This window comes from Trachypithecus francoisi, unplaced genomic scaffold (genome assembly GCF_009764315.1).
Source record: "Trachypithecus francoisi isolate TF-2019V2 unplaced genomic scaffold, Tfra_2.0 Lachesis_group11, whole genome shotgun sequence".
Lineage (NCBI taxonomy): Eukaryota > Metazoa > Chordata > Mammalia > Primates > Cercopithecidae > Trachypithecus > Trachypithecus francoisi.
Genome location: NW_022681456.1, coordinates 109,892,842 through 110,037,020, shown reverse-complemented (window position 1 = coordinate 110,037,020; position 144,179 = coordinate 109,892,842). Strand labels below are relative to the sequence as shown.

Genomic DNA, 144,179 nt, shown 5'->3' with positions numbered 1-144,179 from the left:
TGTATGTATCCCTGGGTACTTGAGATTAAGAGAATGGTAATGACTTTTAACAAGCATACTGCCTTCAGGTACTTGTTTAACATAGCACACCCTGCACAGTCCTAAATCCGTTAAACCTTGAGTCACCACAGCACATGTCTCTTGCAAGGACAGGGTTGGGGGTAGGGTTACAGATTAACAGCATCTCAAATGGAGAACAAAATGGAGTCTCTTATGTCTACTTCTTTCTATAGAGACACAGTAACAGTCTGATCTCTCTTTCTTTTCCCCACATAGAATGTCTGCTTTTCCCTGACTTTGAGTTAGGTACCTATGGAAGTAGCATTAATTCAGATAAACTGCCATCATGCTGCGTTATGCCATTTCTAAAGGCACTCAACTTGTACTTTTAAAAAAATAGGAAAAGTAAGCATTTCAATCTAAGTGGAAATTTGACTCATTGACTTACCTTTCTATGTTAAAATTTCCCTATATGAAGTGTGCCTTAGATTACCAAATTGTAGAGGCTTTTGTTGGTGGTGGTAAGTGGTAGTGGTCATGAGTGTATAGAGGCAGACAAATATATTTATAATACATTTTATGTCATGAATTACATACCGAAATAAATAGGTGAATATATAAATTTATATTTGTGATGTTCACTTATTGGTCCTTCTTTCAAAGTGGACTCAAACCCAGTATTTCAAATTGAATAAAGTACAATTAAATCACAATTAAATCATAATCTCTCAAACTTATTCGAAAAATTTCCCACAATAGACTACAGTTTTATTGCATATCAAGTCTATATATATTATAAATATGTAAAACATAATATGTAATTTATAATATGCCATAATTTATAATATCAACATTATATTTAGGTTTATAAATATTACATATATGGGTTTGTCATTTAACATTATAATTTATTTCAACTCCCCCATCTCTCTTTCTAGTGTTAACAAAATTTTTTTTTTTTTTTTGAGATGGAGTTTCGCTCTTTTTGCCCAGGCTGGAGTGCAATGGTGCGATCTCAGTTCACTGCAAACTCTGCCTCCTGGGTTCAAGCTATTCTCCTGCCTCAGCCTCCCGAGTAGTTGGGATTACAGGCATGCGCCACCGTGCCTGGTTAATTTTGTATTTTTATTAGAGACAGGATTTCTCCATGTTGGTCAGGCTGGTCTTGAACTCCCGACCTCAAGTGATCCACCCACTTCGGCCTCCCAAAGTGCTGGGATTACAGGCGTGAACCACCGCACCCGGCCCGTGTTAACACAATTTTAATGAGTGCATATGATGTTCAAGGACATTGCCTATGGTAGCATACAATTCCCAGGAATTAAACAAGAGGAATTATGAATAGGAACCCAACAACCTCTGGTGCTAGGGATTAAAATATAGTTAGAGTGACTCTATAACACTCTGCAACACAAAGGTTACTATGTGGATACATCAGATATTAATTGTAGATTTTATTCTAAAGTTTATTCATTCAATTTCTTATGAAAGTGAAGCATTTAAACAAATTCTACATTATTTCCTTAGTTGGGCTGGTATTTGCAGCTCAGTAAGGAATCAAATACATTAAGGTTGAGAATGCCTTACTGCCAGGGAGCTCACTGAGTGTATTCTCTCGTTTCTCACAACTACTTTGGAAAAAAATAATGAGGATAACTAAATTACTGTAATTAGAGGTACCAACAGTAAAATTTTGGTGACTACGTTTATCTTAACCTTTCTCGGTGTGTACATGAAATCACAGGTACCCTTGAGTAACCTGAGTGAGTTAGGCTTCCAAGTGCCAGAATGGGTAGCTAGGCAAGCACAAGCAGGTAAGAGAGGGCTCCCCAACCCTACCCACACCCCCATGTCCCTACTCGCCCAATCCCCAACCAAGAATTATCAGACGACCGTCAGCTGATGGTCAGGTAGTTGTTAAATTGTCTCTCTAAAATAATAACTGGTGGTAGCCAGCACCAGGGAAAGGTAGACTCCCAACAGATAGAAAACACCTGAAACTGACAATCAGCTTCCAGATAAGATCTCAGAAGTCAGGTAAGTCAGTTCAAGTATGTACACTAAGAGACAAAATGGCAGAGTTTAACTGGTATATGACCCCAAAAATAAATGCAACAAAAACAAAAATATATAAATGGGATGTAATTAAACTAAAAAGCTTCTGCACAGCAAGAGAAATAATAAACAGAGTAAACAGACAACCCACAGGATTGGAGAAAATATTTGCAAACTACACATCCGATAAAGAACTAGTATCCAGAATCTAAAAGGAACTCGAGCAAATCACCAAGAAAAAAATAAATAATCCCATTGACAAGTGGGCAAAGGACATGAATAGACATTTACTTTAAAAAAGATATACAAATAGCCAACAAACATGAAAAAAATGCTCAACATCACTAATCATAAGGGAAATGCAAATCAAAACCACAATGAACTACCACCTTACTCCTGGAAGAATGTCCATTATTAAAAAGTCAAAAAACAGGCCAGGTGTGGTGGCTCACACCTGCAGTCCCAGCACTTTGAGAGGCTGAGGCAGGTGGATCATGAGGTCAGGAGATGGAGACCATCCTGGCCAGCATGGTGAAACCCCATTCCTGCTAAAATACAAAAAATTAGCCGGGCATGGTGGCGCATGCTTGTAGTCCCAGCTACTTGGGAGGTTGAGGCAAGGCAATCACTTGAACCCAGGGGGCAGATGTTTCAGTGTGCTGAGATGGCGCCACTGCACTCCAGCCTGGCAACAGGGTGAACCTTCTTCTCAAAAGAAGAAAAAAAAAAAAGAAAAAAGTAGAAAAACAATAGATAGTGGTGTAAATGTGGGACAAAGGGAATGCTTACACAATGCTAGTGAAAATGTAAATTAGTACAATCTCTATGGAAAAGAGTAAGGAGATTCCTTAAAGAGCTAAAAGTAGGTCTACCATTTGACACGGTAATCCTAGTACTGAGTATCTAACCAAAGGAAGAGAAGTCATTTTATGAAAAACACACTTGCACACGTATGTTTATAGCAGCACAATTCACAATTGCAAAGGTGTGAAGCCAACCTAAGTGCCCATCAACTAATGAGAGGGTAAAGATACGGTATTTACCCACTATGGGATACTACCCAGCCATTAAAGGAATGAAGTAATGTCTTTTGCAGCAACTCGGGTGGAGCTGGAGACCATTATTCTAAGCGAAGTAACACAGGAGTGGAAAACCAAAAACTGTATATTCTCACTTATAAGGGGGAGCTAAGCTATAGCTATGAGTTATGCAAAGGCATACAGAGTGATATAATAGACTTTAGAGATTCAGAAGGGGGAGGATGAAAGGGGGCCAGGAATAAAGAACTATAAATTAGATATAATGCACACTTCTTGGGTGGCAGATACACTAAAATATTAGAATTCACCACTATATAATTCATCCGTGTAACCAAAAACCACTTGTATCCCAAAAACTATTGAAATAAAGAAATGATAATAATTTTTTTTGTTTTTTTTTGTTTTTTGTTTTTTGATTTTTTTTGAGACGGAGTCTCGCTGTTGCCCAGGCTGGAGCGCAGTGGCGCCATCTCGGCTCACCTCAAGCTCCGCCTCCCGGGTTGACACCACTCTCCTGCCTCAGCCTCCCGAGTAGCTGGGACTACAGGCGCCCGCCACCACGCCCAGCTAGTTTTTTGTATTTTTAGTAGAGACGGGGTTTCACCGTGTTAGCCAGGATGGTCTCCATCTCCTGACCTCATAATCCACCCGCCTCGACCTCCCAAAGTGCTGGGATTACAGGCCTGAGCCATCACGCCTGGCCAATAATAAATTTTTAAGAAAGAAAATGGCTGGTGCAGTGGTTCACGCTGTAATCTCAGCACTTTGGGAGTCCGAGGTGGGCGGATCACGAGGTCAGGAGTTCAAGACAAGCCTGGACAACATGGTGAAACCCCGTCTCTACAAAAATACAAAAATTAGCTGGGCATGATAGCGAAAACCTGTAATTCCAAGTACTCGGGAGGCTGAGATGGGAGAATCGCTTGAACCAGGAGGCAGAGATTGCAGTGAGCCAAGATAGCACCACTACACTCCAGCCTGGGCGACAGAGGAAACTCTGTCAAAAAAAAAAAAAAATGAAAAGAAAAGAAAAGGAAAGGAAAGGAAAAGGAGAAAGGAGAGGAAGCTAAATTATCTAAGGTCACATAGTAAGGGTGGATTCAGGATTGAAATGCAGGTATATTGACTCTGAAGACCAGAAAATTTCTCTACATCATGTCCAAATAAAAATATTTTTCTTTTACTCCCACTTTGCACTGTATTTTATTGAATGTCAGACCATGCCAAATCAGTTTGTCTTGAAACTGGACAAACAGGTCAGGCAAAAGAAGAATGAGACTAAAATAGTTATCACCTTGTCTGACATTGAGAATAACAATCTTTACCCTACCCATTATGGAATACTTTTGTTTTATTTTGTGTTTTAAGGTTTTAACTGGAAGAAAGTTAAAAAAAATTCAATACACTTATTAAATATTTCCAACACTGAAAGATTACTGGTAGCACATCTTCTTTTCCTTCTAAAATCCAAATGGGATTGTTCTGTTTTCTTTGTTCTGTATACAACTAAGAAAATTTTCTTTTATGGTTCAATAAAACCTTTACCGACTAAATAGACCCACATCCTGTAGCTGGTCCCTTAATGTCCTTCCCAAGGAACTTTGGTCTATATTTTCATCTGCCTCATTACTGCTTCCCTTGTGCATTAACCGTCCCATACCCCGCACTCACCTGCCTCCATGTTCTTGCTTATACAACTTACTCCCTTGAAATATCCTTTCCTCACCTCTGGGATCTACACTGTACCCTGGTTCTGCTCAAAGACCATACTGTCCGTAGAGCCTGTCATGATTCTTTCAGTGATACAGAGATAAGAGTCTTACACAGATAAGAGTCTATGTAAATACAGGTTCTGAATTTACAGACGTTCACTCAGTGGCTGAACATATTTAGTTAGCTTATTTTTATACTTGATGTGATATTAGTGGTTGGGATTTTGAGACCACCTTGAAGAAGTTCACAGGCTCTACCTTATTTTTTGGTTATGTATGCACAAGTGTTATTTCCCCATCCAGCCTGTAAACTAACTGAGGTCAAGGATGTATGAGTCATCTCTGTAACCCCCACAACATTTAAGCCTATTACTTGCCTATAACAGATGCTCAATACATGTTGGTTGACTACATTTACTCTATGAATAATGAAAAAACAAATTATTTTAATATAGATTTATAATTTAATACAGTGTGATTAAGTTGATAGAGTGTGGCATCTTATACTCCCTTTGTAAAACAGGGATAGTAATATCTATCTTGCATAGTTTTCTTGAAGATTAGAAATAAAATATGCAAAGTATCTGGTGTATCTTTAATGTCCAATAAGTGATAACTGAATTAACAATGATAACTACACAAACCAAAGAGTGGTATGGTATTACAGTGGGTACTTTTTAAATTAATTTTATTAAGAATTTTAAAAGAGACAGAGAAGAAAATAAGTCAGTCACAAAAGCAGGTACAAAACAATGCAGAGAAAGGTTCAAAGATGAACAAAAAGGGAAACAGAATAATGAAATTAATCTCCCCAAATCCTAAATAAGATTTGCATAAGTAGATACCTTCTCTGCTCAAATAACAAAATGACACAAAGAAACTTGTACTGCACAACCACATCTAGAATTACAAAATTTTTAAAGAACCGTAAAGATACTGGTTCTGAAAATCCACTGCTTCTCTGTGGGAACATTCCTTATGCTATTTAGAACAAAGGTTATCATCACTAAGAAGTGGCACACAAACCCTTGAAAGGATATCGCAGACAATATAGAAACAGCATATCTGGTAAATTTATCAGGGTTGTAAGTAGATTAGAAGAGCAGGAAGAAATTCTAAAATTCTAAAACGATATAATTTAAGTAGTAAGAAATCTTACCACATAGATAACAAACTGCATTAATAAACACTTTAAAAATTGAAATCATGGATAGGCATTATAAAAAGAAAAATTAAATATATCAAAAAATGTGTCCACTTAGATTTTTTTTTAACAATGAGAACACTTGGACACAGGAAGGGGCATATCACACCCCGGGACCTGTCGTAGGGCAGAGGGATGGGGGAGGGATAGCATTAGGAGATATACCTAATGTAAATGACATGTGTATACATATGTAACAAACCTGCACGTTGTGCACATGTACCCTAGAACTTAAAGTATAATAAAAAAATAAAATAAAATGAAGAAAACTAAAAAAAACAAAAACAAAAAAAACACACCTTTTTTACCTTCATGGACATAATGTCCTGATTATCACATAAATATATAAATACAAAACCTCTGGAACTGAAATGCTGAAAATTTAGTATAAGCTTACATGAAAGCTAAGAGGCTGTGGTCCCACATACAGCTATAACTGTTATAAAACTCTGTTCTGGTTTCTGATCATTCACTTCTTTGTATAGACTCCATGCCTCCACTTTAGTAAATACAAATAACCTGATCAAGCAACAGATCTTGAGCAGAAACTCTGTCCAGAATTTACTCCATAAACTTCTATAATGTGAAACTCATTCTTGTGCATAGTAAGTGCTTTTTAGTCAAAGAATCTCTCATTAAAAGACAAATCTTCTTGAAATAAAAACTCTCATCAATATCAAATAAGAGTTGAAGTTAGCTAACAGCTGGTTAAGAGCAAAGCCCTAAGAGAACAGGATAGGCACCTTAAGCAAGAACATCGATAAAGCAATGGTAGGGGTAAACTGTAAGGAAAGCAAAACGGAAAAAGAGCAAAAGAGAAGGGCATGAAGGAGTCCTGTTACCGTACGTCTCTGGTTGGGCTTTGAGAGCCATATACATTTGCAATCACTTTTCTTCACACATCTGGATGTGATTTCACTCCGTTTTGAAATTCTAATATGTTATCCTGGAGGATGGGTAGAGGAGGCTGGCACGACAAGACAGGGAAAGGAGCAAGACAACAGAAACAGAAACATTTGTTTTTCTGAAGCTTCATCAGCCTTCTGAAAACAGTATTTGATCCTTATGAGGTGCTTAGAAACCATATTTTTCTGGAACCCCTCCTGCAGAAAAGCCACTGGAAAATAAAAGAGGATATGAACCAGAACCAAGCCCTTGGAGTACCCAGATATTCAAACTCAGTTTTCAGAGCTTTATTTGATTTTAAGTTTATGATTATTATCTGGCTATACCAAGAGATATTGTCTAAGTGTTTTCAACTTTCATATTAAAGTAAAATTTAAAATTTAAAGAATGTCCTGCTGTGATGCCGAAGAGCAAAAAATCAATAGAACAGTGAAAGATACTACAGTAGAGTCATTGGTGCAGTGGGAAAGACAGGATTTTTTTAATCAGGCAGACATTTGTTAGGATATTGGCTCTTTTTTAAAACTTTGTGTACATATCTTGACTTCTTTTTGCTTCAACTTTCTTATTTATATATTTTTTAAAAATCTGCCTTGCAAAGATATGAGGATGAAATAATGTATAAAAAGCTCTTAGCATATAACAATACCTAGTGATAAGGTTTGACTGTGTCCCCAACAAAATCTCATCTTGAATTGTAGCTCCCATAATCTCCACATATTGCGGGAAGGACCCTGTGGGAGGTAATTGAATTATGGTGGTGGGTTATTCCCATGCTGTTCTCATGATAGGGGATACGTCTCACGAGATCTGATGGCTTTATAAAGGGCAATTCCCCTGTACTTCTCTCTTGCCTTTTGCCATGTAAGACGTGTGTTTGCTTCTCCTTCACCTGCCATGATTGTGTGGCCTCCCCAGCCATGTGGAATTGTGAGTTCATTAAATCTCTTTTTCTTTATAAATTACCCAGTCTCAGATATTTCTTCACAGCAGTATGAAAATGGACTAAAGCAGTAAATCGGTACCAGGATTAATAGGGCGCTGCTGTAAAGATAACTAAAAATGTGGAAAAATGTGGAAGCAACTTTGGAAATGGGTAACAGGCAGAGGTTGGATAGTTAGGAGGGTTGAAGAGAAAACAGGAAAATGTGAGAATGTTTGGAACTTCCTAGAGACTTGCAGGGCTTGGGAGACAGGAAAATTTCAGAAAGTTTGGAACTTCCTAGAGACTTCCTGAATGGCTTTGATCAAAACACTGATAGTGATATGGACAATGAAGTGCAGGCTGAGGTGGTCTCAGATGGAGATGAGGAACTTCTTGGGAACTAGAGCAAAGGTGACTCTCGCTATGCTTTAGCAAAGAAACTGGTGGTTTTTTGCCCCTGCCCTAGAGAATTTTGAACTTGAGAGAGATAGGGTATCTGATGGAAAAAATTTCTAAGCAGCAAAGCAATCAAGAGGTGACAGAGCATAAAAGTTTGGAAAACTTGCAGCCTGACAATGCAGTAGAAAAGAAAAACCCATTTTCTGGGGAGAAATTCATGCCAGCTGAAGAAATTTGCATAAGTAACAAGAAGCCAAATGCTAATCACCAAGATGATGGGGAAAATATCTTCAGGGCTTGCCAGAGACCTTCACAGCAGCCCCTCCCACCCCAGGCCCTGAGTCTTAGGGAGGAAAAATGATTTCCAGAGCCAGGTCCAGGGCCCTCCTGCTGTGTACACCCTTGGAACTTGGTGCCTTGCATCCCAGCCACTACAGTCGTGGCTAAAGGGGCCAAGATACAGCTCGAGCTGTGGCTTCAGAGGATGCAAGCCCCAAGCCTCGGCAGCTTCCATATGATATTGACCCTACAGGTGCACAGAAGTCAAGAATTGAGGTTAGTGAACCTCTACCTAGATTTCGGAAGATGTATGGAAACGCCTGGATGTCCAGGCAGAGGTTTGCTGTAGGGGCAGGGCCCTCATGGCGAACCTCTGCTAGGGCAGTGCAGAAGGAGCATGTGGGGTTGGAGTCCCCCCACACAGAGTCCCCAGTGGGATACTGCCTAGTGGAGCTGTGAGAAGAGGGCCACTGTCCTCCAGAACCCAGAATAGTAGATCCACCAACAGTTTGTACCGTGCACCTGGAAAAACCACACAGACACTCAACAGCAGCCCATGAAATCAGCCAGGAGGAGCACTGTATCCTACAAAACCACAGAGGTGAAGATGTCCAAGGCCATGGAAGTCCACCTCTTGCATCAGCATGACCTGTATGTGAGACATGGAGTCAAAGGAGATCATTTTGGGATGTTAAGGCTTAATGACTGCCCATTGGATTTTGGACTTACATGGGGCCTGTAGCCCCTTTGTTTTGGCCAATTTCTCCCATTTGGAATGGGTATATTTACCGAATGCCTGTACCCCAATTATATCTAGGAAGTAACTTGCTTTTGATTTTGCAGGCTCATAGACAAAAGGGACTTGCCTTGTCTCAGATAAGACTTTGAACTTGGACTTTTGAGTTAATGTTGAAATGAGTTAAGACTTTGGGGGACTGTTGGAAGGGCACATTGTGTTTTGAAATGTGAGGACATAAGGTTTGGGAGGGACCAGGGGCAGAATTATGTGATTTGGCTGTGTCTCCACCCAAATCTCATTTTGAATTATAGCTCCCATAATCCCCATGTGTCATGGAAGGGACCCAGTGGGAGGTAATTGAATCATGGGGGCAGGTTTTTCCCATGCTCTTCTTATGATAGTGACATTTCACAGGATCTGATGGTTGTATAAAGGGCAGTTCCTTTGTACTTCTCTCTTGCCTGCCACCATGTAAGATGTCCTTTGCTCCTCCTTCTTCTTCCACCATGATTGTGAGGCCTCCCCAGCCATGTGAAACTGTGAGTCCATTAAACCTCTTTTTCTTTATAAATTGCCCCGTCTCGGTTATTTCTTCATAGCAGTATGAAAATGGACTAATATCCCTAGCAATACAACACTTTAATAAATTTTAACTGTAATCATTAACTAAAATTCTAGGATACTGTGGCATTGACCAAAGCATGAAGTGCTCAAAAATATTATGCCACTTCACTACTTTCATATATGGCCCTTTCTTGATTCTAAGACTTCTGGAAAAAAAAATAAGGAAATATGTAAGCCCACAGGTCAAGATGTTTAGGAAATTCTAATGGCTGCAACTGGTAAAATGCTGCAAGTGTAGGATTTGTCTTCCAGAGTACATGCAAACATAGACCTAGCCCCTTTTGTACCTCATCGTTATAAATACCATAATACAGCAATCCAATGGATGCTTAAATGTGACTATTTTTAAGACAGAATGTACTGAGCCTCTTCAATAGCTTTAAAATCTCACACATCTCTAGTACACGTTGCCCTGTCAATATATGTGAGTTTAGAAGCTGAATAACCTAAAATGGGTAATGTACTACTTTACAGCCAAATATGAGCTAGGGTCACTGTGACCAGTAATCTGAGGTAAATTGTTTTTTCATCTATAGTAGAGGAAAGCATCAAGATATCAATTTACTTGTCAAAAATAGTTATAATTATTACAGGTACATTGTACTATATGTTTGCATCTGGAAATTAGCCTCTGCGAAACTTATGTTATTACCACCTATACATTTTGCTTTCTCACTTTTCTTATAAATATATATTTAAAACTTTATTTAGTCCGTAGAAATACCCACAAATATGGCCAAAATGTTATGCAGATAAGACTTATTAACAAGTTAAGATCCAGATGCTGATTAAGACCTATTAAGTCTTATTCAATGCAGATAAGATTTATTCACAAGCTAAGATCTTAAGTTAACAAATGATCAGTGTGCCAACTGGAAACCAGAAATTCAAAACACAGTCTAACCTCTGCACTCTTCCGTATCCATATGAAGAACTTATTTTTTCATGTAAATGGAACAAAATATATTACTGCAAAATCAAAGATTTTTTGACGTGACATGATAGTTCATATTGAACTTAGCTATTAGACAGCCCGACCACTAAGTCCCATCTAGCATGGATTTTAACACCAAGATTTACAGCATAAAGAGTAGGCACACACATACAAATCACCAATGGCATAAGTGCCACTAAGAAATGAAGAAAAAAAATCATGCACCCACAGAGATACAAGAAAGAAAATGAATAGGAAAAGTAAACTATCTCATTTCTTCTTCAAAATAAAATGCTTCCTGTGGGCTTTTTATTATATAATGCTATTATATTACTAATTATAGTATATACTTATATTACTAATGTACTTTTATGTTAAAATTAAATTACTTTTAATGGCAAAAAGACATAATTACTTGTGCCCCAGCCTAATATTTACATACTGTTTCTTCATTTTAAAATGCAAATACATGTACACTGTTACACTAGATTACCATGTTATATTCTTATAAAAATAGATGGGATCACAGACAGTTATATCAAAAATGTGTGATCTGTAAGACAAAAATGCTGGTGAACTATGTTCACATTACCAGCTATTTATTTCTAGAGTTTTATAGAAAACTTTAAATCACAGAAAGATATTTGTAGTGTCAGGAGGTGTCTGACCATACGGGCCAAACTTAAGTAAACGTATATAGTTTTGAGTTTCTAAATTACTGTTGCATACTTTATTTTACTCAAAAAACATTGTCATATGGACCTTAGACCATGTCTAATGTCCACAAAAAGGAAAAGAATGTAAACTTGTGAAAGATAGCCTTTTAAAAATCTGAAATACAAATATATTTATGGTTAAAATGATGATAAGATTTGTAAAACGCAGTGCAGGAGGTTGTGGAAGAATAAAGATACTATTTTCTTGTGCCCCAACTTCTAAATTCCCCCAACAACATTTCCCAGTCTACATTTTCCTAATTTTTTTTCCTGTCTTGCAAACATTTACATCATATATTGCACTTGGACGGCATTTTGGAACACCCAAGCTGCTACTATAACAATGGAATTGATACTAACTTTTAAATCCAAATAACAGAAATATTTCTGATGCTTTGATGATTGCCAAGGGGCCATCTTGGTAGATCTCTTAGGCTTCCTAGAATTGACTCAAATAGGAGATATCTAAATCTTCTTTTGTTGAATCCTAAAAAGATTAGATATCCACATAGCATATACAAAATGAGATAAATTATGTAAAGTCCCTCTTAGAGAGCCTGAAATGTTACAAATTTCAATAATTGGTAGCTCCTGCTGCTAGACAAATTAATTGAAAAGTTGTCGGCCTTCAGCTCCGTCTTGTCCTTGTTCTGCCACTAAGTAACAGTATTAAGTAACCCTTAAGCCATTTTTTATTTTCTGTCCCCATTTCAAAGGTAGGACACATCTTTGAACACTTATTTGTTTTGGCTGTCTTACAAGAAATAATGATTTCAAGAGATTTAAAATGTATAAATTTCTGAAATTTTCCATGTAAATGTAACAAAATATTACAGCAAAATCAAAGATTTTTCTGACATTATAGTTCATACTGAATTTAGCTATTAGACAGCCCTACCAATGAGTCCCATTTAGCATGGATTTTAACACCAAGATTTACAGCATTATTATAAGTGATGAATTCTCCTTTAAAAATGTTCATTTATAGAGGAGCCCAAATTTGATTCAAATGCTTTGACTGTCCTTATCAATTTCCATCTCATGGAGATGATGACATGCCTCTGAAACAAAATCTATTCCATGATTCATGAAGTTGTCTGTAAGTTAAATGGTAAAATATATATATAAGCTGAAAAACTAGTAACAGCATGCCAAAGTGAGTAGAGTTGCAGAAGGAAAAATTATAATCCTAGTGTCTTTCTGAGCATAAGGACAATATTTACCGAAAGAGGTGTGTTATTGAAAAATACTCGAAAGTTGTGATAATGCACTATTGTACTCCCAAGCAATATTTACATTTGAAAAGGATAGTAGGTGCAGGTAACTTGAACAAATGGGATGTATATGGTGATATTAGAAAAGAGGCTAGTTCTTCCTCCACTACCTATCAAATTCATTTTATAGGGCCAGTTTTTGTTTTGTTTTGTTTTGTTTTTTTGTTTTTTTAATTCCACTGACACTAACTGTAATCTCAAACAGGCTGCACTGCTTTCTGCTGACATTCAAAAGAAAAAAAAAAAGCCCTCTGGTCACTTTTAGTTCCCCCAAAAGGCACAGTTCTGGATTAATATGTCTAGTTCACTTCGCACTTTTATGTAAATCAAATCTCCTTCCCTCCCACTATATCAGGTTCAAAGTCTACATTTGAGAAAGAGGGTCTAGGTTATTTCTCTATTTTTCATCCTAGTTTCTCTCCTTCTGCCTTCCTTTTTCTCCCACAATGGAACAAAGCTGTTCTATCTCCTCTAGAGTTGAAACTTAAAGGGGAAAAGTTAATGAAGGAAGAAATGTCTTCCTTGATTCCTTTCCCTAGGGCAGTAACTAAAACTGACTCTTTCTCTTAAGACCACTTTCTTGAATTCTTTGGAGATCCCACCCCTCATTCATGGTCTGACACCTGCAGTATCTTTGGCAGGGTAAATACATCTCCTCTGACTAATCACATCCAATTTCTCCCTGCAGCTTTAGATATTCAACATACACTTTTAGCCTCTTTCTACTAAACTCTCATCACCATTCCATATGATCCAATCATTCTAAATATAAGACAGCCCCAAACTAGCTCTGGGTAACCCACCACTGGCTGGTGTGAAGTTCTTTTTTAAATGTGGCCCTCTCTTCCATTCACCTCCTGGCAGGTGGACCCAGCCACAGACTTTTTCCTTTTAGACTTCTTAAATTTCTTAAATATGAATTGGACACTAGTCCCCTGTGTCTCCCAAACTACAGAGGACAAATATAAAGCACTCTGAGCAAACTTAAAGTTATGCTCCCTGGGCTTTAAATCAGAAGAAAGAATAGTTTACCTTTCCCTAACAGAAGAGAAAGTGGGACTCACAGTACAACTCTCTCTACAGAAACGACTTTTATCTTTATCTCTACCCTTTGATCTCTAGTGCACCTCTCTATCTGCGCAACCTGTTACACATGCTGGCAATGAGAGTTTTCACAAACCCTGTTCTTGTATATTTTACAACTTTATTTTACAAGTTCCCTAGGTGGTCCAAAACAGGTTCTCCAAACCAAGGTATATGAATATTTAGAATACATAAAATTTTCCAAGGGGTACATGAACATGAATAGTTTTAAGAGAAGTCACTTTCAATTCTTCATTTTTCCATGTAGATCCTTTTGAAAAGCCAACCTCTCTGAAAATGTATCTTAAGTTTAGTCATCATGCTAGTCCTTCTTTCCCAACCCTTGGCTTCTGCATAATTTCCTTTTCAAATGTTACAAAAGGAAGGACTTATCTCTCACCTATTCTAAATCTTACTGTGGCATATTTCATCCTCCTCTCCTATAATCAAATAATTCATGCCTCCTGGGGTAGAATCACAAGAGACCATATTTCTCTAAGTCTCCTGTTTAGCACTGGCCAAATACCTTACGTTTTGTAGTTAATTTTCCAACAGAAGATTTCATTGTACACTTCAAATCAGAATATATATATATGCAGATAAAGATCAAGATCACATAATGAGAACAGAACTGATAATAAACCCTCTATCAATCTAGCAATAAGTAGAACACAGACATGGTTCATACTGCACAGTGATTTTCATTGCTTCCCCAAAAGCAATCTAGGTAACAATGCATTAAACCTTAGAAAACCAGTTTCCTTTATTTAAGATTAATTACTCCTGTTCAGAGAATGATAAACTCTGATTCTACTAGATTCATAATAAGAAACATAACCATTTTCAATTGTGAAAGAAATTCTAATCAATATAGATATAAAATTCTCAAAAATATTTATTTCTGTTGCTCTGTCACGATTTTTGAAGCTGCTTAGAGATCAGCCAGATTAAAAATTTTTAATTTGGCAAAGATAAATAAATCTTTACTCAGCTTATCAAAGAAAGTTCTGCAGTAGACAATGTCCATTTTAAATTTTTTAGGCTGATATAATCTATGTGTAGCTTCAAAAACAAGGTAACTATAAGAGATAAACAGATACAGTTAGTAATCCTTTTTTCAATCTAGATAAAATTGTAAGGTATATTTCTCAGAAATCAGCAAAATGAAAGATTCTAGTAACTAAAGTATTTTTCTGTAAAAATTTTGAATGTTTTCAACAAACTTGAAAGAAAACCAATGTATCAATTGACAGTAATTTTTGATATTGCAATACAGTTTGAATTTTGACATATAACTATAGAGGGTTCAAATAACCAAGTGACATTACTATAGTAAAATGCCTTCCCTCAACAACATCTTCATGTAAACATATTTCCTAGAGCTTACCTCTATAAAATAATAACAGAACTGATAATAAACCTTGTATCAATCTAGCAATAAGCAGAGCACAGCCATGGTTCAACATTGCACAGTGACCTTCGTAGAGAAAATATAAATCTAGGATGTCTGTAAGTGAAAACCCCCTTTCCACATTAGGTGCTCATAGATTTCAAGAAAGAAACATGGGCCCATGCACAAGACAGTGCTTCAAAAGACAGTGTCTATGTACATCTTTCTTCCCATTCTGGTCAGCTTGCCTTAGTGGCTCAGCAACAGTATAAAATGTTGGGCCAGTGCAGTGGTCTGTAATCCCAGCACTTTGGGAGGCCAAGGTGGGCAGATTATTTAAGTCCAGAAGTTTGAGGCCAGCCTTGGCAACATGATGACACCCCATCTTTACATACACACACACACACACACACAAATTAGCCAGAAGTCGTGGTGCATGTCTGTAGTCCCAGCTACTAGGGAGGCTGACATGGGAGGATCTCTTTAGCTCAGGAGGTAGAGGCTGCAGTGAGCTGTGATCGTACCACCACACTCCAACCTGAGTGACAGAGTGAGACTCTGTCTCAGAAATAACACACACACACACACACAAATTAGCCAGAAGTCGTGGTGCATGTCTGTAGTCCCAGCTACTAGGGAGGCTGACATGGGAGGATCTCTTTAGCTCAGGAGGTAGAGGCTGCAGTGAGCTGTGATCGTACCACCACACTCCAACCTGAGTGACAGAGTGAGACTCTGTCTCAGAAATAACACACACACACACACACAAAACAAAAACAAAAAAAAAAAACACAAGAAAAAGAAATGTGCAGGGAGACATACTGCAGTTAGAGCAAGCTATTCCTGAACAAGGTGATATGGCCACCTCTACAAAATTAGCTGTGCACAGAGAAGAAAAAGTGCTTAGAATGCTGGTCCTGGGGAATAGTAAATTATCCCAGCAAGAGGCTTGCATAACTTTTTTTTTTATATATATTTAGATATTTTTCAACACCTAGGAGTGGGTGGTACACTCAAGCCACTAATACCAATGGCTAAAAAGCTTAATTCACATAAAATAACAGATCCTTCCACTGGTATTTTGCTAACAATTGCTTACCATCTTGTCAGGAAGATGATGATGATAGTAACATAGCAGGCACTTAACAAAGCACCATAAGTGTGCTGTGAAATAACCAAGCTAGTCTCATGAAAATCAGGAACAAATAAAGGTTGCCAGCTAATAGCATTATTATTCATCACTGTTTTGATATTTTTTGCATTAGCTAATACAAGCAAATGAGAAAATGAAATTAATACATAAATATTGTAAATTTAAAAACAAAATATATTTAATTAAGAAAATTACTAATACTTGCAAAACACAAAAAAGTTCCTATATTGTAATTAATAAAAGAATTTCATACAGAAACATGATACAAAATATATAAAACCAAAGGCTTTTCTTTATACTGGCAGTATAATACAAAAATTAAAATAAAAATGAAATAGCATTCACAATAACAATCGAACCATAAAGTACCACAGAAAACTTTAACAAAAATGTGCAACTGTATGAAGAAGAATACAAAATTTTATATTGAAGTTCATCTTGCATGAATTAAGAAAAACTATCATGCTTACTGGACCAAAGAAAAGCCATAATATTATTAAAACCTTTACCTTTCCTGAATAAATATAAATATATAATGCAATTTTAATCATAATTTTATTGAGATACTAATTTTTATTTGAATTTTCCTTTATAATTTTAAATTATTTTTTAATTTTAATTATTTTTTATTTTGCTTATTTCTACTTTTTAGTTTGACTTTAAATTTTACAAGGAAGAATAAATATGTAAGATTTGCCTAAAAATATTGAAAAAGATGGTAGGTACCTGACATAGGAGATACTAAAGCCTTCTGTGATATTAATTTGATTAAACTACCATGTTATGACCACAAAAAATGTACAAGTTACTGTACAAAACTGAGTTTATAACTACAACCAATATAAATATAAATGAAAATGTGTTATATGATAAATACTTCAGCAGAAATATACGTATGCATAATAAATACATAATAGCTCAGCAGAGAAAGTATAGCTTATTTAATAAATGATTGTATTTTATTTTATTTTATTATTATTATTATTATTTTTGAGACAGAATCTCGCTCTGTCGCCCAGGCTGGAGTGCAGTGGCCGGATCTCAGCTCACTGCAAGCTCCGCCTCCCAGGTTTACGCCATTCTCCTACCTCAGCCTCCCGAGTAGCTGGGATACAGGCACCCGCCACCACGCCTGGCTAGTTTTTTGTATTTTTTTTTTAAGTAGAGACGGGGTTTCACCGTGTTAGCCAGGATGGTCTCGATCTCCTGACCTCGTGATCCGCCCGCCTCGGCCTCCCAAAGTGCTGGGATTACAGGCTTGAGCCACCGCGCCCGGCCAATAAATGATTTTATAATTATAATTAGATCTTCATTCAGCAAGAAAAGAGTGGTATTCCTGCATAATGCCATGTTTAAAGATGAAAAAGAGCAATGGATTAGGGATTTTAATGTTAAAATAAAATGTAAAAACTGTGAAAAATAAGAGTAATGTTAGGTTAAAGAAAAACTTTTTTTAAAAAGACAAAAAAATAAGAAACTATAATGGAAAAAAATTATAGAGTCTACTTCTTTAATAGTACAAATGTACACAAAGGGAAAAATATCATAAATAAGTTTTTTTAAAAAATAGAGAACATGTTTGAAATGTATATGAGAGGTAAGCTTTATAACTCTAATGTAAAATAGAGAACTTCTACAAATTGAAAAGAAAAAGCAAACGGGTAAAATGTATGAACTGGGGTTTATAAAAGAGGAAAATGGCAAATAGACAAAAATGATTATAACCTTTTTATAAAAGATGCTAAATCTCACTGGTATCCAAGGAAATGTGATTGAAAAGTAGCACAATACCCTCATTTGTGAATATAGTAAATTAAAAAAATTTTTTGAAAGATTTATCACATACAATGGAATGGGGTGGAGAAGTGATGGGATTCTATATCGCAGTACACGATGTTTCTTCGTTCCACTTTTGGAAATTCATTCTGCAGAAATAGATATTCTTATCTAAGGGTTTATGGACTAACCATGATTTAGATATACATGCTGACCTAGAGGGATGTCCGTGGTTCATAAATGATTACAGCAACAAGTCAAGATATGTATGTAATGATGATCCTATATTTGTGAGTAAAAGTTGTAGGGGAGCATATGTGTATAATTACATACATCATGTATGTTTTACATGAGCATAGAAAGAAATGTAAAAAGATATGTGCAAAATTGTTTTTTTATATACTCCTCTGTTACTTGGCTTTGAAAAAATAATGTTCTCATTTTTGAACTTTAATAGAAAACTAAAAAAAAAAATGTGTATATGTGAGTGTTAAGTGTGTAGCTATGTACGTTATAGACAACTAATGTTCTAAGATTTCTAGAGAGAGAGAGACATGTGAAGAACACGGAGCTTGATCAGAATTGGAACAATGGTTGTGGAAGAAATGGATAAACAAAAAGGGACTTCCCAGGCCAATGACAAGACAGGAGAAAAACAACATTATCCAGAATCATTTAGACATACTTCTAATGCTCCAAGCCACTTGTAACTACATATTTAAAAACTCAAAATGTAAACCTGTGTCTGTGCATGCATAAACAAACAATATTATTATTACTGCACAAAATGAATCCTGCATTAAACAGAATTGTCATTGCTATAGGAATGTATAAACAAAATAATTAGAAAACCCAAAGAATCTTATAACTAAGCATTAAATCTCCTTACATTTTTCCAAGTAAAAATGACTGAATTGCAACCCATTAAACTTCATTTAACCCAAATAAATGAAGGACTTTTACCTTAGCATTCACCAACATCACCATTCATTGTTGCTTCCATACTGTAAGATCATCGGATTTTTAAAAAATTACATATTGAGTAGCCAGTATGAATAAAGCACCTCAAACGTGTAAGCTGGAGCTTCTTGTTCGTCAGAGAAGCAGAGTTGTAAATAAAAGGATCTTTGTTTACGTAAGTTTTAATCCTTTAGTTAAGTTTCTTTGGCTCTGATTGTTGCATAAAACAGGTTATAATCTTGGAAACAGGTTCTGAGATTACTGTACTCACTTAGAACCAGAGGCTCCTCCTTGCTTTTTTGTTTTCTTTTTTTTTTTTTTTTGGTTGCTGTTTTTTTAAACAGTTCACTCTAATGTGGCCTTGGCTCCAATATCCTGTTGAAAAACCTCAGTTAATGGCACTAAACTTTGCTGAGCGTCAATTTTCTCAGATTTTTTCTTTTGTGATTAAGGCGACTTTAACAAGTCTCTTATAAATCAAAGACAACATGTTAATTTACTCATTGAGTCAATTGATACACATATATTTGAGCATGAGTTCAATTTTCATTGTAGCTGGATATCCAAGAAAAAATGACACCAAAACGGGAATGAGCTTGAAAACAGAGTTGATGTAGACAAATATATTAATTTCTATGGGATGCCACTGACATTTTTGAACAGTAGACTGAGATGCAAAAACCAGTGTCTACAGATTATTCTATCAGTAACTTTCTAGCTGGATGGGATAAGTAAAAGATTAGGGGCTATGTAAAGTAATGAGGTGGTCATATCCAGGTGTAATTTGTAATGGAGTGGATAAAATACTGGGATTGGTTTTTTTTAATTTTATGGAGAAAAGAAAGAGAGATCAGACTGTTACTGTGTCTATATAGAAAGAAGTAGACATAAGAAACTCCATTTTGTTCTGTATTTGAGATGCTGTTAATCTGTGACCCTACCCCCAACCCTGTCCTTGCAAGAGACATGTGCTGTGGTGACTCAAGGTTTAACGGATTTAGGACTGTGCAGGGTGTGCTTTGTTAAACAAGTGCCTGAAGGCAGCATGTTTGTTAAAAGTCATTACCATTCTCTTAATCTCAGGTACCCAGGGACATATACACTGTGGAAGGTCGCAGGGACCTCTGCCTAAGAAAGCTAGGTATTGTCCAAGGTTTCTCCCCATGTGAGAGTCTGAAATATGGCCTTGTGGGAAGGGAAAGACCTGATCGTCCCCCAGCCTGACACCTGTGAAGGGTCTGTGCTGAGGAGGATTAGTATAAGAGGAAAGAAGCCCTCCTGGTATAGCAGGACGAGCCACACACAAAACTCCTCAGACACCGAAATAAAGAAGGAAGGGGTTTATTCAGCTGGGGCGTCAGCAAGACTTCTGTCTCAAGAACCAAGCTCTCCCAGTAAGCAATTTCTGTCCCTTTTAAGGACTCACAACTCTGCGGGGGTGCATGTGAGAAGGTCGTGATTGATTGAGCAAGCAGGGGGTACGTGACTGGGGGCTGTGTGCACCAGTAATTAGACTGGAACAAAATAAGATAGGGATTTCTATACAGTGCATTTCTATACAATGTCTGTAATCTATAGATAACAGAACCAATTAGGTCAGGGGTGGATCTTTAACTACCAGGCCAGGGTTCGGTGCCGGGCTGTCTGCCTGTGGATTTCATTTCTACCTTTTAGTTTTTACTTCTTCTTTCTTTGGAGGCAGAAATTGGGCATAAGACAATATGAGGGGTGGTCTCCTCCCTTGCTGGCGGTTGAGATAGAGAAAGACATCTGTCTCCTGCCCATCCCTGGGCAATTGAACATCTCGGTATAAAACCCGATTGTATGTTCTATTTACTGAGATAGGAGAAACCCGCCTTAAGGCTGAAGGTGGGCCCTGCTGGTGGCAATGCTGCTCTTTAAGGACTAAAAAGGTTTATGAAGACGTTTTCATATGCATATGCATGTCAAGGCACAGCACTTTTCCTTAAACTCATTCATATCACAGAGATCTTTGTTCATATGTCTTTCTGATGACCTTCTCCCTACTATGATCCTATTGTCCTGCCACTTCCCCTTTTCCGAGATGGTAAAGATAATGATCAATAAATACTGAGGGAACCAGTGCTGGCGTGGGTCTTCTGTATGCTGAGCACCGGTCCCCTGGGCCCACTTTTTCTTTCTCTATACTTTGTGTCTCATTTCTTTTCCCAAGTCTCTTGTTCCACCTAAGGAGAGACACCCACAGGTGTGGAGGGACAGTCCACCCCTTCATAATTTTATTTTATATTCCAGGATACATGTGCAGGGCATGCAGGTTTGTTACATAGGTAAACATGTGCCTTGATGATTTGTTGCACCTATCAACCCGTCAACTAGGTATTAAGCCCCGCATGCATTAGCTGTTTATCCTGATGCTCTCCTTTCTCCCTGCTCCCCAACAGGTCCCAATTTGTGTTGTTCCCTCCCTGTGTCCATGTATTCTCATTGCTCAGCTCCCACTATTAGTGAGAACATGCAGTGTTTAGTTTTCTGTTCCTGTGCTAGTTTGCTGAGGATAATGGCTTCCAGCTCCATCCATGTCCCTGCAAAAGACATGATCTCATTCCTTTTCATGGCTGCATAGTATTACATGGGGTATATATACCGTATTTTCCTTATCCAGTCTATCATTGGTGGGCATTTGGGTTGATTCCATGTCTTTGCTATTGTGAATAGTGCTGCAATGAACACACACCTGCATATATCTTTATAACAGAATGATTTATATTCGTTTGGGTGTATACCCACTAATGGGATTGCTAGCTCAAATAGTATAGTATTTCTGGTTCTAGATCTTTGAGGAATTATCACCCTGTCTTCTATAATAATTGAACCAATTTACATTCCCCCCAACAGTGTAAAAGCATTCCTATTTGTCCACAACCTCTCCAGCATCTGTTGTTTCTTGACTTTTTAATAATCACAATAGGACTGGAATGAGATGATATCTCAATGTGGTTTTGATTTGCATTTCTGTAATGATCAGTGATGCTGAACTTTTAAAAATATTTGTTGGCCACATAAATGTCTTCTTTTGAGAAGTATCTGTTCATGTCCTTTGCTCACTTTTTAACAAGGTTGTTTGCTTTTTTTTTTTTTTTTTTTCTTGTAAAATTAAGTTCCTTGTAGACTCTGGATATTAGACCTTTGTAAGATGGATAGATTGCAAAAATTTTCTCCCATTCTGTAGGTTGTCTGTTCACTCTGATGATAGTTTCTTTTGCTGTGTAGAAGCTCTTTAGCTTAATTAGATCTCATTTGTCAATTTTTGCTTTTGTTGCAATTGCTTATGATGTTTTAATCATGAAATCTTTACCCTTGCCTATATCCTGAATAATATTGCCTAGGTTTTCCCATAGCGTTTTTATAGTTTTGGGTTTTACATTTGAGTCTTAAACTACCATTAACATTTTTCACTGAATTCAAAAAAAAAACTACTTTAAAATTCATATGTAACCAAAAACACAAGTATAGACATGTATAGCCAAGATAATCCTAAGCAAAAAAAACAAAGCTGCAGGCATCACCGTACCAAAACTCCAAACTATACTACAAGTCTACAGTAACCAAAACAGCATGGTACTGGCACAAAAACAGACACATCGACCAAGGAACAGAAAAGAGATCTCAGAAATAAGACCACACATCTGCAACCATCTGATCTTTGACAAACCTGACAAAAACAAGCTATGGGGAAATGATTTCCTATTTAATAAATGGTGCTGGGAGAACTGGCTAGCCATATGTAGAAAATTGAAAAGGACCCCTTCCTTACACCTTATACAAAAATTAACTCCAGATGGATTAAAGACTCAAGTGGATTGATATTTTAAAGGGAGAAACATGATGCAATGCTATGGAATGTTTAAAAGCACTAGCTAAACCCAGCACTAGCATTGACTAGCTGTTATCTTGGACAAGTTAATTAACCTCATTTTTAAACATATACCACAGGATAATCATAGCACCTACCTCAAAGAGTTGCTGATGTTGTTATTTCATTCAAGAAATATTTATTGAGCACCTATTCTATGCCAAATATTTCTTAGATTCTAGAGATATTGTTATAAGCAAAAGAGTCAAAATTACTACTCATGGATTTTGGTCTGGTTGAAGGAAGAAAGAAAATAAGTCAACAAGTAAGATTAAGAGGGAATCCTTTTCTTTTGCTAGATCAAATAAGTAAATATATTTAAAATGGGCTGTGTGTGTGTGTGTGTGTGTGTGTGTGTATGCATGTGCACTTGTGCAATGCTTGGTAACCAAATCAGAACTTTTTTTCTAAAATCCCTTTTAGAATTTCTCAGATGTTACTTGTACTGCTTCTCAGCTGCTGCTGATGAGACTTCTTTCACTTTTCCCAACTATTTAAGTAGTTTGAAGAAAGACAGACAGAAATATATTTGCCAGTAGTGAAGCTCTGTGGACAAAACCTGGGAACTGCTTCAAAGTAAGGGGAGGAGCCCTGATCACTCCTGCCACCTCATCTGGAGTGGAAATGGACATTTCAACCTTTCATTTCTCTTGAGAAGCTTCAAGCGCAGGATTGTTTTATACTCTCTGGTAAAAATTAGAGTTAACATTTGTTGAATATTTATGATGTGCCACAGGTTATTCTAGGAACACAGGGCTGTTAACTAATGTAATCCTCTCAACAAATGTTTAAAATAAATACTATTATTATCCCACTTTTACGGATAGGACACAGGTACAGATAGGCTTCATCATTCCCAAGACTTCACAGCTGGTAAGCAGAAGAATGGGGATTCAGTCAGCTTCAGAACACTACACTAAACTGCCTCTCAGTAGTTGATACTAAATTAGCAAATAGATGTGAAAGAGACTTAAAATAATTTTGGAGACAGCTGCATGTTCTTTCTCTTTATTTTGTTGAAATATGTATAAACTCTTAGAATGTTGAAAATAGTGAAGAACCAAACCACAGAAAACATATGGTAGTCTATATAGCCCAACTTTTCTCAAAAGAAAACATTTCTCAAAAGAAACCACATTGCCTATGTTCAAAAGCACCCTGGCTCCATGCCTGGCCGCCACCCACCTCCTTGTTTAACTTTTTCATCTTCTGTCAAAATCATCCAGGGCTTTTATGAAACAATTTAACAAAACAATTTCAGGAAGACAAAAGTGCTATGAAGACAATCAAACAGAATAAGACAATCAAACAGAATGATGGACTTGGGAGTGCCCAGGGGTTCACATTTTCGGGGTGTGGACTGGAAAGTTCCTTGATGAAATAATGCTTGAAATGAAATTCAAAGCATAAGAAGGAAAAAATGTGTGAATATCTAGAGACAGAACGCTTCAAGCATGGAGATCAGCAAATGCAAAAGCCCTAGGACGGAAGGAAACAAGCTTGGCATATTTGATAAGAAGGTTGGTGTAGTTGGAGAAAGAGAGCTATCCTTACTGAGGGGAAAGGGGAACAAGATGCAGCTGGAGAGTTGAGCAGAGGCCAGGTCATGTACCGCACTATGCCCAGCAAGGAGTTAGGATTGTATTTATTGGAAATGGGAATCCATAGGAGGGTGTGAAGCAGAAAAACTACTTGATCAAATTTGTGTTTTTAAAAGGCCTATTTGGGTCAGGTGCAGTGTCATATGCCTATAATCCCAGCACTTCGGGAGGCCAAGGCAGTCGAATCGCTTGAGCTCAGGAGTTCAAGACTAGCCTGAGCAACATGGCGAAACCCCACATCTACAAAAAATACAAAAATTAGCCAGGCATGGTAGTGCGTGCCTGTAGTCCCAACTGCTCCCTACTCAGGAGGCTGAGCAGGAGGATCACTTGAGCTTGGGAAGTCAAGACTGCAGTGAGCCAAGATTGTGCTACTGTACCCCAACCTGGGTGACAGAGATCCTGTCTTATAAAAATAAAAATAAATATTTTTTAAAAAGCCTTTGGCTGCTCTGTGGAGACAGGACTGGCCAGGGAAGGAAGAGTACAGCCAAATCGCTACTGCAAAAGCCCAGGCAAGAGATGGTCAATGGGTGTAAGTTTGGTATCACTGACGGTAAAAATTTGCGCATATTCGGAACTTATTTGGGAGAGAGCCTGAAAGGTTTACTGATTGAGCTTTTCTGGAAGCCTTTCTATAAGGGGAATATTTAGAAAATTCTGTGGCAACTCCTTGGATAAGGAGTTGTTAAGGAATCAAATTATTTTCCCTAGTACCTTAGTTACTCTGGTAAGTTTTTACACAAAATAATGTTCGTGGGACTTAGATGGGCCTGTCCAAAATGCACAAAAATGCCTGTTTTATATGACAAACGAATTTATTAACCATGCATAAAGAGTTTCTAAAACACTGATGATGTCCCTTAGTCATAAAAACACATTCTTCTCTTGCTTCTTTGTGTCTATCAACCTCCCTTTTTTTTTTTTAATCAGAAACAATACTCTTCTTTGAATAAATATCTACCCAAGGTCATCATCCCTCTCTCAGCAACAGTGAAACATAGAGTCCTTTAAGTTGTCACTGTTGACCCTCACTCTACTCCCAATGTTCAATACGATTTCTTAACTTTCAGTACCACTTTACCACATATAATGTTGTACTTAAAGACCCGTGTGCATACTCCTCTTCAATTTGCCCGGTAGTCTACCAGAAACCTGCAACTGCCCAACAAAAAGTGTCCCAGTCCCCTTCTCTGTTGATGAAACTCAGTATCGTGTTGAAGACACTGGTCCTGTAAGCTGGCAAGTAAAAGTTCTAGACAAGCATATATATCAGGGAGGCAGCTATAAAGATGTTTGGCTGCCACATGCACGCGCGTGTTTGTGCGTGTGTGTGCATGCACTCACACACACATGCACTTATAGATAAGACAGAGAGTAGTCATGGCAAAAAGTGAGCTTGTTATCCATCCTAACAAATAGGATGGAGAAAATTATGTCCAAAGACCACCAAAAATCCCCAACGCTCTTCTAAAACGACTTCCAAATAACTGGTAGAATAAAACTTTTTAATGACTGGTAGAATAAAACTTTCAAATTTTGTCCCAAACTTATAAATAGACAGGCAGCAGAGGTAGACAGAGTTTGTGGATCACCCTCAGAAAGGTTTCCTGGGTTTTAAAAGCGACCAAGTTTGAGCTCCCAAAGAAAACTGAGAATCTTCCTTTCAAATTCTGTTACTGTTTGCTTCTCATCTCAAATTCGGAACTCTGGAGATAGTGTCACTTGATAAGAAGTCTGTTGGAGGGACTCCTGTAGTGTGGATCCTGAGGTTTTGTTTCTTTTCATATTGGAAGATGAAGCAACTGTTGTGGTATAACTTATTAAACTCTAAGACATGGGATAAAGACGATCAGATCATATTGGCAAGCATGTTGTATTCATATTCTGCCTCTGCAAGATACAAAGACCAACTATGGGATAGATAGTATAAAACTAGGGTCAGTCTGTGAGTAGAATCTGGCCTGCCACCTGATTTTGTAATTAGAGTTTTATTGGAACACAGCCATGTTCAATGATTCAAATTTTATCTATGGCTGCTTTTGCAAACACAAGGCAGGTTTGGATATTTGAAACAGTGATATTATGTCTAATAAAGCCTAAAATATTTGTAATATAATAATATATTTAGACCTTTACGGGAAAATGTTTGCTGATCTCTGGTGCAAAACGATGCTTCTGGTAGCAGTAGTGGCCAGTTTGTGGTAGTGTCTGCAGAAGCTCTAGTAAAAATTGGGACCTATGGCTAAACAGATAAATCCCAATGGAAAGTATTGGGATGAATTCACGTGTCTATGGTGACACATCTACCATTGTTGTCTTTGAAAACAACCTCTGAGATCACAGGCTTATATTTGAGCTGTATAGTACACAGTCTTCCTTCAGTGTCTGCACATCCTGTTATGTCACTGTAAACATCAAACACATTAGGTGTGTTCTCTTCACCCCATTACACAAGTTCTTTCCTCTCAATGAGCATTAATTAGTCAGGTGTGGTGTCCCATAAATTTTTCTGTGCTCTATTTTTTTTTGTGTGTGCTCATTTTTAAAATGTGGAAAGTAAGCTCTCTAGGAAATCCTTCATTTGGAGAATATGTTATTTAATGGCTCTCAGGAGCATAACATTGAATTAATCATAATCCTTGGATCACCCCCTTGCTCTCACCATTTTTCAGACATGGTATACTTTTATTTATGAAATCTAAAGCTTTGTCAATAAACTAAATCTAAGAGTCAGACTTCCCCCACCAACCCACCCCCTGTCTCCTCCAGTCTGAGGAAACCTCTACCTGAATCTTGAGTCCATCATGAATCTTCTGCTTATCACTCCCTTGCTTTTAATTTTATACAGTTTTGCAATTGCATTTATGCATATTCCTAAAGAGAGAGAGAGAGAGAGAATGCATGTGTGCCTGTGTGTATGTGTGTTTAATTGCTTAAAACTTTATATATAGAGAGATTGAGGCTATATATAACTATATATAACTTGAGGAAACATTTTTCTCACTCATTGCTATCATTCACCCATGTTGTAACTATCCATTCATCCACATTATTATATAATTCTCATTAATTTATGGTTATAGCTGTAGAATACTATAATGGGTGAATGCATCACAATGTAGTCATCTCATTTTACCTTTAATGAGCATTTGGATTGTTCTTTGGGTTTTGCTATTTAGAACAGCTCCTACTATGTAAGTGCAAAAGTTTCTTTTGGGAATAGACTTGTCTGTGAAACGATGCATTAAATGGTGTGTTAATGCTCAACTCTAAGAGGCAAATCCAAACTGTATTCTAGTAGTGATACCAATTTATGCTCTCAGCAGTAATGTGTCAGTGTTATTTAAACATATTGGTATTTTCTAGGTTTTTATTTTTCTCAAATAGTTAGGTATAAAATTGTATCTCATTATTTCAATGTGTATTTTTCTGATCATTAAAGAGAGTAAACATTGTCTTCATATGTTTATTGGCTATTTGCATTTCTTCCCTCTGATGTGCCTGTTCATTTATCTTGTCTGTTTTTCTATTGGGTTATTTGTCCTCTTTTTATTAATGAGTAAAGATTCTCTGTGTATTATTAACTGTAACCTGTTAGTTTGGTGCATTGTAAATACTTTCTCCCACCACGTTATTTGTAATTTCATTCTTTATGTTGGCTTTTGATAAACAAAAATTCTTGTTTTTCAGTAGCCATCTTGGACCTGAGGAAGAAAAAAAAATCCTTGCTTTTAATACAGTCAAAATTTTAAATTTTTTTCTCTGTAGCCAATGCTTATTTGTTACAGGTTTAAGAAATCTTACCCTGCCTAAAGATGTTAAAAAACAAAACTCTAAATTTTTAAAAGATGTTTGAAAATATTGTTTTTGATATGTAAATCTTTACCTGGGGTTTATTTTTGTATATGATATGAAACAGAAATTCAATATTATCTTTTTCCATATAGATATGCTTTTCCAGCTCCAATCTCTTTTCCTCCTTGATCTCTCATGCAACTGTGATCATATGCCAAAATCCCAAACACATTTCGACCTGTTTCTAGGCTCATTCTATTACACTGTGTCAATTTATCTATCCTTGCACTATTACCACACTGTGTTCATTATTATGGCTTTTTCATAAGCATTAGAATCCAGTAGGTAAAATCCCAATCCACAACTCACAGACTTCCCTTTAGAAGTGTTCTGTTGGTGATCTTTTACTTGACTGTGTAAACTGGAAATAATCTTATCAAATCTTATGACTGTTACTTACTTTGAACCTATAGATCAATATGGGGAGAAATGTCATCAGTATAATTTTTTTGTTGTGTTTTTTTTTGAGACAAGGCTTCACTCCATTGCCCAGACTGGAGTGCAGTAGCACAATCAGCTCACTGCAGCTTTGAGGACCTCCTGGGCTCAGGTGATCCTCTCACCTCAGCCACGCAAGTCGCTAGGACTACAGGCGCACTCCACCATACCCAGCTAATGTTTTGTATTTTTTTGTAGAGATGGGGTTTTGCCATATTGCCTGGGCTAGTCTCGAATTCCTGAGCTCAAGAGATCAGCCCACCTTGGCCTCCCAAAGCACTGGGACTATAGGTGTGAGCCACTGCACCTGGCCATCAGTATGATATTAAGTTTCATCCATGAACATGATTTATCTATTTAGGATTTAGTATTTTCTTAATATGTTTTTAAAAGTATTATAATGTTACCTATAGAGATATCAAATATGTTTTGTAAATATCTATGAAGACTGGGCACGGTGGCTCATGCCTGTAATCCCAGCACTTCGGGAGGCCGAGGCAGGAGGGTCTCCTGAGGTCAGGAGTTTGTAGACCAGCCTAACCAACATGGAGAAGCCCCATCCCTACTAAAAATACAAAAATTAGCTGGGCATGGTGGCAGGCGCCTGTAGTCCCAGCTACTTGGGAGGCTGAGGTAGGAGAATCGCTTGAACCCTGGAGGCAGCGAGCCGAGATCACACCAGTACACTCCAGCCTGGTGACAGTGAGACTCCGTCTCAAGAAAAGAAAAGAAAAAAAGTATATCTACGAAGTATCACTTCATGGAGACTTATCAGGTCAAGATCCTTTTCCTTCTATTTCTAAGTTCCTTTGAATGTTTATCATGATTAGTTATTAAATTGTATCAAATGTTTATGAAATGGTATTTGTAGTCTATTAGTGTGATTAATTGCACTTACGAATTTGTCTATTTTGTTAGGTTTTTAAAAGACCAAATACTTGCCTTTCTTCACCGTTGAAAGGTAAGAGTAAATTTGTCCAAGACTGATTCCCTGCAGGGTACCTCCTGCAATGCTCCACTGGAAACTAGCTATTGTTTAATACTTAAGGCAATCAGTCTTGTAGAGTGTTAAAGTGAAGGCCTCAGGTTCTAGAAGGTTTGAATTAAGATTCATACCTTAGCCCCTCACCATGATAAAGGAAGTACTAGTGTTCCCTCATTAATAAATGCCATGATCAAGGAATAAGGATATAGATAAAAATGTTGCCAAGTCACAGTGCTATGACCTGTACACTTAGAGTCCATCACTTCATATATCAGGAAAGGGACTTGTGCTTCCTTCACAGTCCAAAGCCAGAGGTCCTCTCCCCAAATCTGGTATCCAGTTCTGCCAGATATATGTAGAATGCCTAGATGATAGGGGACCTGCTCACCTGTTAGAATTTCTATCCACCAAAGTATCCTTCAATAAATGATGTTCCAGAAATATTTGTGTGCCTCTTAATTTTATTTTTGTATTATTTTTTGTTGATTTTGGTATATATGTACACATATTCCTTTATTTCCATATTATTTGTGCTATTGTTTTGTGTTTATGACTTCTTGAGATAGATACCTAGTTTACTGATTATAATACTTTCTTCTTTTCTTCTTTCTTTCTTTCTTTCTTTTTTCTGAGAAGGAGTCTCCCTCTATCTCCCAGGCTGGAATGCAGTGGCACATTCTCTGTTCACTGCAACCTCCACCTCCTCCTGGGTTCAAGCGATTCTCCTGCCTCCTGAGTAGTTGGGACTACAGGCGCGCGCCACCATGTCTGGCTAATTTTTGTATTTTTAGTAGAGATGGGTTTCTCCATATTGGCCAGGCTGGTCTCAAACTCCTGGCCTCAAGCAACCCACCCTCCTTGGCCTCCCAAAGTGTGGCAGTCCAATTCTTCCTGACAATCCCATAGACAGGCCTGCATGACAGCCACACAGACAAGCCTGCATAGTACTCCAGTTACATGGGCAAATTTCCACAGAGCTGCCTTAACATTGAGCAAATAGTCGGTGCCCAGATATCAAAGCTAGAAATGCAAACATGGCCATCAGGAGCCGTGCATAGCCTTCTCCCTTGCTGGTGCAAGTCAAAATAAAAGAGACAGCCTTCCTAGTGCCAGGACCCGTCTCGGGTTGACAGTATCTGAGATGAGTCAAGGTAACAGAGGCAACTGTTTGAATAGATGTATTGGAGAGTCTAAGGCAGCTCTTTGGACCAAGCTGTAAAGAAGATAAGCTAGAAATAATCACTCTGGTACCACAGTAGACAGGCCTTGAAGGCACTGGGGCCCTCACAGCTTAATTGGATTTAGCAAGCATTTTTTTTTCCCCCTCTGACCTTCTAGTTGAAACCAAATTAGTTACCTACAGATTTAGGCAAATGCTGTACTGCACATAGGCACATAACCCCAACCTATATAAGCACTAAGAAAATTGTAACACTTTGAGTTGGTTTGGTGGAACTATCTCCAACCTTCTCCCTGTATTCAGCAATAGCAATAAATTCCTTTCTTTCCTAGTTTGTCTGCTTCTCGTTATTGGGCCAGGAGAAAATGCAGCCAGACCCAGCTCTGTTCTGAGAAGAAAAGTGTTGGAATTACAGGAGTGAGCCACTGCATCCAGCCTCTTTTTTTTCTCTTTCTTCTTTTCTAGTGTAAGTCCTTAAAGTTATAAGTTTCTCTTGAAATACAACACATGTTGCTAAGTAGTGTTTTCTCATCATTTAGTTCTAGATAATTTTTAATTTTCATATGATGTTTTCCTTAACCTGTGAGTTATTTGCTAATATTTTTTAAATTTCCAAATATGTGGAATTTCGTATTTACATTTTGCTATTAACTAACTTAATCACATTGTGTTCAAAGACTGGGATCTGAATGATGCTTGATTTTTAAAATTTATCAGACTTATTTTATTGCCTGGATTCTGATCAGCTTTTGTAAATGTCTCCCATTTTCTTCAGAGAAATGTGCCATCTCTAAATGTTAGATGCAGAACAACTCTATATCTGTCTATCATATCAAGTTTGTTGCATGTATTGTTTAGATATTTTAGTGCTTAGATATTTTCAATATTTTCAAACTGTTATATATTTAACTTACCAATAATGAAAGGATGTACTGAAATTTTAGTATAATCCTGGATTTATAAACATTTCTCTCATATTATTAATTTGGATTCATGTATTTTGAGGCTTAAAATTTCTACACCTCCATAGTGCATTGAATCCTTATTATTATTTGATGATATATTGTATTCCTAATCATTATTTTGTACTTTAAAGTCTATTTTATTGGATATAAATAGCTACACTAATTTTCATTTGGCTAACATTTGCCTGATGTATCTTTTCTTCATATTTTTACTTTTGATCTTTAAATGTTCTTATCTTTTTGGTACACATTTGGATTATTTACTTATCAAACCATATCTTTTAACTGGTGAGTTCAGTCTAATTTTATTTTTTTAAATTGTTGATAAACTTAGGCCTGCTTTTATTGTCTTAATTCATTATTTCAGTTTGTCCCACTTTTTGTTTTATATTCTTACTTTATTTTAAAATTTACATCTCTATTTCCCTCTTAATGAGATCAGAACTATCCTCTTGATTCTCACCATACTATCATTATCTAGACTTTCAACTTTGCATCTGGGTTTTTGGGGAGAAGGGCAGTTAGCAATTTTTAAAGCAGCAAATTTTTAAAACAGCAAATTTTAAAAACAGCAACAAATGTTTATTCTTTTAATCGTCTTTACCTCATACATTTCATATATTTCCTGGATTTTTCTCTATTTTTATTTAAGTATTTTATCCAAAACTGTTTTTAGTAGGAGCTTTTGTGTGGCAAACCTGAGATCTTGTCTGCCTGAGAATATTATTTTTATATTATACTCTCATTTCTGAAGAACAATTTGGCTCACACTAAAATTTAAGATCTCTTTCTGTGATATTTTTAAAGTATTGCTTCATTTATTCTTGACCCGAGTGCTGCAATTGAGGAACCTGAGATTGATATTTTCTTGTCCTTTTGCATGTCAATTTTTTATTCTCTCCAGAAATTTTTATATTTTTTCTTTGTCTTTGTTAGTCTTGAATTTCACTATAGTATTTGTGTATGTGTTTTTCAATATTTCTCTTTTTTAACATTCTATAAGCTCTTTCAATATGAAGACTTGTAAAATATTTTAATTCCAAGAAGTTAGCACTTTTCCATTTTCCTCCTCGTCTCTTGGCTTCTCTTCTATATTTTCCTACTTTTTGTTCTTGGCTTCTTCCTTCTGGAGGATTTTCTCCATCTGATATTTTCTTTCAATACTTCATTCCTCAAGCTTTATCCATTCTGCTACTCATCCCATCTGCAGCTTTCATTATGCAATTATTTTTTATACATAATATCCTCTGTTCTTTTGGTGTTTTGCTGTTCTTGTCTCATATTGTTAGTAACTATACTTTTTCTCTTTTATTATGTTTATTACTTTAATTTTTTGTAACTGTTCTAATATTCTGATTCAGTTTGTATCTGTAACCTAATCTGTTATTTTTTAGTTCAAATGGCTGTGCTCTCAAATGTCTTTTTATTTGAGTCTGGGAGCTCATCTTACCTTGAAAATATTGGCTAATCTGTCAGGCAATGGTAGGAAGGAAGACCAGACCTCATTTTCTGTCAGTCACAATCAAATCAGGAAAGGGAAATAATGAACCTTTGGATACAGAATCTCAGGTACCCACACACACACACACACAAAAGACAATAAATCACTCGTCCTCCCAAACTAACTCCACAGATCAAGTTTATATTTCAATTGTTTGTTCCCCAAGTTTAAATATTATATCATTAGGAGGATTTTTTTTTAACTTTGTAATTCCCCAAACTTGAGAACCAAGCTAGCTTCATGGGTATGTGTGACCTGTTCATGCTCACTGAGGGTGTCATGCTTGGTTTAATTGTCTGCAGGCTGGTCTTATTTAACTTTTGTGTTTTTTTTTAAGAGACAGGGTCTCATGGCATTGGACAGGCTAAAGGGCACTGAGTATTCACAGGAGCAATCCCACTACTGATTAACACAGGCTCCACATTTTTTTTTTTTTTTTTGAGATGGAGTCTTGCTCTGTCCCCAGGCTGGAGTGCAGTGGCATGATCTCGGCTCACTGCAACCTCCGCCTCCCATACTTACGCCATTCTCCTGCCTCAGCCTCCTGAGCAGCTGGGACTACAGGCGCCCACCACCACGCCCAGCTAATTTTTTTGTATTTTTAGTAAAGACGGGGTTTCACTGTGTTAGCCAGGATAGTCTCGATCTCCTGACCTCCTGATCCGCCTCCCTCAGCCTCCCAAAGTGCTGGGATTACAGGCATGAGCCACCGAGCTAGGCCTGGGCCCCATATTTTTATTCAGCTGGGCATACTCATCACAAATGAAGGAGTCAACCAAGAAAAAAATACATCATTGAGTTTAGGAAACAAGCGCTCTTATCAAATGAATGGAATTTCTGGAATGAGAATGAAAAGAAATTACTGTGCAGCAAAAATGGAGAGCAACAGTTTAATTGGATCAGGAGGATAAATGTCTCTCAAAAGGAAATTTCCAAGGAAAAATCAAAACTAGTATTTGTTGAATGTATTAAGCTGGAATGTTGAGTATTTGAACTTAGTGATTGAGAATGTTGAGTCTTTGAACCTACTAATCTAGAATGTAAGGTCCATGAATGCAGTAAGTAGCACACAGTGGTACTCAATGTATTCTTTTTCAATATTCCTGATATGACTTCACTTTTTCCGGCAGAGTTGGAAACAAAGTGATAGAAACAAAGAAAACTAAGTAAAGAAAAAAAGCAAGGCAATTTTAATTACAGGAAAAGCAAAAAGTTGCATAAGAAATGTAATTATACTACAATATATGAATCAGCTATGAATAATATTTACATAGTCATAATTACATAAACATTGAATACTGATTTAATCAAAATTATAAGGAACTATATTGAGATGTTTTCAAAAGGAGTAATGAATATATGGGGAAATACGTTATTTAAGAAAGCTTTTTTTAAAAGTTACATCTTTCATAGTAGATTTTAAAAACTACATCTTTCATAGTAGATAAAAAGCAGAAGGCCATTACTTAGATTTTCTTTTTAAAAAGAGGCAATACCAGAAGAAATGAAAAATATTGAAAATAATTGCCTTAAAAGAGGGGAATTTGGAAATGGGAAAAAGTGACAAAGGGAATTATTATTTTTGTTGTAAATCTTATAAAACTATTTTCAGGCTATTTATGCATGCATAATTCATTAAAAGTCAATTTAAAATAAAACATAAAAAACCTATATGGAACTAATATACTCAATGACAAAAATTATGTAGAAGACGGGATTTGGTGGATATCAAAAAGTTAAATCACAAAGTTTCCTAAACTGTTTGGGAGAATGATCGAAACATTGACAAACTTTAGATCTCGTTAGAAAAATATAATGTACATATATATTAAAATGGAAAGAGAGTCAATAGAATTGTAGAAATAGAACACTGACCTTTGCTTCCAGTAATAGTTCAGAGGAGAGTTCTGCAAGACTTTCCCACTAAATAACACAGCTTCTGTAAAGAAAACACACTTTTACAACACACCGTGGGTCTCTCTATTGAGGTAGGGGAGGTCTAAAAGTATCCTAAAACTTTATATCTTCATCCCCACACCTGACCTGCACCTGGGTTGCTCTGAAGGATGAAGACAAGAGAGCAACACTAGTATTTGGATACTATACCTTAAGCCAGAGGCAACAAAGGGAAGCTAAACATGAGACTTCTGCACTGAGCCAAAATCTAGAGAAAAGATTCCATGTTAGTGGTGCCCCCGGATATCAACAGAAGAAGAAGAAAAGTCTTCCTGTCTGGAGAAAAATGTCCCTCAACTTAGGTATATGATTAAGATCAAATAATCAGCTCCAAAATAATGGAAAGACAAATCTTTTGAGAGAAAAGGAATAACAAACAGAATCAGATTACTGAGAACTGCAGGTATTAGAAACCTCAGGCACAGAGTATTGAACAGTCATTGTATTAGTTCATTTTCACACTGCTGATAAAGACATACCTGAGACTGGGTAAGTTTTAAAGAAGAAGAGGTTTAATGAACTCAGTTACATGTGGCTAGGGAGGCCTCACAATCATGACGGAAGGCAAAAGGCACTTCTTAGATTGTGGCAGACAAGAGAGAATGAGAGCCAACTGAAAGGGAAAACCCCTTATAAAATCATCAGATCTCACGAGACTTATTCACTACCACGAGAACAGTATAACAGAAACCTCCCTGTGATTCAGTTATCTCCCACCGGGTCCCTCCAACATCACATGGAAATTATGGGCGCTACAACTCAAGATGAGATTTGGATGGGGACCCAGCGAAACCGTGTCAGTCATGTATAAAAACTTAAAGAAGTAAGGGGGTTTCTGCTATTAGTAGTGATGGTCTAGAACAGGGGATTGGCAAACTATCACCTCTAGGCCAAATTTGGCTTATGATCTATTTTTGTGTGGCCTGTGAACTAAGAATAGTTTTTACATTTTTAAATTATTGAAAAAATTTAAGAATAATATTTAGTGGCACGCAAAAATTATATAAAATGCAATATGTTCCAGCTCTGGGAAGATGAAATAGATATACTTTTTCCTATTTCTCCCATTATATAAGGCTGATAATTCAGGATATTACATATAAAATCAAACATAGGAAGACTCTGCTTACTATTTAACCCAGAAATACCAGTAAATAAAGCTTCTTTGGTTTCTTTAGCCAAAGGACCAGGAAAGGGGCAGTTTACCTGCACTGGAAAATTTTTTGGATAATAATCTCTCCACTCCTCCTAAAGACCACAGAAAAAAAACAGTGGTCTCACCCCCCTTAATGCCAACAATGGTGGAATAAGGGACCTAGATGTCTACCATTGAGAGGCTATAACAAGGCAGTCCAATATCTGCTTCCCACCTCCCTGCGGTTTTGTCAGAAGAGTGAAAGTAGGAACCAGGAACTTCATCCTTGCTAACCAGTATGAGCCCCCGCCCCATAATGTCAGTGGAGATCACATGGTGAGCTTAAACTTCTAACTAACTCAGTACCTTTTCCTTACTGGGTGATGCCAGAAGAAGCCTAGTGAAGAGTCAGGACTTTCACCTTTGCCCAGTGGTAATGAAGCAGCTCCCACTGAAGAGACCACATAAAGAGCCAGAACACCCATCCCCTCCCAGTAACAAAGAGAAGGCCCCCACCTCCCACCCCAGCTAGCTACCAGTGGAGGCCATGTCAAGAATTGGGACTTTAACCTTTACCTGGTACTTAAAGGTACCTGGTGGTGTCATCCATTGCCCTATAAAAGTCATTGTCAGAGAAAGCCAGTTAAAAAGGGTTTAACTATTAATACATACAACAACCAACATGAATATTCAGAACATTATGCTGAGTGAAACAAGTTAATCCTAAAAGGTTACTTGCAGTCTTATTCCATTTATACAACATTCTTTAAACGACAAAATTATACAAACATATCAGATAAGTGGCTACTAGGAGCTGAAAAGAGCACACAAGTGGGAGGGAAATGGACGTGGTTATAAAATAAAAACATGAGGGATCCGTATGGTGATGGAAAAGTGCTGTACCTCGCAAGTATGAATGTCAATATTCTGGCTCTGTTATTGAACTAGAGTTTTTCAACATGTTACCACTGGGGGAAACTGGGTAAAGAGTACATGCATCTTTCTGTATTATTTCTTACCCACTTCATGTGAATCTTCAGTTACCTCAATATAAAAAGTTTGGTTTCTAAAAGGCATGCAGAAATTATATGAAATTCAATTTTCAGTGTCCAAAAAACAAAGTTATATTGGAAAACAGCCATGTTAATTCATTTATGCATTGCCTATGGCTGCTTTCATGCTTCAGTGATGGAGTGGAATCATTAGAAGGGATACCATAGGGTCTACAAAGTCAAAAATATTTACTATCTGGACCTTTTTAAGAAATGTTTTCTGAACTCTGATCTAGATAAACCAGACCAACCTTCTTACTGAAGTAGTAGTAAAAAGTTTTTTGTGTATGTGTTTACATATATTTAAATATGATAAATTTACTCACCAAAATTTAGCAGAAGATAAAATTAAATGTAGTCCAACATTGAACAATGTTTTTGTCCAGAAGACATTTTTTGATCTAGAATAAATAACAGCAAAACTCATCTATTTCTGTGGATCATGGGGGCAAAAGGCTGACTCAAGTGGATCTAAGAGAAAAGAAGAAAAAAAATATTTCTGCAAATGGTAAAGAATTTTTTTTCATGGTCACTAATGACTAGGGTGACCTTATGTTCAGTTTTTCCCAAGACATTTTTGTCTTATACCTATGGTTTTACCATCATAATTAATACTCTCCCCCTTTCTGTTTTAGAAAGATTAAGTTTGAATTATAACCAGTATAGTCACCTTATCAATGACTTCTCCATTGCTAAATCCAGTAGATGTTTCTCACTGTTAACTTATTTGACTTAGTGGCATTTGACAACGTCTATCATTCCCTTCTCCTGGAAACTTTCAACATTGGGCTTTTAGCACACCATACTTCATGGTTTTCCTACTATCTTACTGATTCCTTTTTTCAGAGTCTTTTGGTGGACCCTTCTCTTCCACAAGATCTTCGAACACTGGAATACTTTATGGTTCACTTCTTGGTCCTTTTCTCTACTCCATCTATATTTATTTCTTCAGTGATCTCAACCAGTCTAATGACATTTGAATACGACCTATAGGGTGACCATTCCCAGATGAATATATCGAGTCCGGACGTTATTACAGAACTTCCATCACATGCTTACTCAATAGCTCCACGAGATCTCTAACGAATATACCAAACTCAACATACATAAAACAAGACTGTTTTCCCCCTTCTTCCCTCTCCCCACTGACTCTTCCCCCCAAAAAGAAGACCCTGTTCTACCTGCAGGTTTCCTTATCTCACTAGATGGCATATTATCTCTCTGCCTTCTTAACCAGAAACATTGGGACAATACTTACTTTTCCTTGTCTCTCAGCACTTTTTCTCTCAGCATGCAATGCTTCATTTGACCAGAGGACATTTTTCTGCTCTAGTACAAATAACTGCAAAACAATCTATTTATATGGCTTCTGGAGGCAAAGCCTGACAGAAGTGAATTTAAGAGAGAAGGATAGTAGAAGTTGTTCTGCAAAGAGGGAAAAATGTTCTTTTCAAGGGCACAAATGAATACAATGGGTTTATGTCCAGGACAATTCTGGTTTATGTCTCCTGCCTTGGCATAATACTTAATAGCATCCCTAGATAGTTTTAGAACTATCTAGTACAGATGCTAAAAATTGTATCGTCAACCTCCTCAAATCCTGTTGATTGATTTTGTCTTCAAAACAGATTCAGAATCTAAGTGTTTGTCACCTGTGCAAGTCACCATCTTGTCTTACCTGCTGCATCTTCTCTCTCTCTCTCTCTTTTTGTTTTACGCTCTTTGGAGCATGTCACTCTTTCACTCAAAGTCCTACAGTGACTCCTTGTTTTATCCAATAAGTGCCAAAGTTCTTACATGGCCTACAAATGTCTATTTAATCAGCCCATTCCTTCCCTGATCTTCTCTGATGTCATATCATACTTCTTTCCCCATCATACACTCTGGTCCAACGAGATTGGCCTCCTCCATGTGAGAAAAGCTATCATTTTTAAACTGTTTGCGCACCACCCCACCCCTACTCACCATCTATAAAGTTCTTCCCCCAGACTCCACGTGGCTTTCTCACCTCCGTCATGTCATAGGTCAAATATCATCTTTTCAATAAAATCTACCTATTGACCTTATTTAAAATTTTCAACTCTGCACATATGGATCCCACTTTCCTCTTTCAAATTCTTTTCCATACTCTTAGCACTTTTTGACATACAACCCTGTGTATTCATTAATTTTTTTAATTGACTGCCTTTCCCTTGTACAGCAGAAATTTCTGTTTGTTTTATTCACTGATATATCCTAGGTGCACATAGCAGGTACTCAATAAATATATGTTGAATAAATTAATGAGTGAAAAGGTAACAATTTTAAAACTTTCAAATAACATTAGAATAGTCTTACTGATTTGCATTTGCAAGGCCCAAATGTAATTCTCTTAATTCGTTTTATTAGTTTTTTAATTACAAAATTAAAACATGCTTATTGAGCATATTTAGTTAATTTTGATAAATACAAACTTCTAAGAAACTGAGAAATGTATTCAGACTTAGAAAATTACCACATTAAATCGTTAAATAGAAATCCATGGTGGTTGGGGAAAAAAGCAAAGCTATTGCCTTGGAAAAAGTTACATTATATAACTATTTGATACCTCAATCACATACATAGATATAAATGTAGATGTAGACATAGGTGTAGATATGCCTATAGATACACACAGGTAATTAAATATGAGTTAGTTTGCACAGTAGCCTGCTTCCTGCTCTCTGCTAAGCAACCTCAATAAAGAAAAGGTGGCAAATTGGAATCTACATCTGATGAAATATATCATGCCTAAATTTTAAAAAAATTAATTTGGACCAAGTTTGTAGGAACAATTAACATGAATTGACACCAATATGGTCAAGTAATGGTATAAGGAAATCAAATGTCACCAAGGTTCCCAAATTATATATCACGTCATGCCAACAGCAAAAGATTGCAGAAAAATTACACTGAGAAATGTCAGAATAAATTGTTGAAATCTTTTGAACCAAAAGTAATTTATTTGGCTTTGCAAATGATACAGAATATTGCCTTCGGTTTTTTATATTTTCAAATAGTACATTGAAGAGAAAGCAGAGATGAGCAACAGAAATAAATATGGCTTGATCAAGCATAGGTGTCCTTAGGCAATTAAATAAAAGCAAACTCAGTATTATACTCAGCGACCACCACAGACAAGGAAGAGTGGATTAAACATATAGCAATTTGCCTCAGGGAACAAGAGTCCTGGAGATAGACAACCCAGATCTGTAAAAGTGGTTCAGTGAAGCCTTTAGAGAAGGATCACTCTATCTCTTCTCTTGACATCATTACTATATGTGCCTTTATCTTCATACTTGCCATCTCCTGGTTGTAAGACGACCGCTCTACCTCACATCCACATTCCAGACAGGAAGAAGGAGGAAGAGAGAGGTAGAACTAAAAGCCTCAAAAGAGCAAAAGCTTTCCCCAAATCCCTGGCTGACCATCCATTATTCGTTAGCTAGAACTGTGTCCCATGGCGACCTCAGTGAAAAGAGTCTGGAAAGACAACTGTTTTTGGATGGCACATTGTCAATTCAAACAAAATTGGGGTTCTTTTAGTAAGAAAGCAGGGAATAATGAATATTTGATAGGCAAGTAGGAGTAAATGTACTGATAAAGGACATATAGAAAGAGAAGAAAATTTGGTGAAGAAGATGGCTTTGAGAACCAACTACATTTAGGGGCAGGTAAAAAAAAAAAAGAATAATCACAGGAAAGAGAAAAAACATAACCAAAGATGTAAAACAAAAATAGGAATAGTCAAAAAGTTATTCATGTTTTTGCAATATTATTAGGTTTGTAAAATGTTTTGACTTATTTCTCAATTAGCTTTGAATGTAAGGAAGGTAATTACGTTATGATTCTATAAGTCATGACCATCTAACAATTGACAGTTAACATTCCTCTTCAACAGGTAAGATTAATAAATACAGAAAAGCATAGTGTCGGTTCCTGAAACAGACAACTGAGGCAAAAGAAAGATCTTTACAGGCATCTGATGCTGTAACTGTTAGTTAACTGACAAAAATTTAGATAATTTCAAATCACAACACAGTCAGCTGATGTGTCCATTTAAATAAATATTTCTTTTTACTGAGGAAAAAAAAAGCTTTTTCCTTTGTGAATGCAATTTCACGGCCAAAAGAATAACTATTTTTGTTGTTATATCAAATCTGTTTTTCAATTGCTCTTTTGCTAAATGTACTCTATGCACTAAATGACCTGACCTGAATCAAGCCAGAAATTTGTTAGACTTGTAACTCCAAAGTTTGAAGATGAAATTAGAATGTTTCTTTTCATTTGTAGCTTGCTGCTTTTGGTTAAGCATTCTCAATGTGCATCATTGTTAGCATAAATGAATTGATTAAAGATATTTTGATAGCTAAAACTGTAAAATCTCATGTAAACTTGAATATATTTTCAAAATTAAAAAGGAAAATTTACTTAAATGTTCATATACATATGTTTGGGGTTAATTTAAACTTTAAAAAGTTAACGTGTACTGCAATAATATTTGGAACAAATGTGTTTCATTTTTCTTTCCAGAACAAGTAAAATTAAGAGATAAAAACTCTTTAATTTCAGTACTGTCGGTCAACAGAAATAAATTAGCCACATTCATTTGACACCATAATTTAACATTTTACTCATTATGAATAAATTATGCTCTACTTTCTTTGCATCTTATTTTTTAGAAAACACAAGTTATTTTAATCAACAAAAATAGGAGTAGAAAGTGTTGCTTCTTCCTTTTTCTTTAGTATAATAACTAGCCTCAAAGCAGTTTATTTTATTTATTTATTTATTTGAGACAGAGTCTCACTCGGTCACCCAAGCTGGAGTAAAATGGTGCAATCATAGCTCATTGCAGCCTTGCCCTCCAGGGCTCAGGTGATCCTCCCATCTCAGCTTCCAGAGCAGCTGGAACCACAGGTGTGCACCACCATGCTTGGCTAATTTTGTGGTTTTTATAGAGACGAACTTTTGCCATATTGCCCAGGTTAGTCTCAAACTCCTGAACTCAAGCGATCCACCAGTCTCAGCCTCCCTCTCAAAGTGTTGAAATTACAGGTGTGAGTCACCATATCTGGCCTGATTTTATTTATTTATGAAAAAAAAAATCTGAAGTTCCCTGATCTTCTACGTAACTGATGTTAAAATGTTACCTGATATATTAAATAGAAAATAATTAAGCCTCAGATCATTAAATAATAATTCTTTCAATTGCTGTCACAATAATTTTATATATGGAAAGCATAGCGATTAATGAATGAATGTCATGAAACATAAGTATGAATGTTTTTTCAAAACAGCATGGAAGTTGTAAATCTATTTCTTTATGGAGGATATAGAAAAGTACATGCAAATTATCTTATAATATTTCATACTATGAAGGACATCTTTTAGAAGTTTTCATCATGATTCAAAAATTATAGAAATGAGACGTGGATAATAAAAAAGACTTTATATTTGGCTTTGGAATTTGTATACTTACAACTTAATAAGAGTATTTCCTGTTGATATGGTTTGAAACTTAAATTGAAATATCAAGCTCCGGCCGGGCGCGGTGGCTCAAGCCTGTAATCCCAGCACTTTGGGAGGCCGAGACGGGCGGATCACGAGGTCAGGAGATCGAGACCATCCTGGCTAACACGGTGAAACCCCGTCTCTACTTAAAAAAATACAAAAATCTAGCCGGGCGAGGTGGCGGGCGCCTGTAGTCCCAGCTACTCCGGAGGCTGAGAGGCGGAGCTTGCAGTGAGCTGAGATCCGGCCACTGCACTCCAGCCCGGGCTACAGAGCGAGACTCCGTCTCAAAAAAAAAAAAAAAGAAAGAAATATCAAGCTCCATGGTACCACTTGTGAAGAGCTTAGAAATTTTAAAAACCTATCAAACAGCATTGGAAACCCAGGAGGAAAGCCTCTTCTTGTAATAAAGAGCCTGATTCCATTGTTGATGTTTGACTGCTGGAAGTTTTCAAGCCTCATGATTCTCCTGTCCCTTGCTGCCCCACATCTGGGCAGGCTGAGAAGTTTCAGTATGCCCCTCCCTTGGTGCCCACAGGATTTTTCAAGCCATACAAGGCCTGGCCTGTATGTGCCAGAACTCTCACCCCAGCTCGATCACCTAATCTCATTAAAAACAGGGCCTGTCACCTTTCTCTGCTCTCCAAGCCTTTTTTGGATCAGCTTATAATCCTGTCCTATTCTCCCCAGAAAGCCTCATTATGTAAGTAATAAGCCTTTTCATTCCCTCATGGGGTGTGTGTGTGTGTGTGTGTGGACATGTGTGTGTGTGTGTGTGTGTGTGTGTATGTGTGTGTGATCAATAATCTTCACATCCAAATCAAATTTTGGATGGAGGTTCCTTCCTGATACTGTGAGTTCCTTCCTGATACTATGGGGTGACTGTAACATTTATCTACCTAGAACAACAGAGCAACCTGGTCTCAAAATATCATATCAAACTATTGAAAAAGGAACAGCAGTATCTCATAAGGCAAATTCATATTTCACAATCGTAGATTCAGCCATACTATGAAGCCTGAGTCTTTATAAGATTGTGCTTACTATGCTAATTATAAAGCCTTAAGAAACATTGACTGAATATATATTACTTAAATAGCTGTGCTAAATTCTGGAATTAGGGGCATAAGCAAGAAAATCAAAGGTGAATAAAATGCATTCCCTTTTCTCAAAGAAGCCCAATAAGGACACACCAACTTAACATAAGAAACACTGCTCAATGCAGTAAAGTACTATACAGATTTGGTCATTTCTCCCTGAGAGTGGTAGGTAGCATCTGAGCTTGCCATTCTTAGACCCATAGATTTCTATAGGCAGAGCAAGAAAGCCTGTAATGAAGGAAACCAATTTTTTTTTTTTTTTTTTTGAGACAGGATCTCACCCTTTCTCTCAGGTTGGAGAACAGTGGTACGATCAAGGCTCACTGCAGCCTCAACCTCCCCAGGCCCAGGTGGTCCTTCTACCTCAGCCTCTGGAGTAGCTAGGACCACAGGTGCTTGCCACCACACCCAGCTAATTTTTGTATTTTTTGTAGAGATGAGGTTTGGTCACATGGCCCAGGCTGGTCTTGAACTGGGCTCAGGCGATCTGTCCACCTCAGCCTCTCAAAATCCTGGGATTACAGGCATGAGCCACCAAGCCCTGCCTGAGACAAGAATTCCTGATGCATTCAGGGAACTGGGAATGTTCCAGAAGCAGAAGTGGTCGAAAGGCAGAGGAACCACATTTCCCTTTTATAAGATTACTCTGACGGCAGCATGGAGGATAAATTTAAAGACAGTGAATGGAGGAAGAAAGACCAATCAGGAACTCATTTTAACAGTCTAAGTGGGAGAAGAAGACCAAAAATAGTGCAGTTACATTCAAAACTGAAATGAGGGAACTGAGAATCACTTTAGAATTGGTAGGAATTGGGAAACTATACTTTGAAGTTGAGGGAATATCGTATAAGAAATGCATTCAGTTTTCTAGATGGTATAAGTTTAATATTTATAAAACAAACATGGTATATCATGGGGTTAAATGTGATTTTTCTGGTTAATTCAACTCCAAAAGCTTAAAACAATATGATAGGCACCAAATTGCCCAATGCCTTTAACACAAGGTACTAGACCACATAGGCAACACATGCTAAAAGATTGTAGAATTAGTTCTACCAGCATTAGTCCATCACATTCACTCCCTGCTCCAACATGCTCACGAAGCATATGGGGAAGGGAAAGGGAAAGTGTTTCACCCCACCACCACCAATTCCCTGTCCGCAGCACAAGTGAGCAGGATGTTAAGGGAACCATTTAGAGAGCTTTACAGGTAGCCCCTGGAGTCTGAGTGATGCAGAAATTGATACCTCATTCCACTGAAGAGAAGGAGGTGTGGCTAGCTAGACATTCTGACAGCAGAGGAGAAGAGAGGTGCTCTGTCCGGGTAAAAGTGTGCACTTTCAGGGTCTAGTGGGGACAAAGGATGAGTGAGTTTTCCAGAAGCCGATTGCGGACCCTGTGTCATCTTAGAAGGGACCGAATCTGGACAAGGAATGGCCCAGAAACTGTAGGTGAGAAATCCCCAGTGATATTGAGATTCTGATGTGCCCATAAAAAACCCCAGCAGAGAAAGAATCAACATTTGGAATCAGCCACACCAAGAAAAGAGCAATGCTAGATTATAACTAATGTTTGTGCGGGCAAATGTTTAACGACTGGCTGTCTCAAAAAACTGCATGTATAAATATATGCGTGTGTATGTATATATACATAGGTTTATTATAAATTTTATTGAAAGATGCATAGCAAATATTTTACACATAATAATATACAATACTCTTTATGCAAATTCCATAGAGTCAACTGATTCTCACAGAATCCTTTCATTGATTTTTGCTGAATCCTTGTATTACCCAAACTAGAACAGCAATTGATGAATGTAGTTTGAATGTTGCTTGACTTTTCTATTTACATTAACTAGTAAGATGGAAGTGAAACAAAGGAACTATAGGTTGCAATTCCACTTGTTTGTCTGATATTAGTGAGTTCTTTGCTAAATTGAATAGCAGCTCTCTGACAAAAGAATTTCTTCAATTTTTTGTGCTATTCACAGCGTACTACAATCTACCACAAGAGACATGACATACTTTTAATTTCATTATTAATATTCCCTCCATCACTTTTAAAAAATGAGTCTCCATCTATGTTATGTCTCTTTGTTTAACTTTTAAGTTCAGGGGTACATGTACAGGATGTGAAGGTTTGTTACATAGATAAATATGATTCATGGGAGTTCGTTGTACTGATTATTTCATCACCCAGATATTAAGCACAGTATCCGTTAATTGTTTTTCCTGATCCTCTCCCTCCTCCCACCTCCACCCTCAGATAGGCCCAGTGTGTGTTGCTTCCCTCTATGTGTCCATGCTGTTCTCATTATTTAGCTCCCACTTATAAGTGAGAACATATGGCATTTGGTTTTCTGTTCCTGTGTTAGTTTGCTAAGGATAATGGCCTCCAGATCCATCCATGTCCCTGCAAAGGACATAATTTGATTCCTTTTTATGGCTGCATAGTATTCCATGTTGTATATGTACCACATTGTCTTTATCCCATCTATCATTGATAGGCATTTGGGTTGATTCCATGTCATTGCTATTGTCCACCACTTTTTTAAGTCTAAAAAATCAACAATAAAATAAATCAAACTCTGATTTGTATAATCTGCCATTTTCCGTGGTGTAAATGCTCCCATTATGGCCAATTTCAAGCTATCAACATGACATCACTGAATGAGGCAGTAGGAAGAAATGTGTAGCAGCCTACCATTATATTTTTACCTATAGATACAATAGATGTAAATAACCTCAAGAGTAGAGATAATAGCAAAAGAGTTAGGAAATAATGAGTTTTGAATACTTATTACCTTTGTCTTAATATAATTTATGTGATTATGTTTATGCAGTTTAGTGTTTAACAATAGCTGTGCTAACAATCAACTCACACAAATCCTAAAATTTTAACAATCAGCTTTCACAGATTCATAGTTGTACCACACCACTGATTCATAGATACAGGAAGACAGCCTGTGATATAGCAAGAGTGACACCACGGCCATGATGACTGATGTTTGATTCTTGCATACTAAGGTGTTCTGCAGCAAGGTTCTTAAACAATGCCCATAGCATAGATAACCCTTCAAAAGAAACAAAGCATGTAGCATAGATAATTACCTCAGCAAGATTCTTATCTAGACTCCCCAGTATTCATGAGTTTTGCAAGAAAGTCTGAGATAAGATCAGCTGTACATGTTTTATCCTAAAAGCTTAGATATTTTCTGGAGGGCAGATGTGGGGATCCACTTTAACAGAATCATCATTTCTGTTTGTAAGTGCCTGTTAAATATCTCTTTCTAAGAAACTGGATTTGTCAGCTTTTCTTTGGCCTCTCAGCTCCCTCAGCCTTTGGGGGTAGGTTTGCATATCTACGCTCATACAGGAACAACAGTGAGGCTCTTTCCTCTCCTTACTCCTTACCCACCCTCCAATTTTAAAGCCCCTAACTAAGAAGCAGCAGAGAAGCAGAAAAGACAGAACTTCAGATTCCTTTTAGCTCTGGTCAGCAAGCTTAGGAGTGAAGAGCATATCAACCTGGTGACTGTTTCTGAGGAGTCAAAGAAGTACCAGTGTGTTGCCAAATATTATGGGGTATGTTAAGAGCTCTTAGTTAGGAGAAGAGCTGGAGCAAGAAAGCAACAATAAATCATTTAGGGTTGCCTGTAGTTAGGTGAGGCTTTAATTGGATGTGTGTCTGGAGTTTTGATAACAGGTAGTACCAGACTTTTTATTACCTGAGAATGATCAGATAAGCTAAATTAATAAGCATTTAATTTAGAGGAGAAAAATACATTGACAGGAAAATTGTCGAGAAATAAAAATGTTTGCTTTAATTTCTTCCCTATGTAGTCCAGCTTGTTCAGTAAATCAGTTATATGAACTAATAAAAACAAAGAAGAGGTTTCGAGGGCAAGATGAATCCAGGCTGTACTCATAGAGAATTGGCAAAAACCAAGATAACAATGAGAAGACATCCAAGATGCTTCAGAAATTTCAGACTTGAAGATTCAGAGTAGATTACATGAGAGATAGACATCTGGGAATTAAAAGCATAATAGATTTGTCAAGGTTATGATCATATATAAAATCCTTTAGACAGAGAAACATAGTCTATTCAACAGGGCACAGGCAGACAACCATTAGTCTTACTAAGAGGTACGCACTGTGCTAGGAAGTTTAAATATGTTGCCTCACATATGTATCAAAGCAACTCTACAAAGTAGATCTTATACCCACCTTGCCAATGAGGAAACTAGGGTTCAGATGAGGTAAATAATTCACTGAATAGTCACACAACAAAGAAATGCTGGTGCCACATTTGAACCTAGGTCATCTGACTCAAATGCTATTAATCTTTAACTACTCTGTGAAATGTCATTATTCATTCCCAATTTTTGCAGTTCAAAATTAACCTCAATACTCCTATTCTAGACATTTCTGATATCAACTTGAAGAAGAATGGAAAACTAGATTTTGACAGTAGTTTAAAAGTTGAGAATGGCCTTCAAGAGATTAGGCAGGTATGGGAGTCAGATGTAAGAACACTATGGAGGGAAATAGAAGAAGATAGCTTTATCTCCTTCAGTTTTTCCAGATGAATCTTGAACTCCCCTTCTTTCTTCCCTTTTAACTATCTCCTGTATTTCCCATGCTCATTCCTGCTGCTAAGCCTTTGGTTCTTGGGATATTTCCTACAGGACTGGCCACATCTTCTTCTGAACCCATCCAAATGCTATTGGCCTTTGAGGTTCAATGTAAGTTCCACTTCTTCTCTGAACCTTTCTTTGCCAACTCCAGTCCTGCTATTCTTTTCCACCCATAAACATAACACCATAATATTTAGCAACACACTGGTATTTCTTTGACTCCTCAGAAACAGTAACCAGGTTGATATGCTCTTCACTCCTAAGCTTGCTGACCAGAGCTAAAAGGGATCTGAAGTTCTGTCTTTTCTGCTTCTCTGTTGCTTCTTGACATTGGGCCTCCCTTATTTCTAGGTGCCCAGTTTTCTTTGCAGTTGCCCTTCCCCTAACCTGTACCTATTGCTACCCTCCCTGTGGATGTTTCAAGTTACCTATATCTTACTTTTAACCCTCCCTACATCCAGTATATGTATCTAATTTAATCAACATTAAGGTGAGATGCACTGAAAGTTCTTTAACTCTTAGACATTTCTAAAAGTTGGATATTCATGCCAGTGTGGCAGGCAGGTAGGTCTTATCCCTACACCACCTTGACAAAAAGCCAGCCTTCAAAAGCGGAACAAAAAAGGAGAATGTGGAGTCATTACTCCTTTACATTTGAGGAGGCTCCTGCTACTTTGCTTCCCCTCCCATAGACAATGATCTCCCTCCATTTCCCCTGGGAGCTTAAATTCCACTCTATTCTTCCTTCCGACTGAATTCCGTAAAGAGGAAACCCCTGTCACAATATACAGGAGGATCTTGACCCTGGACAATGAATCTAGAAGTCTTTAGAAGGACTTCAAGGCAGTTTCATACTGCACCAACTTTCTATTTCATTCAGCACATTTTTGTTGAATATATACTACCTACTAAACATTGGAGATACAAAGGGAGACAAAAATAATCCCTGAGATTAAGTAAGGAGTTTATGGTGGTGGTGGGGTCAGGCAGTAAGAATTTACAATAAAGTGGGATAAGTCTAAATTTAGAGGATGACAAGGTGCTATAGGAACACACAGAGAGGACACCTAGTTGTCTTAAGGATGTTAGATAAAGTATCTTAGAGGAAGCAATGGCTTGATGAAACCAAAGGTCGATGAGTTAGCTAGGGAAAAGTAGTTGGGAAAAAGGTATGTGCAAATGCTCAGAAAGAAATTGGCATATCCTGGGATCTGGAAGTGTAGTGTGGCCCGAATGGACCACAGTGTGAGGGAGATCATGTGAAAATAAGGTGAAGCAAGATTGGATCTAAATGGGCTTAAGGAATGTATTTCCTCCTCCTAGAAATGAATGCTTTGTTTGGCTGCTATACTAGTAACAGGAATTAGACACGTTTATTAAACCGCTTATCATTTAACTTGGTAAATCAAAGAACAATGATTTTTATGGGTATCAGTAAATATCTGTAATTAGATACGTGGTAGGCTTTCCTGTTCATATATAATGGTTATTCTCAGTGTTTAAAGAATTAAAGGGACACTGGTAATTACCAGTTTTAGAGTGAGCCATTTGAGAGATAATACCTTACCATTACAATAGTACCTTACCATTACCAATAGTAAAATAATATGAATAGTGAATAATATAGTAAAAACAGAAATAATTTAGCAATTTCTTAAAAACAATTGACCACCACGAAAAAAATTCACAATAAAACGGAGACTGGGAACGTTTCGTTCAACTTTCAAACATGCTGCTATTGATTGGAAATGTAAGAAATGTTCATTTGTTTTGACAAAATGGAAAGCAACTGTACATTATTACTGGAAACTTTAGCTGAGGTCAACGTTGTAAATGTAAAGGATAATTTCTTAGAGAACAATTCAGTAGTATTGTTTTGCCTTGTCATGAATAATTTTTGTGCTTCCACAAACAAAAACCTTGGATTATTAGGTGAACGGTGGCAATGAAGTGGTTTTCAGAAGACTGTTTCTTCATCTACAAAAATGACACGAGTGGCGCTGTCATTCTGCCAATAAGACATTCTGCTAATAAGTGGGGCTCCTTCTGCCAATAAGAGAGAGCATGAGATCTGCGCCTCTAATTTCTCTCAGAAACAAATAATGAGAACTTCATACCAATTCATCTATTATATGAAAGCTTTATCCCGTGAGAATACTGGTCTATCTTTAGATATGTAATTTATCAAACTTCTTTGGGCAACCCATCCTCTTTACTTTTTTATTTTTTGGTCTTCTCTTTGTCAGATTTTTGTGGAATAACTACATTCAGGTGTAGTAACAGTAACGCAAAGCTCTGAAAACCACGAGACAATTCGTTGCTTCCGAAACGCAGCGGGCAGCAGGCACTCGAGAAGACTAAGTATGAGCTCCGGAGCACCCGTAGGTCGGATTCCGTAGATCAGGCACCGGAAGTGACCGCTTCTTGGCTGCTTCCTCTCCTGGAGTCCAAAGTCCGGTGCTCCGCCGCGATATTCAGTAAACAACTGGGAGTCCGGCAGCATGGAGGCAGCGCGCCCTCCCCCGACTGCAGGGAAATTCGTGGTGGTCGGCGGCGGCATCGCGGGCGTCACTTGTGCGGAGCAGGTAGGGCGGTGCTCAGGTGGTTCCGCCTCTTTCCTCTACCCCAAAGGCGGTAGCGCTGAAGGCTTTCCTCCCACCCCCTCCCTTTTTCTTCTTCCGGGTTCCTCTTTTGCTGGATCCTTTTCGCACTTATTGCTCCCAGATTTTAGAAACTGCTTGGTGGTCCTCATATGGCCTCACTAGCTTTCTCTCAGGCGCAGGGAGGAGTGGGAGGCAAATTATTGCCGAGAAACCAAAGCTGGCAGATCCGTGCTCAGATCCTTGTAATGTCAGAGCAGACATGAGGACTTCGTATTTAGACAAAAAATTCAGCCCTCGTTCTTTTTTTTTTCTTTTTATTTGAGACGGAGTCTCACTCTGTCGCCCGGCCTGGAGTGCAGTGGTGCGATCTTGGCTTAATGCAACCTTTGCCTCCCGGGTTCAAGCGATTCTTCTCTTGTGTCAGCCTCGCAAGTAGCTGGGATTGCAGGCGCCCGCCACCACGCCCGGCTAATGTTTGTATTTTTAGTAGAGAAGGGTTTTCACCATGTTGGCCAGGCTGGTCTCGAACTCCAGGGCTCAAGCAGTCTGCCTGCTTCCGCCTGCCAAAGTGCTGGGATTACAGGCCTGAGCCACAGCGCCCGGCCCTCAGCCCCCTTTGTTAATTGTCATGGATGACTGAGTTTAGTTTCCAGATAGTTGCCAAGTCTTTAGTGCACCTTAACTAATTAATAAAGAATCCCATACGTAAGTTTTCTATACTTCGAACTCCCAAGATAGAAGATACTTTATTTCTAGTAATGTTTTGTAAAACAATCAGGAAGGGATTATGTGCATGTAGGGCATGCTTTCCTGTTGATACTGAATAGCCAGACCGTATATATTCATATACATGTGTGTATTCCAAAAAGTTCTAGGTTATTTTGTTGATATAAACATGAGCAATCGCTGAAGTCATAAGAAATAGTGCAAGAAACTCAAGTGTTTTCATTATTGGATGCGTATTTTTCATTTATTCACTAAGTAAGCATATATGATGCAGGCACCGTATTTAAGGGCTGAGTGTTCAACTATAAACAGCATGGTATACCATACTAGGGACCCACAGCCTAGTGGAAGAGGCAATGTTGTATGTCTATGCAAGAGATATCAACGGTTATCTTAGAGGTGCCTGTGGAGTAGGTAGGGAGTGAATTAGGGAAGAGGAATTTTTTTTAATCGAAGGAGGTATTTTTAAAATCTCCTTTTGAGAGAATGAGTGAAAGTTCAAGTATTCAAGAAAAAAATGTCATCTCCAGTGGAAAAGCATGGATCATCAGCGAGCAGTAAAGCTTAAAGCATAGATCATAAGGAATCTTATAAATCATGCTAAGAACTTAAGAAGAATTTACAAGTAGTCAAATGTTTTTGAGCAGTGGAGTAACTTGATGATGTGAAAAGGTTTGAAAGATGATTAGTTACAATGTATTTGTGGCAGAGGCAGCTGGTTTATACGTGAAACTGGAGAGTCAATTTCAAGGTGATTTGAGTAGTATAAAGAAGTTTTGAGGACCTCATCTAGCAATGGAAACGAGATAAATTACAGAATATACAAAGGAAAGAAAGATGGAGAGAGTAATAATATTGCCAAATATAGAAAGTTCAAATAGAATGAGACTAAGAAGAATCCCATGGGTGCTGGGCACCATAGCTCACACTTGTAATTTCAGAACTTTGGGAGGCCAAGGTGAGAGGATTGCCTGAGGCCAGGAGTTCGAAGCCAGGCCGGGCAACATGGCAAGATCCCATCTCCATTAAAAAAAAGAAAAGAAATAATCCCTTGGATTTTAAGGATTCATGGATACCTCAAACATGCTGTTTTAGTGATATAGTAGGAATAGAAGCCAGATTATTGAGGGTGGTGGTGTGGAGGAACCAGACTTTGAGATAAGAAAATGCTTTCAGGTACAGAGTGAAGAAAGAGGTTGTAGCTAAAGGAAAATAATGAAACATTAACAAGTTATACCTCTAAATTTTGTTGAAGCTATTGTTAAAATGGCTTTATCATCCCACAATATGTACTGACTGGAAGAGGCAGAATAGGAGTGCCAAAGCACTTGGGGAAAGTCAGACCAATATTCTAAGTGTTTAATATTGAGGGTTTGCTTTGATTTCATCCCATTGAAGACAAATGAAATATTATTTTAAGATAAATATAAGTTGGTTTAACTGTTAATTAGGAAAATAGTTTATTCTCATCCTCTGCATTATAACTCTAAATTGATATACAAAATAGTTGAAGTAAATAACAGATACTTCTTTTTTCTTTTTTTTTTTTTGAGATGGAGAGTCTTACTGTGTCGCCCAGGCTGGAGTGCAGTGGCGCGATCCCGGCTCACTGCAAGCTCCGCCTCCCGGGTTTACGCCATTCTCCTGCCTCAGCCTCCCGAGTAGCTGGGACTACAGGCGTCTGCCACCACGCCCAGCTAATTTTTTATATTTTTTTAGTAGAGACGGAGTTTCACTGTGTTAGCCAGGATGGTCTCGATCTCCTGACCTCGTGATCCGCCCACCTTGGCCTCCCAAAGTGCTGGGATTACAGGCTTGAGCCACCGCGCCCGGCCATAAAGGATACTTCTTTATATCACTTTTCTTGTTCAGCAGTTCTTTGTTAGTGTTTGCTGTAAATGTATTATTTTATCAGTATCAGAGTTTACCATTATTCACCATTGCCCCATAGATAAGAACATGACGGGGGATAATGGAGACCTTTAGATGAGGAGCAGTGGGTTTTTAATTTTCTAGATTAATTACATTATTAAAGTTGCATCATCCTTAACCCCAAACCATATATGCCAGTACTTAAAGTAATTTGTCCTAATTTTTTTTCTCTCTTTTTAAAAATAAGTTGGCTACTCACTTCCCATCAGAAGATATTCTCTTGGTAACAGCTTCTCCTGTTATTAAAGCAGTTACGAATTTCAAGCAGGTAAGAACCTTTGTATAACTTCTTAATATTAATTTGAAAAAATTGCAATTTAACTTGCATAGCGTTAGGGTAACTATTTTTTTCTTTCTTAAAAATTGACAAGTACAATGATATGCTGTACAACATGATGTTTTGATATATGTATACATTGTGGAATGGCTAAGTCAAGCTATTTAAAATCTTTCCAATTTTGATGCCTTCGATTTCTTTCTCTTACCTAATGTAATTGCTCTAGCTAGGACTTTAGTACTGTGTTGAACAGAAGTGTTGAGAATGGGCATCCTTGTGTTGTTCTTGATCTTGGAAAAGCTTTCAGCTTTTCACCATTCAATATAGTATTAACTATAGGCTTGTATATGACCATTTTTATGTTGAGGTACATTCCTTCTATACCTAGTTGTTGGGCTTTTATTATGAAAAGATGTTTAATTTTGTTGAATTTTTTTTTCTGTATCTATAGAGATGGTCATGATTTTTGTCCTTTGTTCTGTTAATGTGGTATATCACATTTACTGATTTGCATATTTTGAGCCATGTTTGCATCCCTGAATAAATCCCCCTTGATTATGGTGAATCGATGACTTGTGTTTTATTGTTGTTGTTGTTTTGTTTTTGTTTTTGTTTTTTTTTTTTTTTTTTTTTTTTTGAGGCGGAGTCTCGCTCTGTCGCCCGGACTGGAGTGCAGTGGCCGGATCTCAGCTCACTGCAAGCTCCGCCTCCCGGGTTCACGCCATTCTCCTGCCTCAGCCTCCCAAGTAGCTGGGGCTACAGGCGCCCGCCACCGCGCCCGGCTATTTTTTTTTATTTTTTAGTAGAGACAGGGTTTCACTGTGTTAGCCAGGATGTTTTTGTTTCTTTTTTGAGACGGAGTCTTGCTCTGTTGCCCAAGCTGGAGTCCAGTGGCGCCATCTCGGCTCATTGCAAGCTCTGCCTCCTGGGTTTACACCACTCTCCTGCTTCAGCCTCCTGAGCAGCTGGGACTACAGGCGACTACCACGACGCCCGGCTACTTTTTTGTATTTTTTAGCAGAGATGGTGTTTCACCATATTAGCCAGGATGGTCTCGATCTCCTGACCTCACGATCCACCTGCCTCGGCCTCCCAAAGTGCTGGGATTACAAGTGTGAGCCACCACACCTGGTGAATTGATTACTTTTAATATGCTGTTGAAATCAGTATGTTAGTATTTTGTTGAAGATTTTTGTATCTATGTGCATCAGGGATATTGACCTGTAATTTTTTTTCTTGTAGTATCCTTACCTGGCTTTTGTATTGGGTAATGCTAGCCTCATAAAATGAGTTTGGAAATTTTCCCTCCTCTTCAATTTTTTGGAAGAGTTTCAGAAAGCTTGGTATTAGTTCTTTAAATTTTTGACAGAGTTCAGCAGTGAAGTCATCAGGTCCTGGGTTTTTCTTTGATGGAAGACTTTTTATTGCTAATTTAATCCCCTTACTTATTACTGATCTGTTCAGATTTTCTGTTTCTTTGTGGTTTAATCTTGGTAGGCTGTATGTAGGTATGTATCCACTTCTAGGTTGTCCAATTTGTTGGAGTGTAATTATTCCTAATAGTCTCTTATGATCCTTTGTATTTCTGTTGTATCAGTTGTAAAGTGTCCTCTTTCATTTCTGATTTTATTTACTTGAGTCTTGTCTCTTTTTCAGTCTAGCTAAAGGTTTCTCAATTTTTTTGTATTTTCAAAATAACATCTTTTTGTTTTGTTGATCTTTTCTATTGTTTTTCTAGTCTCTACTTCATTTGTTTCTGCTCTGCTCTTTGTTTCCTTCCTTTCCCTAATTTTGAGCTTAGTTTGTTCTTGGTTTTCTAGTTCCTTGAGATATAACCTTAAGTTGTTTACTTGGTATCTTCCTTTTTTGATATAAGTGATTATTGCTATAAACTTTGCTCTTAGAACTGCTTTTGCTGAATCTTTTTTTTTTTTTTTTTTTTTTTTGAGACGGAGTCTGGCTCTGTCGCCCAGGCTGGAGTGCGGTGGCCGGATCTCAGCTCACTGCAAGCTCCGCCTCCCAGGTTCACGCCATTCTCCTGCCTCCGCCTCCCAAGTAGCTGGGACTACAGGCGCCCGCCTCGTCGCCCGGCTAGTTTTTTGTATTCTTTAGTAGAGACGGGGTTTCACCGTATTAGCCAGGATGGTCTCGATCTCCTGACCTTGTGATCCGCCCGTCTCGGCCTCCCAAAGTGCTGGGATTACAGGCTTGAGCCACCGCGCCCGGCTGAATCTTGTAAGTTTTGGTATGTTGTGTCTCCATTTTCATTAGTCTCAAGGTATTTTTAATTAAAAAAATTCTTTCTTGACCCACTGGTTCTTTAGGAGAGTGTTGTTTCATTTCTAAATATTTGTGAATTTTCTGAAATTTCTCCGGTTATTAATTTCTAGTTTTATATCATTGTGCTAGGGAAAAGGTGCTTGATATGATTTCATCCTTGTATTTCTTAAGACTTGTTTTGTGACCTATTGTGATTTATTGAACGTTCCATGTGCACTTGAAGAGGATGTGTACTCTGCTGCTAAGTGAAATATTCTGTATGTGTCTGTTAAATCTATTAGTTCACATCCAGTGTTTTATGTCCAATAATCTTTTCATTGTTGAAAGTGGGGTACTGAAATCCCCTACTCTTTTATTTTTTGAGACAGAGTCTCACTCTGTCACCAAGGCTGGAGTGCAGTGGTGCGATCTTGGCTTACTGCAACCTCCATCTCCCAGATTCGAGTGATTCTGCTACCTCAGTCTCCCGAGTTGCTGGGACTACAGGTGTGTGCCACCATGCCTAGCTAATTTTTTTTTTGTATTTTTGGTAGAGATGGGATTTCACCATGTTGGCCAAGCTGGTCTTGAACTCCTGACCTCAAGTGATCCGCATGCCTTGGCCTCCGAAAGTGCTGGGATTACAGGTGTGAGCCACCGTGCCCAGCCACCCCTATTCTTTTTATACTACAATCTGTGTCTCTCTTCAGATCAGTTAATATTTGCTTTATTATTTAGGTGCTCGGATGTTAGGTGCATATATATTTACAGTTGTTATATCTTCATAATGAATTGTTCTCTTTACCATTTTGTAATGACCTTTTTTGTTTCATTTTATAGTTTTTTACAAATGGCTATTTTATCTGATACAGTTACATCCACTCTCTTGTTTTCTCTTTGCATGAAATATCTTTTTCCCTCCTTTCCCTTTTCCTGTGTGTCCTTACAGGTGAAGTAAATTTCTTGTAGGTAACATGTAGTTAGACCTTGTGTGTTTATTCATTCAACCACTATTTCTTTCACTTGAGAATTAGTCCATTGATATTCAAGGTAATTGTTGATAGGTAAAGACTGCTGCCTTTTTTTGTTAATTATTTTCTAGTTGTTTTGCAAATCTATATTCCTTTATTCTCTCTTCCTGTCTTCCTTCTAATTAAATTATTGGTATCCTACTTGAATACCTAATTACTAATTGGTATCCTTTCCGTTCAGTTTGAAGAGCTCCCTTTAGCATTTCTCTAGTGGTAGCTTCGATTCCTTAATCTTTTTGTATTTAGTGTATGTTTTTGCTTTGTGGTTATCATAAGGCTTATGTAAAACAATTATAACGGATTTTTTTTTTTTTTTGAGACGGAGTCTTGCTCTGTCGTCAGGGCTGGAGTGCAGTGGCCGGATCTCAGCTCACTGCAAGCTCAGCCTCCTGGGTTCACGCGATTCTCCTGCCTCAGCCTCCCGAGTAGCTGGGACTACAGGCGCCTGCCACCTCGCCTGGCTAGTTTTTTTTTTTTTTGTATTTTTTAGTAGAGACGGGGTTTCACCGTGTTAGTCAGGATGGTCTCGATCTCCTGACCTCGTGATCTGCCTGTCTTGGCCTCCCAAAGTGCTAGAATTACAGGCTTGAGCTACCGTGCCTGGCTATAATGGATATTTTAAGCTGAAAACTACTTAACTATGACCACGTAAAGTAACTCTACACTTTTACTCTACTCCTCTGCCACATTTTATGTTTTTGATACCACAATTTACCTCATATTATATAGCCCTTAAATTATTGAAGCTATTGTTATATTTATTAGTTTTGTCTTTATTTAAGTTTTGTGTAAGCCAAACATATAAGTGGCTTACACACCACCATTACAATTTTAGAGTATTCTCAGTTTGACTGTGTAGTTACTTTTACCAGTTAATTTTTATATTTTCACATGTTTTCATGTTACTAACTGGTGTCCTTTTCTTTCAGTTTGAAAAACTCCCTGTAGCATTTCTTGTAAGACAAGTCTGGTGGTGAAGAACCCCCTCAGCTTTTATTTGTCTGTGAAAGTCCTTATCTCACTTTCATTTCTGAAGGACAGCTTTGCCAAGTACTGTATTTTTAGTCGGCAGTTTTGTTTTTTGTTCCTTCAGCATTTTGAATATATGATTTATGTTAGGCCTTTCTTGCATTGCCATAAAGAAATACCTGAGGCTGGGTGATTTATAAAGAATAGAGGTTCAGGCCGGGCGCGGTGGCTCAAGCCTGTAATCCCAGCACTTTGGGAGGCCGAGACGGGTGGATCGCGAGGTCAGGAGATCGAGACCATCCTGGCTAACACGGCGAAACCCCGTCTCTACTAAAAAATAGAAAAAACTAGCCGGGCGAGTTGGCGGGCGCCTGTAGTCCCAGCTACTCGGGAGGCTGAGGCAGGAGAATGGCGTAAACCCGGGAGGCGGAGCTTGCAGTGAGCTGAGATCCGGCCACTGCACTCCAGCCTGGGCGGCAGAGCAAGACTCCGTCTCAAAAAAAAAAAAAAGAATAGAGGTTTAATTGGCTCATAGTGCTACATGCTGTATGGGAAGCATGGTGCCAGGAATCTCCTCAGCTTCTGATAAAGCCTCAGGAAGTTTACAATCATGGTGGAAGGCGAAGAGAGTAGATGTATCCCATGGTGAGAGCAGGAGCAAAGGAGAGAGTGTGAGGGGAGGTGCCACATATGTATAAACAACCAGGTCTCGCAAGAACTCATCATCGCAAGGACAGCATCAAGCCATGCGGAATCTGCTCCCATGATTTAGCCATCTCCCACCTCCAACACTGGGGATTACATTTCAACATGAGATTTGGCAGGGACAGACGTCCAAATCGTGTTATTTTTTCATTTTGTCCTGGCCTGTAAGGTTTCTCCTGAGAAATCTGCTGTTAGCCTTTTGGAGACTCCCTTATTGTGATTTGCTTTTCTCTTTCTGCTGTAATGGCCCTCTCCTTGTTTTTTATTTTTGACAGTTTAATTATAATATGTCTTGGTGTAGCCTTATTTGGGTTGAATCTGATTACAGACTTTTGACCTTCTGGTTCCTGGATATTTATATCTTTCTCCATATTCAGAAAGTTTTTTATTGTTACTTCTTTAAATACACTTTCTACTCCTTTGTCTCTCTCTTCTCCTTCTACTCCTATAACTCAAAGATTTGCGTCTTTGATGCCATCCTTTAAATTCCGTATTTTTACATTCTTTTCATTATTTTTTCTTCTTCCCTTTTGACTGTATATTTTCAAATAATCTGTCTTTAGATTCACAAATTTTTTCTTCTGTGTGATCAGTTCTTTTATTGACATAGTCTGTTGCATTTTTTTTGTTTGTTTCATCCATTGCATTTTTCATCGCCAGAATTTCTGCTTTATTTTTTAATAACTTGTCTTTTTAAATTTTTTGTTTTGGTTGCTTATTATTTTCCTGATTTAATTGAATTGTTTGTTTGTAACTTCTTGAAGTTCCTTCAGCTTCTTTAAATAATTATTTTGAATTCTTTGTCAGGCAGTGTTTTTTTGTGTGTGTGTTCTTTTAGTGGCATGTCTTCTTGGTTTGTCATGTTTCTTTTTGCCATTTCTTTCTGTTCTTTTGGTGGCATGGCTTCTTGGTTTATCATGTTTCTTGTTGCCATATGTTGATGTTTGCACATTTGATGACACACTCACTGTTTTCACAAGTATGGGCTAGTTTTGCTGTGGAAAGACCTTCCCCTATGGGGAGGGCTGCTTGTTGGATAGGATGTAGCAGTACTGGCATCAGTGAGGGTCTATGAAGCTCTGTCAGCTGAGTTAATTGTTGAAGATTGCAGGGATCCTCAGCATCCAACTCTGGATGTCTGCAGTGGTAGTGAGGGTTGTTGGGGTTTTCAATGTCAGTGACTGCTAAGAGCCTCCCAATCACAAGGAAGTTGTGGCTTAGGGGATCCCAATTGGCACCGAGTCTGCCTTCAGGTTCAGTGGCAGCAGCACTGGTGTCTGATAAGTGGTACCTGTGGGACAGTGACAGAGCTGAGACCCAAAACACCGGCATACATGGAGGAACAAAAGCTCTGGGATCTGGGACAGTAATGACATTGTTGCCTGGAGGGCAAGTACCCATACTGCTGTATTGGCAATAGAATGTGCGGTGAGGATGCTTGTGAAGCAGCCAGGGAAACCAAGGATGGGAACACAGGTGTGCTGTGAAGCAGCCAGGGAAACCAGGAATGGGAACACAGGTGTGCTCAAAGTTGTAGCAGCTTCAGTGTCAGGGAAGGGCCTTGCTTTCAACTGTGGCTGAGCTAATGCCTGGATTTCAGACATGTGCAGTGAGGCTTGGTTGCAGGGCCCAAAGTGCACACTAGCTTACCATGATGATGGCTCTGGTGTCTGAGATGTAGGTGGGCCCAGTGCAGGCCGTAGACCCTGGGTCTGATACGTGGGATTGGGATTGGGACACTATGGGGTTGAGAGATGAAGTGACTCCTTTCCCAAAGCATCTTGACATTGGTCACTTCTTTGTGAAGACAAGCTGTGCTGCCATGTCTCCCTCTCTGGGGTTCCCTGGCAGGAATGGTTGTTGGATCCATCACAGTAGCAAGGAACGCCAGTTTCCTCTGCAGTGCAGGCCACCATGGACCACAGTGCTCTCCACCATATGACTGATACTGATAGCCTCTGCCTTTCTTTGCTCCTAGCCATTTCCTGGTTTCTCAGGTGTGCCAGGGTCATTATTGATTCTTCTTTTTTTTTTTTTTTTTTTTTTGAGGCGGAGTCTCGCTCTGTCGCCCGGACTGGAGTGCAGTGGCCAGATCTCAGCTCACTGCAAGCTCCGCCTCCCGGGTTTACGCCATTCTCCTGCCTCAGCCTCCCAAGTAGCTGGGACTACAGGCGCCCGCCACCTCGCCCGGCTAGTTTTTGTATTTTTAGTAGAGACGGGGTTTCACCGTATTAGCCAGGATGGTCTCGATCTCCTGACCTCGTGATCCGCCCGTCTCGGACTCCCAAAGTGCTGGGATTACAGGCTTGAGCCACCGCGCCCGGCCTATTGATTCTTCTTAGGTGGCTATTCTCCATTTTCTTGCTCCACTGTGTTGCTGCAGATTGTTTAATGGGCCCTTGAGCCCTCTTTCGGCTATTTTGGCTTGTGAATAGTTGTCTATATTTGTTTTGTGTTTTTAATGGGGGAATGAAGGCTGGTGTCTCCTGCCTAGCCATCTTGATGATAGAACCTCCATGCATTCTGGAGTGTTTTAATTGTTTAAAATTACAAATACTCTTTTGACAGTCATTTGAAAAAACCTCAAGTTGAGAATTATTCACATAGAATACCAAAAGCTCCCAGAATTACACTGAATTTTTAGTCTTCTATTCTTTTTCTCAGTTTTCCTTCCACTTAGAATTACTTTTGAGAAAGTTTCCAATAAAAATTTTCCAGGAAAGATGCTCTGCAAATCTAAAATGGGTACAAATATACGTGTAGATATTTATTATAAATATGGGTAGGGGTATGTGTATGTGTGTTTACAAATCAGAAAAGTACTTCCAAGCCAAGTTTATACTTACAGATAATTGGTGTTTCAGATATGTAATAAGCATCTCGGAATACTTTGTATTCCATTAATTTATATTCACATTATAATAGGAGTCTAAGAACAGTGGGGTCATAGTATAGAAAAGCCATCTCCGAACTTTTTTGATCCTGTAACTCAACTGTTAAAATATTTTGCCTTGACATCCCAATATATGTATACTAAAAAGTTATATGCATGAGCTATAGAACTACAATTATAAATGTTATAAAGCCTATGCAAAATAAAATTTATAAAATGGCAAAAAACATAGGTTCTATCTTTCTTCCCACCCTTCAGTGAAGACTACTACCATAGCCCTCCATTTAATACGATGTTTCTTGTAATATCCTGATAATGGAAAATATTTTTCTCATATTGTAAACCTGTAAGACCAAGGGTAGTTTAGTGGCATATACCATGTTGTCCCTTTATAACCTAAGCAGAGATACATATGATATCTTATCTTACTAGTTAGGTATAGCCAAAGAGTTATGGAGTTTGGGAGAAATAGAGGAAAAATTATAGCTATTAATCTTTAAAAGGTAAAAGTACATATTTAATGACAGGCTGAGACTGTATCCATAAGAGAAAGATGTATAGCTGGGTCTCATAATTACCTTTCCAGAAGACCTAATTCAGTATCATAATCCAAGAGTTGTGAGACTTGAATTCAGTTTTTGCCAGTTTTGTAAGTTATGCACAATAGAAGGAAAAAACTTGGTTTCTAGGCCTCTTATTTACTAGTCGGGTAGCCTTGGAAGATCTCTGTAAGCTGCTTCTCCTGTAGTATTAATACTTTCCTTGCTTACTTCACAGGGTTGGGAGCTTAAATGTGCCAATAACAGCTATTCTGTGTACAGCAGTGGGAAATGGCATTATCTTTATGATTTATTGAGTACCTATGTTATATATTGCCAATGTACTAGGCACATAAGATACAGAGATTAAGGCCGGGCGCGGTGGCTCAAGCCTGTAATCCCAGCACTTTGGGAGGCCGAGACAGGCGGATCATGAGGTCAGGAGATCGAGACCATCCTGGCTAACACGGTGAAACCCGGTCTCTACTAAAAAATACAAAACACTAGCCGGGCGTGGTGGCGGGCCCCTGTAGTCCCAGCTACTCAAGAGGCTGAGGCAGCAGAATGGCGTGAACCCGGGAGGCGGAGCTTGCAGTGAGCTGAGATCCGGCCACTGCACTCCAGCCTGGGCGACAGAGCAAGACTCCATCTCAAAAAAAAAAAGATACAGAGATTAAAAGTGTAGAACATAACACCAAAAAGTCACTAGTGCTTATCCTGAGGGATTATGGATGAGATTTGGAGAGGGATAAAGAGAGACTTTAACATTTACTCTCTATTATGTATTGTTTGTTTAGTGTTACAAAGAGCATGATTCATGACTTGTATAATTTTTAAAGGAGAAAAAAGATTACTACTAATAATTCACATTTATTAAGTGTTTACCATGCACCAAGTAGTCTTCTAAAGGTTTCAAATATATGATCCTTAAATAACCCTAGAAGTAGGTTCTTACATAATTTGTAAGACCATAGAGGGGTCGTGAGACCAAAAGGTTTGAGAACTGTCGACAAGGGCATGCAGTAAGATTTCCATGCAGTTTTTAAGGAGCAGCTGAGGTTGAATATCAATCTGTAAGGCTGTGTGGTCTTTCTGCAGCAAACTGGGCTTAGGATTAGAGCAAGTAGATAGTTTATAGGGTTGGGGGTTTTCAGTTTAACAGTTTAGGATAAGAGAGCAAGGAAGTGAAGGATTTAGGGAAAAGGTGAAATGATTCACAACTGAACTTCAGCTGGACAGAAAGGAAAGTGAGTCTACAAGAATACTGATGGTTTTATAGAACAGGAAGGAAGAGTGCAAAGACTAGATGACCATAAGGTCTGCTAGTAAATAGAGAGGGCAAGCTTGAAGGATAAGGAAATAAATAAGCTGTTTGACTAAACTGTAGAAATGGAAGTGGTGTTACCCCTCATTTTACAGGTCAGTTCTCATTATTAGCTGGGAAACAATGGCTGATAACACCTGACTTGCCAAGGAGCGGCCAAGCAAATATTTAAGTCCCTAAATGCTGAGTCCAGTCCTCTTTTCACTCTATATAGTGCAGTTGGCTAACTTTTTTGTTTTACAAACACAAAATAGTGTATAAAAGCAAAGTATTTTTATTATTTAAGATTCTTGAAAGAAAATACTTTAAAAATATACATTTTTAATTTCTTTGATCTATACAGATTTCTAAAGTATTGGAAGAATTTGATGTTGAAGAACAATCAAGTACCATGTTAGAAAAACGCTTTCCCAACATTAAGGTTATAGAATCTGGCGTAAAGCAACTGAAGAGTGAAGAACACGTAAGATCATTGTTTTCTTAATAACATTTTCCATTATTGAATCTTGATGAGGTTTTGCCTGCCTTCTTTTCACTCCAGCTCTACCACCACCACCATTTAAGTTTTTAATATATAAAGTTTAGTGACATTGATTTCCAGTATTATTATAAAAAATACAGTTTTTGTAAGTTTATTGGAATTATATAATTAGATTTGGGATTTTAGTCTTCACATTTCAAATTACATTATTGTTTATAAAGTGTCCACTGTGTTCTGGTTACTGCATTAGGTGCTGGGATGCAGTAGGGATAATACGAGGTGTCTGCTCCTAGGAACTGTCAGTGTCAAAGGGAATATGAACATGCGTACTATAATTATATTGACATATAAAAAACACGGTCACTGAAATACTATCAAAGCTCTGATATCAGGGATTTAGGAAGACTTCACAGAGAGAGTAAAATGAGCTGGGTATTAACAGATGAGTGAAATTAAGAGTTTGCCAGGTGGAAAGGGGCATTCCAGGAAGAGGAGGTTGAATGTACAAAGACCCAAAGAAAGGAAAAGAAATATGAAGAATAGAGATGTCAAAGGGATTAGGGTATGATTAAGTAAAGGAGATTGGCAGTCAAGGCTAGGAGCTAAGTAAATAAGATCCTGAAGGGTTTTTAATGTCATCCTATAAGAAGTTGAGTTTGTGGCCGGGCGCGGTGGCTCAAGCCTGTAATCCCAGCACTTTGGGAGGCCGAGACGGGCGGATCACGAGGTCAGGAGATCGAGACCATCCTGGCTAACATGGTGAAACCCCGTCTCTACTAAAAATACAAAAAACTAGCCGGGCGAGGTGGCGGGTGCCTGTAGTCCCAGCTACTCGGGAGGCTGAGGCAGGAGAATGGCGTGAACCCGGGAGGCGGAGCTTGCAGTGAGCCGAGATCCGGCCACTGCACTCCAGCCTGGGCGGCAGAGCGAGACTCCGTCTCAAAAAAAAAAAAAAAAAAAAAAAAAGAAGTTGAGTTTGTTTTATATTTGGGAGAAATTGTAAGGTGATTTTAAGAGCTGGGGCATCAATAATAAAATTGATTTTTTTTTTTTCTAAGGAAGATGCATCTGATAGGAGTATTGAGAATGAACAAGTGGCCAGTAGCCAACCGAATTAGAAGGTGGTTATGATAGTCAAATGTTATGTAAAGGGTCAGGAAATTATGTACAGGCTCACACCTATAATCCTGCACTTTGGGAGGCCAAGGCAGGTGGATGACTTTAGCCTAGAAGTTCGACTCTAGCCTGGGCAACATAGCAAAAACCCATATCTACAAAAAATACACACAAAATTAATCAGGCATAGTGACGTGCACTTGTGGTCCCAGCTACTTGGGAGACCGAGGTGGGAAGATCACCTGAGCCTGGGAGTTCAAGGCTGCAGTTAGCTATGATTGTGCCACTGCACTCCAGCCTGGGCAACAGAGTGAGACTCTCTCAAAAAGAATAAACAATTTTTTAAAAAATTGATTTGAAAAATGATGTAAGGCCTGAACTGAGACAGGGACAATGTAGTTGTAAAGCATATCCAAGATTTGAGTGAGATTTCTACTATAAATTCAGTAGGACTCAGTAACCCTTTGCATGAGAATGAAGAAGGCAATCTGAGGAAAGGATGTTGTTAGATGATTTACAGTATCCTCAGATGAACTTTAGGCAAGATAAGAAGTAGGTTTGTAGTTGTTTGTATAAGGCAGTTCTAATATATGAGGTCTAATTCATAAAATAGGGAGATATCCCTAAAGGAGATAAAACACATCCCACATTTGAAACACAAGTAATTTAAGAGAAAAAAGTAAAAGTATTGAATTTTATCAGGAAAAAATAAAAAATCTGAATCCCCAAACCAGATAAGTTTCTAATACTTATAGTGGTATTGCATATTCCAAGTAATATCTTTGTCAATTTGTTTTGTATTTGAGGTGGGCTCTCAAAATATGCTAAATGTATTGTGAGGGAATTTATGTGTTAGGGCATTTGAATGAATCAGGATGCCTCCCATTACCATTTGAAAAATATCTCACACGCAGTGCATGTCTGCCTTCTCTTATCCATTGTCCTTTACATTTTTGGTTTTTTTAACAGTTTATTATAATTTCTTTTATTTAACAATCTAAGAAGTTCACAGCCATCAGCGGTTCTAGTACTATATTTCAGGTGCAGTTGGGAGTTTGGGAACTCGGTGGCGCTGTTAGTGTAGCGAACTTTCTGTGTAAAATACATGCATACTTTTGATAGCACATGTGAAGGTCTCTCTCTACAGTTGACCTCATTGTTTTCCTTCTCAGCAAACTGACCTGGGCCACTCAACATGGCTTTTATGGTGTCTGATGTTAATGCATGTTCTCTTCTTACCGTAAATTCATGGCCATCAGATGATATCAGTTTCACATACTTGGCATCAGGGCCTTAACAGCCACCGTAGGTTTTCTCCTCTCCATCCATTTTTTTTTTTTTTTGCTAGAGACCGAGTCTTGCTCTGTCGCCCTGGCTGGAGTGCAGTGGCCCAATCTCGGCTCACTGCAAGCTCCGCCTCCCAGGTTCACGCCTTTCTCCTGCCTCAGCCTCCCGAGTAGCTGGGACTACCGACACCCACCACCACGCCCAGCTAATTTTTTGTATTTTTAGTAAAGACGAGGTTTCACCGTGTTAGCCAAGATGGTCTGGATCTCCTGACCTCGTGATCCGCCCCGTCTCGGCCTCCCAAAGTGCTGGGATTACAGGTGTGAGCCACTGCGCCTGGCCTCTCTCCATCCATTTTGTTTTTATGAAATGCTACTGTGCTTCCCCAGGAACTTCAGTAGTTTCCTGGTGAGGCGAGGATGCAGAGTGTGTCACTCACTTCCGTCTGGAGAAGTGTCCTTTACATATTTTAGTGAATTAGAGATAGTATGTTTTACTTTCACATCTCCTGGCAAAAATTTAGCAGTATGGAAAGAGTTTTTGTGTTTGTGCTGTTTGTTTTTACAGCAGCTAAATGCAAATTATTTTTTAAGTTTTGTCAGTGCCTATCATTAACTTTTGTTCTTGTCAGATAAAATTCTAATGAGATTATCTGAAAGAAGACTTGTATAAAATTTCTATATGGCTTATGCTTATGCTGGATTACTGGTTTTATGTATTTGTTTTGCAACTAAAGAGTTAATTTGGGTTAGAAATGTCTCATTGGGTATTAAGTGCTATGATACAATTTGCCAAGGTTTGTAAATCAAATAATTGGCACAAACATGAGCGCTTAAATCATTCAAACAAAGTTGAACATCTCTCGTAGTAGCATGCATTTATGTTTAAATGTTTTCTGGAGGCTACTATTTATATGTAGTTTTTCTTTCAGTATTAAAAAACGAAAGCAATAGATCTCTGATACGTAGTTTGAGACCCATTTTTGTTATTAAAAATTAATATAAATTTAAAGCCAATACATGCTAGGATTAAAGATTATCGTGTTCTTTACTTATACTAAAGTATACCCCAAAGGCATTTTGTTTGCTAGTAAAGTCATTATTTTTGCTTAAGAATATAAATACTGCTTTTTTTATAGCACTTCCTAGTCTTTTTAGATTAAGAAGATATACCGTAACTTCTTGCACCACTCACTGCGTTTCCGTACTCATAATAGATACGAAGGTATGATGTGATTAGAATTACTAGGTCGTCTTACAGAAACTTCCCTTGACATCAGAAATCTTCATTAAGGCCTGTCACGGGTATAATGAGAATGCTTTTTTTTTTTTTTTTTTTTGTATTTTTAGTAGAGACGGGGTTTCACTGTGTTAGCCAGGATGGTCTCGATCTCCTGACCTTGTGAGAATGCTTAGTTAAAAAATTTCTTGAAGTTTTGTTTTTAATCTGGGGTCGACATACCCTTTCAACCAACATGAGATTCCCTGAAGTTTAATGTAAAACTTTACGTGAATGTACCTTTTTATTCCAGAGGAGAAAGACCGGTTTTCACAAGATCTCAGAATGGTTCATGAGCTTAAAATGATTAAGAATAACTGGATTAGTGCAGGTATTCTCATGCTTAGTTTTGTAATTGCTGTAACAAAGAACTGAGTGCCACCAAGAGGCAACCTTAATGTATTATGTTTTGCTTTTGCCTTATTGAATTTTTAATTTAAAGTGAAATTGTATCCATGTTGATTATGTGTCCCCCTTCTCTTTCATTGTTTGGTGTATTTACAGTGCATTTTAACAGAAGATGGCAATCAGCATGTATATAAGAAACTCTGTCTGTGTGCTGGAGCTAAACCAAAGTTGATATGTGAAGGAAATCCTTACGTATTAGGAATCCGTGATACAGACAGTGCTCAGGTAACATTTTAAGGTTGGATCATGGGAAGGAAAATAAAAGACTTTTCTACATTTGAATTAAAGTGTTCCACTTATGATTCCTAAACTACAATGGCAGAAGGGAATTTTGTTTCATGACCAATAAACCACAGAGTGGTTATGTTTTATTCCCACCAATTTTTCTTTTTTTTTTTTTTGAGACGAGTCTCCCTCTGTCACCCAGGCTGGAGCACAGTGGCGTGATCTCAGCTCACTGCATGCTCTGCCTCCTGGGTTCACACCATTTTCCTGCCTCAGCCTCCTGAGTAGCTGCCATTACAGGCGCCTGCCACCACGCTCGGCTAATATTTTTCTGTATTTTTAGTAGAGACGGGATTTCACTATGTTGGCCAAGATGGTCTCGATCTCCTGACCTCGTGATCCACTTGCCTCAGCCTCCCAAAGTGCTGGGATTACAGGCATTAGCCACCGCGCCCGGCCTATTCCTGCCAGTTTATTTATTTTTAGTTGATACTATGTTTTTAAGTTCATGCTGATGTGTTATCAGCATGAGATAACCCAGATGTAATGACTCTGCTGAATATTAACAACTTGCATTACACACACATTCATTACTCTACTTTAGGAATATGTGATTTGCAGCCTAAATAATATAACTCATACATACCACATTTGAAACACAAGTTTTTTCCAAAAAGGTAAAAGCAATTCAAAAATTACGCATCTTATTCTCTAGCAAAAAATATTCAAAAGATCTTTGTGGTACAAAATCATGGTAGAATCATAGAACAGAAAAAGTCACTTGGCTTACTGTTCTGCCCCAGATAAACTATCCCAGTAAGGTGAAACATCTGTATTTGGAGCATTATACAACTTCCTTATTGCCGAGAAGCCCTTCCTGGTTTCACAATACTATGTCTAACCTCAAGTTTGTTGTTCTGTCTCATGACATGATGATTTTCATTAATTTATATTCTGAAAAATTAATAAGATTTTCTTTCAGCCTGTTCTCTTAATTAAATAATTAGGAATTGAGAGAAAATTTAAAGGAACTTGATTATCTTCTTGTAAACAATTTAAGTTCATATTATCAGAGACTGAGCTCATAACTGTTTCAGCTAGGTCTGCTACATACATGAACTCATTGAATCCTCGTGATAATCCTGTGTAACGATTATTACTCCCACTTTACAAATAGGAAACTGATTGAGAGATTAATTATGTGTCTGTACTAATTTAGCTATTAAGTTTATCAGATACACAATTTAAACTTGTGCTTTTCACTTCTAGATCCAGTGCTCTTACAGGTCTTTTTAAATTGCAATATCCTCAATGAAGGACAAACTAAAATAAACTTCAGTGGTTTTTTTTCTTGGAGAATTTCAAAGATATCAGCTTCAGTGAATAGTATAAGTTTGGAGATAAACTTAATAGAAACTTAGTAGGAGGGAGAATTTTTCTGTTCAGATGTCATTTTGAAGCAATAAGACTATTCTATACTTTCCAAAGTACCCAAAGAATTACCACTGATAATTCCACTGATAAATACCAGTGGTAATTCCAGTGGTAAAATACCACTGGTAAGCTCATTGTGGTCTTTTTTTCTGGAGAGTGGAGGCATCAATTTATCTGTCTTAGAATGTTAATAACATTTTTTGATATTATTGTGCACCTGCTACTCCTACCAGCTTTGTCTGTATCATCTCACGTAATCTTTACAGAAGCATCAGGATATATAGTCACTTATCATTTCTATTTATTTGGTTGTGTGTGTTTTTTTTTGTTTTTTTTTTTGAGACAGAGCCTTGCTCTATCACCCAAGCTGGGGTGCGGTGGCACGATGTCGGCTCACCGCAAGCTCTACCTCCTGGGTTCACACTGTTTTCCTGCCTCAGCCTCCTGAGTAGCTGGGACTACAGGCACCCGCCACCACACCCAGCTAATTTCTTTTTGTATTTTTAGTGGAGACAGGGTTTCACGGTGTTAGCCGGGAAGGTCTCAATGTCCTGACCTTGTGATCCGCCCGCCTCAGCCTCCCAAAATGCTGGGATTACAGGCCTGAGCCACCGCGCCCGGCTATCATTTCCATTTATAGTTGAAGGACCTGAGGTGCAGATAGGGTAAGCAACTTGCAAAGTCATTCAGTTAGTAATTGCTAGAGCCAGTGCTTCCAGAGTCTGCTCTTAACCGCTGTGCTGCTGAGCTTCTCATTCCTAGAAGTTTTGAGTGTTGAGTAACTCTGGGGAAACTGAGAGTCTAGGCAAAAAGAAAGAATAATTGATTTGGTCAAATAGTTGGGAATGTGGTAAGTTAATAGTGCCTCCTGCTGAAATTCTGAAGTACTGTACATGTAATGACCTAAAAGGAAAGGAAAATCAGGAGAGGCATTGATATAAAAGCAGCTTGGGATAAAGTAGAAAAGGGAACTTTTGTAATATTAATTGAGAAGGATGTACCCTGATAGAGTGGGAAAGTGCGATTCATTTTGTTCTTTACAAATTCAATAAAATATTTACATTTTTCGAATATTATCATTGAAGCCTCTTATTTCAGATACTGCCCGCTATTACAAAATACTGCCTCATTATTTTCTTTTTAACATAGGAATTTCAGAAACAGCTTACTAAAGCTAAAAGAATAATGATCATAGGGAACGGTGGTATTGCACTTGAGTTAGTGTAAGTATATATTTTTAAATATAACGTATTTAAATTGTTTAAAAATAATTTGTTTTTAAATTTAACAATTGCTTTGTGATTCATGTGATTTGTTGGCAGACTGGAAAATGTTTTTTATTCTGAAAATCAAAGATAAATATAATTTTCATATGTTTTCAAGGGGAAAAATTCACCTTTTTTTTTTTTTTTTAGCTTTTGTGGACTCCATAATTGTAGAAATTTTATTATAAAATATATATGTTTTAGGAATGCTTTAGGTCTCAAGGTGGTTGGCCAAATTTGGCCCCTCAATGTGTTTTATAAGTATATTCTATGTTTAAAAATAATTTAAATATTTACACCTTTTGAGATTTCTAGTGATAACCCTCACCACTTTTTATTGCTTATATGATAAATCCTGCTTCACTCATTTATGTTACCTGTCTGGCCAGTGTAACCCAAAATATTTGTGACTCCTGTTTTAGGATATGTGGTTCTTCCAGCTCTTGGTTTTTGGTGGCTTAGGAAATATGAACACATCAATTAATATGAAATATTTTCATCTTAAGATGACATTACAAGTTCAAAAGCCATTGAGAAATATCCCGCTGTGGCCTGCAGAAGACTGATTCACTTCATGATTTTATCCTCTAGCAGATGATTGACATGAAATAGTCTGGATCTTTTTCAGGCCATAAAGTTGGGTCAGACCACAAAGAGGACAAATTTGAATCAAAATAAGGACTCTTCCAAAGCCGTATCTCTACTCACTTGCATTCAATCCAACTCTCAGACTAGGTTTTTGCCCCTCTTTTAGAGGATGATCTGACCCAGTGGAAGCCTGTAGGAGTTCTTAAATTGTCTGAGTACTATGGGTAGCAGTCATTATTGTTGTTATGAAGTTTGTGGTATTGTATGTAGAAATACAGAGAAAGGGTCAAAACCAAAATGTGGGCCAAGAGGGAAGAGGTATAGATTTATTGTAAATGGTGTTTCAAATCTGTGTGTGTAATATATACATGACAGATTTTCTCCATCAGCTATCACCAAAGTATCGCTATTATTGTAACTGTCATTATTTACATTTAAAAATTTTATGTTCAAAAATGTTCAGAGTCTTACATTTAATCCGATTCATCATTTTCTTTAAGTTGGAGATTGAAGACAGTATAATAGGATAAAACTTATAATTTTGTATTTAGTAAGCTCTTCTTTGATAATTAAAAATGGACCCACATAATGTTATTCTCTGACTTTAAGTCTGCTAAATGATTAGGTCTTTGTCTGTCATGAAACTTGGCATACTCCTACCTTTTCTACACTGTGTTTCAGTGAAAGTAATACTCATGTTCTTCATTATACATTTTTTTCAGTTATTATCTGTTTTCTTGTTTCTAAGTGTAAGTTAATCCTTTACTTTTCAAACAGATACTGTTTTTCATAACTTCACAAAACTGCAATACCTCATTGTCTGTTTTTGTAGAGTCATTTTAAAAATGAAAGCATATTTCCCCTCTGTGTGTGATGATAATCGTCAGACTTGTGCATCTTGCATAGTTCAAGTTAGGAAAAGAGGATTAAAAGGTGTCTTCGGAGGTAGAGCAAGTACTGAAGTTTCTTGTGGTTGCTTGTAATAACTTCGTCTGGTAGTCAGTCATCAGTATGTTAAACTGCACTGATAGGTGTTATATTGTAATATTACTTTAAATTTTAAAATGGTAATATAAATTCCCAGTTTATCAAAAAGAAAGCATTACATGATAATTGTATGTCTGTATGTAAATTGAAATACAAACTTTTTTTACCAAATGTGTGTGTGTTCCACTTTTCACTGGTCAGTAATGCTATATGACAGAGTAACATAAAATTGAATGTTCACCCACTAATCTGAAATTTGGTGGGTAAATGTTTACTGACATAGGAGAGCTGGAAAAGTAAAGACTTATTAGATGAAGCAAGGAGCTCCTTACCACCATATGTTGAAAAGTGTGAATATCAAGTGACCTGGATTCAGATGTACTAAACCTTTTGTCTGTAATCTGTTTATTGATTAGTTTTGAAAAGTTGTATAACCTAACTATGTTATATCAGTCTGCGAAATAAAGATGGCAATACTTTGTACTGTAAAGAAATGTGAAAAATTAATACCTTAACTTTTTAATTACAGTATTTTATTAGTATTGCAAGTTTAGATAAAATCCTATTATAGTTAGGATGGCCAATATGTCTTATTTGACTGGGATTGTCTCCATTTCCACCAGTTGTACCAAAAATGATTATTAGTAGCAGATAGTATCCCAAGTTAGATGATAAATTATATGATCTCCTTAATTATAATGGACTTCAGGGACTTTGTGAAATGAATATTGTTAGGAAAGTATCTAAACTTAGAATAAAATATCACATGCCCATTACCTTACATTAGTGGTAAATAGTAATAGAAGGTGGCTTATATATACCATGTCCATTCTTTCCTTCCTCTAGGATCCTCGATCTTGATCCTTAGGATTTTTACCTTATATCTCTGATTCTCTCCATTTTCTATCTCCTTCCACAATGTGCTTTGAAGATACAAAAAGTCGTTAGCAAATAAGTGACTGATTCTCAATATTATAGCTATGTACCATCCATGCATTACTGATTACACTATAACTAGCATTTTTAAAAAGCACTGCTTACCCCGGGGGCCATTCATATAATAAGTGTGTTGTAGAAATTGAACATTTTCTAGTGATGTACATTGTAATGAAATTACATGTATTTGTCACTTAATACATATTCATATTCAGTACATGTATTTGTCACTTAAAGGTTCTTTCTGTAAACAGCTTTAGTTTCTTTTACTATTCTATTTTTCTTAGTATCTTTAAAGAACGTTAATATTCCTCTTTATAATCAGTTTTTCCCAGTTTACCTTAAAAATGTGTTCCCTGCTTTTGCTTCAGGAGATCATTATTTGCAAATGCAAAGATTTTTTACTTAGGCTTTTGAAATTACTCTTAGTAACTTCAATATTGTTTTTAGGTATGAAATTGAAGGCTGTGAAGTGATTTGGGCCATTAAAGATAAAGCTATAGGGAATACTTTCTTCGATGCAGGAGCAGCTGAATTCTTGACTTCAAAGCTCATTGCTGAAAAACCAGCAGCTAAAATTGCACAGAAAAGAACCAGATACACAACTGAAGGTAAGCGTAGCACCTAGCTCGTTAATTCTCATACAAAACTTTGTTTTAACCATATAGAAAAGGGCTACAAGAAAATTTAATAAAACAAATTTTGGAAATAGTAATGTGGGTTTTTATGTATCTTTACATGAAGTTTTCAGATTTTCTATTATATATATTTTATATATGTATGTATTTTATATGTACAATTAAAATAAGAAATTTAAAATGAATTGAATAACTCAGTCCATCTGCATCTTTGCAAAGAGATGCTACATTTGGGCAACACCTAAAGAAGTTTTGTAAAAAATGCAATGATAATATAAACATATTTTTTAAGCTTGATGGCTTTAAAAAATTTTTAGATTATAAAATTAAATGAGTTTTGTACATTTTGGAGGTGCTAAAAATTGACAAAATTACAAGAATTTGAAGGCTGATTTTCTTACCCTTCACATTAGCCAGTGTAACACCCAAAATGTAAGTTGAGTGTGTTTATATACAACTTACACAATTGAAAGAGTATCCATTTTGTAACTCTCCATCAGAAAAATATTAAAATAATGACTAAAATGATTAATAGAGATAACATAGTTTAGTCATGCTGTAATGTATGTATATATAGGAATCATTACATTGCCGAAATGAAAAACTTCAGAACACTTAACATATTTCTCTACCTGGTAATTTTTATATTATTTAATTTCATCTCTTTAGGAAGGAGAAAGGAAGCTAGAAGCAAATTGAAAGCAGATAATGTAGGCAGTGCGCTGGGACCAGATTGGCATGAAGGCTTGAATCTTAAAGGAACAAAAGAGGTATCTTTTCATATACTGACTGGACATGTCAAAATGTAATTTTAAATTCTTGAACCATTTATTAAAGACTGGTTATAGATATATAGTCAATGAACTGCTAAGTCACTTTACTCAAAATCGATAGTGTTAGGAAGAGACTTCCAATCCAGTTGGTCCATTTGGCCACCAAAGAAAAGTGAATGTCGCCTGTAATCCCAGCACTTTGGGAGGCCGAGACGGGTGGATCACAAGGTCAGGAGATCGAGACCATCCTGGCTAACACGGTGAAACCCCGTCTCTACTAAAAATACAAAAAACTAGCCGGGCGAGGTGGCGGGCGCCTGTAGTCCCAGCTACTAAGGAGGCTGAGGCAGGAGAATGGCGTAAACCCGGAAGGCGGAGCTTGCAGTGAGCTGAGATCCAGCCACTGCACTCCAGCCTGGGCGACAGAGCGAGACTCCGTCTCAAAAAAAAAAAAAAAAAGAAAAGAAAAGTGAATGTCAAAGCATCTAAGACTGGCTCTCAGCCTACGTTTTAACTCTTGAGGTGTGATACTGTAATATATATACAGTCATTCCTTGGAGTATTGCAGGTTCAGTCCCAGACCATCACAGGAAATAAAATATCACAATAAAGTGAGCCACACGAATTTTTCAGTTTCCCAGTGCATACAAAAGTTAGATTTATAACGTACTACAGTCTATTAAATGTGCATTAGCATTATGTCTAAAAAATAATGCACATACCTTAATTTAAAGATGCTTTATTAATATGCTAGCAATCATCTGAGCTCAGCAAATCATAATCTTTTTCTTGGTGGAAAGTTTTGCCTCAGTATTGGTGGCTGATGACTGATCAGGGTGGTACTTGCTGAAGGTGTGGGTGGCTGTGGCAATTTCTTAAAATAACAAGGACGTTTGCCCCATCAATTGACTCTTCCTCTCATGAAACATTTCTCTGTAGCATGTGAAGCTGTTTTATAGCATTTTGCCCAGAGTAGAAGTTCTTTCAAAAGTCAATTCTCTCAAACTCTGCTACTGCTTTACCAACTAAGTGTATGTAATACTTTAAATCCTTTATCATTTCAACAAATACTCATAGCATCTTTACCAGGAGTAAACTCCATCTCAGATAACTACGTTCTTTGCTTGTCCATGAGACACAACTCCTTATCTTTTCAAATTTTACCGTGAGATTGCAGCAATGTAGTCTCATTTTCAGGATTCACTTCTAATTATAGTTCTTTTGTTATTTCTACCACATCTACCTTTCTCCATTGAAATCTTGAACCCCTCAAAGTCATCCATGAAGACTGGAATAAACTTTTTCAAGCTCTTGTTAATGTTGATATTTTGACTTCCTCCCTTGAATCATGAATGTTGTTAATAATATCTAGAATGGTGAATTCTTTCCAGAAGGTTTTCAATTTACTTTTCCCAGGTCCATCAGATGTATCACCATCTGTGGCAGCTATAGCCTTATGAAATGCATTTCTTTAATAAGACTTGAAAGTAAGAATTACTCCTGGATCTGTGGGCCGCAGACTGGATATTGTATTAGCAGGCATGAAAACAACATTCATCTCTTTGTGCATCTCTGTCTGAGTTCTTGGGTGACCAAGTGCCTTGTCAATGAGTGTAATATTTTGAAAGGAATCTTTTTTTTCTGAGCAGTAGGTCTCAACAGTGGGCTTCAAATATTCAATTAACCATGTAAACAGATGTGCTGTGTATTACTTCATTCTCACAGTACTATAAAGAAATACCTGAGAGTGGTAATATTTATAAAGAAAAGAGGTTTAATTGGCTCATGGTCCCACGGGCTGTACAGGAAGCATGACTGGGGAGGCCTCAGGAAACTTTCAATCATGGGGAAAGGGGAATTAGGCACATCTTACATGGCCAGAGCAGGAGGAAGAGAGAGAAAGGGGCTGTTGCTGCACACCTTTAAACAACCAGATCTCATAAGAACTGTATCATGAAAACCATTAAGGATGGTGCTAAACTATTAGAAACTGTCCCCATGATCCAGTCACCTCCCACCAAACTGTACCTCCAACATTGGGGATTACAATTTGATATGAGATTTGGGCGGAGAACCAGACCCAAACCATATCATGCTGTCATCCAGGCTTTGTTGTTCCATTTATAGAGGACAGGCAGGGTAGATGTAGTATAGTTCTTAAGGGCCCTAGAACTTTCACAATGGTAAATAGGCATTGGCTTCAACTTCAAGTCACCAGTAACGTTATCCCCTAACAGGAGAGTCTGCCTGTCCTTTGAAGCCAGGCATTGACTTCTCTATAGCTGTGAAGGTCCTGGATGGCATCTTTTTCCACTAGAAGGCTGTTTCATGTACACTGAAAATCTGTTGCTAAGTATAGCCACATTAATCAGTTATCAATTGTATTTTTTTGTTATAGAGATGCTTCTTTCCTTAAACCTCATGAACCAGCCTCTCCTAGCTTCAACCTTTTCTTCTGCAGCTTCCTCAAGTCTCAGCCTTTACAGAATTGAAAACAGTTAGGGGCTTACTCTGAGTTAGGCTTTGAGCTAAGGGAATGTTGTGGCTAGTTTAATCTCTCCACACCACTAAAATTTTCTCCGTATCAGCAAGAAGACTGTTTCACTTTCTCCTCATTCATGTGTTCACTGGGTTACCACTTTAGATTTACTTCAAGAATGTTTCCTTTGCATTCACAATTTGGCCAACTGTTCAGTGCAAGAGGCCTGGCTTTCCACGTGCCTTCCTCAATAAACCTAATAATCATTGCTAGCTTTTGATTTAAGTGAGAGATGTGTGATCCTTCCTTTCACTTGAACGCTTAGAGGCCACTACAGAGTAACTGATTGCCCTGATTTCAATATTATTGTGTCTCTGGGAATAAGGAGGCCCAAGGAGAGTGAGAGACATAGGACAACAGTTGGTTGATGGAGCAGGCAGAACCCAGAACATTTATTGATTAAGGTCACTGTGTTAGATGGGTGTGGTTCATGACACCCCAAGACAGTTACAATAGTACATCAAAGATTACTAATCACAGATCACCATAGAAGATCCAATAATGATGACAACTGTGAAATACTGCAAGAATTACCAAAATGTGACAGAGACACAAAATGAGCACACGCTATTGGAAAAATGGCACCAATAAGACTTGCTTGATGTGGGGTTGTCACAAACCTTCAATTTGTAAAAAACACACTATCTGTAAAACAATAGTGAATTGCAGTAAAATATTGTGCCTGCAGTTTTCTGGCACACAACTCCTAAACTTTTTGGCATCTCCGAAGTGTTGTGTCCTTTTGTATGCTAGCGAGTTGACTGGTTAACCCCTAGGTAGCTTCAGAATGGGGACTGGCCACAGGAAAGACCAAGGCATGATTAGAGAGTTTAGATTTTTCAACCCCCAGGAAAGGAAAGAGGTTGAAGGTTAAGCCAATCACTAGCAGCCAATGATTTAATCAGTTACCTACATAACACAGTTTCCATGAAAACTCAAAAGGACTGGGTTTGGAGAGCTTCTGGATAGCCGAACATGTGGAAGTTGCTAGAGGGTGGTCTATCTGGAGAGGGCATAGAAGCTCCATGCCCCTTCTTATGTGCTTTGCCCTATGTATTTCTTCATCTGTTTCCTCGTGACATCCTTGATAGTAAACCAGTAAATGTAAGTAAAGTGTTTCCCCAAATTCTGTGAGATGTTCTAATAAATTAATTGAACTTAAGAAAGGGGCTCATGGGAGCACCTTGATTGGTAGTTGGTTAGTCAGACGAACTGGTAAAACACCCAGGACTTGCAATTGGTATTGGAAGTAGAAGACAGTCTTGTGAGATTGATCCCTCAACATGTGGGACCTGATGCTATCTCCAGGTAGATAATAACATCAGAACTGAATTGAATTAGAGGACAGCCAGATGGTGTCCTGTGCAGAATAATTGTTTGCTTAGTGTGTAGAAAACACCCCACACATTTGGTCGCAGAAGTATTCTGTGTTGTAAGAGTATAGTAGGAGAAACTGAGTTTGTGTTTTCCTATATCCTCAGATCAGGGATAGAGTTCTCTATACCCAGACTGCAGTGAATACACCTGCCCTATTTTAAATTAATCTTTTCTCAAAGGTCATTTCAGATGCATGCAGTAAACTTATAAAAGTTATTAGATTGATTAGAAATATACACTTAATATCCTAATTGGATAAGGAGATGATCTGCTTTTCCTCGTTTTGTTAGATATTTTGATTTTGTAATAGTTGTTAAAAGGCTGTGGAAACTAAATGTTGTAAGAAGCATGTATGCAGTCCTTCGTTACTGTGTGTGATTTCTTTAGAGCATTGGTTTTTGGTTTTCAGTAGGTGGGAGGGGGGCTGGCTGCATGGTGTATCTAATTTTTTAATGGAAATTATACAAAGTCCCTTCTTTCTGCACCTTCAGATCCCAATATTAATTATATTTTTAACCTGAGAACTTCAACAGTTTAATTCAGTAAGCATTTATTTAGTACTTACTACCTACTTGGGACTTTATTAATGTTCGGGGATATAACAATAAGTCAAGATAGATCTGACCTGAATAAATTTTTATAGTCCATAACTATTTTTTTTTTTTTTTTTTTTTGAGACAGAGTCTTGCTCTGTGGGCCAGGCTGGAGTGCTGTGGTATGATCTTGGCTCACTGCAACCTCTGCCTCCTGGGTTCAAGCGATTCTCCTGCCTCAGCCTCCCGAGTAGCTGGGACTACAGGCACACGCCACTAGGCCTGGCTAATTTTTTAGTTTTAGTAGAGACAGGGTTTCACCATATTGGTCAGGCTGGTCTCAAACTCCTGACCTCAGGTGATCCACCCACCTTGTGCCCAGCAACTACTGTAATTTTAAAAAAAATACTTGTAATTATCAATGAGGCCTAGACTAAAAAACATTCCCTCGATGCTGTCTGCTAATGCAGATACCAAATCTCTTAAGTTACTGAATGAATTTTCATTCACTCCTTTCATGTGCATAAAGAGACTTATTTTAGGGCACTCAATGTGTTTTCATTTGTATTATAAGAATTATGTTTTCTATATGTTTCTACAAGTATAAGTTTTTTCTTCATCATTAGTAACCCAGGTCATTCTTTCTGGAAGTATTATGCTAACCAGTGTTTTCTTAATTTTAGTTTTCTCATAAGATTCACCTTGAAACTATGTGTGAAGTAAAGAAAATCTACCTTCAGGATGAGTTTAGAATTTTGAAGAAAAAGTCCTTCACTTTTCCAAGAGACCCTAAGTCAGTTACAACTGATACAGGCAAGTAATGAAATAAGAAGAAATATATATAACCACTTAATTAAAAGGAAAACAATTTAATCCTGCTGTGTTGTATTAAACATAACTTCTTGTTTCCACATAAAATTTAAACATGCAAAGTAAAGACCATAATGTAATAACATTCACTTCATTTCACTATCCGTTTTCTAGTAAATTAAACTGTGTAGGGCATTACATCTTACATAGAGCTCATAGTGTTTTGATCAACAATCAGAATATATTGTAAATCAAAATAAAACAAAAACCTGCAGCTCTTAAAGGTGACATGATTTCACCCAAATCGGATTGAAAATGTATATTTTGGGGACTAAGATGCAGCTTTCCTAACTCCAATTCCACAATTCCTCTGAGAATTGCAGAATTGCCACGATTTGAAGAAATACACTCAGTGAACTAGCATATGAAATATTCTGCTGTTCTGAATTCTTTGAATTTTTCCATAGGAAAGGGGAATTTGAATATGAATAGTGAGGGAAAACACCTAGTTGAACTAAACACGAAGTGGAGTGTAAAGTATTACGAAAGATTTTTAGAGAAATAATTTAAATTTACTTTGTCAAAGTGTATGTGTCCAAATTTGAAGGAAAAACATTTGAAATGCCATGGTTTTAAAATTATACCCAAATGAAATGATGTTAATTGCATTAAAATTGCTTTAGCAAATATGCCTCATAATAATTACTAAGGCGTGTGTTACAAAGTCATCTCTTGCCTTCCTTTTTCTTTCTTTCTTTGTTTCTAGTCATTGTAGTCACATGCACTGCTGTGGTGGTGGTTCCATTTGCAGATAGTCTGTTTTTCTTTTTTTTCTTAAAGAGATGTGGCCTGTCTATGTGGAATTGACCAATGAAAAGATATATGGCTGTGATTTCATTGTCAGTGCTACAGGAGTTACACCAAATGTAGAACCTTTTCTCCATGGTAACAGTGTAAGGTGAAACTTTTTTGTCCAGCTGTGAATATATTTGAAATATTTTTGTGAAGATCTTTAGTTCTCAAACATGAATAATAATTATTTTAGTATACAACTGTAACTTGATGTGGTTGAAAACAGTTTGGTTAAAACATTGTCTTGATTTACAGTATTTCTTACTGCTTAAAATCCTTACATAGTTACATCCTGGCATAAGCGTCATAAGTAATGGTTTATAATGTACAATTTGTTTATCTAAATGTTGGTAAGAGACTGACGCCTCCTGTGACTTCTCAAAAGTGATTCTTTTAGAGAAACCATCTTGTATTTTTTGCTTTTCAACACTTGAAACTTACAAAAAAAAAAAAAAGAATATTCTTATAGTTATGGGTAGGGTAGCCAGATGGTTATTGGATACTTTTCATGTTGAAATTCTAAGAATTTTATGGATCAATCTTAGTTGGAATTTGATCCATGGAAATTCGGCTGACATGTCTGAACCTTGTGGCTATTTTTGATTTTCTCATTAAAGATGAGCATGCCGAAGTGTAACAATTTAATTTGTTTTTACTTTAGAATGGAAAAAATCCTGTTTTGTTTTGTTTTGTTTTGTTTTACCACTTACGCTTATGGGGAACATTGTTTAGTTTGATCTAGGAGAAGATGGTGGCCTGAAAGTGGATGATCATATGCACACATCCCTTCCCGATGTCTATGCTGCCGGTGACATCTGTACTACCTCCTGGCAGCTGAGCCCAGTCTGGCAGCAGGTAAGCTAGCATATGTGATCATGTTTTTATCAGAGATTCTGTCTGAAAATAAAGTGGTTGTTACCAACAAATCCAACTTCTAGTTTTCCAACTTTGCTGCTTAAGTGGGAAGCTAGCACAGAGTTATATATATTAAAAAAAAAAACAAAAACTAGAATATTTCCCTGTTTGGTAAGTTATTATAATGGTAGACTGGGCTATCTTTTAATTTAAAGGAAATTATGGGCTCTTACTTTGTTTTTCATTCTTACATGCTTGTCAGCACTATCCAGGAGAACTTTTTGTGATGATGGAAATGTTTAATTCTGCACCATCCAGTCAAGTAGCCGCAGTATGTGACATGAGCACTTGAAATGTGGTTAATGTGACTCAGGACCTGAATTTTTATTTTTACTTATTTTTCATTAACTTTAAATAGCTATATGTGGCTAGTGGCTACCATGTTGGACAGCACAACTTTAGATTAAAAAAAGACTAAGATTGCAAATTATATAGATAAAGCATTCTATTCCTGGATGATCCTATTCTGTCCCTGTGGTAATTATTACTACAAAATGTTCCTGGCCAGGAGCGGTGGCTCACGCCTATAATCCCAGCACTTTGGAAGGTCGAGGCAGGTGGATCATCTGAGGTCAGGAGTTTGAGACCAGCCTGAACAACATGATAAAATCCTGTCTCTACTAAAAATACAAAAAAATTAGCTGGGCACGGTGGCATGCGCCTATAATCGCAGCTACTCAGGAGGCTGAGGCAGGAGAATCACTTGAAGCTGGGAGGTGGAAGTTGCAGTGAGCTGAGATCACGCCACTGCATCCGAGCCTGGGTAACGAGCAAAACTCCGTCTCAAAAAAAAAAAAAAAAGAAGTTCCTGTCGTAAACACCTTTCCTGAGCCTTAACAAGTCCCAACTAGATCTAGACTTTTTCGAACCCTCACAGCTTTACCTACCTTCTAACGGTGGAACAAAAATACTAGAAGACGATAAAGACAGTGACCAGAGGTGTGCAGAGGGATAGAGACCTAGGTAGATGTTTGAGACAAAGGAACCCTGCAACATTTATCTTTGTTAAAGACCAGCTCCACAATTAGGGACTTTATTCATTCAGATTAACTACGGAGTGTGAAGTAGTAGAAGAGCTAAAAGTATTTCAAGAGGCAGCACCATCATTGTGTGTTCTTACAGACAGTAGAGACATCAGTAATAGAGTAGTTGCAGCCTTTTTGTTTCTAACCTGCCTCATTCTATGTCATTTCTGTGGCAAGACTATCACAAATTCTTAGAGTTGGAGTTTGTGGGTTTTTTTTTTTTTTTAACATTTTTAATTCTCCGGGGTAAATTATATCTTAATGTGTTATAATCTGAAAGGGGAAAAAGAAAATCCAAAAACAAACAGATGTCCCTTGTTTTGAGTGCACCTTATAGACCCCATAAGGATACTAATTAGTTTATGCAATTCAAGATGCAAATGTTCAGGCCACTTCTATTAGCTGTTCTCTAGTTCCAGCTGTGCTCAGTTTTTTCTGACCCCCAGCCATAAACTGCCTTTCACTTTATCAAATCTATACCTTGTTTACAGAGGAGATTGAAAAAAAAAAATCTGTATCACGTCTGCTAGAAAGACTTAAAGCTCATGTCTATGATTATGGTATTATTTCTGCAAACAAAAGATAGCATTAAGTACATATGCACATACAGGGAGGTAGAAGGAAACCAAGTGCTTATTATAGGCCAATCTATTTAATTCTCTCAGTTGTTACGGAGTAGGTAGTGTTATGTTTATGTTTCAGGTAAATGAACTGAGGCTCAAGAAAAGTTAAATATATGTGTAGATCTGGTGATATTAAAATCCACCGTGACTTCCAAGGTCAGTGTTCTTTTATACCAGGGAGTCTCAAAACTTTGTAGAAATAAAATAAAAGTACAATAGAGGATAAATTAATACTGTCATACAAAACAATTTAAATGACTTCCCAGGATCAGTTGCTGAAATATTTATATTATCCTGGGGTGAGGCACCAACAGTCTGTCTGACCACTGAGGTCAATAGCACGGCAAACCTTAACTAGCGCATAAAAGTGAAGGTTGCTGGAAAACAGAACAAATTCTTCAGTGATAATTTGACATCTCTATTAATGGTGATGACAAATTTTTGAAGAAGGGACTGGTTAATTAAAACATTTTTCTCACCTGGTATAGCTTAATATAGTTTCATAATATTTAATAGAAATGTTACTAAAACAGGCATGATTGGTACTATCTATCTTTTAATTTTAGAGGCAGTAATTTAGATAGAATTAACAAATACCAAAAATCAGTTTGATTGGTTGTCCATTGGTGACTGCTTCTGTGGCAAAGATGACAGAAAGACTGTCCAACATTGAACTCCTTTAAGTGAATTTACGAGGTTAAGATAACATTTTTCAAATAATGATCATGAAAAATGACATTGTGTAACATTTTTTCATTATTTCAGATGAGGCTGTGGACCCAGGCTAGACAGATGGGATGGTATGCAGCAAAGTGCATGGCTGCAGCGAGTTCAGGGGACTCCATTGACATGGATTTCAGCTTTGAACTGTTTGCTCATGTGACAAAATTTTTTAACTATAAGGTAAGATAGTTAAGGATATTAACGCCTTCTCTGCTTGTTTTATGATTATGATAGATCATCTGATTTTCTTGCTTGAATAAAAATGTACATAGTTTTAATCATCTTACAAAAAAATGACATTTTTCATTTCTTACAAACCAATACCTGGCATTATTGCTAGTCTTAATCCCTAATCATCTGATAATTATTATCCACCTTACCACTATTCTATTTTAGTTAAGAGGGGAAAAAATTTCTCTCCAGATCTGTTCCCCGTTGGTGCATTTTTAACTTTTACTTGTGATTCATCCTTTGTGAAGGGAACTAACAGCTATTGTACTCAAAAATAAACCAAGTGCCTTCCTGTATGTGTTATCTTACTCAGTCCTCTTTACATCACTCTGACAAAGGTTGTTTTGGGTTTTTTTTCCCCCCTAATTTACAGAGGAGAAACATACTCAAAAGGCCCAGGGAAATTAAGTCACTTGTCCATGAAAGCTCTAATTCAGTTCCTTGCCAAATCTTTAAACCACGACCCCACATCGTTTAATGTATCCACATCCTACATATTTATATATTCACTATATAGTTTTAATGTTCATATAGATTGGTAGAATCACCTACCTATATTCACTAGATATTTTTAGTGTTAAAATACTAATTAACATTAATTACTAATATTAATTAACATTAATTACTAATAAATAACTAAATAACATTAATATTTCACTACATTCACTAGAATTTTTTAGTGTCAGTGTAGATTGTGTGGCGGGATCATCTGTAGAATTAATGTATGCTATTCAAACATTTTCTTTGGGACTTTCCCCAATAACATTTTTAGTTATAGAATTCTGTGGCATCATTTTTCTGCTGGCTATTCCAACATGACACAAAATAACTACCCATTACATTTTCTTTTTGATACTCATGACAATAACCTTTTTATCTCTATACATAGGTTGTACTGCTGGGAAAATACAATGCACAGGGCTTAGGTTCAGATCATGAATTAATGCTGAGATGTACCAAAGGACAAGAATACGTCAAAGTCGTCATGCAAAATGGACGAATGATGGGAGCTGTCTTAATTGGTGAAACTGATTTAGAAGAAACATTTGAAAACCTAATCTTAAACCAAATGAATCTTTCATCATATGGAGAAGATCTGCTAGATCCAAATATTGATATAGAAGATTATTTTGACTGAAAATGGAATTTCTTCAAGAATCATATAAAGTTCCAGATGACACCAGAAGAATCACAAGTCAATAAAATGAATGACTGCATTGAGTTAATGATGACCACACTGAAAATTACTGAAGTGATAATGGTATTAGTGGAAAAGTATAAAAACATAAATTCCAAGTTTGAAATCAGTTCAAATAGTTTATTTATAATCTTTCCAATACAGCACTGACTGCTTAGATAAAAATCTTAAGTTATTTATTTCTGTGTTCTAAACATAAATGTTTACTTGTGATTTAGCTTTGAAGCAAATTTAGCTAAGTTATCTACTTAGCCAAATGTACTCCAGTAGACTAGAACCATTCTTTGTGAAATGTCAAAATATGACTGTGGTTTCAGGAACTTTAAAATCGGTTTTATTTTACTTTAAATAGAGATGTAGCAGTATCTCATCTGCTAATATTTATATTGATGACTTACTCCTTTTTTGTTTGAATTGTACTTCTGGTTTTATAACCTGAAATCATCTTGTCCAACTCTAGCCCACAGGCCTAATGCAGCCCAGGACAGCTTTGAATGCAGCCCAACACAAATTGTAAACTTTCTTTTTTTTTTTTTTTTCTTTTTTTTTTTTTTGAGACGGAGTCTCGCTCTGTCGCCTGGGCTGGAGTGCAGTGGCCAGATCTCAGCTCACTGCAAGCTCCGCCTTCCGGGTTCACGACATTCTCCTGCCTCAGCCTCCCGAGTAGCTGGGACTACAGGCGCCCGCCACGTCGCCCGGCTAGTTTTTTGTATTTTTTAGTAGAGACGGGGTTTCACAGTGTTAGCCAGGATGGTCTCGATCTCCTGACCTCGTGATCCGCCCGTCTCGGCCTCCCAAAGTGCTGGGATTACAGGCTTGAGCCACCGCGCCCGGCGATAAAAATCTTAAGTTATTTATTTCTGTGTTCTAAACATAAATGTTTACTTGTGATTTAGCTTTGAAGCAAATTTAGCTAAGTTATCTACTTAGCCAAATGTACTCCAGTAGACTAGAACCATTCTTTGTGAAATGTCAAAATATGACTGTGGTTTCAGGAACTTTAAAATCGGTTTTATTTTACTTTAAATAGAGATGTAGCAGTATCTCATCTGCTAATATTATATTGATGACTTACTCCTTTTTTGTTTGAATTGTACTTCTGGTTTTATAACCTGAAATCATCTTGTCCAACTCTAGCCCACAGGCCTAATGCAGCCCAGGACAGCTTTGAATGCAGCCCAACACAAATTTGTAAACTTTCTTTTTTTTTTTTTTTTTCTTTTTTTTTTTTTGAGACGGAGTCTCGCTCTGTCGCCTGGGCTGGAGTGCAGTGGCCAGATCTCAGCTCACTGCAAGCTCCGCCTTCCGGGTTCACGACATTCTCCTGCCTCAGCCTCCCGAGTAGCTGGGACTACAGGCGCCCGCCACGTCGCCCGGCTAGTTTTTTGTATTTTTTAGTAGAGACGGGGTTTCACAGTGTTAGCCAGGATGGTCTCGATCTCCTGACCTCGTGATCCGTCCGTCTCGGCCTCCCAAAGTGCTGGGATTACAGGCTTGAGCCACCGCGCCCGGCCTGTAAACTTTCTTAAAACATGAGATTTTCTTGCAATTTTTTTTTTTAAGCTCATCAGCTATCGTCAGTGTTAGCATATTTTATGTGCGGCCCAAGACAATTCTTCTTCAGTATGGCTCAGGGAAGCCAAAAGATTGGACATCCCTGATCTACATATTTAACTTAAAGTATCACTCAGTGAGCCTGTCAGTATAATACTGCTTTCAAAAAGATAGTTATGTCAAAAGAAAAAATATAGCTAAGTATATAAAGGCATAAAAAACTTAAGACAATTATATGAACTTATTCTCAAATATTTTACATATAAAGTGTTTTACATAAAAATTTTTCCCTTGTATTATACTGAAAAATTATATAATTCATGATCTCTAATTTTCAAACGTTCTCAAAAGTTTAGATCTTCAGAGATAAGCTCTGAAAATACAGATCCATACATATAAAATATCAGTGAAATTGCTTTAAAAATTAAACTTTTGTCTAACTACAAAAATAATGGCATATACATGCATAAACCATCTTTAATTAGAAAATTTAGTAACATTCATTTCAGGCATCATCAATTTTTCTTTTCTTAGCTCCTGTATTCTTAGAACCAGATTGCTGAAGCATGTTTGCAGCCTTCTTCTGGAAGTTGCCTGAATTTTTTTCCTCCATCTTTTTATCACCTTGTTCAGAATGACAAGTCTGAGATGATTCAGCCTACGAAAACAATAACAAAGCAAGCACTTTGGTAAAAATTCAGCCATTCAGTTTTCTCATGAGATTAAAGATTTCAAAATATTCTTTCTGTATCAGTTGGCTTTTTAAGTATACAGGGATCTAGTTTTTTTTTTTATCTGCAAATGTCTATTCAAATATGAGCTCTATTTTGAATAAAAGGGGCTACATTGTGAGAGAAGTTCTAAAGACCTCAAATGTCCTGAGACACAATGGCACCTGACATGCTTTTGCAGACTTGATAGTATTTGGTTTATAACAGTGGTTTTTAACCGCTGGAACAGCAGAAACAGACTTCTCAACTATTAGTAATCACAACCAAATAAGAGCAGGTAGCATAACAAAATTAGATATTCAAATGGAGTCCTCCCATTCCAAGAGATTGGAAACCCCTAGTTTATGTTAAAAGGCCAGTCTAAATTCTTTCACTTATATCTTTACAGAAAACTACGTTTTCTCTCTTCCATACCCAGAAATCTAATCAGAAAACCAGAAATCTAATCAGAAAACTGGACCTAGGGAATATGACAGAAAAGCATCCCATAGGCTTTAATATACTTTTAAAATAAATATAATAAACTTTAAATATATAAAACTGAAAATTAATAGCCAGTTACCCTGAAAGAGTTCTGCGTGGACTTTGTCACTTGCATAGTAATAGCATGTGCATCATTGTTCAGAAGATTAGCTTTAGGTCCTATTTTCAAATATGAAATGGTAGCATAAGCTGTAAAACTGTAGTCTTCTCTGCATAAAATAAAGGCCAACAATAAGAAAGTTTTTGAAGGAATCACAGAAAACAAATTTATAAAAGAACTGCAATAATTTTTAACACATTGGCTTGAAATAATAAAACAAGAATGCAAATAAAGCCTTTAAAGAAAATATTTTTGTTACATTTTTTGATTTATAGTGATTAAAGTTTGAGTGTTTTAGGTAAATTTCTATAGCATTTAAAAGTTCACACAAAATAACTGCAAAACCGTGTATTCTGTTGCAATTAAAAAGAAAAACCATAAAGACAACCTGAAAGGATAATGAATGGGTTTGTACATACTTAAGATACTGCTGTATTAGAAAGTGTGCAATAATCTTCTCCAGGTCTTCACGAGGAAGTGTGGGAGCCACAACACCTGCTACTCTGAGTTTTGCTGCACCCTTTCCCATCCAAGAATCAATCAGTTTCAGTGGAGTGAGTTTTTCATTCAGTTCCTCTGCCTGCTTCAGGATCTTGATTAGATCTCTGCAGTACTCTGTTATATTCTTTCTTTCAAATGCTGTAATAAAACAAATATGGTAGCAGGTAACTGGGATTTAGAAATGAGGGCAAGGATAGGCTATCTTAAGTGGTTAAACTGGTTTAAAGCTGGTTATCAATGTGAGCCACCCTAAACACTGATTTTTAAATGTATTCTGAATGAAGACTAGGCTATTCCTCAAGTCTCTGTCACCAGACCAAGTTATGGTCTCTACATTGTGGGGTTTACAGTGATATTAAAAAAAAAAAAAAATGGTTATCAGAAGCCCTGCCATATACTCTAGAAATCAATGTGTCTGCCAGATGTGATTATTAAGTTACTAAGAGGTATGCTGTATAGGAGACCCTGTCTAGTTATAGGCTCCTGTGCGCTCTGATTTAGCAACAAGAATGTCCTCAACTGATACCCCGATTATTAACAGACCAGTACTCTGATTTATATATAACACTCTTGTTATTTTATAAGATGGTTTAATAAACTCGTAAGTTTCTCTGCAAAGTTAAAAATGTAGTGGCTTCCACCTAACAAGGCATCAGAACTCAGTAAGGTCTTACCATGAGGTACTGGCTGGTCCAGATCTTCAAATACAACACACAGATGACAAAAAGTTAAAATACAGTGCCAAAATGATGCAGGCAAATCCCACAATTGGGACTCAGCCCAGGAGGGTTCCCAGTTTCATGCAAGAAAGAATCTGAGAGCAAGCCAACAGAGTAAAGTGAAAGCACAGTAAGTTTATTAGCAATAGAGTATAGAAAATGGCGGCTCCACAGACAAAGTAGGGCTACCCCAAAGGCAGAGTGGCACTGTAGATTGCTCACTAGCGATATTTACAGCTGCTCCTTAGTTATATGCTAAATAAGGGGAATATTACTCGTGAATCTTCTAGAAAAGGGTAGGGAGTTCCTAGAACCATGTAACTTTCGGGCATTGTCATGGCATTTGTAAACTGTCATGGTGCTAGTGGGAGTGTCTTACAGTATGCAAATATATTTTCTAGTTCTAACTGGTTTGGGCCAGTTTCTTTGCTACATCTTGTTTGACCAGATCCTGTTTTGATAGCAGGGTTGTGATCAATGCTCAGAAAACAAGTCCTGCTGATCTACATTTATAAGAATTTTAAGTAAATCTCCTATGACTAATTAGCCATTAACTGGATCAAAAATGATTCTCTATAATAGAGAATTTTGCACTAAATTTTCTTCTCAATTAGTGACTATAAAGTATTAGAGATTATCACATGGTTAGCGTTTTCTTACAGAATAGCATTTCTATTCAGAAGAATTCAAATATTTTCCTTAATTTCTTAAAAATTTCACATCCTCGGTGTAGCAATATAAAATGTGTGCATACAAATAAGACTTTTCCTTTTATTCACCTTTGTTTCAAAACTTCATGTTGATACTTTTAATTCTGGAAAATCTGAGTCACACTTTAATCTTTTAAATCCATTTGGAAGTCTAATACTTCTCTCATGTCCCAGCTGTATATACAGTTTTGTGCCACATAATATTTTGGTCAGTGATGGACCACGTACAGGCCAGTGGTCCCAAGAGATTATAATACCATATTTTTACTGTACTTTATGTTTAGATACACAAATACTTAGCAATGTGTTACAGTTGTCTGCAGTATGCAGTACAGTAACACGCTGTACAGATTGGTAGCCTAGGATCAATAGGCTATACCATATAACCTAGGAGACTATACCATCTAGGTTTATGTAAGTACACTTTGATGTTTGCACAATGACGAAATCACCTAGTGATGCATTTCTCAGAACGCATCTCCGTCACTAGGCAATATATGACTGTGTTAGCCTATAAAGGTTTACAAAACAAGAAACTCACCACTGTCTTTACGGCAGTTATCACACATTTTGTTACATGCTTCTGAGTTCCATACTTCATCAAAATGTTGAGCCATCAACACACGACGACATCTGCAAACACATTTAAAGATACAGATTATTAGAGGATATAATAAAGTTTTAAGAATCTCTTTCAGATTACACCATTATATACTGTATTCGCTTCCTATAACTGCCATAATATTACCATAAACTTAGTGGCTTTAAACAACACAGATTTATTCTTAACATTTCTGTAGTTTAGAAGTGTACTGTGGGTTTCACTGGATCAAAATCAGGGTGTCAGGTTCTTCTCACATCATACAATCTAAAATAATCTCCCGATTTTAAGGTTAGCTAATGAACAGTCTTAACTCCATGTGCAACTCTAATTTCCTTTTGCCATGTGAGGTAACATAGAGGTTAGGAATTAGGACATGAACATCTTTGGGGCACATTGTGCCCCCGACATAGGATTTTTTTCCCTACATATTCTTGATAAACCCTTTAAAAAATTGTCTGAGTTCCATTTTTAAATTCAATGTTTTCCAACTATTAGGAGAATATTCTTGACAGTAAAATAGTTTCTTATATGTTTAAGTAGCAATATTTGAGTCGAAGCCTTAAAATATGCTTCATGAGAATCTACTGGGCTTTTAAAGACATTTTCATTTTCTCATTTCTTCCAACTAGATTATTGTAGCATCTGTTGGAAAGAAAGAACATTTCTATCATTGTCTGTCTGCTATTTACCACCTCGACATTTCTGAGCACTTTTTATGTGATAGGCAATAAGAGCACGAAGATAACTATGACAAAAAGCTTTCAGGAAACTATATAGTCTAACTAAAGCCACCCTAAGTAGATTTAAACTTACTTCTTAAGGAGAAACTTGGTACTTCATTGACACATGAGCTAGCAGGATGGCACATGTTACTGAGCTTGACTCTCAAAATGCCTATCTTAACCATAGACCTTTCCAAAATTATTAAAGCATGTAACTGTACACCAGTGCCAGAGGAAAAAAAGGCTTCAACTGCTATCAGTGGGTCTCCAAAACCTTCAATTAAAAAAGTAGTTTTGGAGGATTATCTCAAAGATAGGGCATCTTTTCTTGATGCCCTACCTACCCTCCAACATCTGCTTTTATAGATCTGTACTTTGGTGTTACACCAATGTATTTAGTACGAACTTAAAAATGATGTCATATACTTTCATATTTAATTGATAAAAGTTATAAAAAGGTATGTGGCTTACTTGCTTATGTTTTGACAGTATGATACCATCTCATAAAGCTTCTGCTGTCCCACATTTTCCATCACCACCATTGAACTGATTCTGAATATATCTCCAAAGCCATAGTACAAAATACAGTCTGCTTTCATGTCATCTCGACCTGTGGTGTGAGAAACCTTGAGATTGCAGAAACCTTGAGATTGCAGAATTACATTTAAAAATTCAAAATATGCAAAAATGGTATATGTAAAATTAGCAGGCAATGTTTTATACTACATCTAGAAATTTTAGAGATGTGGAAGTTAATTTGTAATGGGTACCCTCAAATTAAAAAACACTCTAAAGAGACATCAATAATCAGCTCTACTAAGTTAAAAAATGTGTCTATAATCCAGTTAAGTTACAGATTTGAAATCACTAATTAAAAATTCAGGAGGCAAAGATGAACATCAAATTATCTTAACACACATAAGAAGAAACAATTCAGATAACAACAGAACATAAGTAAAAATTTCTCCATATGCAAGTAAGTGTCAAACTGGTAAAAATACATTGTTCTAAAAATACTATCCAATAAAGATAAAATATACAGACTTACTAAACATTTATAATGTGTTTTTGGGAAAAGCTTTCTAAAAATTTACTTCTGGATTTGAGTCCTACATACCTGCACGTCCACTCTCTTGGTAATAATTTTCCATGGATTTACTCATTGAATGATGAATAACAAACCTCACATCTGGCTTATCAATTCCCATACCAAATGCAACAGTTGCCACTACTACCTGAAATATTTTAACATTTTATCAGTTAATTAAATCAAGTTTAAATATTTTAAATGTAAATTAGGCTTCCATGGAAGATTTATATACCTAACCTGAATTTCATTGGCTGACCATTTTCTATGAACTGTGGTCTTATCTTCTGACTCCAAATTGGCATGGTAAGCACCTGCATGAATTCCCAGATTCTGCAAACTAACCGTAACTTGTTCAGAGTCTTTCTGAGAAAAACAATATATGATTCCTGCAGTAAAATATGTGCATTTGTTAGATAGATATGGTATACTCCTGTAAGACAATTTTCAACACACACATTCGGGACACTGATTAATACAATGCACAGAAGGAAAAAAAGAATTATGAAAAATTTCAAGGCCTTGTGCATATATTGACATTTTGGTATAATTCCAGACTTGAGCACCAGCTTGCTTTAAAGCAGAAATGAGCCTGAGCCATCAGTTTTCATTCCTGTTATCTCTTTTCTCTCTTTATTTCCCACTACACAATATTTCTCAAACTGATGTCTGTAAGATGTTAACAAAAGTGCTATGAATGCAGTGTTCTCTGGATTAATTCTGGGTTAATTTAGATTAATTTGCATGCACATCAATTTGGAGAACATTGCATTCAACAAAGTTAAATGGGTGTCTCTATTTTCAGGGATGGTCAGAGCTTCTAGTCTGCTGATACACCCTGTGAATGTCCAGGCAGAATAAATACCTACAACCTTTCTCAAATTTATTTGACCCTAGAACTCCTTTACCCAGGACACCCATTACTGCCTCCTGAAAATCCATAGAACAGTTTAAAATGCTACTTTTACACAAATTCTTTGCTTCGGTAACATTTGTTTAGTCATTAAACCCAGAAAACCATGTATATATGGTTTACTGGTTATATGGTGACTTTAAACAACACAGATTTATTCTTAACATTTCTGAAGTTTAGATTTAGAAGTGTACTATGGCTTGCACTGGATCAAAATCATGGTGTCAAGTTCTTCTCACATCACACAATCTAAAATAATCTCCCGATTTTAAGATCAGCTAATCAACAGTCTCAATTCCATGTGCAACTCTAATTTCCTTTCGCCATGTGAGGTAACATACAGGTTAGGAATTAGGACATGAACATCTTTGTTCATGTCCTAATCTATTCAGTACGTACTACTGGATTTACTTACTGCTTTAATGTGTCCTTTACTATAAGGGAGTATATTTTCTATCCCTTTAGAACATCAGTTGCTTAATCCACTCTTTTGTACTCAGTGGATACGTACTAAATACGTGCTGTTGATAATTCATATTAAGTCATCAGGTCTATGCTAAAGCAAGTGTAAATAAGCAAAAATAGATCAGGCAATTTGATGACTCATAATCTATGGCATAAGCAAATGTCACACCCAATTTCTAAGATCAAGTGAATTAATTTTATCACACATTTTCAAGTATCTTCTGCTATACATTAATTTTTTTTTGGTGTTATTCAGTTATCAGTATAATTCTCAATATAATATGAAGTCACTTTTTGAAAGTTATCTCTGTCTCCAAAGTTGGTTTTTACATTACCTGATTGCCCTTTGTATCTCCCATTAATGAGCTTTACAATATCCTCAATCAAATCTTCAGTATTTGAGGGCTTCTGCCGAACCTAAAAAAAACTTAACTTATTAAAAAGTAAATGAATGAGTACCATTCAAGTGGCTGTCTACTCACAACTTTCAGGATGCAGTTCTTTCATGACCATAGTGTTTTTCTATTACTCTTTCACTTACTCATAGGATTCAACTCATCTGACTCATCTGTTCCTCCTCCCAGACTCTTCTTGATCTTTATTTTTTTAATTTACCAGAGAAGAGCAAGCACAGGAGCAGTGAATAACTTGTAAGGATGAAGACTTTTTTGTTTTGTGATGCTACTTTTATAAAAACAAACTGTAACATAAATAACTACTGAATGAAAACTCAGAAAAATATTAAATCTATTCTTTTTTTTTTTTTTTTTTTGAGGCGGAGTCTCGCTCTGTCGCCCAGGCTGGAGTGCAGTGGCCGGATCTCAGCTCACTGCAAGCTCCGCCTCCCGGGTTTACGCCATTCTCCTGCCTCAGCCTCCCGAGTAGCTGGGACTACAGGCGCCCGCCACGTCGCCCGGCTAGTTTTTGTATTTTTAGTAGAGACGGGGTTTCACCGTGTTAGCCAGGATGGTCTCGATCTCCTGACCTTGTGATCCGCCCGTCTCGGCCTCCCAAAGTGCTGGGATTACAGGCATGAGCCACCGCGCCCGGCCTTAAATCTATTCTTAAAAGGATTTAGAAAGAAAGAAAAGACAGCTGTTAGGTTATTTTTCAAGTTTATCAAGTAAAATCTAAATAGAATTGGCAAATCTTTAATGGCATATTAATACTTCTATTAATTAGTAATTAATTTGAACAGAGATGTTATTAGGGTCCTTAGTATCACTCCATCCTTTCTCCCCATCTTTACACAAAAAAGAACATACAGAAATTTAACAAAGATATATAACTTACTCATATATTTTATAAAAAGTATCACCTAGCAAGAGTGTCTTCCGTTTAATCTAACAACGGATTATGTAGCAAAAGATACATGAATGAAGCCCTAATTACAGAATCTACTTATAATTACCTCCTAATGTTAAAAGTTTTTGTAAAGTATGTAACTGCTGCTCATGTAAACAAACATAATAAAAAGGTAGATCCTCTGTGTGTAATTCTTCACGAAAGTAATGAATGGACATAAAAATTACATACCTCATAATATAGATTTGGCCTATTAAAAGAAGCTGTAAAAGTAAAACACTTTTCAATGCACAAAATTTTCTGAGCATCCGTCAAAACGTGATTTGTTGCAGTCGCAGTCAGCCCAATTAGTGATGCGTTAGGGAACTGCCGCTTTAAGATACCAAGTGCCTTATAATCTGAAAAAACAAATAAAGTAGCCCTTTTTCTATCCTTTAAGAGTTAGAGTAAACTATACCTTTTAACATTATGCAGATAATCGATGATTATTATGATTTTATTTCCACAGCCATCTATAGCAGTAAATATGCAGTTCTGTGTTAGCCTCTTTGATGTGCAGGCTTTATTGTATTTATTCCAGACATTATTTTTGGTCACAGTGGACTCAAGAGACAGTGGGTATAGCCACAGTGTTTTAATTTATTACAACTAACAAAAGATAAAACAGGCCATCAGACAAACCCCTGCTACCACCTAGTGTCATCAGACTAAATAAAGCTTGGTAAGGGCAGCACTGCTTTGTATATCACCTATTTCTCGGAAACCATTCTAGGCTCAAACTTGTTATATGCATCTAAATCCCTAGCTAAACTGTCTTTAATCTCCCTTAAGAACTTGAACTATTTGGGGGAAAGTGAAAAAAAATGTGGTAGAAATTGCTTATATGCTAAGTAGAGGACTACTGTGAAAACACAGAGGACAGAACAGCTGCTTGAGAAGTGAAGATTTCAAGGAGATAATACTTGAGTTATGTCTTAAGAGAATGAGCAGAAGTTCACTAGGAAGACACGAACATCACGCAGAGGAAACAGCATATACACTGCAAATACACTGGCATGAAAGTATGTTCAGACACCAGCAAGCAGTTCACTGGGGCTGTCACAGAGTCTTGTGGTGGATGGATTTATTGTCCAATCCATTAAGCTGGAAATTACATTTCCCAGAATCTCTTTCCTGTTCCAAGTTAGAGCTGACCCAAAAGAGGAACTTGTGCAAGATTTGGTGGCAGAAGTGAACCAGCTAACATTGCTCCTTCAAGGTCTTTACAAGCAGAGAGGATGATGGACAGATGCAGAAGTGCTCAGCCAGTTCTAGGTCATCCTAGTTCTTTTCCACTCCTCATTCAGCTGTTCCTCCCAACTGCAGGTCTTGCCAGTCAACAGCAGACCCACAGAGGCCACAGCTACTCACAGGAAGTAGCTTACCAGAGACCCTTCCACGACCTTCCCTTTAGGGGTCCTCTTTGCCACTGTACATGCCAGATGCAGATTTCCCTACAGGCTCTGCCTCGTCCTCCTGCACCAGTGCTTAGGCATCAATCCGTTACTTTTCTCTAATCCTCCAACTCCCCTCTTCAGACCTTCACTTCCCCAGTTCCTCCCACAATTGTTCAAGATCTACTTCCTACAGTAAAACCGTTATCCCGTAACATTCATCGTGACTCTGCTTCCCTGCCTGAACCCTAACTGACACTGTTATGTAGAACGCAGGTGAGGAGGCCAAGGCTGGCGGATCACGAGGTCAGGAGATGGAGACCATCCTGGCTAACATGGTGAAACCCCGTCTCTACCAAAAATACAAAAAACTAGCCGGGCGTGGTGGCGGGCGCCTGTAGTCCCAGCTACTTGGGAGGCTGAGGCAGGAGAATGGCGTAAACCCGGGAGGCGGAGCTTGCAGTGAGCCGAGATTGCGCTACTGCACTCCAGCCCGGGCGACAGAGCGAGACTCCGTCTCAAAAAAAGAGACAAGCTATGAACAATTCAGCCAGTTGATTCTAAGCTGAGACTTTATCCTATAGGAAATGAGGAGTCATCATGTAATTTTTTTTTGAAATGGACTTTCACTCTGTCACCCAGGCTGAAGTGCAGTGGCATAATCTCGGTTCACTGGAACCTCCATCTCCTGGATTCAAGCGATTCTCCTGCCTCAGCCTTCCGGGTAACTGGGATTACAGGCGTACACCACCACATCTGGCTAATTTTTACATTTTTTGTAGAGATGGGGTTTCACCGTGTTGGCCCGGCTGGTCTTCAACTCCTGACTTCAGGTGATCCACCCGCCTCGGCCTCCCAAAGTGCTGGGATTATAGGCGTAAGCCACCAAGCCCAGTCCATCATGTAATTTTTAAAGACGTATGCTTCATAAATCATCTTTTGGTGATAGTGCAAAATATAGACTGGAATAGACAAAATACTGAAGGAAAACCAGCATGGCAGTAACAGACTAGAAAAATAATACAGACTATAAAATAAGACATGACATTAAGGACAAATCATAAAGAGTAAAGAGACATACATGAACCTACAGGTCCTAGTGACTACTGGGATATGCAGGTGGCAGGGAGGAGGGAGAGAGTGCTAGATTTACCCATTCATCAGTAGATAAATGTTGAACACCTTTTTAATTGGGTGCCAAGCACTTCCCTAGGCACTGAAGATAGAGTGATGAACAAGACAAAAATGCTATGCAAATGTGTCTGTAATTCAAGCAAAGAAACAAGACAATACAAAGAGTAAGCCAATAAATATGCCATTAGAGAGTGGTAAGTCAGGCTGGGTGCGGTAGCTCAAGCCTGTACTCCCAGCACTTTGGGAGGCCCAGACAGGTGGATCACGAGGTCAGGAGATCGAGACCATCCTGGCTAACACGGTGAAACCCCGTCTCTACTAAAAACAATACAAAAAACTAGCTGGGCGAAGTGGCGGGCGCCTGTAGTCCCAGCTACTCGGGAGGCTGAGGCAGGAGAATGGCGTAAACCCGGGAGGCGGAGCTTGCAGTGAGCTGAGATCCGGCCACTGCACTCCAGCCTGGGCCACAGAGCGAGACTCCCTCTCAAAAAAAAAAAAAAAAGAGTGGTAAGTCTCATAATGATAAGCCCAGTATAGCTGGGGCTTAAGAAGTAAGAGAGGAAGAGTAGGAAATCCGGTAGACAGATGGGGGCAGATCACCTACTACCCTATGGGCCCCAGTTAAGAACTTTGGGGTTTTATGCTAAGTACACAGTAGCTACTGGCTAGTTTAGGTAGGGAAATAACATGATTTGATTTATATTTAGAAAATATCACTGGTTGCTCTGTGGAGAATGAACAAAAAGGGTAAGACTGGAATCACAGACTACTTAGGAAGCTACTGCAGTAGACCAGTGGAAGAGAGCTCAACTGTATGTAAGACGTAGGTGCACAGACAAACTTGAGATTCATTTTAGAGGCAGAGCTGACAACACTTAGTGGTGGACTGGACCTGCAAAGGGAGCATAAATCAAGGATGGTATGTCATCCATCATTTTTTTGTCATCTCTAACCCTACCTTCTATACTCTGCTTTGGGATGCTGCACCAAGGGCTCTGCACACTACACGTCAGCTTTGCCTGCTGGCCCTGCATGGAAGACTCCATGGCTGCTTCCTCCCTAACTGCTTCCTGTGGGCTTGCTTGTGTTCCTGTGACTGCCACCCCAGCAAGGCTTCTCATCCCTGTAGCAGCACTTCTTTCCTTTAGAGCAACTAAATACAGCTGGCAGTTTTTTCAGCCTTTGGAGAACCAGCTGTATCACAGATGTACCCCACCTCTGGCTCTACCAAGAGGCTCCAGCACCAGGGAGCTCAGTTCCACAGGGGCCTCTCCTTTAAGTTTCTAAGTCTTATTTGTTCCAATCTTCCTGTTCTCCCAGCCCTACAGGTGGCTGTTGCTTCTTCCAGTTTTTAACTCCATGATATATTAGTTTTCTTTTTACTTTTTCAGTTATCTATGTAGCTACTTTTTACCTAGTTCACAATTCTTTATAAAAAATCCTCTGTGTTCAAATAACTGTCTCCTGACTGGAATCTAAATGATAAAGATAACTGCTACAATTTTGGCTTCAGCAAACATGTGAGTGAGTGGATGACTTTCTAAGACAGAGAAGACTGAAGGGGAAAATTGCTTGGGATTAGAGAGGAGAAGGGAGAAAGGAAAGGTGAAGAAAATAAAGTTTTTGGTTAGAATGTCAAGTAGAGTTAGGGGAAAATAGTGACTCCCAGTTGGAAGAAAAAGAGCAGTTCTCTTTGGGGGGAATTTAGTTTTGTTCATGCTAATTTAGATACACATTTCTGATAAACAATTAGGAGTATAAATGTAAAGTTTAGAAATTAGATAATTAGATATGGGAATAATGTTTTACACTTTGGCAGCAGATCCACAGAGACAACATAAGTCATGGTAATACTTAAGCAAGGGTGATAATCGTAAGTGATCGCACCACTTAGGTTGAAAATAGGGCAAGAGTCACAAATCGGGTAACTTCAGTGGCCACCAGGTAACAACCATGTGGCGCTATCTGGTTAAGAAAGCGGGGTCCTTAATAGAAAGGAGTATACATCCTGTTTAAGGCATTTAAATCCATTTAAAATATATAAATAAAAACAATGCCCATAATAATTCTGTAGGTAGAGAATGCAGTCTTCGGGCTACAAGCTCACTATCCCTGGAGAAATGTAAGAAAGGGTAAAGACTGAGGTCAGAACCCTAGGGAACACTAATATTTAAAAGAAGACGAAGACGAGCGAAGGAGGTAATAATGGAAAGGAAGACACTGACCTACAGTAACCAAGGGAGTAGCATGTGGCAAGGTGAGAGGTGAATATATAAAATGCTATTGAAGTTAAGTGGGAAGAGGAATGAAAATGAGACCACGTGATGAAGCCACTGGGGGTGGGTCACCGATGACCTGTTTCAATAGTACGGTGGCGGCAGAAGCATATGATTCAATTAGTTCAGAATGGGTTAAAGGTGACAAATGGAGATGGTAAGCTGAGAAGTCTGATGGTGACAGAAAGAACAGAAAGAGGACAGTAACATTAAAAGGTGCAAAAGATCAGAAGGGTGTTTTAGTTTCTGTTTTTAGGGAGGGGACAAAAGAGACTCAAAGTGAAGGAGTGAGGAACTTGGCAGTGCAAGGTCTTAAGAAGGCAGGAAAGGATGAAACGGGAGTGGTCATGGTTATCCTTATAAAGCAGTGGTCTTTTCTGCCTTAACAAAAGAAAAAAAACAAAACAAAGATTACTAATGTTTGAAAGTAGAAAGAGGAGCTTTTCATACCTGATGGCATCTATTTCCTGTGAAGCAGAAAGCATCTGCTAAGTACAAGTTAGGGCCTGAATAGAAAGTTAATGATACGAGACATTTGTTGGAAGGAATGTATAAAGGAGTTTAAATAGGGACAAGTATAAGGACAGCTGAGGATAATGAAAAGCTGAACAGAGTTATGCAATTTTTTTTTTTTTTTTTTTGGATAATGTTTAGTAGCCAAGCAGCAGGAATAGGGAAAGCGGAAGTCTAGATGAATCCAGCGTCTCAGGCACAAAACCTGAAGCAGACTGGCAGAATGGCCAGGCAGTCCAGGGCAAACATAACAGAAGTCAGGGGCAACAGCACAGTGTCTGGACGGGAAAAAGAGTGATTGCTATGTAGGGACGGGAGCCTGGATAAATAAGCAGGGAGTAAAAGAGGGATCCAGCAAATCCTAATGAGTGTGAACAGCTTCAGAAGGAAAAGAGGTTGAAGCCAGGGAGTCGGATTTTTGAATTTAAGACTTTTTTTGCATATAACAATTCTGAGTAACTAACTTTAGGCTATGACTGTAGGATTAGGTGGTGGGGTGAAGAAAAAGGTCACTAAAATATCTCATCAAAGTTTAATGCTGAGGAGTTGCAGGTGGGTGCTAAAAAGACCTCCAGAATGATGACTAAAGATGACAACTTTGAAACAGATGCAAATTCTTCAACAAATGTGAAGGAATACCTAGATGTCATAAATGCCAAAAAGATGTCCACTATTGGCTAGTAAACATATGTGTTCATATTTGTCCATAATTGACAAAGGCAATTAAACTACAGACTACAGAGGGGAATGAAACTAAAGATTCTGCTTCTCAGTCCTCCTCATAATGAGGCAAGATCAAATGAGTAATACAGGCTGATCATCCCAAATTCAAAAAAATCCAAACTTTAAAACCCTTTTGGTTCCAAGCATTCTGGATAAGAGATACTCAGTGTGTAACTACTTGAGGCTGATTTTAATAGAAGCCGAGATTTCCATCATGCCAAGCTGAGTAAGGACACGGTCTATGACATCAAAAAGCTTTCTAGATAAAACATACATACCAGGTCTGAAATCATGTCCCCACTGACTACAGCAGTGAACTTCATCCACAGCAATTCGAGTGAATCTCCTTGCTTCATAGGCTTTCTCTAGTCTTGACATAAACATTTTGCTTTTTGCAATTTTCTCTGGAGTCACATAAATCAGCTTTAACTCGGAGTTTTTATTTACCATTTCAGCATGAACCCATTTAACATGCTCCTATTAAAAGAAAAAACAGACACAATGATAGTAAAACTAAGCTGGCAGACTGAAATACTAGGTGGTAAATGAAAACGTTCATTTCTCCAAAGCAATAATAGACTTTGGCTCTTCTAGGAGCAGATGTTTGGTTCATTAAAACCGAAACCATGTCCCAGTACTAAACATCATGGCAGCTATGTAAATAGCATTCTAGTTATTTACTAACATCTACATTGTTGATGAGTAAAAAAAACTCACTTGACAAAAAAGAACAAAAACAATGAACATGAACAGATAGTCCAATGAAGAGCATTTACTCTATAAAGGGATAATTCTAAATTGTTCATAATATATTCTAAAATGTGAGCTAGATGCAATTGTTATGGTTATAAAGGTGGGTTTTATTAATTTTAACATTATATTTATAATCCCTTTATGTATGTGAACAAAATTTATTATTTATTAACTTCTTAAATGATGCCATCAAATCTTTTAATCTCTTTATTTAAACATAAAGACCATGGGGTTTCACAAAGTATCACTCATTAAATTAAGATAATAATAAATCTTAAAAGATAACATTTATTAGCTTCTTAGTACTCTAATACAATTCTATATAATACTTAGCACATTAGATGTCATTTTTTTCCTTCTAACCTAAAGAGGACCAAAAAAGTATAAAAACATGCCAGTGAATGGGATAGAAAGAGACAATCAAACTGCTTTCATCATCCCAGCAAAGCAGTTTGGTTTTTTTTGGTTTTTTTTGAGACGGAGTTTCACTCTTGTTGCCCAGGCTGGAGTGCAATGGCACGATCTCGGCTCACTGCAACCTCTGCCTCCCAGGTTCAAACAGTTCTCCTGCCTCAGCCTCCGTAGTAGCTGGGATTATAGGCATGTGCCACCACGCCTGGCTAATTTTGTACTTTTAGTAGAGACGGGGTTTCTCCATGTTGGTCAGGCTGGTCTCGAACTCTCGACCTCAGGTGATCCACCCACCTCGGCCTCCCAAAATGTGGGATTACAGGCATGAGCCACTGCGCCCGGCCGCAGTTTGTTAATTCCTAGATATATTCTAGGATACAGATGTTCTTTTTTTCTCTCTCCAACTTTTCAAGCAGTGGGGATATATCATGAACTTGTAATTATCTGCAACTTTCTAAACTACTTTCTATTACTATTATGTTCTTTTTCAATTTTAAGAAAGTACATTATTAGAAAGCAGTTTTCTCCACAGACTGATTTTGTTGAATGAAGGAGCAGTTATAATAGAATGACATGGAGTTTAAATAAAACAAAAATATATGGGTAAACTAAAGGAAGCAGGGCTTCTTAGAGGTATGGCTGACTCTAGGTCTGCAGAAGAAATGCATAAAATGAACATGGATTATCTTACTGCAAAAGAAAGCAAGGAGCAGAAGCCATGGGGTTAAGAGAAAAGATTCAGGAACCAATTAAAGAGGCTCTCACTGCCCAAGGACAGGACTATTTCAGCATTACATATATACATATTTATATGATTCCAAAGGTGAATCACATTATATCTCAAAATGTCTAAGTTTATAGTGATACTTGGGGAAAAAAAATACCTTAAAAATCTTGTTGACCACCTTTGGAGAATGCTAGAAAACCAACTCTGAAAACTGGTAAAGAAAGGGGAAAGAAAAAAATCAAGCATTTTCATCATGCAGAGTTAACGAGGAAGAAGTTCATTTTTGTAGAAAAAGTGTAGCTAATACGAAGAGTGACAGAATTAGGTATCACCATTTCGCACCTCCCTAATGAAATCATGGCTCTCACGGTGCCACTCGGTGGCTGCTAAAACCATTAGATGAAAAGCTGAAAACCAGAGATCAGGCAGACATCACTTGAACCCACCGATGTTTAGCATCACAAAAAGATAACCAGGTACTATGTACCACTTGAGTGATACCACAGTAAGCATACTCTTGCAAAAATCAAAAAAAAAAAGTTAAAGAAAAAAGAAAAATTCCAAATACAATCAGGCTTTTAGATCTAACAGGATCCAGTTACCTATGTAACAAACCTGCACATCTTGCACATGGACCCCAGAACTGAAAAGAGAGAGAGAGAGAAAGAGGGAGAGAGAGAGAGAGGAAAAGAAAAGAAAGAAAAGAAACAAAATGAAACGAAAAGAAAAGAAAACACCACAAGGATGCAATCAGGAAAATGTAGAAAGATACAGGACCATTAATGTGGTTTCTTCAACAAAGAATTTGCATGGGAAATACAAAAGAGATAAAGGGAACCTATGAGTATATCAACCAAATACAATACAATGCATGAATATTATCTAGGCTATATTTACAAAAAGAAAACATACAAATGAGACAGAGAAATCTGAATTTTTCATAATTCTAAAGAATTGATATTAAAGTTTTTAGATGTGATGATGGCATAGCACTTTTCTTTAAAGTTAGAGATACATACTGAAGAATTTACAATTAAAATATGATGTCTGGAATTTGTTCTGAATAAATAAACTAAGGAGAAGGGGGTAGGGAAAACTGGAGGTATATAAACTAAAAAAAAGATTAGCCATATATTGGTAACTGTTGAAGGGGGAAATGGCTACATGGCAGTTTTTATGCTATTCTCTCTCCTTTTGAAGATTTCAATAATATGCTTTTTTAAAAAGAATAGCTGGGAAATGCTTTATTCTACAGATGACGGTAAAAGAGTCCATCCCTAAATAGAAGAAATTCCACAGGTATAGGGTAACTTCTTAGTAATTCATATTTCATATTTACTGACACTGCATAATTAGAAATTCTCCCTTTACTATTTTAGAATAGATAATACGAAACAGGTCAGCAAATGTTTCCTGTAAAGTACCAGACAAAAATATTAGGTTTTGTGGGCTATAAGGTCTCTATCACAACTACTCCACTCTGTCATTATACTGTAAAAGCAGCCACAGACAACATGTAAACAAATGAGCATGGTGGTGTTTCAATAAAACTTTATTTATGGATACTGAAACTTGAACTGCAAATAATTTTCACATTTCACAAAATACTCGTTTTAATTTTTTTTAGCCATTTAAAAATATAAAAACTATCCTTAATTCATGGGACATACAAAAATAGACAGTGGGCCACAACTGACCAAGAGCAGTAGTTTGCAACTCCTGATATAAATAGTTAACAGTTTATAATTTTATAAGCAACTCAACTGCAGGTAAAGCTCCTACTTCAGTGAATAGTTTATATTAAAAAAAAAAAAAAGCCACTGAAACATACCTTAGAACTTGAAGCATTTAACATGGTTGCTGAAATTCCTAACTGTTTTAAAACCATTAATTGGTCTTCCATAAGAGAGATCAATGGGCAAATGATGAGTGTAAAACCTAAAAGAGAGAAAAGAAAAAAAAACTATCTTAAACTTTACACCACCCTCAGAATCAGTTGCAAACCATTCACCTTTTTTTTTTTTTTTTAAGAGATGGAATCTCGCTCTGTTGCCCAGGCTAGAGTACAGTGGTGCGATCTTGGCTCATTGCAACCTCTGCCTCTGTGGTTCAAGCAATTCTCCTGCCTCAGCCTCCCGAGTAGCTAGGAGTACAGGCACCCACCGCCATGCCTGGCTAATTTCTTTTGTATTTTAGTAGAGACAGGGTTTCACTGTGTTGTCCAAGCTGGTCTCGAACTCCTGAGCTCAGGCAATCTGCCCACCTTGGCCTCCCAAAGTGCTAGGATTACAGGCATGACCTACCACACCCAGCCCATTCATCTTATTAACTTGTGGGCACCGCCCATTAATTCAGATTAATTCTAATGTAGCTTTAGTAAAGCTTACTTACTTCTTACTCTCATTAATTAGATATGAATAAATGACCAAACAAGGTAACTATAAGCCAAATAAACAAACATACAACTAAACAGAACTCTATCCTTATAAAAATAAAGACAGATGTTAACATTTCAAATGTTTAATTTGCTATCATTTTAAATAATCACTACTGGTAATTTCAGTGAGGTAACATATCAGTTCAAACACTAAACAGTTTCATCAGGGAAAAATTACTACAAAGCTTTCCCAAAAAAACAGTAGTGTGTATAATTAAACATGATAGTTGCATGAGCATTTTTACTTTTTATACAAGATTAATTTATGCTGAGTAGAAATCAGTGAACAGTTTACTGTCTGAATGAAGTTATAGTAATATGCCCCCTTCCTTATAATTGAAACTGTTTAAAGTACAAAAGCTATTCTACAGTTAAAATTATATGGCTTTACGTTTCTGTGTTCGTTTCTTATGACAACCTTTGGCAGAGTGCAGACATGTTTAAAAAACATAATCAAATTAAGATCTTATTAGGGATTTTGCCCAGTCAGTTATTCTCTCTCCTATTATTTTCACTTTTCCTGACTAGCACCTACTCATTACATTTAAACATGGTCAAGTCTCTCTCATCTTGGAAAACACCCACTATGGTCTGAATGTTGGTATCTCCAAGGAAGTGATTAAGTAATGAGGGCTCTGCTTTCATAAGTGGGATTGATGCCATTTTACAAGAAGTTGAAGTGAGTGCCCTTTCTCTGCCACCATGTGAGGGTGCAGCAAGAAGGTGCCATCTATGAGAAACACCCCATCTCGAAACACCAAAATCTATTAGCATCTTGATCTTGGACTTCCCAGCCTCCAGAGCTGCAAGCGGTAAACTTCTATTGTTTGTTAATTAACTGATATAAAGCATTCTGTTATAGCAGCTGGAATAGACTAAGATAACACCTAATTTATGGCCCCCTCTCTTCTTCCCTTCATAGCCATTCTTTTCCAAAGAGCATCCCACACTCACCAGTTCCACTTCCTCAACTCCTACTCACTTCAAACCACTGCTATTTGGTCTCCACCCAGCCATTTCAATAAAATTGCTCTAGCTAAGGTCCTTTGTCATTAAACTCATTGAAACTTAATCCTTATCGTATTTGACATTTTGCTAACAGACATCACTATTAACCACTCCCTCATTCAAACACATCCTTCCCTAGGCTTCTAGTAACAACATACAATCCTGGTTATCCTATATGTTGCTACTCTTTCTCAGCCTTGTCTGCAAGCCCTCTTTCTGTTTATCCCTAAACTCTTGGTGTTCTGGTTTCTGTTCTAGGCCTTCTTCTCTTCTTATGCTGCTCTATAATTCATTCCAATGGCTTCAGTGCCATCTCCATACTAACAATCTCCAACTCAGACCTCTAACACCAGGCTTTAGACACAAACATCCTCCTACTCAGGACAATTACATCTGGATGTCTTAAAGGCATCATAAATTCAGCATGTCCCAAATAAATTCATCATCCTCCTTCTCTCCATTCCCAAGAGTTCTTTCTCCAATGTACCCCATTTCAGTGAAGAACCTCACCATTGTCCAAGCCTAAAATTTGAGCATCATTCTTGACTATTCTTTCTCCTTTCCCCACAGACAATAAATACCAAGTCCCACTGAATCTATCTTCCAGATGTATCTGGAATTCATCTAACTGCTAGAATTATCCTTCTAAACCATGAAATAATGAGTCTCTTACCTGTGTAAAACCCTTCAATGGCTTCCTGCTAAAATAAGGAAAAGTTTTTAAAAATAAAACTCTTTCCATGTGTCTTACCACTGACTGCCACATAGGAATTCCTCTAGGTTACTGAATACATCATAATGTGAATGTTCTCTCTTGCTTTTGGATCTCACACATGGTGCTTTTCTGAATGAACACCCTTCCTTCCCTGTCCCTTCTGCCTACTCACCCTTTAACTTTTAGCTTAAACACCACTCCCTCAGAACAGTTTTTCCTGACAGCCCCTAGACTAGATCTTTGTACAGTCTTAATTCCCTATTAAAACCTGTATCCCAAAATTCTTATTGCAATTGCTTACAATTACCCGTATTCTCTAAACCAGGGATCAACAAAGTAAGGGCTGGTTGCCTATTTTTGTAAATTATTTTAATGGAACACAGCTACACCCATGTGTTTACACGTTACCTGTGGCTGCTTTTGTGCTAGAATGGCAGGGTTGAAGAGTTGCCAAGGAGACCATATGGACCACAAGCCTATATTATTTACTATCTACCCTTTCAAGAAAAAGCTCGCTGACCCCTTGCTACTCCCCAATCAGTAATATCAGTAGCACCAGCGAACTTGTTAGAAATGCAGGGTCTTTGGTCTCACATAAAATCAGAATCTGCAATCAAATCCTCAGGCGATTCTTATGTACACTAATGTCTGAGAAAGTGCTACTCTACACTATGAGTTCTGTGAAAACTAAGACCACGTCCATTTTGCTCACTACTGTACCTCCCAGCGCCTAGCACCGTGGCTGACACTCAATGAAGATCTGGGACTAGAATTCAGGTCTACTGATTCTTCTTCTAGAGCTGCTTCTCCTACAACATTTTTGGAGGTTTTTGCTCGTTTTATTTTCTGTTCTAGTGTTCTATAGCGCTGTAGGGTGAATATGATTAACAATAATTTAGTATAGGGTTTTGAAAAGCTTAGAAGGTTTTGAATGTTCAGTGCAATATGCTTTTAAATTTATGTTTCAGGAACCAGATAAAAGGATTCATCTCAGAAGTTTTAAAAATTCCCCCTTTAGGGAGAGAGGAGGGCAAGGGTTGAAAAGCTACCTATCAGGTACTGTGTTGACTACTTGGACGACAGATCATTAGAAGTCCAAAGCTCAGCATCACACAATATACTCATGTAACAAACCTGCACATATACCCTGAACCTAAAATAAAAAATAAGTAAATTCCCCCTTTGAGCAAAACTTTAAATTTCTATTAATATAGAAGAAATCAAACAAAAATGCACTTGATTTTTACATATGTATGATTAGAAATTATTTTTTAAAAGAATTTAAAATGTATGATGACAAAGCACTTCTTCAACTCAAAATTAATTTTTATTAGTACACACCATCTGAACATAATGCTGGTAACTGGTAACATAAGCTCTTTCCACCTCCTGTAGGCATAACAAGAAATACCTCCTTTCCAGCCATTGTTACGTTAATAGTTTCAAGCTGAAGTGGTCTGAACTTCTGCAGTTTAAAGACATTTTGCAGAACATCTTTAACTTTACCAGACCATGGAAAATCTAGAAAAAGAAAGATAAGAATCAAACATATAAGACTATTATAGAAGTTTGATAAGAATGAGACAAACATATATAAGACCTCTAATACTTATAGACCATTAAACTTTTATGATAATAATTTTGAGATTAACTCACTAGCCAAGCAAAAACAAATTAAATGATGTGTTATAAGACACAGTAGGCGTGCTGGCTCATGCCTATGCTCCCAACAGTTTTGGGAGGCCAAGGCAGGAGGATTACTTGAGCTCAAGAGTTCGAGACCAGTCTGAGCTCAAGCGATAGCAAGACTCTGTCCCTATAAAAAATTGTTAAAAGTAGCCGGGTGTGGTGCTGTGCACCTGTAGTCCCACTTACTAGAGAGGCTGAGGAGGGAGGATTGCTTGAGGCTGGGACTTTGAGGCTGCAGTGAGTTGTGGTTGTGCCACTGTACTCCAGCCTGGGGAACAAAGCCAGAGCCTATCTCAAAAAAGACCCTATCTCAAAAAAAAAAAAAAAAAGTAATGAATGTAAAAATTTGCCAGTTGAGAATTAACCCACACAAGAGATGAAGGTGTTTGATCAGGTATTTGAAAAATAGTCTCAATGTTGATCAGAGAATTCACAGCATCATCAAATACTCAAATATCAGGAACAAAGTGAACAATTATCTGGAATTTTTGGTGAAAATATCTTGTTTAGACGTGAATCATTGAAAAGCAACATCCACAAAAACCACAATTCCTTCTAGAGTTATTCTATTATAACTATCCTATTATAGTATCCTATTTATAATTGATAAACATGATGTTGGATAAGATCTTGGATCATGAAAGGTTTGTTCACTAGGGCAGGAAAATGATCTAAACTTTGGCAAGGAGTTTGAATTTTTTTTTTCTTGTTTGTTAATGTAGGTAAAGTAAGTATCTCATTTTCTAAGTATGATCAATGTTGCTAGAACAATAATTGGAAAAAAATATCTGAATAATAAAAGCTTAATTTAAAGACTACAGAACATAGGGAAAGAATGATCCACCTGCAAGTTTTCCATTCCACTGGAGAAATGGCCAGTTTCACCTCTAAGCCTACTGGAAAGCACTGACCCAGCAAGAATTCATTCTAGCTTTTTAAAAAATGAGAAGAAACAAAACTAGCAAAAAGAAAAGTTAACCTTCTTTATTCCAAGCGGCAGGTGAAGAATCATGTTCGTTGCTTGCCCCGGCATCCGAATCCTCCAAACACTGCTTTATTTTCTTTGTTAGGACTTTTTTTTTCTGAATAAGCTCTTGTTGCCTTTCCGTTAGTTCTTGAATTTGGATTTCTACTGCATGTAGCTCGCTGGTTATAGAATCCAGTTCCTCAGTCAGAGCTATGGGAGGCAGCGGGGATACAATGAATAGACAGAGTTAATTACAACTTTAGGTTTCCAGATTGATTTGTTGATGTTCCCCACCATATCAATTACAGATGAACCTGAAGTAGGACAGCAGAATGGTTAAGAGCATGTTTTTGAGTCATACAGACCTGAGTTAAATCTCAGGTCCTCCTTTTACCTGCTGAGTGACCTCAGGCAAGATACTTACCTGCATCCCCATTTCCCCTCCTGTAAAATGAGGATAATATCTAACTTTCATCGTATTTTTTTTTTTTTTTTTTTTGAGGCGGAGTCTGGCTCTGTCGCCCGGACTGGAGTGCAGTGGCCAGATCTCAGCTCACTGCAAGCTCCGCCTCCCAGGTTTACGCCATTCTCCTGCCTCAGCCTCCCGAGTAGCTGGGACTACAAGCGCCCGCCACCTCGCCCGGCTAGTTTTTGTATTTTTAGTAGAGACGGGGTTTCACCGTGTTAGCCAGGATGGTCTCGATCTCCTGACCTCGTGATCCGCCCGTCTCGGCCTCCCAAAGTGCTGGGATTACAGGCTTGAGCCACCGTGCCCGGCCACTTTCATCGTATTTTTATAAAGAGCTAGTGAGATAATATATTAAGAGTTCTAGACACAGTACCTGGTACACAGTCAAATATTTATTTATTTTTTTTTTTTTTTTTTTTTTTTTTTTTTTTTTTTTTTTTTTGAGACGGAGTCTTGCTCTGCCACCCAGGCTGGAGTGCAGTGGCCAGATCTCAGCTCACTGCAAGCTCCGCCTCCCGGGTTTATGCCATTCTCCTGCCTCAGCCTCCCAAGTAGCTGGGACTACAGGCGCCCACCTCGTCGCCCGGCTAGTTTTTTGTATTTTTAAGTAGAGACAGGGTTTCACCGTATTAGCCAGGATGGTCTCGATCTCCTGACCTCGTGATCCGCCCGTCTCGGCCTCCCAAAGTGCTGGGATTACAGACTTGAGCCACCGCGCCCGGCCCAAATATTTAATACATGATAATTTTTTTATTATGTTGTAGAGAAGTGGTCTAACAATCTCCTAAGTCATTTAAGTAAAATAGACTTTGAAGCAAAGGGAAGCTAATTCCCTAATTACTTTGCTAGTACTTTATTGAAGGCATTCCTATTTGGGCTCATTTGATGGTTGATAAGGAGTTGGTAATTATAAACAAGAGGATGTAGTAAGTAAGAGAAATCAAGTGTAGTATTCGAATTGGCATTTTATCTCCTTTGTAACTAATTTATAAATAAACCTCAGGGTATGATTCTAATCAATCTAAGTATTAAAGTCAAAAAGTGAGATGTTTTTTGATACCACATCAATGGAAGCTAGAAAAATCTTAGACGTTCTTGGTGCATTCTCATATACCTGCCTGTATTAATCAGTATACAGGTTTAATGTGTCCCTTCATAGGATGTTGGGGTGCCTTTTCATTGTACCAATTGCCATTATCCCTTGTATCAACCCTTCCCTATATGACTTTGGGTTAAGTTTGGCCACAAGTGAACTCTGCATGAGATTTAGAAGGCAGAAATAAAGCAGCAGCCAGTTTTACATTGGGATGGTTGGCCTAAGGCCAGTTGCTTCTGCAACTCACTCATGATATTAGCAATCTGCTACCTCACTTTGTTGATGTGGGGCAGAAACCAGCTCCCCCAGCTCCTGCTAAATCTTCTCCGTGGAGCAACTTGGCCCACAGCTTCTCTGGCTTCTTGGTCATGTTGCTGAGCAACCCTCTATGACAAGAACACTAGCTTTTCAGCAGGACACCAGCATCCTAACTTTGTCCTCATGAGTTTCAACTTATCCTTGCAGCTTCCAGCTCATCCATACCCTCCCACACTTCACACCCATCTTCCTTTCTCACTGCTGGTACTGCTGACTTCAGGACCAGAAGCTGACTCAGGGATAGCCGCTTAACCGGCTCCCATGATCACATAAGGTTTAATCCCCATAATAAAACTTACAGCACTCATAATGGTTCAGCATACCTGATTGAACCCTAACCAATACAGAATTTTGATCCACAAGAACAGAAACTTAAAAGGTTCTCTGAATTGCTTCTGGGCCACATAGAATTGGTGTTCTGATCTGATTAGATTTCAAGGCATTAATAACCCTGTTTCCACTGATAAAGGGAACATAACTGTTCTATGTCACCATGCAGTGAAAAAAGTTATTTAAATCATCATCCATAGACACCAGTAGATAAATACTAGAGAAGGCAAGGCTGTGGGTGACAAAGTGTTTGCTATTACAAACGTTTTGGTGAGAATAATGGGGTTGACTGGTTGCTTCTAAGTGTGTGAAGAACTCAGGGGAAAAATGTAGGATCTGCATTAAGGGACCTCAAAGTTTCTATGACTGTCCTTAAAAAAACCTTATCCCCTATAGGTACAGGGCCAATATTTTGGAAAAAAAGCTGTAAGTCTAAATCCTGCAGATGGCGGAATTTCAGTACAAACTGAATTATCAACCTTGCAGGGACTCTTACTATAAAGTCAGCACACTGGCTGGGAAGGAGACTCTGAAATTTGGAGGGGAACATAAGGGCAGACTCCAATGAAGCAGGTTACCTTAAACCACTAAATTATGCCAAGTCTCTTCTACCCTGCCTCCCCTTTCTGAAACAATGTCCTCCTAACTGAAGTCCCCACAATGGTCCTCGTTGCCTTGTATGGGACTGCTAATCCTCCTAAGAATCAGCCTCTACCATCTTTCAGTGCTTTAAGATCCAGAAGTCCTACAGGATAAAACACAAAGATGTAACCTGTCGAAAGACATGATATGCACCAAAAGAGCTGCATGTGCCAAAACATATCAACAGAAACTGTGTTCATCCATTTTGCATTGATATAAAGGCATATCCGAGGCTGGGTAATTTATAAAAGAAAATAAGTTTGTTTTCCTTATGGTTCTGTAGGCTATACAAGGAATATAGTGCTGGCATCTGCTTCTTGTGAGGACTCATGACAGAAGGCAAAGGGGGGCAGGTATGTCACACAGTGGGAGATGGAGCAAGAAAGAGAGGAGGCAGTGCTAGCCTCCTTTAAACAACCAGCTCTCGCGTGAACTAACAGAGCAAGAACTCACTCATTACCATGGGGAGGGCACCAAGCCATTCATGAGGGATCCTGCTCCATGACCCAAACACCTCCCACTAGGCCCACCTCCAACACTGGAGGTCACATTTCAACATGAGATTAGGAGGAGACACATATCCAAACTACATCAGAAACCTAGAGAATGTATATGGGAATAGATCATAAAGTACTGAAACAGGGTTTATGGAATACAATGTTGAATTAAGCTAAGCTTATTGATATGGGCTCACTAAGAAATTCTGGATTTAATGTTCTACATAGTGGCCAGGAGTGGCTGTAGTAATTTGCTTGGCTCATTGCCTGAAACCTGCCCTCAAAGATGAATGTCAGAAAACTAGGATGGAATAAAACAGGTGTGGCGTCCAGTGAGGCTGGACTTCTGGAATTTCCTGGGTATGCTCTAAAGGAAGGTATTCAGAGGCTTAGAGAGATAGTAGTGCAAGAGTGGATGGATTGATCAAATGGATTGATCATCCACTCCCTTGCTGTCCCCTAGAAGAATCCAGAGTCTCCTTTCACCAAGACGATGAAAAATACAGTCATGAGGGGAGCCCCAGCATCAGCGGAGCTCTTCAGGGATGCTGGGGCTCCCCTGGCTGTTCTCTGTAAGCTAGGAATGACAGTGGGAAATACCACCTTCCAAGTAGACTACCTGATTCAACAACAATGATGGATTCCAAGGTATGAGGGCTGAACAGCGGCAACTGAATTTATGACCAAAAATAAAGTGGATGGGGTTGCCATGAAGGGCAACAGAGCTGAGGCAGCAATCAGAATAGTCTGACCCACACGATCTTGGATTGGCTAGTTGACTCTGATGTCCCTGAAATGGAGATTACTTGATTTGTATATGTAGAATAAAAAGCTCTGATTCTGGTAAACAGAACCAGAAACACCACAACACAGCCACCATCCTTCGACCAATTTCCAGAATTGAACCAACTTATAGAACCAGAGGCCCTTGAATAGGGCAGAGGTTGGAACCTTTTGGGGAAGGACTCTACCACACAACTAAAAATATATGTAATGAATCTTCCTACTAGTCTTCACTAGAGAAGTTTATTAGGGTAACTGTGCATGAGAAAAAGAGAAATCACTTCTCAGAAACTACTGGACATTAGCTGTGAACTGATGCTAATTCTTAGAAAACCAAAATGCCATAGTAATCCACCAGTCAGAGTAAAAACTCGACTTAAGTGAGGTAATCAATGCAGTTTTGGTTGCCAGAGATTTAAAAGGTAGAAATAAAGCAACAGCCATATTTTCTGTATTTAAGAAAGTCAGTGTAAGGGCAGGCTGGTGATCTCATTGGCATGGGGGAGGAGCAGGCTCAAGTCCAGCGGCTGCTAGTGATACACAGCAGAACTTCTAGTCTGCTATGTGATTATTTCCTCAGTTCCAGAATGTATACCGAGAACAGATATATTCAGCAAGTGGCAGAATCCACACATTGGTCTCCTGGCCCATAATTAAGGATTATCATTATAGGAAAGGTCAAGTGGAAGCCAGCAAAACTGCCTTTACCAACCAATACAGCAAACCAAAAATATTACTGCCTACATCAAGGGCTTGAAAGATGTAGGGATAATGACGACTTCCACATTGCATTCAGCTCACCTATATGGTGTATGCAGAAGACAATGGATTCTGGAGATTGAGAGTGAATTATGGCAAAATTAATAAGGCTGTGGCTCCAACAGCAGCCACTGTTCCTGCTGTAATTTCATTAATGAGACAGAACACATACCCTGGCATCTGGCTTCAGCTATTGATCTGTTGAATGTTTTATTCTCCATACCTATGTACCTTTTATTATAGCAGAGGGGAAGAGTATAGCACAGTAAAAGCAGTTTGCTGAGCCAGCAATGTATCTTTACTCTCCCACCTCAGAGCTGTATCTACTCTCTAGCCCTAATCTAGTCTGCAGGGATCCTTTTCATTCCACTAGACATTACACTCACTCTCTGCATTGATGATATCATGCTTGCCTGACCTGCTGAGCAAGAAGCAGCAGTAGCAGCTACTACAGACAGATTGCTAAGAGAGACTCTTGCCAGAGGATATAAGATAAATCCCATAAAAATTCAGAGGCCTGAATTTTTCTCACCTTGGTGAGAGTCAAAGGGTATGGGGCATGTTGAGCTATGTCTTCTAAAGTGAAGGATAAGTTTCGACATCTGGCCCCTCCTATTACTAAGAGAGCAGCACAGAGCCTAATGGACTACTTGAATTTGGGAGGCAACATACACCTAATTTACCAAGTAACCCCAAAACTTGCCTGTTTGGAGTAGGACCTCGAACAAGAGGTAATGCCATGATACAATCTTCTCTTACCATTGAGCCATATGACCCAACAGATTTGATGGTGCTGTAAGTTTGTGATGAATGGGGGTGTTATATGACACCTTTGGCCTGTAGATGAGTCACAACAAAGATGATTAGGATTTTGGAGCAAAGCTTAGAGAACTCTTACCCTTTTGGAAACAATTTCTGGATTGCTCCTGGGTCTTGCAAGAGACTAAGTGACTATGTCACCCGTGCTGCCTATCATCAACCAGGTGTCATCTGACCGATCAATTCAGAAGGCAGACCTCCATCATCACAATGGAGCTGGTATATGCCAAAGGGAGCAGATTCTAAGTGAAGGCATGAACAAGAAGTCTGAATGCTCATGCACCACGCTCCCCTTTGCCTCCTCCTCCTCAACCTGCACCTACGACCTCATGGCGGGATCCCCTGTAACTAAGGAAGAAACAAAATGCAGGCCTAATTTATAAAAGATTCTGCATGATATATTGTCACCACCTGAAAGTGAACAACTAAAGCACTCTAGCGTCTCTCCAGAGTGGCCTGAAAAACACTGGAGATGGCAAATCCTTCCCGTCAGCAGTAAGCAGTGCACATAGTTATTCACTTTGCCAGAGGAATACCTCCACAGTATCATAGGCAATGGTTAATGATTAGCAGGATGGTTAGCAACCTGGAAGGCAGCAAATAGGAAAACTGGTGGCAGTGAGGTCTGAGAAAGAGATGTATGTATAGACCTCTCTGAATGGTCAGTGTGAAGGTATTTGAGTCCCATGTTAATGCTCACTAAAAACAACCTCCACAAAGGATAATCATAATTAATCAGGTAGACCAGATGACCTGGGCATGGACCACACCTGTCCTTGCACAACAAAGTCAAGAACAAAGTGCCTTCTGCAACATGGACTGCCACTCACAAAGACCCATCTGACTACATCTATAGCTAAATGCCCTACCTGCAAACAGCTCATATCAACCTTGAGTTCCAATGGAGGCTCCATTCTCTGTGGGGACAGTCAGATGCTTGATGGCAAAGTGACTGCATTGGAACCGTCTATAATGAAAGGCAGCACTTTGTTCTCACTGATACAGATGCTTACTCTGGATATGAATTTACCATCCCTGCCTGCAGTGCTCTATCATGTCCACCATCCATGAATTCAGGGAATTCCTACTGACTGTCATCGTATTCCCCAGCAAATTACTTCTGACCAAAGAACTCATTTATAGCAAACGAAGCACAACAGAAGGCTCACGTTTAAGAAATTAACTGGTCTAACTGTGTTCCCCAACACCCTGAAGCAGCTGGCCTGAAGAAATAATGGAGTGGCATTTTGCAGACTCAATTATGCTGCCGGCTGGTTATCAGCACTTTAAAGACTGGACTAGTAGCCTCCAGGATATGGCATGCTATACATGAGTGAATAGTGCTGTTTCTCCCATTACCACAATTCACAGGAATCAGGGGTGGAAATGGGAGTGGAGCCTTACCCTTAGTGATTCACTAGTGAAATTTTTGCTTCCCATCCTTGAAACATCAGACTCTTGCTGGCCTAGAGGTCTTAGTTACCAAGACAGAAATGCTTGTACCAAGGGAAAAAATAGTAGCTCCATTAAACTGGAAGTTGACTGCTACTTGGCCACTTTGGGTTCCTCATGCCAACAAATGAACAGGCAAAGAAGGGGATTACTGTACTGGCTGGGGTAAGTGATCCTGACTACTAAGGGGAAATCAGACAGCTGCCACACTATAGGGATAAGGAGGAGTATGTCTGGAAAGCAGAAGATCCTCTAGGGCACTTCTCAGTATTCCCTTATCTTGTGATTAAAATTAATTGAAAACTATAATAACTAAATATAGGAAACTACTAAGGCAAGTAGTCCCCACCAAGCAAAGACCCATTACCAACTGAGAACCAAGGAATATGGAATGGGGAGTAGAAGAAGGCAGTTGTAAAGTACAAGCTATGACCACAGGACCAATTGAAAAACAAGAACTCTAAAAGCTGTAAGCCATTCTTCCTTTTTAACATTTGTATCTAAACCAAGTTGGGGTTTTTCCTTTTATTTGGTCCTTCTCTGATACATTACAGTATTACCAAGGAGAACATGATTCAGCAAGAAGAGAAATGAGCATCACCCAAAGACGAATAAAGATAATTTGTACCTGCTCTTTTGGGGAAGGAGTCAGTGTATACTCAGCTATAAGAGAAATAGGCAAAAGAATGATTCTGCTATTGCCTTTATTTTGGACACAAATAAGATAAAATTAGACACGAAAGGACAAATGTTGTATGACTCCATTTATATGAGGTACCTAAAATAGTCAAGAAACAGAAAGTAGAATAGTGGCTATCAGGGATTAGGAGAAGAGAAGTAATGGAAAGTTATGAATTAATGAGTATAGAATTTTAGTTTGCATAGATGAAAATGCTCTGGAGATGGATAGTGTTGATGGTTGCCCAACAATCTAAATGCATTTAATGCCAATGAATTATTCACTTAATAATAGTTAGCATGGCAAAGTTTGTAATGTATATTTTACCTAAATAAAAAAGCTGAAAAAAAACATTTCTATAATCAGAATTTTTAAAACAAACTTTTTTTTTTCAAATATCATACAAATAGAAACAGAATATAAGAAACAAGAAAATGTAATCATTGCTACTAACCTGAAACGGACGCCATTCTTTTTCTTTCCAAATTTGTTTCTAAAATAATCCAAATTTCTTTCTAAAAATAAAAGCACAACAGTGACAACAAGTTTTTAAAAATAGTACTATTAATGATGTTCACTCAACAGTAATCTGTCATTCCTAAGCATGGAAAATGTTAGAAAGTAAATTATATACTGCAGTGACTTTTCAAATAAGAACCACATGGTTCTTTCAACACTAATTTTTTATGGAAAACTCTCTATATTTCAGCTTAATAACTCACAACACTCAGAACAACTAACTCTCTAGATTTAAGAGAAGTGTCCAAAGTCACATAAATGCATACATGACAAATACAGTAGCAATAACACTTAGCAAACATCCACCAAAGTGATGTAACAAAAAACAGCAAATATTCAACAGTTCTGGCACCAACTGCTATGTGACTAAATTACTGTTACACACAGTTACACATGCTGTTCCTCTAAGCCTCTTTCCCTACTTGTAAAACTGGGAGGACTGCAATCTTATAAATAAATTGGATAGATTCAAGTGTACCAGATTAAGCAAAATACATCAACATAAATAATAAAATTAATCATCTAACATTTTATTGAGCACTTGCTTTAAAGAATTACAATATAAGTTCAATCTTAAAAGAGAAATTGGTATTCTATAGAAAAGCTAGATTTTACAAGGAGAGAACACAACAAGGTTAGAGGTGGCGGGAGGGGGAAATGGTTTGTATTAATGAACTCTAAATATCTATGAATGACTAAAACCTAAGCATGCATATAGACAAGTGGAAAATGGGGCTTGAGAGTAGAAACTTTAAATTCCCCATAATCCTAAAAACATCTCTTCTATCTCTCTAATATGGACACTTTCTAAAACTAAGATGCTCTCCAAAAGTCACTTCTGCAACACCTATCCTTAGACTGCTGACATTATGCCCTTTATACACAGAATTCTGAAGCCACCACTAGGCTGGAAAGATAGGCTGACTCTTTTTTGCCTTGCTAAAGAATGTGGAATAACCACATCATTAAAAGAAGGCTAAATAGGAGAGTAAACCAAGGACTTCTAATTCTTTATACAAACATCTCTTCACGTAATGAAAATGTAACATTCCTTCCATAGACTGTAAGGTCCTTTAGCAGGGCTGGGGTTCAATCTCTTCACCTTTGTATCCGCACAGCCCAGCAAAATGCCTTGATATAGTGAGGGCTCAGGTTTGCTAAGGCAGCAGGAGCTGTTTCTACCCTTATGAAAAGACCCAGTCTATATATCCAATTTCCCCCCACGATTTTAAATGACTCCTTTGATTATGCCGTTAAAAGACTGCTCCTTCCCAAAATGATGTGATTTGTTAGTAAAAGATAGCTCAACATAAAATGTATCCAGAAATTGAACTACAGCGGGTCTGTCACTCAGAAGTGTAAGCTAGGCATCCACAGGAAAAATGTTACAGGGTGACAGCCAGTCATCAATGTTGGAGGAAACGCCACTGAGGTACCATAGGCTAAATCCTCTCTCTCCCCGCCACCTGCATTTAGAGGCAATAGTAATTGAATATTAATAGCGCCCCTCCTTCCGCTGCTGTGAAGCAGAAGATGGAAGAAGCATCCCCAGTAATATTTACCAACAAATGGCAGCTGCTAATAAACAGGCTTCGGTGGCCAAGCCTCCTGCATGGAAAAGAGTGGGGAGATCAAAAGACCGGTCAACAGGCGAACGTGCCCCTAAAGGCCCGAGTTCTCGGAGCAGAGCAGTGATTAACGTTCCGGTTTCTCCTCCGCCAATGTGTGGGCGAAAGGAAGTGACCCGCTAGAGACCGGCCTCGCCCTCCAGCAGGAAAGGGAAGGATCAAACAAGAAACGCACACCCTTGACCCTTCAAAGCTGTAACAGTAGTTATCCCAGAGCCTCTCCCCACTGAGGAGCCCAGTCTGACTCTCCGGTGTCCGACTCTCCTGTGTCCGACTCTACGATCTCCGACTCTCGGATCTCCGACTTCAAAGCACCCAGGCCTCGAGCCGATCTTTCCTCTGCTGGGGAGTAAAATCTTCCCGCCACCCAGCTGAGAGCATCCACCCTTCCGGGTCGGTCCGTTCAGCCAATCACAAATAACACCCTTCTCTAATTGGTCAAGGGGTGTGGTCACAATGAGCGTCACCGAACAACATTACGATTTATTGGTTGAGATTGGAAGCAGGTTTCGCCAATAGGAAGCGGTCTTAAAGCGGCAGTGAGGGTGGCTGCGTGTTTCCGGAAGACGTGGCGGCTCTCGCCTGGGCTGTTTCCCGGCTTCATTTCTCCCGACTCAGCTTCCCACCCTGGGCTTTCCGAGGTGCTGTCGCCGCTGTCCCCAACACTGCAGCCATGATCTCCTTAACGGATACGCAGAGTAAGCACCTGCTCCGGGGTCCCCGCCTCGAGCCGTACACACCCTTCACCCCGCTGGGTCTTGCCCCTCCACCGGGTCAATGAATGAAGCTCCGGGTTGGGGGCGGCGGCCTGCGAGACAGAGCTAGGGCTGCTGGGACCCTAAGAGGATGCCTTGGGGATGCCGGGGTAGACTTGCAGTGGCGGACCTGACCTGGGAGAAGAGTCTGTGGGGCAGGGTGGGACGCCGTAGCTGGGGAGGGGAGCTTTAGCCGAGTCTGTCTCATTCCAGGGTCGCGATGATCTCCTCATCCCCAGTGAGATAGGCGCTTTGTTCTAGGGGCTCGCCACAAGAGAAAGTTTGCGTGGTGCCCACGGCCCACTCTCGGGATCGTTTATGCGCATGACACACTTCGGGTCCTCTCCAAGTCCCTGGCTGGCTGGTTATTTGGGAGGCGGTGTTTTAAATGTCACCTACAGTAGGCTCTTTTTGAAAATGTGCTTAGGCTTAAATGTGGCATTCTGAATATTCGCTTTTTGCCAGTACTGTAAGCAACCTTTTAGAAATCTCTTGAAACATTCTCACTTTTCTACCTGCTAAAGTTTCAAGCAGTAGAGAAAAGCCACTTTGTGTTCTATTAAAGGATGTATTTCGTTGGTATTGTATATTGTGCTTTGTGGCTTGTTATTTTAGCATCACTCTCTGCCTGCCACAGAGTTCTCCAGGCCTATTTCATCTCTAAAGCTAGCATTGATACCGGTTTCCTTTTCTTTCATTATAATATTTCCACTTTCCTACTGCTTTTTGTTAATATTAATAATTTTTGTATTTATGTCTGCCCAAGCTCTATGCCTCATCTTTTGATGGTAGTAAGAGTCTCTTTTTGTCTCACTTTGCTTTATCTGCCACGCCTTTCATTTCATTCCAGTTAACTGAGATTTTCAAGATTTTAAGACTTAAACAGTGTATGGAAGTAAAAAATAGAATTTTATTTAAAATGCCCTATTTTAAAGTGGAGTCTTCATGTGTAAATTCAAGTCATGGCAGACCAACTTCACAGAGCTTCTAAGGTCTCCTACACACACTGCCACCCCCCAATCAGGCTATCTTCCCTCCTCAGGCTGGACTGCGGCTGCTCCTTGGGGCCACTTGCCCCAAGGTTGCCACCCACTTTGGTCCATTGACCTGACCTATTCTGATCAAAGAAAATAAAAATGTAGTCTTAAGCGGGTAGGAATCTGGTGTAATAATAATTACTGGCAATTACATAAAGGTACTTTGTTTCAGTTTACCATGTGCTTTCATGTGAATCATTATGCGTAATTATTACAAGACCCCTGTAAGGCAAACAGAAGCATGCCCCTTTCATAAGTTAAATGAGGCACAAAAGAAATTCAGTGCATGGTCATAAAAAAAGTGACAGAAACAAAACTTGATCCCAGGTGTGCTGGCTCAGAAACCTTTTGCACTGTACCCCACTGTCACCTAAGAAGACTTGATATAAACTTTATTTGGGATCGGAGAATAACCTGTGCATAGAAATTATATTTTTGAAGACTTAATATAGTAATGAGTGCCTGCTTTACATCCTTGCAAAAACAAGAGGGTGGCGTTGGACTGTGGGCATTCTCCCTGAGAAGCATTCTCCTCACTTCATTAAATTTTGTGAGAGCAATGAAACTTCTCTTTGCTGTTCACTTGTCACGTGTTTTAGGTGAAACAGTGGATTGGAACATGAAACGATTAGTGAACCAAATGCATTTTGGATTTCAAATTGTGTTTATGTTTGAGTGTGTTTAACTGCAGGGATTGGCCATCATTCAAGTGATTTGTCAGGATTATTCTGGGATTTTGGTTTTTAGAGAGAGTGACCAAGCACCTATCAGAGTAGAATAAATGGAAATTCATGATTATTTTAAGGGATTCTAGGACTTTCCTCATCGCCTTCCCACCCAGCCCCAAAAAAAGGCAAGACTTATTCAGAGGGACGGAGGAGGGGCATGCTGCCTCTGAATCTTCATTTCATCACATTGTCTAAAAGTCTAGTGTGATAATTGCGTTCTCCAGTACAGTTAATGTTCAATTGAATTCTTTCTTGACTTCTGTTTTTCAAAGGGCATAGTAAGAAAGACAATGCTCCTTTTAAAAAATTGTGAATACGATATCAAAATGCTAACAGTGTTTGCCATTAGGTAATGCATGTCTTTCCTTATAAAATTTCCACAGTATGCACCTTATGTTAGACAGATTAGTTTTATTAAATTGTTTTTATATTTTTTTAAACTTGTGGGTAGTTTTTTAAACGTGGGAGGAGTGAAGGAAGATAAGTTTTACTGGAAATGATTCTGGTGGGAAGAAGGCAGCTCTGTGCAGGGCTTTTGATAGCCAGAGGGCTTATGAATGCATAAGGATAGGAAAAAGGGGGATCCTGGAGGTGAGAAAAAGGCATGAGGCCAATTTGAGACTTTTGACCGGTGTGGATCAGGAGCTACTTGGCAATGTCATTGCCAGTGCCAGTTGTGGCAAAGATGTTTTGGGCATTGTCTCCTGCTGGACTGTACTGGATAAAGTAGTGGAATATTTTGGTTCCCATGTTGTAGTTGTAGGACCATTGTCTGTGGAGTGAAAAGACTGGTTGAATGCTGACTCCACAGACTGTTGTACCTGCCTGCATACCACCAGCACCCACACACACATTTTTGCTGCTTCTGTGATCAAGAACAAATTAACTTAATACCTCTAGGTCCACGGTTGCACATATGAACCATAGGACTAGTGCTACTTTTAACCTCACAATTTTGTTAAAGAAATTATAAAATTTTTGTATAAACACTTCATGACATGGTAAACCATACTCAGAGATTGTCCTTTTTCACTGCAGTTAATTTTTAATAGTTCTACTTGGCTATGTTAGATAACAAGCTAATATTAAACTTGAATCCCCTGAAAGACGCGCCCTCCAGACATTCAGTATACTTGTGTCCTTGAGTTTCATGTAACCAAACACCTTTAACCTAAAAACTAAACATTCATTGGGAAGAACTATGGCATTAATGGTTAAGCACATGAGCTTTGGATTCAAAAGACCTTGGTTCAAATGCTTCATTAGAAGTGTGGCTTTGGGGCCGGGCGCGGTGGCTCAAGCCTGTAATCCCAGCACTTTGGGAGGCCGAGACGGGCGGATCACGAGGTCAGGAGATCGAGACCATCCTGGCTAACACGGTGAAACCCCGTCTCTACTAAAAATACAAAAAAAAAAACTAGCCGGGCGAGGTGGCGGGCGCCTGTAGTCCCAGCTACTCGGGAGGCTGAGGCAGGAGAATGGCGTAAACCCGGGAGGCGGAGCTTGCAGTGAGCTGAGATCCGGCCACTGCGCTCCAGCCTGGGCGACAGAGCGAGACTCCATCTCAAAAAAAAAAAAAAAAAAAAAGAAGTGTGGCTTTGGGCCAGTGAAGTCAACTCTCTAAACTTCATTTTCCTCCATGTTTGAAAAGATGTAATGATACCTGCATTCTAGTAGCACTGGAAGTATTAAGTTTTATAAGGTATGTAAAGCACTTCATAAGGCCTAATTCCTGGTAAATTCTCAGTACATAGTAGGTGTCTTTCCATATACTTTCCTTTCTAAAAATGTCTCACAATGTTTATGTAATCATCAAGGTTACTTGTGAAAAGATAGAAATTAGTCATATTCAACTAACAAAGCTGCCGGTTTAATCCTAACTACTAAATAGTTATTTAATAGAATTTTACTCGCTCTTTTGTCCATATTTTCACCTATGAAATTATGTCCACTATCCAAACAGCTAATTTGGTAAATGCTCTTAAGGCATTTGATCATGAAAGTATCAACCTCAAATTTTCATAGGAATGTGTGTTGAATACGCTTTACTGGTGTATTAATAGACCAGGTACCTGAATTATTTTAGACTAACTTTGAGAACAAAAGATGTCTGGAGTGGAAGACACTAGTTATCAGGAAATTGAGCAGGTGGGGAATGTAGAAAAAGCTAAAATTGATACAAGTTTTCAAATTATCAGAACATTTTATCTGACTTAAGATTTTTCAAAGTAGCTGTGACCTAGATTTTAGCTTTCTGGAGCTGAGGCAAAAAAGTTAAGCAGTAGATCAGAAATCAGTGATAGGGTATTTTAAATTGTGCTTCTAAAAATACAATGGCCTCTACTCTGACTCATCTGTATGCAGATTGTGCTTCTAGCTAAACTATGGATTAGTGACTATTTTCTAAAATCAAAACTAAAATGATCAAGGAGGTAACTTAGTGAATTGCGCTTTATAACATTAATAGAAGAGTACATCTGTCACGTTAGATGTGAGATTTTTCATATTAAAAACATAAGACCTAGGGAATGCACAGTCAATAAAAGTATTAATTCTATATGCAAGATAAACATAGACTTTAAAGTTTGCACCTCGTCTACCACTATATATTCAGTACCTGGAACAGTTCCTTGCATCTGGCAGTTGATCAACAATTCTTTGTTTTTTAATGAAACACTAAAAACCTAGAATATTAATATTAGGTAAAACAGGATTCTTTGAAACTTTGGAGAGGTGATTTGAGGACTCTAGACCAAATATGTAAGTGGATTTGTAGTTTGGGTAAATGTGTAGATAAGTCCATAATAAGTAATCAAGAAATTAAAAGTGACGCCTGACTTTGTGAAAATTTGATTTTGAGAAGACTGCTACCGTGATTTTCAAAATATTTCTTGTTGCCATTGTGACAAGCAGTGTATAATTGACTAAAGGATATTGTACTGACCTACCGTAACATTTCTAATGGAATAAAGAAGGAATTAATTTTAAGGAGAGTAAGAAGGAACTGTAGATATTGTGCATATAAATAATAATTATAGAATATGAAAGGAGATAAGTAATTAAAGGAAACCTATACATTTATGTCTTATGTGAGAGAGCTTCTTAGGGGGAAAAAAACAAATTATATATATACAAAACCAAAGGTTTAGAATCCTGATTTATCTTTTTTTATTACAGCTATGTCTGAGAAATGCTATCTCCCATATAAGGATTAGAAATTTTCATTCATGTTTTAAATTTTGAAATAATTTGCTGATAATTAATTTGTTATAGAGCTAAATAAATGTCATTATGAAGTTAACCTGCAGTGTTGAGTGCCTGTTTTCTTATATCTGTGAAAGGAAAACTGGAAAGTTTTCTTAGTTTACAGGGATGTTAATGTGAGTTTAATTTTTCTCTGCCCTTAACCATATAACTTATATTGCAGAAATTGGAATGGGATTAACAGGATTTGGAGTGTTTTTCCTGTTCTTTGGAATGATTCTCTTTTTTGACAAAGCACTACTGGCTATTGGAAATGTGAGTTTTTAAATACATATTTTAACTAAATTTATAAGGAAATTTTTACCTACAAATGAATTATTACCTGCTATTAAATTTGGGGAAAATAATTCACTATTACTCATAAGTAATTCCTGTTACATTCTCTATTTCCATCAGGAATGAAACCTGTCAGCTTTCTGTTTAAATAAAAGGTAAACACTTAATGAGGTTTTCTAATTCCATAACTACTCTGTTAAGTGTTTGTCATGAGATTTACAATACATTAAATGAAGGCTGCCTCTAAATAGGAGTTCAAAATAGATGACTTGATAGTCTCATGTCTTGATAAATTTGCTAAAGTATTTTTACTTTAAACATCCAAGACTTTGCATTTGATTCAGCTGCATAAGCTAGATTTTTTTTAACCTTTTAAAAAATATATCTCTATGTTAATGGTTGACTTGCTTAGAAAGGGATCTATGTTGTTTATTTGGAATGTGTACTATGCTATTCATGTGTGGAGGTTATGATCCGGAAATAAATAATAACCCTTAACCCTTCTAAGGCAGTGAAGACACTGTATATACACACACACACACACACATACACACACATATATATTTGGGCTTTTAATTGGAAATGGGAAAAGATAAAGGATAGCAAAATTGTTCAAAATTGATGTCTTGATAATAGCATTGGTATCCTAGAATATGAAGCTTAACCATTAGGCTTCATATATATTTGTGTGAAATAGTTTTCACTAAAGAATGTTAATGGAGAGGGCAAGTATTTGGAAAGAAAACCTGGGGAAAGCAAGCTCTTAATACATCACCATTTCTTGTCCACAGAATACATTCAAAATATTTGAAAACACATGGTTGTATTTTTATTTCTGCTGCCACCAGATATTCTAGAATTTATAAAACTAGAATCTTCTTGGCTTCACGTTGTTTCTTCTGCTATCAACTTAGCCATGTCAATATTTCTCCCACCCATAGAAACTCCTGTAGCCTATGATGAATATTTCAGAACCAAGAGGAATACCCTTGGGTGACATATTTATGGGCAGCTTTCCTCTTTATGCCTTGCCAACTCATCTGCTTGACTAAGCCTTCCTCATCCAGCTAAAACTAGGAAAACTACTGCAGACACAGATGCCCCTTGGTAACGTCTAATCTTTCTTTGTTTCTCTTTTTCTCCATTTAATCAAGATAGAAGAGGAATGAGACAAGTGGAACAAAACTACAACTTTAACATGCATAACCCCCTCCTTGGTTCTGCTTCTTGGTTGTACATTACAGTTCTGTCTGGCCAGTTGCCTACATTAAAAGCCAAACAAATGTGCTTCTTTTTTTATATTTAGCTTTGACTTTACTTTTAAAATTTATGCAGTGTGTTTAATTACCTTTTCCGTGTTGTATTTTTTTTCTCTTTTAGGTTTTATTTGTAGCCGGCTTGGCTTTTGTAATTGGTTTAGAAAGAACATTCAGATTCTTCTTCCAAAAACATAAAATGAAAGCTACAGGATTTTTTCTGGGTGGTGTATTTGTAGTCCTTATTGGTTGGCCTTTAATAGGCATGATCTTCGAAATTTATGGATTTTTTCTCTTGTTCAGGTAAGGTATATTATTGTCTCTTTCAGTAAACCAGTGCGTCAGATAGTTAGTACAGAAACTCAGATATTTACATCACTTGGAGTAAGATGATAATCATTTCCTTAATTTTATTTAAGTTGAATCTTTTATTATAGTTTTAGATGAAGCAACTATAAAAATGTTTATCAAATGTAAATGATTGCCCAAGTAATGGTATAAATTGGCTGGGCGCGGTGGCTCGAGCCTGTAATCCCAGCACTTTGGGAGGCCGAGATGGCCGGATCACGAGGTCAGGAGATCGAGACCATCCTGGCTAACACGGTGAAACCCCATCTCTACTAAAAAATACAAAAAACTAGCCGGGCGAGGTAGCGGGCGCCTGTAGTCCCAGCTACTCAGGAGGCTGAGGCAGGAGAATGGCGTGAACACGGGAGGCGGAGCTTGCAGTGAGCTGAGATCCGGCCACTGCACTCCAGCCTGGGCGACAGAGCAAGACTCCGTCTCAAAAAAAAAAAAAAAAAAGTAATGGTATAAATTATATTGTATTGTCAGCACAATAAAGTTCATTTTATTGGCATTTTAAGGCACCATCTTTATGTTTGATATTTGTATCAACTAAATAGTGGTTGGTGCTAGGTAGGTAGGTAGGTAGGTAGGTAGATAGATCAAGCCAGCATTTTAATGTGTAGAATCTTATACTTCGTAGTTGCTACTACTTGATCCAAATTTATTTAGCACATATACATATTAGAAGATTGTTTACCAAATACACTACTGTGGGAGGTGTTGATCAGGTAATATTTTGTAAATGCCAATTAGCAGGTAAGCAATAAGATGTGTATCTATCTATGTGAAAATAACTTTGGCCGGGTGCGGTAGCTCACCCCTGTAATCCCAGCACTTTGGGAGGCCAAGGCAGGTGGATCACCTGAGGTCAGGAGTTCAAGACCAGCCTGGCCTACATGGCAAAACCCCATCTCTACTAAAAATACAAAAATTAGCCAGCTGTGGTGTCCGTGCCTATAATCCCAGCACTCGGGAGGCTGAGGCAGGAAAATTGCTTGAACCTGGGAGGTGGAAGTTGTAATGAGCCAGTCACACCATTGCACTCCAGCCTGGGCAATAGAGCGAGACTCCATCTCAAAAAAAAAAAGAAAAAAAAAAAGAAAATACCTTTAAGTAGGGTTGGGCTTAATTATTTATTCCAACAATGCATATCCTTTGTCTTCTATCTGCCAGGCACTGTATTACCCACAGGAGACATAAAAATAAGTACCAAATCTGCTTTAGAAAATCTCTCATTTCTATTATGGGAAGTAGACTCTAAAAATACCAGTAGGATATAGTCATAATGCCATTATAAATGTATATGCAGAATATTGTAGGAGCATGATTAAATAATTAGTAAATTCAGGGAGAAGTAAGAAATGTTAACTGATAAACTGGGCTTTGAAGAATGGGTAAGAATTTATCCTATAAATGAGAAAGGGAACGACAGTTAACAGAAGGAACAGACAGGGCCATGAAAATACACAGCTTGTTCTGAAAAGAATGAATACTCCTATAGAACAGGAGCATATGATCAGTTCAAGGAGATGGTTGCTAATGAAACTGAAAATGAAGTCTGGAGCCAGGTTGCAAACTTCCTTTGATGACTTGTTAAGAAAAGTATATCTTTTTTTTTTTTTTTTGAGATGGAGTCTCACTCTGTCACCCAAGCTGGAGTGCAGTGGCCAGATCTCAGCTCACCGCAAGCTCCGCCTCCCGGGTTCACGCCATTCTCCTGCCTCAGCCTCCCGAGTAGCTGGGACTACAGGCGCCCGCCACCTCGCCCGGCTATTTTTTTGTATTTTTTTGTATTTTTTTAGTAGAGACGGGGTTTCACCGTGTTAGCCAGGATGGTCTCGATCTCCTGACCTTGTGATCCGCCCGCCTCGGCCTCCCAAAGTGCTGGGATTACAGGCTTGAGCCACCGCGCCCGGCCGAAAAGTATATCTTAACCTGTAACCAAATTTGGGCTGGGGGAGCAGTGTTTGGAGAAGGTTGGGGGAGTGAAGCACAGGTATTTTTAAGCCAGAGGTGATACACAGGGCAGATGTTTTAGGGAGGTTGTTCTGCTACCAGGATAAAGTAGGTATTAAAGAGAAAAACTGAAGTCAGGGGAGCCAGTCAAGAGGCTGTTAATACAGTACAGAGTATAGAGTGATAAGATTGGAATCTTGGGGTACTCTTGACATTTTAGGGTAGGCAGAGAAAAAGAAGAAAACACTAGAAGAAACGAGGAAAAGCGGTGCGAGAAGAACTAGGAGTAAAGCTCATAGCGGCTAAGAGAGAAGAGAGTAGAGAAGAGGAGTTTGTGTCGGCAGATGTATCTGGCAGCAGAAAACTTAAGCATCTTAAGAACTAAGAAAATCATTGGCTCTCTTAATTATGTAGGAATTTTAGTAATGAAGGTTAAAAGTCAAAGCTGATCTTTGAGATGAATAAAAAATGGGAAGTCTTAGTATCATTGACAAGCTTGGAGTCATACATAGGTTTCATGGTTTAGAGAGCTTTGTGGTATAAATACTAGTTTTAGTTCTTGGGTTTTGTTGTGTTCTGAGATATTCTGAGCTGGAGATTTAGTGCCAAGGGTTTTTGGCATTGTTTTTCTAGATATTTGTAATCCTAAATAATGGCATTTGAAATCACACATTTTTATGTTTTAAAACAATGCTTAAAATAAAAGTGATCTTTTGAATTCATTACTACTAGAAAATAATTGTGATTTTCTTTGAAACACACACATATACCATCAACATAAATACTTCTCTAACTTAAAAAATTCTACTTTCTGTTTAATTCTTTATTTTGACTTCTGCAGATTCATAACAGAATCTTATTGCGTAATTTCTGAATTCTATTCATTGTAGTATTTTCAAATCCCTATCTAACTCTGTGAAGAAAACAGCTTTTTTTCTGTACTCGTCTTACCACAATCAACACAGAAGACTGCTGTGACCAAATGTGTGACCAAATTCCCCATACAGCAATCAAACAATTAGTTGTCTACAACAGACAACAGCTGAGTGTCCTCCCAATGTAGTTCTGACACTGTCTGCATGGAGATAGCTCCAGATCACACAGGTTGAGGACTCAGTCCCACAACTGTCCTCTACTCCCAGCAATGCCAGCCACAAGCCACAGGTTGTTTTACCCATGCTTCTGACTGACCAGCTCTAAATTGGGGTTCCCACGATCCCCTGTTTGGATCTGACTAATTTACTAGAGAGGCTCACAGAACTCAAAGAAACACTGATGTTTACTAGTTTATTATGAAGGTATTACAAAGGACACAAAGAGATGCGTAAGACAAGGAAAGGGGAAAGGGTCGCAGATCCCCCCCACCCTCCCCAACCCACCATCCTCTGAGAACCTTCTTGTGTTCAGCTATCCGGAAGCTCCCTGAACACTGTCCTTTTGGGTTTTTATGGAGGCTTCATTACTAGGCATGATTGATTAAATTTTTGGCCATTGGTGATCAGCTTCACCTTCAGCCCCTCTCCCCTTCGTGGAGGTTAGGAGGTAGGGCTCCAATTTCCAGCCCTCTAATCTTGCCTTGGTCTTTCTGGTGACCAGCCCCCATACTGAAGCTACCTAGGGACTGCCACCCATTAATAACTCATTAGTATACAAAAAGACATCACCTTGTAGGGACTCTAAGTCTTTTAGGAGTTGTAAGCCAGAAAATGAGGTCAAAGACCGAATATATATTTCACAATATCACAGTTCATATTTTAACACCCAGGAAAAGTTGACTTTCTTTGCACTTGTAAAATAAACGAATTCATTCTCTGCCTATACTAAGGTAGCTTAACTGATCTACTGTTAATTTTAAACTGGTTAGAAGCTGTGTAACTTCTGTAGACTTGTATTTCTACCAAGAAAGAATGAGACAGATCAGTATCTGGCAGGTAGTCTCTTAGTGTTAACTAAATGTTTTGACCCTTAGTACTTATTTAGTAAATGATAGCTATTATTATTTTCATGGTTCTACACATATGGTCTCAACAGCCCCTTTCTTTTCATCAGTTTCACCCCACACAACTCATAGTTGGAGAAATCTTCAGCAGTTGAGCTAACTCATCATCTAAATTATAGCGAGGCCTCATGTACTTCTCACATTTTTACCAACAATCACAAAATTTTTAATTAAATTTGTAGTTATTTCTAAGTTTGAAGTCCCTCAATTGTTCAGAATTTTAACAGGATACTTTCTTTTTCCTTGGTTAGCAATTATTTTGAAAATAAAAAATGTAAATATTGAGAACCTTTTTTCCCTCTCCCAGGGGCTTCTTTCCTGTTGTCGTTGGCTTTATTAGAAGAGTGCCAGTCCTTGGATCCCTCCTAAATTTACCTGGAATTAGATCAGTAAGTAATCATGTATTTAGCAATATATATTTTAAGCCAACAGAATACATATTTTATGCTTTTTACTTCTAGAAATTTGAGTAATTGAAACATGGTTAACTAATGAGTTTTGTATTATTATATAGTTACCTCACACAGATCATGAGTACCATGAAGACCAAAAAATGAATATTGCTAAACCTATAAAACGTGAAATTTTGTTTTACTATATCCATTTCTGGATCCATATTCTCTTTTTTAATGTTACTCAGATTTGATATGCTATGCTACCTTTCTGAGAGTTCAGGGCATTTTTTATTTAACTTTTATATAATCTCTAATTTTAGTAGCAATAATGTAAAAAGGAAACCATTATTTCCTGCAAATATTTTCTTTCTCAGACTGTATCACCAAGTAGCCTAGATTAAGACAGTTAAATAAGGCCGGGTGTGCAGGCTGACACCCTGCACTTTGGGAGGCTGAGGTGGGTGAATTGCTTGAGCCTAGGAGTTCAAGACCAGCCTGGGCAACATGGTGAAACCCCATCTCTACCCCTAAAAATACAAAAATTAGCTGGGTGTGATGGTATGTGCCTGTAGTCCCAGCTACTCGAGAGACTGAGGTGGGAAGATTGGCTTGGGCCTAGGAGGTCAAGGCTGCAGTGACCCATGATTGTGCCACTGCACTTCAGCCTGGGTGGGTGACAGAGTAAGACCCTGTCTCAAAAAAAAAAAAAAGAGTTGAATAAAGCAGTATTATACTGGGATTCAGATGGTAGGAGTCTGTTGCCAGCTCTGTTTACAGTTTGAACAAGCTTGTCAAATTTGTTTTCCAGAGTGTGCCTTGGTTTCCATCTTGATAAAATAAAAGGAATCAAATCAGACAAAGGTTAAAGAGAACATTTTCAAAATTAACAAATAGAGTTTCTTTCTTTTATTCAATATTCATTCCACAAATGTTTCATACTAAACTGCTACCTTGAAGGTAGTAACATCTTTTGGTGAAGCCTTAGAAGGCCATTCAGAATTCAGCTTGTTTTTTGCCACCTTAGGAAAATCTTTCCTGACTCCCTGTGACTGGTTCGGGGTGTGCTGCCATAACATTCCTGTGCACAACTTTATTATAGCATTTACCTCTGTTTTTTTCTTTGTTTGTTTTTGTTTTTTCTTAGAGACAGGGTCTCGCTATGTTGCCCAGACTGTTCTCAAACTCTTGGGCTCAAGCAATCCCCCATCTCAGCCTCCCAAAGTGCTGGGATTATAGGTGTGAGCTGCTATGCGCAGCCTTACCTATCATTTAATTGTCAAAAAAAAAAAAAAAAAGCCTTCAGGCCATACATGGTTCACTCCTGTAATTCCAGCACTTTGGGAGGCCAAGGTGGAAGGATTGCTTGAACCAGGAGATCAAGGCTGCAATAAGCTATGATCACACCACCGCACTCTAGCCTGGGCAATAGAGCAAAACTTGGTCTCGAACAAAAAGGAAAAAAGAAAGGAAAGGAGAAAGGGAGGCACTTCCATGGAAAACTACAGTCCTTAAGGGCAGAGACAGATTGTATTTTAGTCATTGTTCTATCCCCAGTGACTAGCATAGTATCTGGCATATAATGGAAACGCAAAATATTTTCTGCTAAGCAAGTGAGTGAAGGATGGCATTTTGTTGACCTTAGGGAACTTGCTGAATTTCAAGACAACACTAGATGACTGTTTCTTAGCCTACCTCCTCAGTTTCAAAACTAAAGAAAATCCTTGATTTCTAAAAGAATCTAGGTGATCTAGAATTCAGCTGAGTTGGCTACAATCCTTTTGGCTCTAGGTCCGACCCATATCAGAAGTGTTCACATCCTTCTTTGGGTTGGTTTCATAGGTCCAACTCTGTCCTAAATAAGTAGGATAAAGTAGCTTTAAAGACCACAAGTTCCAATTAGGTTCAGGGAAGTTAATCAACTTTCTAAAGTTGTTCACAGATTTTTATAGATGTTTCGAGAGAGAAAGTTCATAGCATTTATTGAATTCTCAAAGAGCTAAAGAATGGCTTACCTATGGAAAAATAAGTACCACTATAAGCCTAATCCTATTTGCATCCCTAGGGTAATTTTAGGGTCAGAACCTTACAGCCAAGACAATCTAAATATTTCAAATTACCTTTGGGGAGAGATTGTTGTGCTTTCTCTCCACTTAAATTTACCTTAAAATTCTAATAAATCCATATATTCTTCGAGAGCAACTTTTAGTTTCAGTTGCCAGTCACCTGTTTGTGATAATATAACAAAACGTTGGAATGTAGGCTTATAGGGGTATACTCTGATTTCATTTGCATTAATCTGCAAATGCATATAGTAGTGAATGTTACTTATACCTAAAATGGCTTTTGAATGTACTGAAACTTCTAGTTACAGAGTCATAATCATTATTTGTGCCCTTAATTTAAGGATTCTCAAGAATTTGCATAAATGGACACCCAATACAATAGAATATGTTTCTTATCATTATTCATCATAAGTGTTTATGTAAAAATGTGAATTGTGAAATAAAATAAATGATCAGGTGATTGCTAGAATTTGATAGTATAACCACCTGGGTTATATAACTTTTAATGTCTCTACCAGTTATATACAATATCAGTCTTTACATCACCATCTGGAATGTTAAAAAAAAAAAAACCCAACTGCTTTATGTTTGGGATGGAGTAACGAAAGTAAATAACCACTTACAGTAATGTGTGTTAAAATTTATATTCAATAATTATAAATTTATGCTTACATCATTAAATCTATCTTTAATGTCATTACCACTTTCAATCCAAAGTCCAGAATACACATTTAAAGTATTTTTAGTCAATAACTGTTGTTAACTATTGAACTTAATGGAGTTAAATCTGTTTGTTCAAAGACTACATAGGCCCCGAAGAGATCCACAGTAATGGTCAGTTGAAATATCTTATTGGGTTCATTAATGCATGAATGGCTGACATTTCAGTTTTTTTATGTTTCTATTTTTTATTTTTTGTTAAGCTAGCAGTGTTATCTTCATCTTATACAATTTCTTTATTCATTGTGTTGCATTTTTCATGTTGCACCCTTGAATTCATATGTATAACATGTCATGCAAAAAACAACTTTTAGAAAAAAAAAATGTTATACACATTTATGTATCAGAAGATGATGGTGAGTAGTACTGGATTAGCCATTGTCAGTCATACCTTAAATTTCCACAACTCTTCTTGTAAGGCTGGGTTTTTTAAATCAACATTTTAAATATTGACATAATGTTTTATAACGTTCTGGACTTTCTTTAATTGTCTGTTTTTCTTCTCCTTACAGTTTGTAGATAAAGTTGGAGAAAGCAACAATATGGTATAACAACAAGTGAATTTGAAGACTTATTTAAAATATTGTGTTATTTATAAAGTCATTTGAAGAATATTCAGCACAAAATTAAATTACATGAAATAGCTTGTAATGTTCTTTACAGGAGTTCAAAACGTATAGCCTACAAAGTACCAGCAGCAAAGAAGCAAAATAGCAAAGAAGCAATGAAAACAGGCTTCTGCTCAAGTGAACTAAGAAGTCAGCAAGCAAACTGAGAGAGATGAAATCCATGTTATGATGCTTATGAAACTCTTGAAGGCTATTTGTATTGTTTTTTCACAATGTGTGAAACTCAGCCATCCTTAGAGAACTGTGGTGCCTGTTTCTTTTCTTTTTCTTTTGAAAGCTCAGGAGCATCCATAGGCATTTGCTTTTTAGAAATGTCCACTGCAATGGCAAAAATATTTCCAGTTGCACTGTATCTCTGAAAGTGATGCATGAATTCGATTGGATTATGTCATTTTAATGTATTAAAACCAAGGAAACCCCATTTTTGGATTACTTTTTTTTTGTAAACATGGTTAAAATAAAACTTTTGTGGTTCTTCTGAATCTTAATATTTCAAAGCCAGGTGAAAATCTGAACTAGATATTCTTTGTTGGAATATTCAAAGGTCATTCTTTACTAATTTTACTTCCCAAATTATAACTGACTAAGTTTGGTCAACAATATACTCCAGAAATTCTCATACTTCTTGGGAGTCTGCCCTCCTAAGTATCCGTTTATATCATTATTACATGTAAGTATTTAACAAAAAAGCATTCTTGACCGTGAATGAAGTAGTTTATTTTGTAGCTTGTCTCATTGAATAGTCTTGTTGGAGATACTAAATGATGCAAACCAAATGGATTTTTTCCATGTCATGATGTAATTTTTCTTTCTTTTTTTTTTAATTTTAGCAGTGGCTTATTATTTTGTTTTTCATAAATTAAAATAACTTTTGGTAATGTTTACTTTAAGACATTAACATGTTAAAAGGTTAAACTTACGGCTGTTTTTAAAGGGCTATTCATTTAATCTGAGTTTTCCCTTATTTTCAGCTTTTTCCTTTTAAGCATGACATATCCTTCATATGATCACTCGAGTTAATTAGAAAATACATGAGTTCACATGCTAAAGTTATTTCACTGTAATTAAACTGGCTATAGTTTCTTAAGAACATGACACTAAAAAAAAAAGTGTTTTTTTCCACCATTACTGATTATTAGACAGTAGGAAATAGCTGTTTTCTTTAGTTTTACAAGATGTGACAGCTTTAGTGATAAATGTAGGGAAACATTTCAACAGCGATAGTACTATTTGTTTTACCACTGATTGCACTGTTTCCTTTTTTTAACAGTTGCAAAGCTTTTTAATGCATAAAAGTATAATTGAAATGTGTGGTATTTATTTACAAACATGTCTACAAAAATAGATTACAGCTTATTTTATTTGTAGTTAAATCTCTTGATACACAGAGAACTCCCAGTCTTGCTCATCTAAATAAGGAAAGACTTTGGTGTATAGTGTAATGGTTTAGTCTTGAGGATTACTGACATTTTTGGTACTTGGATTTGACTTACGATATGTCTGTGAAAATGCGGTAATGACAAATGGAGACTCCTACCTCAATAGTTCATGGAATAATAAGAGCCTACTGTTGTGTCTAATGTTCTTCAAAGAAGTAATATCCTCACTTGGAGAGTGTCAAATACATACTTCGAGGATTGACTTATATAAGGTGCCCTGTAGAACTCTGTTACACATATTTTCGACCCATATTATTTACAATGTCTTGATAATGCTACCTTTTTAGAGCAAGAATAGTATCTGCTCATGTAAGGGACATCTGTATTTAACTCCTTTGTAGACATGAATTTCTATCAAAATGTTCTTTGCACTGTAACAGAGATTCCTTTTTTCAACAATCTTAATTCAAAAGCATTAGTAGACTTGAAAGGGTTTGATAATCTCCCAGTCCTTAGTAAGATTGAGAGGCTGGAGCAGTTTTCAGTTTTAAATGAGTCTGCGGTTAATATCAAATGTGAGTTTGGGACTGCCTGGCAACACTTATATTTCTTATTCAGAACCCTTGATGAGACTATTTTTAAACATACTAGTCTTCTGATGGAAAGCACTATACATCCTATTGTTTCTTTCTTTCCAAAATCAGCCTTCTGTCTGTAACAAAAATGTACTTTATAGAGATGGAGGAAAAGGTCTAATACTACATAGCCTTAAGTGTTTCTGTCATTGTTCAAGTGTATTTTCTGTAACAGAAACATATTTGGAATGTTTTTCTTTTCCCCTTATAAATTGTAATTCCTGAAATACTGCTGCTTTAAAAAGTCTCACTGTCAGATTATATTATCTAACAATTGAATATTGTAAATATACTTGTCTTACCTCTCAATAAAAGGGTACTTTTCTATTAATTGGTCGTCAAGTATATCTGTATTATGAAGTTCTAAAAGCTAGTTTAGCATTGTGAAATAACCTCATTTTTTAAAAATTAACGTTAATGCAATTTTTTCTTATTTATCAAATGATCTTCACATCTTTCATTTCCAAGTTGTTGAAATGTACTAATGAATACAAATAGACTTCAAGTAAGCAAAAACATTCTTAATTTTGAAAACTGTAAAATAAAAGAAAGTCACTTACCTTGGGCAATATGCTATTTTTTAAAAATCAGACTCTTAAGTTTGTGTATTATGTTATTCAATAGACATTTTCTGAGTACCCCTTAAATACTAAAAGTCCTGTGTTGAATGTGGGAGACGGAGGAGAACAAGATGTGCCATACGCTCATTAATTGTTTACAATGTTAACATTGGTTGTAAATTCTTAGCCATGTCTCCAAACAACTTGTCCTGACTTATACTGCAAACAAATGGTGGTAGAAGAATTTGTGGTGTAAACACCCCAACCTCTTATTTTTCTGCCAGTCAAGAGTTGCTAAAACTATTCAACCTTCAGCTGTGTTTCTTTGTGGCGGGGAGGAGGGGGGGGAGAGAATTGTTTTTAATGTAGGCCTAGGGATTTAAAACTGTCACTGCTATTTGTGTTGTCCAGAAGCCTGCTACAGAATTTGTATTGCCACAGGCAGTTGGGACAGTTTTCTGAAAGCTGCTATGATTGCTACCATTAATTGCAAAATTTAAAAAGTGGTCAGGGAATTTAGAAATTAGAGAATTTTTCTCAGAATGGAAAGGATCTTAAGTCTTTGTCACCTAAATAAGACCACAACACCTGCAGTGTTTTGACTGTAAATTGTATTAAGGCCGAAAAAAACCACTGGCCAAGTCTACCACTTAAAATACCCAGTAAGTATTTGTTGAATTCACAAATTAAGCTGCAAATCCAGACTCTTGTTGGGTGAACGGGAAGTCTTGAATATGTTGTTAAATATCCAGCTTATCTCTCTAATCTTGACCTGGGCCAAAAGGCCCCAACCTCAGTTCTTCTGTTACCTGTATCCATGTAGGAGATTGGACACCAGCAGCATGCCCGAAATTCTTCATTGATTAATGTGTTTCCATGACCTTCGCTTTACTCAGTTCTCAAGGCCTGATTAAAATGTCACTGCTATTATATCTTTCCTGACCAGTTAGGCCCAAACAGCTGTCCTTCCTTGTCCTCTCATATGACTTTCCACTTGCTTTGTATTGATTTGGTTATGGAAAGGATTCTTGAGGTTCGAAATCTCTTACATTTGTATCTCCAGTAAATGTTGGTTTAATGAGTGAAAGTTCATTCTGCCAACTCTTCTGTGCTGGCCCCACTGATCACTTCTGTTTGTTTGTTTGTTTGTTTGTTTGTTTTGAGATGGAGTCTTGCTTTTGTCGCCCAGGCTGGGATGCAGTGGCATGATCTTGGCTCACTGCAGCCTCCACCTCCTGGGTTCAAGCAATTCTCCTGCCTCAGCCTCCCGAGTAGCTGGGATTACATACGCCCGCCACCACACCTGGCTAATTTTTGTGTTTTTAGTAGAGATGGAGTTTTGCCATGTTAGCCAGGCTGGTCTGAAACTCCTGACCTTGTGATCTGCACACCTTTGCCTCCCAAAGTGCTGGGCTGGGATTACAGGCTTGAGCCACTGCACCCAGACTGATCACTTCTAATATATTGAAATCAGCCTCTATCAGCCATAAAATTGAATCTAATGATCTGGGCCCCGCAGAAGTCTCTACCCTTCTGCTTCACGTTCCTTAGGACTTTACTGTACCCAGTAGCTCATCAATGGAGAGAGGGATCATAGATGAAAGAAAGACCATGCCTACAGAGAGGCTGCCCTTCTTCACTAGAAAAGGGAGGCTGCTGGGGAAACCAGAAGCTACTCCTGAAGTTTTGAGGCTGGTGTGAATCACTGATTCTCAGTTTTCCTTTCTTTCCAATATGAAATGAAGAGTTTCTTGGGAGTTTTTTGTCGTTGGAGCTGGTATTATGAAGCAGAATTATCCCAAAGAGAAAATGAAATTTATTGCTTAAGTGACAAATGCCAGAAATAATACCCTATGACAAGAGGGATCACTTGCATGACAGTCTTTTACATAGATGAAATAATGCTGATAATAATGGGTAATTGAATTCCTGAAGAAGACTCTTCTGATGTGATGTGATCCTGTGAGGTGACTCTGAGTTCTGTGGCGGTATAACGACCAGTCTTGGTGCTAAAACACTAACTCTACCATTTAGTGTCAAGTCAAACTCTCTGAGTATGCCCCTAAGTGAAACTCAGGATCTACCGCATGAGTTTGGTATGAAAATTGAATGTAACAATGGATGTCAGAGGGCTTTCTCAAATTTAAAGTGTTATGTTTATAACGTGTATTATTGTCCTGAGAGTATTTCCGGCCCAGTGATACAGATTAGAAGTAGGACAACTGACTATCCCATCTTCCTATTAATGATCACACCTGGCAACACCTGGTGTTCAACCTCATTCACATTACAGGAATATGGGATCATTCTTCACATTTCTGAGCTACCAGTGTTTATAAGGCTCAACATTTCCAAAAAGCTATCAGTATTAGTGTTCTCTTGTTTGCATCTTTATCCAAGACCTTTTTGCTATATTTGTCCTCTGTCTTTGTGCTGCTCCTACACAATACACACAATTAGCAGCCATGTCTTATGAATTATCCTGTAGTAATGGTGGCTGTATATTAATTCATATTCACCATTCTGTCATTTTGGAAATGAATGGTAAAACATTTTAATCCAGAAGATAGTATGAAATTGGTGAATTTGAGTCTTCCCTGCTTCACTTCTATCTACCCCCAACCCCCTAAATAGTACTTATCTTAACTCTCCTCAGAAAACCGGTATCTTCCTATTTTCTCCTTCCTCTCCTTATCTGTAGTTCTGGAGAAAGGATCTGAAATAGTCTGTAAACAAAGAATTGCAATATTATCTGCTTCAGGGTGTGAGTTCATTGGGAATCAAAGCCTTAAGTAAAAGAAAGCCTGGGTTAAAACTTTGGCCAATTGCCAGGCGCGGTGGCTCACGCCTGTAATCCCAGCACTTTGGGAGGCCGAGACGGGTGGATCACGAGATCAGGAGATCGAGACCATCCTGGCTAACACGGCGAAACCCCGTCTGTACTAAAAAAAAATACAAAAAATTAGCCGGGCGTGGTGGCGGGAGCCTGTAGTCCCAGCTACTCGGGAGGCTGAGGCAGGAGAATGGCGTGAACCCGGGAGGCGGAGCTTGCAGTAAGCTGAAATCGAGCCATTGCACTCCAGCCTGGGAGACAGAGCGAGACTCCGTCTCAAAAAACAAGAAAAAAAAAAAAAAACTTTGGCCAATTAATGGGAAGTTTTATTTTGGATAGCAGGCCTTCTTAATGCCCCTAAAGCCCCTCCTAAAACTGGTAACCCTTTGGGGAAATGACTTCTTTCATCTGATTATGAGACAACTGGCCTAAGGGACTGAATGGAAGCCCTATAGAAGATTGAACTCATGTCTTTATTCATGCTATTCAACCCAAATTCTCTCTATTCTGTCATCAAAAAGTAATTTAGGCATTTTGTATCATAATAGCCATATTGTTCAGATAACCTTATCCAAGATAGCAGCTGTTTTCCTTGTGAACACAATAATCACTGACCTTGAAAGAATGTCATTTAAACAGTGACAGGTGATCATTTGTTAAATAGGGTCTGGGTACTCTACAGTCAGCTACGAGAATCCAGGTAACAGTGACAAATTCAAAACAGTCTTCATTGAATGTGCCTTTAAAAAAGGCTTAAAAGACCATTTGTTCAACATCTACTGCCTGGTCATACTGTCAGGAGAATAAAATTCAACGGCTTTACTATCTTGGTTTTTTTTCGTTGTTTGTTTTGTTTTGTTTTATACCAAATATTTTAACTTAACCCATGTCTGGTTTTGGACCTGTAAAAACCTTAAAAGCTTTGTGACTTAACAAAAACATTCTACTGGGGTTCAGTGCCCTTTGGAAACCCTTTTAGAAGTAATACATTCTAGCATGTTACACTTGATAAGACTGCAATATTGATAATATGTCAAAACCATCCCCTTCTTTTGTGCACATTAAACTGAAAATGGCAGCTTTGACGTAAGACATCTGCTTGTGAATTCATTAGCTAAACTGTTATCAGCAAAGCACATTTATTTATTTCTTCTTAAAATTGTAGGTTCAAAACACATTTTATTGGTAATTCACTGTCCTGCTCCTCTTCCCAAAACCTTTGTGTTTTGGGTATGGAAAGGCATTTTACTTATTTTTCAGGTAACCTAGTAATCAGGTTTCACGTGTGACTATTTAAAATATAAACACAGCGTATTTCACTTTTTTTAATTGCTCTTTTTTGAAGGAAATTGCTACAATCCTTAGAAATGAAAATCCTAAAATCTCACATTTGAAGCATTATTAAAATAGCATCCGGATAACCTTTTAGTCAGTTTTTATCCTTCTCCTCTCCTATGACAGTGGAAATAGAACATTACACTAATGCCTCTAGTTTTTTCCTGCTTTACTTTTTTCCTTGAAGACAGTAAAGAGTTCTCAAATTTCTACTCACATACTACTTTCTATATTCCATTCTCATTTAGTAACCAAACCTCAGTTTTCCTGTCTGCATATGACTGTCAAGTCTAAATATCAGCGCCCGAACTCCAATCTCTTTTCCAAGTATTTGCAGGTAGATAGCATCAGCCCTTTAAACTTCAACCCCAAATGAAACTTACCAGTTCTCTCCTCAGAGTCCCTGCTATTTCTGTATCTAGCCATTCTTCCAGCCACACAAACTCTGAGGTTTAGTTTTCAGCACTTCTTATACTCCTAAATCTTTGTTAACTCAAAATGTCCAAGGGTCAATAACATCTATCACCATCACCTGGGAGTTTATTAGAAATGCAGAATTTTGGGCCCTACTCCAGGTCTACTGAATCAGAATCTGCATTTTAACAAATTCCCAGGTGATTCCCATGCACACTAATACATGAAAACCACTGCCCTGACTGAAAAGGAATTGTATGACCTAAATGTTTGTGACCTACCAAAATTCATATGTTAAAATTCTAAACCTCAGTGTGACGGTAGGGCCTTTGCAAGATGACTAGGTCATAAGGGTGGAGCCCTCATAAAGGGGATCAATGTCCTTATGAAAGCATTCCAAGTAGTTTGTTTTCCCCT

The 144,179-nt window shown here is 37.8% G+C and overlaps 3 protein-coding genes and 1 pseudogene across 5 annotated transcripts; 2 read left to right on the top strand and 2 right to left on the bottom strand.

The window, feature by feature from the left end:
• Window positions 1-51,379: 51,379 nt before the first annotated feature.
• On the top strand, window positions 51,380-86,891 carry PYROXD1 (pyridine nucleotide-disulphide oxidoreductase domain 1). Its single transcript, XM_033222705.1, has 12 exons — window positions 51,380-51,594; window positions 54,458-54,538; window positions 64,611-64,730; window positions 68,934-69,062; window positions 71,646-71,719; window positions 74,723-74,883; window positions 75,580-75,680; window positions 80,816-80,945; window positions 81,783-81,895; window positions 82,527-82,649; window positions 85,123-85,260; window positions 86,201-86,891. Exons 1-12 carry the CDS (start codon window positions 51,511-51,513, stop codon window positions 86,447-86,449), a joined length of 1,503 nt encoding a protein of 500 aa, XP_033078596.1. The 5' UTR covers window positions 51,380-51,510; the 3' UTR covers window positions 86,450-86,891.
• LOC117090409 lies at window positions 66,854-67,193 on the bottom strand (annotated as a pseudogene).
• A 1,631-nt stretch (window positions 86,892-88,522) lies between the features above and the next one.
• On the bottom strand, window positions 88,523-121,589 carry RECQL (RecQ like helicase). Its single transcript, XM_033222704.1, has 16 exons — window positions 121,358-121,589; window positions 121,115-121,160; window positions 119,488-119,548; window positions 111,202-111,399; window positions 109,875-110,054; window positions 106,205-106,311; window positions 102,761-102,959; window positions 96,635-96,801; window positions 95,434-95,515; window positions 93,961-94,109; window positions 93,751-93,868; window positions 93,105-93,243; window positions 91,849-91,940; window positions 89,797-90,016; window positions 89,357-89,486; window positions 88,523-88,721 (listed from the first exon to the last, which is right to left on the bottom strand). The coding sequence occupies exons 3-16, from the start codon at window positions 119,501-119,503 to the stop codon at window positions 88,569-88,571; spliced, it is 1,950 nt and encodes a 649-aa protein (XP_033078595.1). The 5' UTR covers window positions 119,504-119,548; window positions 121,115-121,160; window positions 121,358-121,589; the 3' UTR covers window positions 88,523-88,568.
• Window positions 121,590-121,698: 109 nt separating this feature from the next.
• Window positions 121,699-138,951, top strand: GOLT1B (golgi transport 1B). 3 transcript variants are annotated; one of them, XR_004439994.1, is made up of 6 exons: window positions 121,699-121,878; window positions 127,128-127,219; window positions 128,182-128,347; window positions 128,621-128,799; window positions 133,107-133,188; window positions 136,490-138,951. XR_004439994.1 is itself a non-coding variant. In XM_033222706.1 (5 exons), exons 1-5 carry the CDS (start codon window positions 121,854-121,856, stop codon window positions 136,526-136,528), a joined length of 417 nt encoding a protein of 138 aa, XP_033078597.1. In that variant the 5' UTR covers window positions 121,700-121,853; the 3' UTR covers window positions 136,529-138,951. The 3 variants fall into 3 exon arrangements, 1 of the variants encoding a protein (XP_033078597.1); XR_004439995.1 differs by lacking the exon at window positions 128,182-128,347 and adding an exon at window positions 127,361-127,395 and having other exon boundaries at window positions 121,700-121,878; XM_033222706.1 differs by lacking the exon at window positions 128,182-128,347 and having other exon boundaries at window positions 121,700-121,878.
• Window positions 138,952-144,179: the final 5,228 nt, after the last annotated feature.

Coding starts and splice junctions, on each gene's coding strand:
- PYROXD1 (XM_033222705.1), top strand. CDS start 51,511: ATGGAGGCAGCGCGCCCTCCCCCGACTGCAGGGAAATTCGTGGTGGTC. Junction 71,720..74,722: donor GGTATTGCACTTGAGTTAGT/GTAAGTATATAT, acceptor TATTGTTTTTAG/GTATGAAATTGAAGGCTGTG. Junction 75,681..80,815: donor ATCTTAAAGGAACAAAAGAG/GTATCTTTTCAT, acceptor TCTTAATTTTAG/TTTTCTCATAAGATTCACCT.
- GOLT1B (XM_033222706.1), top strand. CDS start 121,854: ATGATCTCCTTAACGGATACGCAGA. Junction 121,879..127,127: donor CTCCTTAACGGATACGCAGA/GTAAGCACCTGC, acceptor CTTATATTGCAG/AAATTGGAATGGGATTAACA. Junction 128,800..133,106: donor GGATTTTTTCTCTTGTTCAG/GTAAGGTATATT, acceptor TCCCTCTCCCAG/GGGCTTCTTTCCTGTTGTCG.
- RECQL (XM_033222704.1), bottom strand. Junction 102,960..106,204: donor TAAATGCTTCAAGTTCTAAG/GTATGTTTCAGT, acceptor TTCTTTTAATAG/GAGCATGTTAAATGGGTTCA. Junction 91,941..93,104: donor TACTGTCAAAACATAAGCAA/GTAAGCCACATA, acceptor ATGTGTTTGCAG/ATGTCGTCGTGTGTTGATGG.